At 41.8% G+C, this 136,804-nt stretch overlaps 2 protein-coding genes and 1 long non-coding RNA gene across 5 annotated transcripts; 2 read left to right on the forward strand and 1 right to left on the reverse strand.

Annotated features, from left to right (window-relative positions):
- Nucleotides 1–35,229: 35,229 nt before the first annotated feature.
- LOC105238040 lies at nucleotides 35,230–68,008 on the reverse strand. The gene is made up of 4 exons (XR_856730.3): nucleotides 67,886–68,008; nucleotides 56,124–56,187; nucleotides 44,151–44,324; nucleotides 35,230–35,463 (listed from the first exon to the last, which is right to left on the reverse strand). It is a non-coding gene; the product is annotated as an uncharacterized LOC105238040 (long non-coding RNA).
- An 871-nt stretch (nucleotides 68,009–68,879) lies between these two features.
- GRPR (gastrin releasing peptide receptor) lies at nucleotides 68,880–115,701 on the forward strand. Of its 3 annotated transcripts, none has more exons than XM_034649637.1 (4): nucleotides 68,880–70,460; nucleotides 99,030–99,381; nucleotides 100,937–101,316; nucleotides 115,558–115,701. In XM_034649637.1, exons 1-4 carry the CDS (start codon nucleotides 70,048–70,050, stop codon nucleotides 115,634–115,636), a joined length of 1,224 nt encoding a protein of 407 aa, XP_034505528.1. In that variant the 5' UTR covers nucleotides 68,880–70,047; the 3' UTR covers nucleotides 115,637–115,701. The 3 variants fall into 3 exon arrangements, with proteins under 3 accessions (XP_034505528.1, XP_019656174.1, XP_002920190.1); XM_019800615.2 differs by lacking the exon at nucleotides 115,558–115,701 and adding an exon at nucleotides 102,583–107,936 and having other exon boundaries at nucleotides 68,882–70,460; XM_002920144.3 differs by lacking the exon at nucleotides 115,558–115,701 and having other exon boundaries at nucleotides 68,882–70,460; nucleotides 100,937–107,936.
- Nucleotides 115,702–115,779: 78 nt separating this feature from the next.
- On the forward strand, nucleotides 115,780–116,766 carry MAGEB17 (MAGE family member B17). The gene is given in 2 exon segments (XM_019800609.2): nucleotides 115,780–116,295; nucleotides 116,297–116,766. Coding segments are annotated over 2 exon segments (789 nt in total). The 5' UTR covers nucleotides 115,780–115,827; the 3' UTR covers nucleotides 116,618–116,766.
- The last annotated feature ends 20,038 nt before the right edge of the window (nucleotides 116,767–136,804 follow it).

Below are 136,804 nucleotides of genomic sequence, written 5' to 3' on the forward strand. Positions count from 1 at the left end.
GGATAAGTGCTTCAAAGGCAAAGTTGTGAGAGCATGCCTGACGCTCATTTTTACTTTTTCTTTCTTTTTTTTTTTTTTAAAGATTTTATTTGTTTATTTGACAGAGATAGAGACAGCCAGCGAGAGAGGGAACACAAGCAGGGGGAGTGGGAGAGGAAGAAACAGGCTCATAGTGGAGGAGCCTGATGCGGGGCTCGATCCCATAACGCCGGGATTCACGCCCTGAGCCGAAGGCAGACGCTCAACCGCTCTGCCACCCAGGCGCCCCTCATTTTTACTTTTTCATTCTCGAATGACCTGTTGTATAGTGCTCTCTTATATCTCCTTAGAAGACCTATTTGGAAACTGTGGTTGTTGTCATGAGGGGCTCCTCTGGTTTCTCTCTCTCTACAAACCCCATCTTTTGCACCACATACAGGACTTGGTACCAGCTCACTTCACAGAAGCCCTGGGTTGCTCTTGGAAGTAAGATACAAAGGCCCTAGTGCATGGAATGGGACATTAAAAAAATAAATGTTGGTTTCATAGGAGGTCTCCAATGCCAGAGGATAGAGATCTGTCCCACTCATCTTTAGAAATAGCCAAACCACTTAGGTCAGACTACTGACAAAAGTAACTTTTTCATGAGTCTGAGTATACATTTATTAATCTCTAACTTGATGTTAATCTCATCAGTAGTTATATATATATATACATATATATATATATTTGGTATATATAGTATATATATAAATATTTATATGAATATATATATACACACTATCTCACTTAGCACTCTCAAAATTGTCAGCAAACTAAAAAGTCAACCAGAAAACATATTTTTTAAATACTAAAAAAACTAAGCAAATATAAAATCAACCGGTGAAAATATATCAGACATTACATTTAAGCAGCTCTCACACACAGTTTTGGATGGACAATTTTTATAAGACCATCTTCCTAATAGTCATATTTCATGAATCACTAAGAATTAGATCTTAAAATTGTATTAAATCCCAAACTGAAAGCCTGTTCTTTCTGATGTGAGAATTCATATTGCAGTTGCAATCAGGGTGCTAGTTCGGGCCACTGGACATGGCAGACTGCAACTTCACCTTCACATATTCCAGAAATCATCCCATACCATTGTAAGTAATTCCCAGCCATCCTTGGTTGTCAAAATTCTTATGCATTCCTAGAAAATATCCAGAATCTTTTCAAAGCAAGCAAAACTGGAAAATTACTGAGTTTTGGTTCACTAACATGCATACTCAATTCCATTTTCATCTAGGTACAAGGTGTGCAAATTATTTGCATGAAATAAACGTCCCATGTCAATGTCCTATGTTTTTGTCCCTAAGTGTCATTCATGTTGACTGACACTTTATTTCAAGGAGGAAGGAGATTTGTTTTCAATTCAAGAGATTAGAATCTCTTATCTTTTCCCCTAATGCTTCTATCCCCCTTTCCCTCCCCACACTCTCAGCTTATGACATCTCACGCTTAATTAAGAAAACTGAAGTCATTAGACAGAAAGCCATCTTTTCAATATTTGCCATTCTTCACCCTGCTATGATGGAAATTATATGCCTTCTTTTTTTTTTTTAACATTTTATTTATTTATTTGACAGAGAGAGACAGCCAGCGAAAGAGGGAACACAAGCAGGGGGAGTGGGAGAGGAAGAAGCAGGCTCATAGCAGAAGAGCCTGACGTGGGGCTCGATCCCATAATGCCGGGATCACGTCCTGAGCCGAAGGCAGACGCTTAACGACTGCGCCACCCAGGTGCCCCTATATGCCTTCTTCTATCACAGGTGCTCTGCCTCCATCCCCAAGGACTACTTCCTCCGTTAGCCTTTCTCTTTTGTACATCACTTTTTTCTTCTCCACTGGATTTCTACCATAAGTGTACAAACCCACCGTAGTATCCCCAACTTCCCCAAATTAAAATCTTCTCGACCCTGTATCTCCCATTACTCCTCCAACATTTTTGTTGCAAGAGCTGTCTCTGTGCTGTCTTCACTTTCTCACCTCCCATTCTCTTCCCAGCTTACTCCAAACTGGCTGCCAAACCCACCACCCCTCTGAAATTGCTATTGTCAATGTCACCGTTGGTCATAATTAATGAAATTCTGTAGTTATTGTTTGGTCTTCATTTGACTAGATCTCTCAGTAGCATTTTAAAGAGTTGAATACTGCTCTAGAAATACTTTGTCTTTTGGCTTCTGTGAATTCCAGCGAGTCTCAAATGTAGCCCCTGGACCAGCAGCAGTAGCATTATTTGAGAACTTGTTAGAAATGAAAATTCTTAAACCTTAACCCAGATCAGCTGAATCCGAAGCTCTGGGGTAGGGCTCAGCAATCTGTGTTTTAATCAGTCCTCCAGGTGATCCTGATCCAAGGTGGAGTTTGAGAATCACTGCTCTATTAATTTTCTACATACCTCAAGTATAGTCTTTTCTTGGTTCTTTTTATTTTTTTGGATTATATCAATTAACTTTTGTTGCATAACAGTAACACTCCAAAATTTAGTGGTTTAAAACCACCATGATTTATTTAGCTTATGAATAGATCTCCCAGTTGCTTTGTATATTTCCTTAGGTCATCCTCCCCAGAAGTAGGCTATGAGGTGAGGATTTGAGTACAAGTGGTTTATTTGGGAGAATACCAGGAAGTACTGGAAGGGGTTTAGGAAAGTAAGATAGGACAGGAAGGGAGCTAATATGACATGTATTAATGAGTAGGTTATTCCCATGGACAGCTGGGCTCTATCCCTCAGGGGGCCTTATGAGCCCTTCCAAGGGTAAAGAAGTTGGGATATTTATCCACAAGATCCCATTATTCACTGGTTGAGGGCTGCTTCTCACAGCTGTAACTCCCTTGTTCTCCCCATCTATCTGGTGTAAGGGACAAGCTTGCTCTTGTAGATTGAGAGGGCCCTGAAGCAGAAAGTCTAGGTACTTGCACAAAGAGACTGTCTGCATAGGATGACGACCAGTGGATGTGGATGGGGTACCATGATAACTGCTTCAGGAATCCCTCTTTGGAACTCAGCAGTCTCAAATTTTGGGAAGCTTCCCCTGACACAAAGGCAGAATTAGAATGTCTCTTCTCTGCCTCCCTGTCCTCTTAAGTGCATTCTACTAAGTTTCTGTTCCCTTGTCTGCCCCCTTGGACTTACCAGTTCCTTGAAAGTAGTGATTGGGATTCAGAAATCCTACCACAAAATATGGTGCCTTGGCACATTGAATATTTTAAATCGAAAAGGCAGCTGCAAGAAGGACTCTCTGACCTCCCCCTTCTACTCTTGAGGCAGATAATAAGACTCTCAAGTGAGAGGAAGCCTCCCAGTACCTGGAGGAAGGGAGCATCCTTTTCCGAAAGATGGAAGGACACAAGGAGGAATCTGAATGAAGAGGACTTGCTAAGTTTCCCCCAATTCACTACCCTTAGTTCATGCCCTTTTGTCCTATCACATTTTCCACAACTTTCCACTCTTCATCAAACCCAGTACAAAAACACTCAACTTTAACTGTTTCTTCCTGTCTTCATTTCCTTAAGAAGGTTCTCATGTCATATAAAACTTTTAATACATAAATCTGTGTGCTTTTCTTTTGTTAATCTGTCTTTTGTCAGTCCAGTTTATAGGGCCCCAGCCAGAGAACCTAGGAGGGTGGTAGTAAGAAGAATTTTTCCTTTTCTACAGTGGATTACACATACTCATTTTTTTCACCCTTTATTCCTATCTCGGTGCCTGGCACAGAGATAATATATGTTGATTGGATGCATGAGTGGGTGCCTTATCTTTTTATCCCTTAAAAGACCTCAAAGTTGGGGAGAGTCAAAAAATATGTATTGAATTGAATTAAAGAGGCCTTGTGATTGATGTGAGTATAAATTGGACTATTATTATCTTTAAACTAATTCTACTGTTATAAATAATGCCTGAAATATTAAAAATTCCCTTTTAAAAAAATAGCCTTATCTAAAAAATTACATTAAATGAAGAGACCTAAGGTGACTCTTACTCAAGTTTCCAGGAAAACAAATATTTTGCCTTCCATATTCCATTCTTTCTTGGCACTGAAGAGCAATATTTTATTAGACTCTCCTTTTCCAATGTGTAGACTTGGTTGTGTGATTTAAATTTGTTATGTATTTGCGTTATAAAAAATCATGAGAAAGTTTCAATATAAATAAAGCATTGTTTTTTGGAAATTTTATAATTCAAGCTTATTTAAAATCATGTAAACCTTCATATATTACACCCTCTTCCTTCAAAACATTTGTGTGTGTGTGTGGTCTTCTGACAGTAAGATTTTTTAGTTCGTTCTCTTATTTTTAATGAAGTACATTTTGATGATTGAAAGGAACTCCACTAGTGCACTTAACTTTGAAGGAATATGCAATCACTGTCATGTTGAAGGAGTATGTCGGGTAGAAAATAAAATTTTCCTTGAATAAGCAGACATTCTTCATGGAAAAAGGTAATATACCATATTCTTCCATTTTAAAAGTAGAAAAATCGGCCATTATTTGTATTTAAATACTGCTCTTTACAGTGGAAAGAATGCTGGGTTGGATGACAGATCTGTGTTCTGATCCTGGCCTTTTTCCTTGCCAGCCCTGGGAATTATCTGGACACAGAACTCCCCAGAGCCAAGCTTCCTATCCTGTAATATGAGGAATTGGAAGAGAGGTCTCAATTAGCTTTGAAACTTTGTGATTCTATATTCCGTTCCACCACTGTAGCTCTGATTACAACATGAAAATACTAAATTTTATTACACTTTTACTAATACCCTCAGCTTTCCTCTTTAAAAAAAGTATTCTTTTGGGTGTAATTGTAAATAAAGGACATCACTAGATAAATGGTTTCATACTATTGCTGTCAATGGTTGAATGTGGCTTGCCCTCAGGAGTAATCATCCTTTGGTAATACAGAGGATGGAAGGTGTATAAGGACTCAGGTAGCTGTTATTCTCATCTGCCCATGATCCTTCCATATTCCCCTTCTGGTTCAGCGTTCTCTTCCCTTTGGGGAATTTCTCCTCCTCACCCACCACCTCCCTGTTCCATGCATTCTCGTGGGATTTTCAGTTACAGTGCCTTGTTTTCTTTTGCCACAGGAATGGGCATTTGACACAGTGGCCACAGTGATTGGTCCAGAGGATAACCATGTGACCCAAGCTAGGCCAATTAGAGTTGTTGTTGTTGTTGTCATTTTAGAATTTTCTAGATTCAAAGTGTGTGTGCATGGGAGATGACTCCTTCTTTTGGATTTAGTGTTGGGATGTATGTCAGGTGTTGTTGAAAGGTGTTTAATTTACCATATATAGCTAGACTGTTTCTCTCATTCTCTATTAGAATGAGAACAATACACAAGTAAAAGCAGAGATCAGCAGAGATGAGGGATAGATGGAAAGTTAGAGGGCATTGAGTTCCTCATTCTAGCGCCTGATTCTGGACTTCTTCCAGACTCTTCTCATCTGCCTGCTGGATCATGTTCCCTTTCATTTCATCATCCCTGGTTCTTTGACTTTATAACTCTCAACCCTTGCTTTACATTCCCTGGCTCTGACAGCCTGCCTTGGGGTTGGCTTTTGTATCTCCTCATTCAGTTCTGTGAGCTATCTTCAGAACTTTCTTAGGTAGGTGAGCTAATAAATCCCTTTCTTTGTTTATGACAGTTTGATTTGGATTTTAGTTTTTTGCAATAAAGGGAGTTTTGACTAATAACCAATATGGATGCATAAATGGTCTTGAGACAACTGAAACTGAAGCAAACACATTTTTATGAGCTACTAATTAGGAGACTAGTTTGTTTAGCTGCCACTACATAACTACTCATGTATTCATGAAATTACCTCATCATCATGTTTAGGAAATAAAGAGGGGGAAGGGAACTTGTTCCTAGAATGATTCATGAATAAGGGTTGTTAAAAAAGAGATAACATGCCCAAAATGGAGCCAACTTGTGCTAAGCTCATGTCACCAAACCAAAACTTAATATCTAACCTAACTGCAGTTTCAACCTCTTTCAGGAATGTAATCTTAAACCAGTAAATCTGGAATTTCCTGATAGACCTGAATAAAGCCAATAAGATCTTTAAAGTTTACTCATTTGAACTTTGTTTTGTAGCAGTCTCTTGATGTTGATACCCTCAATTCCTAAGTTCCATGATCTTTTTAGGTCATCTTTTGAACCCAACTAGAATGAGCAATTATCCACATAGACTTTCAAAGTCCTGTTAGGTTTTCTATTTATCAATCAAATGGAGCTGTTCCACGCATTCAAACAGGAGGGCCCAACTATGGCGTTCTGTTCCTCTTTCTGGACTTCCAGGCTCTTCTCATTTGCCTGATGGGAGCTGTTCTTCATATTTTCATCATCCCTGATGAGGTTGTGGAATATAGGTGAGGTTCAGTGGGGTGGAGTCCGGAGCCGACAACCAAGAAAGAATTCTTGAGATGTCTTTGGTGCAAAATGGTGGTTTATTAAAGCATGGGGACAGGATCCGTGGGCAGAAAGAGCTGCTGCCCTGGGTTTTGAGGGGTGGCTGATTATATATTATGGGGTTGGGGGAGGTAAGGAAAAAGGGAGGTTTCAAGAGAGTACTTTCATATGTTAAAGAAGACTCACAGGATACCAGAGGCCTTGCTATTGTCAAGTTAAGGTTGTTTACCCCTCTAGTAAAGCATTAACATGAAGATAGTTGGGAAGTTCCTGGAGGCTGCAGATTATAAGGACATTTAATTGTATTTACATTCCCTTCTGGAAGCTAGGTTATTGATAGAAATGCCTTGTTCTTGTAGACTGCTAAGACATTTGTAAACTGAGGGAGACTCAAGTCTTGCAGGATTGTGGTCTCTATAGGTTAACTATTTCTTTGTCCTTTAGGGCAGCCAGGAGTGCCTGAGGAATGTCACATACATCCCATGGGGGAGGAGGGCATTGCGGGGTGTCAGTTTCTGCTTTGTCCTCAGCTTGCCTTCTGTTCCCTCATCAATCCCTGCTTCCTGCTTTCTTGTTTTGGGTACCCTGGCTTTGACAAACTATTCTGGACATGTTTCTCTAGACTGACACTGACCTTTACCTCACCTCCTGGCTTCATAGCAGATAAGAAACACCTCCCTTTCCATTAGCCATCACACTAAAGGAGGGTCATCTGACAGTAGAAGGGATGATACCTTATTGGGTTGGACTTCACTGGCCTAAATTAAAATTACTTATCAGACCCAGGAACTTTCTCTGGCCTTCCAAAAAATATTAAGTAATCCTTAAGATCACACCATGAGACCATTTATCTACTCTCTTCTGCTGTCTTTTTGCCCAGGAACTCAGTCTGGCTTCTGATTCCTTCAACGTCTTCTTCTTCTTCTTTTTTTTTTTAAAGGATTTTATTTATTCATTTGACAGAGATAGAGACAGCCAGCGAGAGAGAGAACACAAGCAGGGGGAGTGGGAGAGGAAGAAGCAGGCTTCCAGTGGAGGAGCCTGATGTGGGGCTCGATCTCAGAACGCCGGGATCACGCCCTGAGCTGAAGGCAGATGCTTAACCACTGAGCCACCCAGGCGCCCCCCTTCAACGTCGTCTACTTCTCTGTTCCCATGTTGGGGTGACCTTATTTCTGGTCCATAAATACCCTGACTCAGGGCCAGAGTAAAAATGAACAGTTAGGTGGGAAGATAAACAATGAGAGAAAAAGTAGAGAGAAAGTGAGCCTGTCTGTGAAATGTGTACATATAGACATGGCAGCTTTGGCTTGGGGATGGAGGGAAGGTTCTTGATTATGAGATTCTTAATTATGGAATTTTTTCCAATGTAGAAGCTTTTTAAAGAAAGTTCTAAAAACTGAATAAAAGATCTCAAACATAACACCTGATACTAATGTAACATTGTGTGTCAACTATACTTCAATTAAGAAAAAAAAAAAGCTCTCAAACACATTCAGCAGAGTTGAAAGATCCTAAATTGGTCTTTCAGTTTTCTTTGAGGTAAAAAGAAAACAAAACCAAAAAACCTTAGTTATAGAACGATGTGGAAGGGGGTGGTTTGCAAATGTCTCTTTCTTCTCCCAAATTAGTTCAGATGTTAATCCATTAATCCATTAGTTAAAAACAAAAGACAGAAGGTGTTAGTAATTAGAAATTGTCATATTAGTTCTTTTGCTCTTTCAAATCTCCCCAAGGGTCTCTCCTGATTCTTCCTAAATTAAGCAGAACAGTGCCAATCCGGTGGCTGTATTATGTTTTTGGAAACCGGCTAGGCCACCCACTTTGCTAAGCTTCTCAAGTTGAAGAATATTGCTTATTAGTGAAGGGGAGCAAAACATGTCCCTCCAAAATATGCCTTTTGGCAGAAGGATTATTTTAGGCTGATTATTTTTCAGAAACAGCTGACACAGGAGAAGCTCTGATTACTCTTTTGTAAAGGACACTGACATTTGTAAGGCAAATCCTCATTTGTGAGGGTGTCTCCCTCTCTGTACCATCAAGAGAAGAATGACTTGAAATCTCTTGAAACTCTTATCAATGGAGAAGGGAAGGAGTTCAATTTGCATAACAACCCTGCGCTTGTTTACTGTGCTTTGCCTGATAACCTCCCTTAAGTGGCTGCCTCACCCCCCAACGTCTTTGTCTTTAGCTAGAGATGATGTTTAAGGTGGCAGCTTGAGACATTTTGGGGAGACACTCAGTTTTCCTGGGTGTTTCCCATGTATACAGGGATTGTGTATGTTGTTAAACTTTTGTTTGTTTTTCTCCTGCTGATTTGTCTTTTTATTACAGGGGTGTCTCAGCCAAGAACCTAGAAAGGTGAAGGGAAAATGATTTTTCCTTCCCCACATTAGTCAAAAAAGGAAATGAAATTCTTAAATGTTGGCTAGATTCCCAGCAAGTGATATATAAGAGACACTCAGGAGAATCAGTAAAGCCAATTAAGAATATTTCAAAATGAAGCTTAAACAAAAATCTGTACTAGAAAATAACATTATTTGAGTATGGAGAATTCTCATATAAACCGTAGTAATTTAAGGAACTAACTTTATGGGTTTTCTGAAACATGCAGAACTTATCACTTGCAAAGTTGTCTTTTACACTCACAATTCCTCTGTATAATGTCTTGAGAAAGCAGTTATGAAATTTCCAACTGGGATCCCCATGGTTCCAGCAGGTGTTCCTGGGAACTTTTGATTTTCCATCCTAATGATGCTGATGGAAATGTTAAGGGGGAGGAATTTCCCCTGCCTTTCAAGATCTTTCTAGCAGGACTAAGAATCAAATTGATATGAAACACAGTAACAGGTGAGAATAAAATTTATTTCCATTAGTTGGGGGGAATCCACACAGAAATGAAATTCTAAAGAAACTGAGGCAACAAGAGGCTTCTGTGGGCTAAAGAGAGGGGTAAGAGTCTGGGAATTGTAAGAGGAGAAAGACTATTGGCAGGAAGGTGAAAACAGATGTTTGGAAAACAAAGGTTGCCATATTACGCAGATGAGTTCCCTAAGTGAAGAGGAATCTCTCTCTGTGGTTAGCTGTCTTCTTGTCCAAACAGGCAGTTGAGGGGGAGGTTAAGAGCTTTTCCTGAATCTGCTGGGTTTTGATCGCTTTTAACTCAAAATAATCTTCATGCCAAAATGGCCCATCTTGGGGTGGCCTGCCCTTGGCCCCAACAGTACAATGAGGGGAGAAAAACCTTTTCTTCTGCTTGCCACTTCAGAAAACATTTTTGCTCTCACAGCATATATATTTTCTTACATTTTATCTTTTTATTTTATAATTTATCTTTCAGAAAAGAAAAAGGCTTTGTTGAGCCTTTTTAAATGAAAAGATAATATAGTATTAAAAGGAATGTTATTGGAAAATTTTAAAACTCCTTATACTTCACCATAGAAACAAACAGTCTGGTTCTCCTTTGTGAATTTTGGTTTTGTCTTTGTTCTTATTTATACACACATATTTTACACAGTCCTTCAGAATGCACTTGGAAAAGAAAAGAAAAAAAAAGAAGAAAAAGGATTGCACTTGAAATTTGCATGCCTACTTAACCTTCTATTGTAAATTTTCCAAAATAATATATAGTTAACACACAGATCTGTAGTGAACATTTTTAAATTCCTATTGATGAGGTTGTGGAATATAGGTGAGATTCAGTGGGGTGGAGTCCGGAGCTGATGACCAAGAAAGAATTCTTGAGGCATCTTTGGTGCAAAATGGTGGTTTATTAAAATGGGGACAGGACCCATGGGCAGAAGGAGCTGCACCGGGGTCATGAGGAGTGACCTATTCTATACCCTCAAGTTGGGAGGGGATTAGGGGTAGCCTAAGTCTCTAAGGAATTTTGGAAGCAAGGTTTCCAGAACCTTGAGGGGGTGGCTATTTTTGGGAAAAGGTCATTTATTACCATCTAATAAAACCTTAGTCATGAGACCCTTCAGATGTATATTGGTAGGCTATATGCTTGGGGGATGATTGCCAACACGTATCTTGGGGTGAGGGTTTAGAGATAAAGGAAGTTTCCAAAGGAATTTTTATACGGTAAAGTAGACTTACAGGATCTTGGTGGAGGGGAGGGGGTCAGGCTAGGACTGCCTTTTGCCCTTAGCAAAGTATTAACATTGAGGCAGCTGAGTTCCTAGAGGAATGTCACTGTGCCTATTTCAAGGACTTGTCAATGGGTAGTAAGGAAATTTAATTGTGTCTACATACATTCCCTTCTGGAAACTAGGTTACTGATAGCTTCGTTCTTGTAAACTCCTAAGACATTTGTAAAACTGAGGGAGACTCAAGTCTTGCAAGATTGTGGTATCTATAGGTTAACTGTTTCTTTGTCCTTTAGGGCAGCCAGGAGTGCCTGACGAATGTCGCATACATCCCAGGGAGAGGGGGTTGCAGGGTGTCAGCTTCTGCTTTGTTCTCAGCTTGCCGTCCATTCCCTCATCACTATTAGACATTCTGGATGTTTGCAATTTTACTCTTTTAGATATGTTTAGTAGAAGCTCTTAACGATTTGGAGCCAGCCCAAATGGAGGGAGAACTAGGATCCTACATCCTTGATATTTCAGCTAAACTAACACTACTTCTCACCTGCGTCTTTGCTCTAAATATTTTAGACAATGTCTTTTTACCTATTTGTGATCATCCACAGTAATTTTGTACAGGCTGCTGCTACAGAGCACGGCCATGCTAACTGTAAATATTTACTGGATTGTAGTGGTTTTCAAACTGGGCTTGGAATCCCCAGCTCCAACCAGAGTAGTTCGGCTTTATTGGAGTCTACTATTAAAAAAAGTTTGAATACAACCAGACTGGATCAATGAGGGGCAGTGTGGTAACGAGTGCATACAAGTTGGCCTCACTGAAATGTTTGAAGATTCAAAGACCTTGGTGGTAAGTTAGGGGTGCATCACAAAGACAAACTGGGATGTCCGTGATGGGCATGGTCTTTCCTAAAGACCCAAAGCCCTGAGGAGAGTTTATGTCTCAGAGTCTTAGAGACATGGAGCATCTCCACATGCCCTGAGTTGGAGAGAGAGCATGCTCACCAGTCTCCCATATTTGCTTTCCTCCAGGCTGTTCTCCAAAGTGCAGGCAGACAGATCTTACTGAAGACAGGACACAGTAGCTATCTATAAGAGTCACAATACCCAGGGGCACCTCTGTGGCCCAGTCAGTTAAGTGTCTGCCTTTGGCTTGGGTCATGATCTCGGGGTCCTGGGATCGAGCCCCATGTCTGGATCCCCACTCAGCAGGGAGTCTACTTCTGTCTCTCCCCTCTCCCTACTCCTGTTCTCGCTCATTCTCTCCGTCTCTCTCAAATAAATAAATTAAATTAAAAAAAGAGTCACAATATCCAAAGAACTATTTCTAACCCCAAATTTTTCCTTGTAAATCTGAATTTTGGAAAAATCTCTTCTAGAAAGGAAAATGAGAGGCTCTTGCTGCCCTCACCTCACTGGACCTGAGCAGAGATTTGGGAAAAAAGTGCACAGTTTTATAAATTATCACAAAGTGAATACACTCATGTAACCACATCCAGGTCAAAAAATAGAACATTAAACAATATCATCAGGAAAGTGAAAAGACAACCCACAGAATGGTGAAATATATTTGCAAATCATTTATCTGATAAGGAACTTGCATGTAGAATATATAAAGAATATACATATATATACTTATATATAAGGAATATATAAAGAACACTACAACTAAGTAATAAAAAGACAGCACAATTAAAATATGGGCAAAGGATTTGTATAGACATTTCTCCGAAGAAGATATACAGATGTCCAGTAATCACATAAAAGATGCTTAGCAGCATTAGCCATTAGGTAAGTGCACATCAAATCACAGGGAGGTACTACTGCACTCGCACTAGGATGGCTATAATAATAATTATAAGGATGGACAATAACAAGTGTTGGTAAGGCTGTGGGGAAATTGGAGCTCCCATATGGGGCTGGTGGGAATGTAAAACAGTACAGCCACTTTGGAAAAAGAGTTTGAGTTTAAACTTTGGAAAAGTTTAAAGTAAGTTACCATGTGACTCAGCAATTCCACTCATAGGTTTTATGTCTATGAGAAATGAAAACGTATGTCCACATAAGGGACTTGTACATGAATGTTTATAGTAGCATCATTTCTAATAACTAAAAAGTGAAAACAACCCAAATGTCTTTTATCAGATGAATGGATAAATAAAATATGGTATATGCATAGAATAGAATATTATCCAGCAATAAAAAGAAATGAAGTGCTGATACGTGCTACAACATGGATGAACCTTGACAACAGTTGTTATTGTCAACATCATCACTGTCCACTTTTTTTTTTATTATTATTATAGCCATTATGCTATGTGGAAGAAGCCAGTCACAAAAGATGACATATTATAATGACACTTACATAAAATGTCCAGAATAGGCAAATCAGTAGAGATACAAAGTAGACCAGTGGTTGCTTAGGGCTGAGTGGGGAGGGGTGTTTGGGAACGAGGTGTGACAGCTAACCTGTACCAGGTTTCTTTTACGGGGGGAAGAAAATGTTTCAAAATGAAATGGAGATGATGGCTGTACAACCCTCTGAAAATGCTAAAAAATACTGAATTATACACTTGACATAGATGAATTGTATGGTATGTAAATTATATCTCATAAAGCTGTCAAATGAGAAAAGGAAATAGAACATTGCTGACATCCATGAAGCTCTTCTGTGTTAGATTAGGTTTCCTGGAAACAGAACCTGAGATGGTGATTCTTGGGCACGTAGCTTCCTGAGGGAGCTCTCTTAGGAGAAGATGAGTGGGGAAAAGCAGGAAAAAACGAAATGTGGTCTCAGCAGAAGACCAGCCTTTGTGTGATCCAACACGCACCTCTGGAACATGAGTAACACCGCCGTGTGGTCCCCTATACCCATATAGTAGCAAAGGACTTGCCTTTTTTTTTTTTTTTTAAAGATTTTATTTATTTATTTAACAGAGAGAGACAGCCAGAGAGAGGGAACACAGGCAGGGGGAGTGGGAGAGGAAGAAGCAGGCTCCCAGCGGAGGAGCCTGATGTGGGGCTTGATCCCAGGACTCTGGGATCACGCCCTGAGCCGAAGGCAGACCCTTAACAACTGAGTCACCCAGGCGCCCCAGGACTTGCCTTAAAAATAGATCCATGTTAGTGACAATCACTGGCTGTGGGCTGTCTCTCCTTCATGTGTGTGTATGCATGTGTATGTGTGTGTGTGTAAAATGTCCTGGGTAAGTCAGCTTCCTTTTGACCAAAACCAGTTCTAGAAGGGAGAGGCTGTGACCTATTAGCACCTGATAGTCCCACCTGCTGAAGGGCGGATGCCCCAGCCAGTCCCTCGGATCGGGGAGGGGCACTAACAGTGTCCTCTCCATCCCTTCAGGCCCCCTCCCCTTATTACAATCTTGATCCTCCAAAAGTTCTGCCTTTGGCTGGATTGTTACTTCAGCACATGATTTATGGGCAATCTGATTTATCTCATTGTTTTACTTCTCAGAAAACTCTGCGCTTCATGCTGGGGCTGTTGTGTGCCTGTTCTGTGTCAAACAATGTATCAGATAAACTCTAGTCTTCATTGGAAATGAATAACACTGGCCTATTTACTTAGCATCAACATAGGTGATTTCAGACATGATTTCCTTTAAAAAACCAAGAAAGCCATCAAAGCAGAGAGCATGAAGATATAACAAAGAAGAGAAGAACATTTTCATAGAAGAATGCTGAAATCTAGATACTGTCTCCCACTTCTATTATCAGCATTCCTTGGTGACAATTTCTCTGTGGCAGTAGGAATATTCATCAGGAAAGTGGGGATTATGAGAAGCCAGGAGGGTTTTTGATGCTGAACTGGTTAATGTTCCTGAGCTCATGAACAAGCCCCAAGAGAGAACTGGCTCCAGGAAGGTTGGAAAAACATTTTTACTTAAAGTTAAGGAGAAAACCAAGGTTAGAGTGTGTATTCACTTTCTATTGCTGTAACAAAATACCACAAACAGGGACTTAAAACAAGTCACATTTATTATCTCAGTTCCTGAGGGCCAGTAATCCAGGTCCTGCCTGTTTTCTCTACTCAGCGTCTCACCAGGCTGCAATCAAGGTGTCAGCTGGTGCAGAACTCCTTGGTAAGAAGAACACCTGGAGTTTGGGATCCTATTCCAAGCTCGTGTATTATTGGCAGAATTCAGCTCTTTGTGGTGGTAGGACTGAGACCCTCAGCTTCTTACTGATTATCAGCTGGAGACTGGCTTCAGTTCCCACAGGCCTCCCACAGTTCCCTGCCCCATGGCCCTCTCCACAGGCAGTTCACAAGGTGACTGCTTCCTCCAGGCCAGCAGGATAGTCTTTCTCGCCAGCCTGCTGAGATGGAAACTTATGTAACAAAAAGTAGTCATAAGAGTGACATCCCAGCACATTTGTCATATTCATTTTTTTTATTTTTATTTTTTTATTTTTTTTTATTATTATATTATGTTAGTCACCATACAGTACATCCCCGGATTCCGATGCAAAGTTCGATGCTTCATTAGTTGCGTATAACACCCAGTGCACCATGCAATACGTGCCCTCCTTACTACCCATCACCAGTCTATCCCATTCCCCCACCCACATTTGTCATATTCAGTTGATTAGAAGCAAGTGACAGCTCCCACTCATACTCAGTGGGGCGGTGGAGGGATTATACAATGGTGTGACTCATTGGGAGTCACCTTAGGATGTGTGCACACAGATGGAAAACAGTGAGTTTCTTCAGTTTGTTTAAAACTTTGACTAAACATTATCATCTTAAAAATAATTCAATCGGGGGGGGCGCGTGGGTGGCACAGCGGTTAAGCGTCTGCCTTTGGCTCAGGGCGTGATCCCAGCATTGTGGGATTGAGCCCCACATCAGGCTCCTCTGCTGTGAGCCTGCTTCTTCCTCTCCCACTCCCCCTGCTTGTGTTCCCTCTCTCACTGGCTGTCTTTATCTCTGTCAAATAAATAAATAAAAATCTTTAAAAAAAAAATAATTCAATCAGGGGCACCTGGGTGGCTCAGTGGTTAAATATCTGCCTTCGGCTCAGGTCATGATCACAGGGTTCCTGGGATCGAGCCACGTGTCAGGCCCCGTGTCAGGCTCTGGGTTCAGAGGGGAGTCTGCTTCTCCCTCTGCTTCTCCCCCTGGCTCATGCTTTCTCTCTCTCTGTCTGTCAAATAAATAAATAAAATCTTTAAAATAATTTAATCATTTTATGTTTTACCTTTAAAATAAAAAGCTTTTTTTTTTCTTTTTTTGGTAGAAAGTTAATTGGATATGGCCTTTTATCTCACTCTGAATACTCATGGACTAGAAGGAGGCCCTGCATGGTCTGGCTTCCTGGTACTTTCTGCCCCGTCTGCCTAAAAGGACTCTCACATCAGATACCAGCTTGTCATGATTCTGGTGCATAGTAGGTGCTCAGTAAAAACCATTTAACTAAATGAACAAATGCATGAAAAGGAATATTTTTCATGCATATAGTAGATACCTGGCCTTTATCTATCTATCTATCTATCTATCTATCTATCTATCTATCCATCCCAAAGATATCTTAAGTGTGTGGTCTCTGCCTACCTTCCCTGGTGATGGAGGATCCAGGAGGAAACCAACAGCCTCTTGAGTGTAAAAGTGGCAGTAGCATCAAGAATCATATTTGGGTTGTAGTTTGTGGTATGCACAGTGGGATTCAAGGTCAGCTACCTACTCTTCTAAAAAAAAATTAAGTAACATTGATTTACAAAAGCATAGGCAATATTAGTGCCCAGAGCATTACCTCTCTGAGTCACCACTTCTTGGATTAAGAGCTCTGTGTGGTGTATATCAGGTTGATTGCTGCTGGAATGTAATATGCACGTGCGAGTCCACTCCTACTGGGGCCAACAGAAAACACAGATGAACCTCTTAGGCCAGTGAGCACATTTCCAAGTTACTACTCAAGGCAAAATATGTTTGAATTCAATTAATTTTTAGCTCTTGCAGAAAGGATGGCCAATATGAGTGAAAGAAAAAAAAATTTATCATCAGACTCTTTCAGTGACCGTATCCAAGGGTTTTATTATTCATAGTATCTTGCTGTGAGTGAAACAAAGTAATGGGGCATTCAACTATCTATTCTGATGAGTTATTCCTTGGTAAGAAAAATTTGCATGTCCATAATTGTGATGGTTAATTATTTGTGTCAGTTTAGGCCATAGGGTGCCCAGATATTTGGGAATGTCTGTGAAGAGATTTCTAGATGAGATTAACATTTGAATTGACAGACTGACTGAAGCAGATTGTGCTTCATTTGTAACTGGGCCTCATCCAATCAGCAGAAGGTCTGAATAGAACAAAGAGGCTGACTGTCACACAAGTGAGAGGGGACTCAGACCTGAGTGTTTTGAGCTGGGAAGTTCCTTCTAGCCTTTAGACTTGAATTAAAACACCCAGTTTTTTGGGCTCTTGAGAATGCCAGCTTTCAGACTGGAATTTACACCATCTGGCTATACTAGTTCTCAGGCCTTCAAACTCAAACTGGAACTAGACGTTGGTCTCCAGTTTGCCCACTATAGATCTTGGGACTTGTCAACCTTCATAATCACATGAGCCAATTCCTTATAATAAATCTTTCTATACGTGCATATACCCTATTGAATCTGTTTTTCTGAAGATTCCCAACTAATACAATCATATAATGCTTGTGAGATTTATTACTGCTTAAAAGATGGTAACAAATGTGTCCGGTAATTATTTACTTTTCCTAGATTAACTCCTTGTAAAATCTTACCCTGCCTTATAAATTTCCTTCCAGTGGCTATTCCAAACTTTACAATTCCACTCATGCCCCCAAACTAATTCTGATCAATTTCAGACAACGAACCAGGGTCCAGTTTCAATGAATTCCATGTCTCAGCCCACTTGACATTCCTTGTCTCAAGGTCATAGCACCCATCAGATAGCCCTTTTCATACAGCTTGTGTTCATTCTCAATCTCTCTCTCCCCCACCTCCCCACCCCACTCCCAATGACTCCTCTTGTTATTTCAGGCCTGAGAGTGGGAAACTGGGCCCAGTTGTTGAGTTCTGGGTTGCTACAGGATCCCTTGTGTGATTTTCCTGCTCCTCACTTACATCCTCACATACGGTCTCTCTTTTTAACTCTTTATTTTGGAAAAATTATAGACTCACAAGAACTTGCAGAAACAATACAGACAGATTCTGTGTACCTTCCCCCAGCTTCCCCCAATGATAACATCTTACGAAGGAAAGAGTATCAAGGGGCACCTGCGTGGCTCAGTCACTCAAGCATCTGCCTTCAGCTCAGGTCAGGATCCTGGGGTCCTGGGATTGAGCCCCTGTGGCTTTGGGCTTCCTGCTCTGCAGGGAGCCTGCTTCTCCCTCTCCCTCTGCCTGCCGCTCCCCCTGCTTGTGCTCACGTGTGCTCTCTCTTTCTGTCAAATAAATAAAATAAACGTCTTTTTTAAAAAAGGGAAGAGTATCAAAATAAGGAAATTTATGTTGAAATCATACTATTGACTAGACTATAGACCTTACTGGGATTACATCCGTTTTTAAATTTACTGATTTTTAAAAACACAGTCGTATAAAATTCTATCACATGTGTAGATTCTCATGTAATCACCACCACAACCAAGATATGAATGGTTCCATCTGTATGCAAGCTCTTTATTAAACTTTTCTCAAATAACCCAATTTGAGCATGCCTTCTGTTTTCTGCCAGCATCCCTACTGAGGGACCCTTAAAAGATATTCAACATTCTGAGAATGGAAAGGATCTGTCCTTTTGTTTGTGGGTGAAGGCCAAGAAAGCAGCAAGCCTCTGAGAGAGGAGGGTAGCAGCTGCAAAATAAAAATGGCAGTTGGGCCCCACTTGGCAAAGAATATCAGAGATAGTTTCCAGAGTGGGGATAAGCTGAAGGTTTTATTTTGTGGCAATTCTCTCAAGTCTAACCATGTATCAGAATCACCCATAGAGCTTTAAAAAAAAAAAAATTAATCAACCAACCAAACAAAAAAAAACCCCAGAGATTTGGGCCCCATCCCCAGAGGTCCTGAATCATTTTGTTTGGGGTGGAGTTCAAAGATTGAAAGTTTTACAAGTTCCTCAGCTGACTCTAATGTGCTGCCAAGGTTGAGGGCCAGTTTTTTGACATCTGGGTTTTGCATCTTAATTATAAAATCCATTTCTACTCAAGATTATACTTTTTTAAAAAGACAACTTTGAGTTTTCCTGTATATTTGCTTTGATTTTTATTAAATTTAAATCTTTAATATATCTTGGATTTATTTTGTTGTAGGGAGTGAGAAATGAATTCATTTGATTTTTTCCCCAGACAGGTATTTTGTTGTTCCAGTATTTATTGACTAATCCATATCTCTCCACTGATATAAAATGTTACTTCTATGATTTAGTAAATCCCTGAATTATTTTACTCTATTTCCGTATTCTATTTTGTTACGTTGATCTTTCTTTTAAGTGCCAGAATCAAACTATTTTCATTGTAGTCATTTTATCATGCTTTAATTTCTGACAGAAGTAGTAGAGAATTGATATTTTTAAGATATCGACTCTTTCCATTGAAAAAACAGATATATTTTTAAGTTGATTCCAATTCTCTCTCCTTTTTTGTGTTCTGCAGTGGAGTTTTAAAGTTTTCTTCATATGGACTCTGTAGTATGTATAAATTAAAACTATATTTAAAGAAATGGATCAGGGTTCCTGGGTTGCTCAGTTAATCATCTGCCTTTGGCTCAGGTCATGATCTCATGGTCCTGGGATTGAGTCCAGCATCAGGCTCCCTGCTCCATGGGGAGTCTGCTTCTCCCTCTTCCTCTGCCTCTCTCCCCTGCTCGTGCTCTCTCTCTCTCTCTCTCAAATAAATAAATGAACTTTTTTAATAAAAAAATAAAGAAATGGATCAGCTCCCCATCCACTAAAATTAATTTGAGCCAGAGTCAAAAAAAATTTAGCCTTTATAACTTACCCTTGATCATAAATGATGGCAATGAGTGCTGTCTTATGTAATTTCTTATGGGAATAGAACACTCCTTTATTATCTGGCATGATTAGCAAATGTGTGCTACATTATCAAGAATTCTGGTATATCATACGTGGAATAGTAACTTTCAAAGCCTAAAATCCAATAAAATACTAAACACCTAACACAGTAAAATTAAAAAAAAATTTTTTTTGAAGACTAAGAAGATACATGTCCTTATAACGAGCACCATGCATGGTAGATGTTAATGGAAAGTTTAGATAAGAAAATGCCAGATAAAAATGACTTTTCAGAAAGCAGAGACTCCCTGCTCAGGTCAGGCACTCAGGATAAAAGCAATTCATTTTATCAGCTTCTTTCCTGAAAGATTAAAGTTCTATCACTAGGATGGCCAACCATGAGACACACGGAAATTTGGATTTCTAAAGTAAATGATGGGATGAATCCATCTCAAGGTCTAAATGCTCCAATATTTTCGAATTTTAAATATTCAAAATGGACTGGTTGAAATCTGTTTGCTGAGAGTCTTCCTCCATCCAAAGCTGTACTAAAGGATATTCTAGACTAATTACCTTTTGTCAGCTAAGGCTTTTAATTAGTTAAAAAAAAAGTTTCTTGAGTCTTCTGGGTGTTGATTGCCTTAAACTTAATATAACCCGCATGTCAAAATGGCATATTTTAGGGTTACATATGTTGGGAAGCAAGAATTCCTGTCTCCTCAAAGGTCCTTCTAGCTGGACTAAGAAACAAATTGATATGAGACAGATTAACAGGAGAAAAATCCAATTCAATACGTGTAGGTATGGGGAATCCACATAGACATGGAAATTCCAAAGACAGGCGAAATGAGGTCTGTATATCATTCTGAACTAAAGAGAGGGGGGTAGGGATCTGGGATTTCAGAGGAAAGGAATGCACTTCACAGTGTGATAAGAAGAGCAGATGTTGGTAATTAGATGTTTGCCTTACCTTACGCCTGGGTCACTCTGATAAAATTTATCTTTGTTAATGACCCTTATTGGGAAAGACCCACAATTTGCTTCTTCTGTGTGGTTAAGAGAGGGCAAAAGTTTCTCTTGGGCCTGCAGGGTCTCAAGTGCCTTCAGCTCAAAATAATCCACATGCCAAAGTGGCACATTCTGGGGGGGAGGATCTGTCCTGAACCCCTATGCATATTTTGCTGTCCCTCACATTCAAACCAGCCCCCTCTTGTTTTCTATGTGAATAGCAAAGTGAATTCTTAGGAAGAGTTTAATTTAGTACTTTAAAAGTATGGATTTGCATTTTGACCACAAAATAACTAAGTTATTTATAACTATACAAATAGTATATAATTATGACTTGATTTTAAATTCTCAATACTATCAGGGGCACCTGGGTGGCACAGCGGTTAGGCGTCTGCCTTTGGGTCAGGGCATGATCCCGGCATTGTGGGATCGAGCCCCACATCAGGCTCCTCCGCTATGAGCCTGCTTCTTCCTCTCCCACTCCCCCTGCTTGTGTTCCCTCTCTCACTGGCTGTCTCTATCTCTGTCAAATAAATAAATAAAATCTTAAAAAAATAAAAAAAATAAAAATAAATTCTCAATACTATCATAACAGGAAAAAATGTTTTTTTAAGATTACCTTTATGGATCAAGTATTTTTATATTTTCAGTAAGAGGACAAAAATAACCTTTAATATTTATAGCTAAGTATCTGTAATCTGTTATTTTATTTCTGCCAATTTGGGAGGTTCCATAAACTTAACATAATTTTAGGAGCTTTCCTTCTTTTCATTGAGGCAGACTAGACTCAAGAGATAAAAGAATACAGGAAACATTTCTGTAGAACTATACATAGGAATAGAGGTCATTTAAGTTTTCTTGTCATCAAACATTTTGTAGCTTGAAGGTGTTATAGATGTGGAATGGGAAGTTAGTTTTTCTTCCTGCTGTATAAGAGCAGGACTAGCTACATAATTTGTGAAAATGAAGGGCACCTTGATCAAAAATTAAGAATTTAAAGACAGAAACAATAGAACATGAAACCAGTGAGGGGTGCAGAATTTGCCACCTGCAAATATGCCTCTTTGGCATATGGGTTATCTTCAGCTGATTATTTTCAATAAACAAAAAATGCAGGAGAAGCTCTGAAACTGAGTAAAAGTTACCCTTTTGTAAGATACATTTACATTTATAAGGTAAATTTCCATTTGTAAGGGTGTCTCTCTGCCTGTACCAGAAAAAGGAAGGTGACCAAATCTCTAGAAACTCATATCAATGGAGAAGACAAGGACTTAGATCTGCATAAGGACCTTACCCTTGTTGACTGTCCTTTGCCTGGTCACCTCCTGAAACCAGCTTCCTCCTCCCTTTGTCTTTAGCTGGAGATGATGTTTAAAGTGGTGACTTCAGCCATTTTGGGGAGTTACTCAGTTTTGATGGGTCTCTCCCATATATACAGGAAGTATACATGGTATTAAATTTCTGTTTGTTTTTCTCTTGTTAATCTGTCTTTTATTACAGGGGGTCTCAGCAAAGAACCTGGAGGGTAGAGAGAAAATTATTTTTCCTCCCCCATACCAAACCTGGGGTCCTTCTACGCATAAGGATCTGTGTGACTGCATAGCTCTACAAATTATAAAAATGGAAATAATCCAGGAATGATCTGAAGAAGATAACTTTTTTTTTTTTTTGAGGATGACTTTTAAATAAGACTTTGATTAAACTCATGGCTGCAACACTGTGAACAAAGACCAGCATTGAGTAGAATGATTTGTGAATGTTTAACACGCTTCTCAGATAGATAAAAGCCTATCAAACACTTACCTTCAGAGGCAGGTCACAAGGCTGGAGTGAAGTGAATGTAATGATAGGAACACTTGGAAATGATAAAAGCAGGCTATATTTTTATATCATTTAGTGGCTAATTTGTAATCACATATGCTATTTTAATTGTCACAGTAATAAGATGAAATAGGATAGAAGAAATGTTACCCAAGACCAAGTAACTGATTGCAAAACCAGAACTTATAAAGAGCAAGGGGAGACAAATATAGCCTCCAAATATTCTCCTCCAAGAGCAAGGGGAGACAAATATAGCCATGGGCCAGATCCAGCTTGCTACCTGTTTTTATAAATAAAGCTTTGTTGGAAGTAAATGCCCAATTATTTATGTATTATTTGTGGCTGCTTTTGCACTACAATGGCAGAGTTGAGTACTTGTGATAGAGACCATATGCCTGCAAAGCCTAAAATATGTATTTTCCTTTATAGAAAAAGTTTGGTGACTGCTGCCATAGGGAATTATACTATAACTAAAATGGAATCTGGACTGGTCAAATTGCTTTTTTATCCCCTAAGTTGTGTTTTTGTATTCAAGCTGAATGTACTTGTTGTTTATGAGTACTTTAAAATTAACAGGTGCCCATTGATGGACATTTAAGGCTTTACCAATTTTTTTATTATAAATGATGCTATAGTGACTATTCTTTTTTTTTTTTAAGATTTTATTTTTGCATTTGACAGAGAGAGAAAGCACAAACAGGGGGAGCAGCAGGCAAAGGGAGAGGGAGAAGCAGGCTCCCCGCTGAGCAAGGAGTCCGAGGTGGGGCTCCATGCAGGGCTCGATCCCAAGACCCTGAGATCAAGGCCCGAGCCAAAGGCAGATGCTTAACCGACTGAGCCACCCAGGCGCCCCTATAGTGACTATTCTTAAATAGCAACTTTTAACACTGGTAAGGTTCTTACTTCCTCCGCAGAATTATTTGGGAAGAGTAATGTATGGGTCAAATAGTACACACTTGTAGCAGTCTGGTGTAGTTGAGTAGTCTTATACAAGTTGGTGAAGTACTTTTTGGCAGAATTCTGTGGGATGACCATAGAGAACAGGTTCACCAGGTCACTCCACCGGCGGTGCAGGCAGATCCCGTGTCTGTATCCTACTTTTCCGGGCATTATCCAGCTTCTTTATTGTTGCCGTGATTGTCAAGCCATAGAGCACTGTCCTATTGATTTGCATTTTTCTGGTTACTAATGGGTTTATACATCTCTTGATATTGTTTGTTGGCTTTTGGTTTCTATAAGTTGCTTCCTTTTTCTAGTTAATTTTTAGGAGTTTCTTGAAAATGTTGGATATTCCCTCCTTGTCAGTTTTCGACATTGCACATATCTTCCATTTTGTCATTTGTTCATTGATGTTGTTCATGCTGTTCTTCATTGAACAGATACCCTTAAATGAAGTTAGTCAACTTATTTTGTCTTATGGTTTATGCTTTTGAGGTTTTATTTAAGAAGCTCTCTACTCTTAATTCACAAAGATTTCCTCTTTTTCATCTATTAAGTTTATAGTTAAACATTTCATGTTTGTTTATCAATCTTTGTGTGTCTATTAGTACAGTTTTATTTTTCTTCATCAGGGAGCTATTTTTTCCCAGTGTCATCTATTAAACAGCTTTCCTTTCCCCATTTACTTGTGGTGCCATCTTTATTGTATGTTGTCTTTATATGTGCCTCTGTTGAATATTAAATTCCATCCTTAGCCCATTTTCCTTCTTATTCTGAAATTTCTACCTTGGGAATCTTAGCTCCTCCCACAGTTTTGACCCCCTTTGGTATCCTGATGCCTTACACATCTGTATCTCTAACTTGATCCTTCCTTCAGATTTCACACTTGTGTATTTATACCTGCCTGCTGGCTATTTCCCCTGCACGTACCACAGGTATCACAAACTCAAAGTGTTATAAAACAAACTCATCATCATCTGTACTACAAACCCGCTCCTGTATTCTCTGCTTCAATGGGTGACATCACCATCACTCATCACCCATTCTGGTCGATAGCCTTGATTCTTCCCTTACCCTAATCTCCAGTGTCCCATGAATTGCCACATCCTATTGCATTTATTTCTTGATTCCACACCCTCCTCTCTGAATCTATGATGGCTGCCCCAGGTCAAGCCCAGATCATCTCTTGCCTGGACCACATGCATCCTAATTAAGCTCTTTGCCTCCAATCTGCCCTTAATTCTGCCCGCCAGCGGAGTCGTTCTAAGGGGAAAATGTGGCCATTCCACTCCCCTGCTTAAACCCTGAAATGGCTCCACAAAACCAGCAAGAAAAGGCCCAACTCATTGAGATGGCTTTCATAGCTGTCCTTGATCTAGCCCCTGCCTACTGCTTTAGCCTCTGCCTTTGCTTCTCCTTGCCTTACATTTTATACTCCAACAACACCTCCTTGTTTATCGTTTTCTCCACGTGGCATTGCACTGACTTCCCCTTCTATGTCTTTATTCCAGCTGTTCTCTGGAGTGAAGCCTCCTCCTCCTCCTTTACTTGTCAACACTTGGTGATTCCTTAGAAACCTTCTCTAACCAACCCCCTCCTCCAGTCAACTCTAGGTTCCCTTTGGCCTCCTGCTGCTTCATGAACTTACCTCAATCATTAACTTACTGCCTGTATTAGCAACTATGGTGTATGCATCTGCATGTAAAACCCAACTGAATCCCCACAGGCAATACCTTAGTTCCGGCTTTCCTTATTTCTGAACTTTATTACTCACTGGTTTTCTAATTTTCCCTCCTATCTCCAGTTTCAGTTTTTACTTCCAATGTATACCCCTGTAATGGGTTGAAATGTGCCCCCCCAATTCATGTCCATCTGGAACCTCAGAATGTGACCTTATTTGAAAATAGGATTGAGGGTCTTGAGCTAACCTCATACTAGATTTGAAGTGGACCCTAAGTCTAATGACTGGTGTCCTTGTAAGAAGAGAAGAGAGCACAAAAACAGAGGGAAAGATGACAGAGACAGAGGCAGAGATTGGAGTGATGTGTCCACAAGCCAAGGAATACCTGGAGCCACTGGGAGCAGGAAGAGGCAAGGAAGGAGTCTTTCCTCAAGCCTTTGGAGTGAGTGTGGCCCTGCCGGGACCTTGGCTTTGGACTTGGGGCCTCAAGAACTGTAAGACAATAGATATGTGTTGTTTTAAGTTATGAAGTTTGTGCTAATTTTTTTATGGCAGTCCTAGGAGACTAATACAACCCCCAATACACACAGAATTGATCCACAGTGCAACAAGGGTATTTTCTTTCTTTTTTCTTATTTCCCTCCTTCCTTTTATATTTTTCTTTTCTGTATTTGTTTATTTTTATTTTTTATTATGGCAAGTTAAAAACATATACAAAAGAAGACAGCATGTCTGATGAACCCCATGTACCCATTGCCCCAGCGTCAACAGTGGTCAGACTCATTGCCAATCTCGTTTCATCTCTACTTCCGCCAATTTCCCCAATCTCTGGCCTTATTTTGAGGAAGATTACAGACGTTGTATCATTTCATCCATAAATATTTGAGAATCTCTCTCTAAAAGGCAAAGAGTCTTTTTTTGTTTTAAGTGAGCCGCAATAACGGGTGGTCTTCCCAAAAGAATTTCCTGTTATTATTCTTTTCCTTAAAATACTTAATGTCTCCTCCAGTGTAAAAAGCAATCTATAGCTTGACTTCAAGGAGCCTTGGCTTTTGTTTCTGTTTTTGAATCTGAAATGGCCCTGTTTATCTTTCCAACCTTATGGTCCACTATTCTCCCTGTTCACACTGTGGCCTAGGTAGACCAAACTAGTAGGTGAAACTGTAAGAAATGACCATATTTGTAGATCAAGACCAGCTGAACCTTGGCAACTTCCTCTCATTCAACCTAATTTAATGGACACTAGGCTTTCTTCTTTCAGCCTGCTTCACTGGGCCCACACTTTGGTTTTGGGATTTATAGCATGATAATGTAATTGTCTACCCGCCTGTCTCTTCACCTAGCAGGTAAACAAACTCCTTGATGGAGGCCGTGTGGGCTTTTTTGGTGTGTGTCTCCAGATTTCTAGCACAAGGTCAATACTCAATAAATATCGTTAAATCAATGGCTCTGTCTCCACCAAGCTTCTGCAGGTGTTTTTTTCCTTAGGCCATCTCTGAAGTTACATAGTTCCGACACTTCAACATGCCCTCTTCTTTTTGTCAACAAAACCTAATAAGGGCTCTTGGGGCTGCTGCTTTTCTTTCTGGTACTGCTAACAGCCAGCCCTGCAGCTGTGCTGTGATAATGTGTTCTCTGCTAGGGGCTAAAATCTAGTGTCTTCATTTACTAGATTAGAGGAGATAAGGAAAAGTGAAGTCAAATTTAGCTAAAAAGGCAATAATTCTCCTAATATTAATTTACTAGCCTACAGGGGAAAAATATTCAATTTGTACTTAATTTCCCCTCACTTTAAAAGTTAATTTAAAGCTGAGCTTTCAATAATGCAAAAGGAATAATCTCTTAGTTTATCCATTTGTTTTAGCAAACACTCTAAAACTTAGAGGTTTAAAACAACCATTTTATTTTGATGATGATTTTATGGGCCAGGAATTCAGAAAGGGCTTAGCAGGACAACTCCTTTGTGCTTGTTGTGTCCAGCCAAAGAGCCAGGAAGGAGTGGGGCTGGGAGAGAGGGTGGAGGGTAGAGACTCCACTCCCAAGAGAGCTTCTTCGTTCACATATCTGGTACGTTGGGGCTCACTGGGCCCCTTTTTTATATAGTATCTCATCCTTTGGGGTTTCTCCATGTGGCTGGGGAGTATCAGAGCATGCTGGGCTTAGGGTGGTTGTACTTCCTACATGGCAGCTAGCTTTTAAGAGAGATAGCCAAGCTGCCAAGTGTCTTAAAGGCTTAAGTCTGGAATGGGTACAGGATCATTTCTGCTATAGCCTGTTATTCTGTTGGTAAAGCAGTTCTAGCCCAATGCAGATCCTGGGGGTGGCAAAATAAACTCTGCTTATAGATGGTGGAAGGAACGCCTGTCCATTGTGAATCTGACGCATCATCTGTCAGTCAGTTATTGTTTGGACGTATGAGGCCTGAATCACATTTCGAGAGCCATTATGAGTCCCTGATGAAACCCTTCTGAGCTTATATTTGTTGGCTGTCTAATTATCTTATTTTGGCTTATGATCCTTGATGAGTTCACACAAATATTGAGCATTTTGAAAATAATAACTAATGAAAATTACATCACCTTTTATTTGATTGAAAATGCACATTTTTTAATTGTGCAAAAACCATTTTTCCTCTTAGTACACCAAAATATTCGCTGGAAGAAGGCTAGAAAATAACTATTTAGAAGTGTTGATTTGAGAATTAGTAGGATGAGATCTTACAAAAAGCAAAATTTAGGGGCGCCTGGGTGGCACAGCGGTTAAGCGTCTGCCTTCGACTCAGGGCGTGATCTCGGCGATCTGGGATCGAGCCCCACATCAGGCTCCTCTGCTATGAGCCTGCTTCTTCCTCTCCCACTCCCCCTGCTTGTGTTCCCTCTCTCGCTGGCTGTCTCTATCTCTGTCGAATAAATAAAATAAAAAATCTTTAAAAAAAAAAAAAAGCAAAATTTAGCAGAAACCAGGTTCTTCTTGGGAGATGTATATATGTCATATATATCATATATACATGTATATATTTTTTTCTTTTAACCCAGGGGTACCACGGGATGCTATGGTATGTCTGTTTCATCTGCGAGTTATTTTAATATATACCTTAAGTCTGTAGGTAAGCCTTAGGAGTATTTGATATCATATATGATCGAGATAAAAGTAACTATTTAATTTTGGCATTTTTACATCTCTGGGTAAAAGCAAAGATCGCTTGAAGCTAAGGCAAGTCCCCATTTGTATCAGAACCTGGGAGACCAAAGGAGACCTACCATGCCTGCCTATTGTTCTGATATTTAACGTCTGGAATATTATTTAATATTAAAAATTCTTTTCTTTCTTTTTTTTTTTTCTTAAAGATTTTCTTTATTTGGGATGCCTGGGTGGCTCAGTCGGTTGAGTGTCTGCCTTCAGCTCAGGTCATGATCCCAGGGTCCTGGGATTGAGCCCCGCGTGGGGCTCCCTACTCAGCGGGGAGTCTGCTTTTCCCTCGCCTCTGCCCTTCCCCCCCAACTCATGTTCTCTCTCGCACACTCTGCTCTCTCTCTCAAATAAATAAATTTCTAAAAATCTTTTTAAAAAGATTTTATTTGGGGCGCCTGGGTGGTGTAGTCATTAAGCGTCTGCCTTTGGCTCAGGGCGTGATCCCGGCGTTATGGGATCGAGCCCCACGTCAGGCTTCTCTGCTGGGAGCCTGCTTCTTCCTCTCCCACTCCCCCTGCCTGTATTCCCTCTCTCTCTGTCAAATAAATAAAATCTTTTTTAAAAAAGATTTTATTTATTTGAGAGAGAAAGAGAGAGCATGGGGGGGGTTGTGGGGGGCATGTGGATTGAGCGATTGGGGAGAGGGGCAGAGGGAGAAGCAGACTCCCCGCTAAGCAGGGAGCCTGACTCCAGCTGGATCCCAGGACCCTGGGTCCCAGGACCCCGGGATCATGACCTGAGCCGAAGGCAGACGCTCAGTCAACTGAGCCACCCAGGCGCCCCTAAAAACCTTTTTCTGTTCCTGATTATTTTTTGACAATTGCAGTCTCATCGTAGGCTCATTTCATCCAGTTAGTCAATGTGATTATAACAGCATGCCTCGTTTTAGAGATTATAGTCCACAGAGGGTAGAATAGTGTTAGAACTTTTAACACTCAATTACATGTATATCAAGTTTGTTTTTTGTTTTATTTTTAGTCTACAAGACCTTTAATAAATCAGTATCTATTTCTACTACAGAGGAAAGGTAGGATTTTTTTTCCCTATCTTTTCGTTTTCTACCATATTTTAATTTAATTTAATGGATGCACTACCTTCAAAATGAACACATCCAACCAAGTGTAGGTCGAACCAAAGTTAATTTAATTTGCTAATTTCTTAAAAGCTTTCATGACACCTTGAAGCAGTTGGTAAAAATTGGAAGATTCAAAAATCGAAGACTAAGAATCACTGAGTTAATTCTACTTATTAGGTAAGGCAAAGTTTCTATGTTAGAAAGCTTTATAGATCCCTTATCTTTTCTTGAAGACAGCAAATGGACACAGCCTGCTCCTCTGATGTCAGCCAGCTAACAGGCACATCTGTATATCTTTATCAGAAATGGGACCAAGCAATGGTTTGGCAGGACAATATATATGTATTTTTTTTTTAAGATTTTATTTATTTATTTGACAGAGATAGAGACAGCCAGTGAGAGAGGGAACACAAGCAGGGGGAGTGGGAGAGGAAGAAGCAGGCTCATAGCAGAGGAGCCTGATGTGGGGCTCGATCCCACAACGCCGGGATCACGCCCTGAGCCGAAGGCAGACGCTTAACCGTTGTGCCACCCAGGCGCCCCTGGACAATATATATGTATTATTTATATGTATCGATGGTGAATCAGCAGCATCATATTGAAAAACAAACAATTGCATCTTTCGTGGGGACTATAGTTAGCTGTCTTGGATATTTATTTCTTTTTTTTTTAAAGATTTTATTTATTTATTTTGTGGGGGGAGGAGCAGGGAGAGAGAGAGAGAGAGAGAGAGAAAATCTCAAGCGGACTCCCCACTGAGCAGGGAGCCCGACATGGGGCTCAATCTCATGACCTGAGCCAAAATTAAGAGTCAGATGCTTAACCAACTGAGCCACCCAGGCACACCTGTCTTGGATATTTCTGGCATAATACTGAGAGGGGACTTAGCAACCAAACAACCTCACATAGGGTAATTTTGGTAAAACAGAAGATACAAATAATCCCTTAACAAAAGACAAGCAACACCTTGGTGTTTATCAGTAGTAATGTGAAATTATACCTAATTTCCTATTGGAATTCTTTGCTTATAATCAAATTAAATGCTTTCTTTTTAGAATCTTTGTGTTTTATGTGTGTTGAGGAGAAGTGAGTGTCCTCAGCAAGAAGGAAATATCCCATCCATAAAGGGAAAGGGGAAAGAAATCTAGGGAAAAATCTAAAGAAATCTGAGGGAGAAGTGGATGCATTTCTAATAGGTAACCAGTCTGAAAAATGAATCTGCCTTAATTTGTCAATTGATACATTTTAAAACTAAAGCAACTGAAGAAGATTTTGGCTCTAAGATAGAAAAATGTCACATTGAAAGATGTAGAAAAAGAATTTGAACAGCAAAATTTGTGTTTTAGGAAAAAAAGAATAACTTGATAAATTACTGTTAATAGTTCTATAAACTTCAAATTTTGCTAGAGTATTTTGCTTGTTTAGCACAACAGTTAAATGTTAAATGGAATCTAGACAAACTTCATGGAACTGAAAATAATTCAGTTTCTCTCAACCTGCTTTCTCCAATATTCTACAACAGCTACACCTGTTAGAACCTATTTCATTGCATGGGTGGGGACACTGGCATTTAGCAATGATCTGAGAAGAAAGGAATTAATGAAGAAAAGCAGAGCAACCATTGAAAAGGAAATAAAAGATAAATAATGTTAGCAGAGCAACAGAGCAACTATGCAGGGTGTCTAAGGACACGTGCTTTTAGAATACAGAGTTAAGGGACTCACATGAGCACCCGGCTATGCAAGTCATTACGTGCCATTGTCTGTTCCTTGATAAAATGATGCTACAGTGAGGCTTATGGAGAAAGGATCCTAGAAGGGAAAAGGCACGATCTAGCTGGTCTAGAAGGCAGAAATCTTCAGGAGAAAAAAAAAAATAGAAGAATCTGGTTATGGTGGCAAGACTCAGCCTACCAATCCTGTCTCTCTCCAATTACTTACTGAGATATATACAAGCCAGCAATTTTGACTGCCGCTACATACTTTTGATGGGACATTATCCAAATAGGGATAAGTCCTATTCCTGGAGAATATTATCTTATGTGGCTGACTGGCCATTTTTAGCACAATGAATGGATCACCCACTAGGAAAGTTGAATTACTTTCAGAAGATACTCAGCACTCTTTATCGAACACTTGTACTCTGAAGCTTTTCTGTTATTGAGCTTAAAGACACACACTATGATACATGTCAATGAAGCTATGCTAGATAGAACCAAAGCAAGTTAATTATGCCTACTCCCAACACATGCCAATTGCTACCCTTGGTGTAGATTTGTAAACAAAGTTGACCAACTGCCTTTGAAACCCTGTGTGTTTGCCTGAAGAGGAGCTACTAATCTAGCCTCTGGTCTGTTTCTCTATTTTTAATCACATTTTTAAACATCTCAGTGTGGCTATAGCCATGAACAAGGACTATGACTGGCCCACCTGCAATTTCCCTCATTCAGTTCATTTATTATGTACTTAATATATGCCGGGCACTTTTCTGCATGCCTTACAAATATTTGCTCATTTAATCCTTAGAAGGACCTTCTGGTGGGGTGTCTCCTTATTTCCATTTTACGGACGGGGAAACTAAAGCACAGAGAGGTTGAGTAACTTGCTCTAAGTCACACCATTAGTAAGTCACGAAGGCAGGATTTGAACTCAGGACGTCTAGTCCTAGAATCTGAGCCTAAATACTGCGTCCATTCTCCTTTTCATGTCTCTTCATTCCTTTACTCACTTTCTCACTACCACACTTGACTGAGCCAGTCTGCCTTTTGTAACGCTGTCATTAGTTTAGTATTTTAGTTAGAGCAGTTTCATCCGCATGTTGGCTCTTGGCTTCTGACCTGACTGGGAGGGTAGAGGTCAAAAGAGACACACATTAAACATGAAGTCCTGGAAGAGCCACAGTCATGTGTTTGGCGCAGCAGGCTTTCCTTCCTAGATTTCTCTTCGATGTGGAGTCAGAAGCCTGGATCCACATCCTTATGCCACCACTTACCACCTCTGTGACCTTGTCTTTGTTGCTTATGTCTTCATTTCACAGACTCCTTTTCTACAAAATGGAAATAAATTGTAGGGCTTACCTCATAGGGTTGTCTTGGGGACTGAAGGGGACAATACACATAAACTGTATACAATATGCCTGGCACATAATAATTGCTCAGTGAACATTAGCTAAGAGTGTGAGTGTTACGGTGGCTGTATCAATTCGGGGCATGATCTGTCATGTAAGACCCAAGCATCAGAGAATAGGTGTGTTTAGTTTTCAGCTGATGCTACTCTCAGGCCAAATTTTCTGGAAAAATTTGGCATCTGATGGTGGCTTCTTGATAAGGAAAATGGAAGGCATATAATCTTAGGAGAAAGAATACTCTGCATCTATATTTTATTTTATTTCTTTATTTTTAAGATTTTATTTATGTATTTGAGAGAGAGGGAGAGTGAGAGAGAGCACAAGCGGGTTGAAGGGCGGAGGGAGAAGCAGACTCCCAGCTGAGCAAGTAGCCCAATGCAGGGCTCCATTCCAGGACTCTAGGATCATGACCTGAGCTGAAGGCAGATGCTTAACCAACTGAGCCACCCAGGCACCCTGCCTCTATATTTTAATTTTGAAAGGTCTCTCTCTAACATGTTGACTTGGGGAATAAGGAATAATATTTGAAATTGGCATTGCAAAATGAGTCTCAAAAGTGCCTGACACATAGTAGGTACTTGACAAATGTTACCTTCTACTTACGTCATATAACCCAAATCCCCTGCTTGTCACTCTTAATATACACATGCCCAAAACTTGGTTCCTGTCAAGCCACAGTAACTGCATTCTTGTTCTCACTCTATGCCTTTGCTCACCTTATTATTCCTGCATGGAATGCCCTCAACTCTTCTTTCCATGCTTCCAAGTCCTACACATACTCCAAGGGGCAGGTCAAGTGTGGCCTCCTCCATGAAATATTTCTGAGCCACACAAACCTGCGTAGGGGCTGAAGGTAAATTGAGAGAAGGCACTATGTGAGCAGAAGCTGCGTGAACAGCTTTCCACAGCCCCCAAGGTCAATTGTCCTTTCAGGAAGAACAGATGACAAGACAACAGTGAACGCAGAGGAACTTAACGGCAGGGTGGCTCTGAGGTGGGTGGTATCCTCCCTCTGAAGACGCTTGGCTGTAGTTTTTCACTGTGTCCTTCACTCTTTGGATTCAGTGGCAGGAAAAAGAAGGGAGGGAGCTTGGAATTAGACTGGGACTCAGGATCAAATTTGATGATGGAGTCATAGGATTGGAGTGAGTTTACCCGACACCGTCTAGCATAAGTTGATTGCCAGGAGTCGGGTTAGAAGTCCAGAGGCATAAATCAAAGTAGGTTCTCCCAAGAATAGTTTTGCTTATGAGAATTTTGAAGGCTGAAACTGAAATTCCATGCCTATTGCTAATGAAATACTTTGTAGATATAAAATTTGCTTGGAAAAATTATCTGAAACTTGGACATAAGGCAAAAGGATGACTGCATGTTCTTTAAGTGACATACGGGAGCTTTTCCTAACAGGTTCATCCCAGGATTATTTCATTCCAGAGTGAAGCATAAAGCATACCTTTATTTGATTTACTATTTGCTCTTGATTAGGGCCCCACCTCTGAGAGGTTATGTGATAATTTGGACCTTTTTTTTTTTTAAATCTGGTTGAGATGTAAATAATTTCTGTCCAGTAAAACACATAACCCCAAAGATTACATTTTTGTTGCTCTGTAGGACATTCCTTTTACATCTAATTTAGTAATCTCACTCCCTCATTCCTTCTTTCAGTGCCTGTACATACTCAGTCTCTCAAATTCTCCTTCGAACAAGCTTTACTACCTTGCTATTCTCTGATTTCATGAGATATTTAAGTCTGTGATTCGTGCTCACTTTATATTTGCAAGAGAGTCATGTATTCAACATTTAAAATATTATACTTTGATAAACCCTGATGTGAACGTCAGAATCTTTATGGAGAAATATTAAGGCCTTTGAGAAAGAATTTTAAAAATAAAACTCAGTGTGAATATCTTTCTGACTTCTTTTAGCAAATTTGGAAGAACCAGAGGTAAATAGCAGGAACACTTAGTTGCTAATGAGAGACAGTGAGTCCAGGCAGTGCTGCTCAGAATGATGCAAATGTGGTAATCAGAAACATGCACTAGGAATAAAATAATGCACAACAAAGATCTCAACTCAGTGATTCACCTGCCGGCTCTTTTTTCCTCCTTAGTTTGGGTTCATTTAACTTTAAAGTCTGTGTCAGTTTTGAATTTAAAATAAACTATTACTTGATAATTCTTCTAACTTAACAGAAACCCAGAAAAATGGATTAAAATGAAAATGGCATAGCTCTTTTGTTCTGTTTTCAGTAGAGCTTGTAATTTTTAACAATCCTCTTGATTCCTTTTAGTCTTTGCTGTCCTGCATAAAGGTCGAAATCTTCCTTGAGATACTACTTTCTTTTGCTCTGAGAGATTTGACAATTTGGGGCGATATTTTTCCCTGCAAACCTTTGGAAGAGACATCGGTGTGTTGGGGATGTGTTGGGGTTTGGGGTCTGGGGGGAGTATAATGTGGTGATGGAAAGTTCAGTATCGCTGGGTAAACTGTCCGGGTTCCAATCTCACCCCTACTATTGCCAATTCCAGTGATATAACCTCTCCAATCCACAGGCTCCTCACCTATAAAATGGGGATAATAATAGGACTTATCAGACAGTGTCCTGTGAGGCATTTGGCATAGCAACTGGCAAATAGTAAGCATTTGGCTGCTATTATTATTTTAGGGGTAGGGGGCATGCACGCATGCAAATCTTTCCCGTCTGTACATGGCTCACCTTTTGGGTATCTCTCTAACCACTTCCCTCTTTTCTCCTCCTTACCCAGTGGGGCCATAGTCTTAGAACTTAGAACTTAGGATTTTAATATTTATTTGTGTGTGTCCAATGAAGTTTTTGCCATCTTATTTGAAAACAAAACCAAAAAAAAAGGAAAATTCAAAAAGTGAAACATTTCATATTTCTGAAGATTGATTAAATCACATTATTTCCCAGGAGTGTATTTGTATTATTTTTTCCCTTTTTTTTTTCCTTGTGGACATCATTGCTCCCCCACCTCCCTTCATGGGATTGTTTAGCTTCTTCTGGACCTTCAAATCCAGGCACGAGGAGGTCACTGCTCTGTCTTCTTTCCTGTAGCAGCAGTCCAGGTACAACCCAGTGCTGTAATGCTGCAGGAGATGGGAAAGAAACATCCATGTCAGTCATGATTTGTGCTGTGTTCCCAACCCTGGTTTCAAGTATGACAGCCTGATTATAAGGCTTCCTACACAAGATATGTAGGCAACCAAGACCCTCTGCCTGCTCTCCTGTTCTTGTGCTGTAATGCAGTTCTTAGCTGGCGAAGTCACAGAATGTGTTTATATGAGACCAGTCTTTCAAGGGTCTTGGATAATTTCACCCCAAATTTCCTAAAATTGTCTAAGATAATCTACTTATAATGACAACTCTAGGGGCCATGGGTGGCAATATAGAGAAGGAATTCTAAAGACCATGGAGAAATGTTGTTGCTTACTGTAAATACTAATTATGCCAAGATGAGCAACTGGATGAGAGCATCCGGGGTTGACAAGAGTTCACGTGAGAAGTCCTAGCCAGTTGGGGCAAAAGGTTGTGTTAAATGACAAGCCCAACATGAGCCAACAGTGTGATTCAGCTGAGGATGCCAGAAAAGGAAAAGACTGGGCTATGGTTTTGTGTTTTCTCTAGTTGAAGTTTAGTGGTCATCTACTTGTGCTGTTGTATAGAATTTTCTGGCATCAAAATGGAGAAAGTTAAGGTGAAATGATCTTTAAAAGATCTCTTACAATTGTAAGTTTGAATGCTGCTATGTTTTCTTCTTTTTGTCAATATTCTTTTTTTTTTAAAGTATAATTTACCTCTAATGAAACGCACACATAGTAAGTGTAGTGTTTGATGAGTTTTGACAAAGATATACCCCCATTTACCTCCTTCCCCATTCAAGACATAGAACATTTCCATCACCCCATAAAGTTATTTGTAATCCTTTACAATCAAAGTCCCCTAAGCATAGGTAATCACTATTCTGATTTCTATGAACACAGATCCTACATCTTCATATAAATGGACCTCTGTAATATGTACTTATTTCTATCTGGTTTCTTTCACTTAATGTTTTTGAGATTCATCCATGTTGTTGTGTGTATCGGTGGTTCATCCTGTTTTGTTGCTGAGTTGCAATCCATTATACACATAGACCACAAACTGTTTATTCATTCTCTTGTTGGACGTTTGAGTTTTGGCTTGTACGAATAAAGCAGAATAAATATTCTTGTGCAAATTTTCAGTGGGCATATGGTTTTGTTCCTCTTGAGTAAATACCTAGGAGTGGAATTGCTTGATCATAGGCTAGGTGAATTTTAACTTTATAGGGAACTACCAAAAGTTTTCCAAAGTAACTGTACCATTTTACACTCCCACCAGCCATATATGAGAGTTCCATGTGCTCCACATCCTAGCCACTCTGTTTTTCTTCACATCATATGCATTCATTTCCCTGAGTGTGTTCCTAAGGAAACCAAAGAGATGATCACTGTTACTAGCAAAGGTTCACTTGAAAAGCTACCCTAAGTTAATAGGATTACCAAAAAACAGAACGCATTGATCACATTGGAGGTGACTTTTGATTAAGGATTAGCCATAGGGATGCCTGGGTAGCTCAGTCGGTTGGGCATCTGACTCTTGATTTCAGCTCATGTCTTAATCTTGGGGTTGTGGGCTTGGGCCCCTCGTTGGGCTCCACACTGGGTGTGGAGCCTACTTAAAGAAAAAAAAGGATTAGCCGTAAATCATTTTAAAGTAACTTAAAGCTACAGTGTGATTTACAAAGAACTATGTAGGGAAAAACACACAACATTAGCTTATCATTTCCTCATAGCTTCTTAAAATGGCCAGAAAGCTCTAATTTCTGGTGTTTTTACATTAAAAACATTGGCACTTTGTCCTGGCAATGGACAGACAGTGAGGAGGAAAGTGGTGATTTGGTCATCCATCAAATTTTGAAGTACTTTTGAAAAAAGAATCCTTGGCAAACTGGTAGTTTATGTTAGGGACTCTAGGAATAAAAAAGCAGGATTGGATGGACAAAATAAGTGAAGGGGATTGAGGTACAACCTTCCAGTTATAAAATAAATAAGACACAGGAATATAATGAATAGTATTGTAATAATTTTGTAAAGCAACAGATGATAACTAGACTTATTGTGGTGATTGTTTATTTCCTAATGTATGCAAATATCAATCACTATGTTGTACACTTAAAACTAATACAATATTGTATGTCAGTTATTCATCAATGAAAAAGAAGGGTTGGACAAAATATCATGGATCTAGTATGTAAGGAAAATGTTGCACAGGGTAGCTCTCTTACATGCTGAGTGAAGAGGTATTATGCATAGTAGATTAATAATTTGCCATCATTTATTAAATACTTACTAGACACCGGGCACTGAACTGAGTATTTTAAACTTATTATTTTTTTTTTAAGATTTTATGTATTTATTCGACAGAGACAGAGACAGCCAGTGAGAGAGGGAACACAAGCAGGGGGAGTGGGAGAGGAAGAAGCAGGCTCCCAGCAGAGGAGCCTGATGTGGGGCTCGATCCCATAACGCCGGGATCACGCCCTGAGCCAAAGGGCAGACGCTTAACCGCTGTGCCACCCAGGCGCCCCTGAACTGAGTATTTTAATATATTGATTCATTTAATCCTTGCAACAACCTTACATAAAATAGGCAACATTAATTTCCCAATATTACGGAAGAGAAAACTGAAGTTCATAGAGGTTAAATAAGTTACCTAAAGACACACAAGTATTACTCAATAGAGCTAAAATTTGAACCCAATGGTGCCGTGCCTCAGCTATACTTTGGTGAGAAAGTTGAACTGGATGGTCACGTGGAAAAAGTGTGTGTGTGTGTGTTATAGAATGACAGGGTCTTTTAAACATAAAAATAAACATCATTTGGATAAAATTATGTGGGAGAAGTGGAATGGAAATATGAGATTGAGGAAGAAAAGAAATATTAAAATTTCTATATTTAAAAAATGGATGATGATAGGTATCAAATGGTATTTAGATCCTGTTGGATACTTTTATTTATTTATTTATTTAAAGATTTTATTTTTTTAAGATTTTATGTATTTGAGAGAGAGAGAGAGAACATAAGCAGGGACGAGGGGCAGACGGAGAGGGAGAAGCAGGCTCCCCGCTGAGCAGGGAGCCTGACCTGAGCAGAAGGCAGACACTTAACTGACTGAGCCACCCAGGCGCCCCTTAAAGATTTTATTTTTAAGTAATCTCTACACCCAACGTGGGGCTTGAACTCGCAACCCTGAGATCAAGAGTTGCCCGCTCTTCTGGCTGAGCCAGCCAGGTCCCCTGTTGGCTACGTTTAAATGTTCATATTTATAATGCATTGGTAATTCTAACCTTTATCAATATTTAATTTATGATGAAAAATTTGAGATGTCAACTTAAAAATGGGTTGAGGAAGTTAGTTGGGTTTTTAAACTTCTTTGAAGTGACAGGGCAGTTAAATTTTGAATACTAGGACTTATGAAGGGTAGGGGTCCTGACTACTTTTAATCCTTGCACTCTCCACGGTGCCTAGAATACATGAAGTCGAAGTCCTCTTTCTGTGTTTGGGGAATGAAGAGGCAGTGCCTTGTGAGAGACTGCACAAAAGGCTCATCGGTGCCGTGCCCACAACTTTCCAACCTTCCGGCCTTCTCTCCTTTGCTCAGAAAATAGCATTCTGAAAGAGTTACTTGATGCTGACAAACTGAAATAATTTTAATGACAATAATTTTTGTGATCATGGTATTTTACAGCTGAGAAACCCCTCTATAGACATCAGCTCATTATAATCCCAGATGGGGAGTGTGGCATTTCCTTACTTTTCTTTTCTTTCAAAAATTGAGGTATAATTGGCATATAACATTATATTAGTTTCAGGTGTATAACATAATGATTCGATGTTTGTATATATTGTGAAATGATCCCCGTAAGTTTGGTTAATATCCATCACCACGCAGTTACAGTTTCTTTTTGTTGTGATGAGAATTTTTAAGATCTTTTCTTTTAGCAACTTTCAAATACACAATCCAGAATCATTAACTATAGTCAACCATGTTGTACATGACATCATAGACTTATTTATATTATAACTGCAAGTTTGTACCTTTTGACTCTCTTCACCCATTTTGCCCACCCGGTATCCCCTGACTTTGGCAATCACCAATCTGTTCTCTGTGTCTATGAGCTTGAGTTTTTTTTTATTCCGCATGTAAATGAGATCATATGGTATTTGTCTTTCTCTCTCCTGACTTATTTCACTTAACATAATGCCCTCTGGTCCATCCATGTTGTTGCAAATGGCAAGACTTCATTCTTTTTAATGGTTGGATAATACCCCACTGTGTGTGTGTGTGTGTGTGTCAGTCACATCTTTGTCCATTTACCCATCAGTGGACACTGTTGCAAAGAAAACCACAGGCTCCAGACGGCATCACTTAGGCTGAGTCTCCAAACTAGGGTTTAATATCTAATCTAACTGTGGTTTCAACCTCCCCCTAAAAATGTAGTCATAACTGGTCAGTTAGGAATTTTCTGATCAGTGCCAGTGAGTCGGCCACTTGGGCCTTCTCTTTGCCCCTAAGGAAGATGAAGTAATCTGCATGATAAGACCCCTTTCTCTTGCCCCTCAGGGAAAGCGACCTTGTCTAGAAAACAATCCTTTTCTTTTACTGATATCTTTCTTAGTAGTGTGCCCCACCCATATTTTAATAAAAAACCTTCCATTTTGAACAGCTCCTCGGAGCTTCCCTCTACTTTGCTAGATGGGACATGGTCCTATTTATGAATCATTTAATAAAGCCACTTAGATCTTCAAATTTACTCTATTGAATTTTTTAAAATTTTTTTATTATATTATGTTAGTCACCATACAGTACATCCCTGGTTTTTGATGTAAAGTTCGATGATTCATTAGTTGCGTATAACACCCAGTGTACCATGCAATACGTGCCCTCCCCACCACCCATCACCAGCCTATCCCATTCCCCCACCCCCCTCCCCTCTGAAGCCCTCAGTTTGCTTCTCATAGTCCATAGTCTCTCATGCTTCATTCCCCCTTCTGATTACCCCCCCTTTCTTTATCCTTTTCTTCTCCTACCTATCTTCCTAGTTCTTATGTTCCATAGATGAGAGAAATCATATGATAATTGTCTTTCTCTGCTTGACTTATTTCCCTTAGCATTATCTCCTCCAGTGCCGTCCATGTTGCAGCAAATGTTGAGAAATCGTTCTTTCTGATAGCTGAGTAATATTCCATTGTATATATGGACCACAACTTCTTAATCCAGTCATCCGTTGAAGGGCATCTCGGCTCCTTCCACGATTTAGCCATTGTGGACAATGCTGCTATGAACATTGGGGTGCATATGGCCCTTCTCTTCACTACGTCTGTATCTTTGGGGTAAATACCCAGTAGTGCAATGGCTGGGTCATAGGGTAGCTCAATTTTTAACTTTTTAAGGTACCTCCACACTGTTTTCCAGAGTGGCTATACCAGCTTGCATTCCCACCAACAATGTAGGAGGGATCCCCTTTCTCCACATCCTCTCCAACAATTGTTGTTTCTGAATTTTGTTTTTTAACAGCACTTAGGTTACATCCCCGTCTTAGCTACTGTAAATAATGCTGCAGTGAACTTGGAGGTGCAGACCTCTTCTCGAGTTCACATTTTTGTTTTCCTCAGATAAATACCCGCAAGTGGAATTGCTGGATCATGTGGTAGTTCTGTTTACATTTCCTTTCTTTGGGTTCCTATTGGCCATAGACGTTCATCAAGTTGAGATCTCAGTCTCCCACAAGCAGCATAGTGCTGGAATGCTACATTGTCTTGTGTAGAACTGACAGTCTGGTGAAGGAAGTAAGGACAGGGGAGGGAAGGAGAGAAAGAGACTTTCCAGCTCAAGTGTTCTTTAGTGCCAAGACTATTCCGGGGTACAGCATGGGGTCATCAATTTCTGTCCATACTGGGGAAAGGTGGAATTTCTCTGTGGTTCATCCATTCATCTGTTCATTCAATAAATATGTATTAATCGTCCACTTTGTGCAAGATCTTGGGATAGAGAGGTAAATAATACTCATACTCTGAAAGAGGATCAGGTCAAAAAATAAATGCATATAAGTGGGAGGAGCCCATTTTTGCCTTACAGTCTCTCAGCCCTAAGATAAATGCTCTGCCATTTTCATCAGGAGGGAGAATACTGGGTCAGAGCCTTCCCTTTCTTCACCTGCCCAAATGAAGGGCCCCAGCATTCTCTACAGGATGTGCTGTCTGATCATGTAAGCTAAGGAATGAGATAAAACTTGATTGGATTAATGTGAGCCAGACTACTGGACTTTTTTCATTTGCTTTAAAAGGTCAACTAGTCTAATGTGGAATACGTGTGGGGAAAGGTGAGCTTTAGGTTTTGCAAGGGTGAAGGGAAGATTCAGATAATATCCAAGGTGAATAAAACGAACCAGCTGTGTTTTATCTTCAAAGAGGCCATATAACTGGGGTCAGCAATCATAAGGGTTGGGCATAATATGTCTGCCAGCCACACACATCTGTTTAGCGAATGATTTGAATTCTAATGGCATTCAAACTGGATAGGGCAATTGTATTTCCCAGTTCATGCCGCTCATCCTGGTGTGGTTATTAATAGCATTCCGTTTTGCTTTCAAAAGTGTCCTAGGTTAGAAGATAAATTATATGGCCATGGTAGTAACTCGAGAAGAGAAAGTCAAGTCCCATCTGCATTCCCCATGGAAAAGTATGACCAAAATATGGTTGTTATTCAAATCTTTCATGTTAACATTTTGCTGGTGTGGGAAGTTGTAAATCTGCTGGAAAGAATATGGTTCAACAAACATTGTTTCTGCAAGGCTTGTGTTAAGAGAAAAGAGACAGAAAAATGAATAGGACAGAGGCCTCTTCTGGAAGAGTTTATGACCTGATAGAGGTGACACATAAAAAATAACGTATGTTTGAGACACTAAAGCCTTACATCCCTGAAACTTGGATGCCAGAGCACAAAGGGGCCTGGGGCTAATTTTATCACCTCGTTTTATGGAGGAGGAGGTTGTTTGCCCAGGTTCACATAACCCGTGGGTGCTGAGACTAGGGGCTTTGCCAGGGACTATCCCTGTTTATGTGTCTTGTCCTGGCCTAACTACTAGTAGCATACCCTCTTGATCTCAAGTTCCTGCACTATAGGGAGCTGGGCCTCCCAACTCAGACCAACAGTTCTCCATTGTGGCTCTTCTGACATCTGGTGCTGCTAACTCTTCATTGTGGGGGGCGGGGAGCTGAGTCCTACGCATCGAAGGATGAGCAGCACCCCACTAGAGGCAAGTAGCGGCCCCACTCCCGACATTGCCAGATGCCCCTCGGGAAGCATAATCACCCTGGTTGAGAACCTCTGCACTAGACAATGACCTTGACAATGGTTGGCCAGACTTTACCAGGCTGCCACGTAACTCCAAAATAGAACCAACGAAGAATACTTTCATTCGCTTCCCCCTTTTTTTGAACTCTTAATATGATAATCTCAAGAACACTATTTAAGGCAAAGACTTCAATGGGAAAATATTTATTTCAAAAAGCTGTTGGGCAGAATTATTGTTTTCCACGTAAATTAATATTTTCTGTGAACAGAATACCCCTACAGAAAGGGCATTAAATCTGAAATGTTAGTCCACAGCTTCATGACAGGTTACAAATTGTATGGATTGCTATTTTAACCTGTCGCCCAAGTGGAAAACGAAAAGGAGAAGAGGATATTAAAATTATTTCTGTTGGAACCTACTTTTATTATTTTTTTTAAGTTTTTATTTAAATTCCAGCTAGTTGAGGGGGGAGGGGAGGGAAAAATTATGCAGTTAGTTAACATATAGTGTAATATTAGTTTTGGGCGTACAATATAGTGATTTAACACTTCCATACGTCAGCCTGTGCTCATCACAACAAGTGCGCTCCTTCATCCCCATCACGTCCTTCACCTGTCCCCCATCCACCTCCCCTCTGGTAACCATTGGAACCTACTTTTAAAGTGATATTTCTGAGTGTGCTTTGTTGTTTTTTTGTTTTTGTTTTTGTTTTTTAAACAGGAAGAGACGATGCTGGCCCAAACTGTGAAACTGATATTCTTCTCACACACCCCACTTTCAACACTTCCTTCTTTATTCTTTCCAACTTGGCATTACTATATTAAATTGCGCTGTCATGAAAAAGACTTACCTATTCCCAAATAAGAATAATTTATCGATTCAAGCAATATATACTAAGTGGCTCCATGCCAGCCTGCTCCAGTGCTGGAGATGCTTTGGTGATCCCTGGCTTGGCCCTTGAGGTGCCCATGGTCTAATGGGAACTCATTCGCACCCAGGTGGACATCACTGATAACACTTAGTGCACAAGTGGTTCTCAAACTTGAGTGTAGAGCAGCATCATCTACTGGGGTTGTTTCTGATTCAGTAGGTCTGGGGTAGGGCCCAGACAAGTTCTTCAGTGATGCTGACAGCACTGGTCTGGAAATGACACTTGAGAGCCACTGGTTTCATCTTGGGGATATTTATGCATTCAGGCGGAGTGGTAACATGGCTTCTTTGACTTCATTTCCCTGCAGTTGCCCCTGTCTGTGCCCCTTTCCTTCTTCTTCTCATTCCCCGTTTCACTTCATGTACCCAACACCCTCATGCTTCCTTGACCCTCCTCTAGCAGACATTGCTCTTAAGGAAGAATTTTATATCAAACACTAGCATGGCAATAAGGTGATGTCTTACCTCTTCCGGTGTAATTGGTATTTGGACGTATCCCTGTTTGTGGAATGGGACATAACGCCTATGTCAACTTTTTAGAATTGGTTTAGGCAAATCTCCTCTATATAGGCATTCTTACTGCACCAGACCCATCGGTGGAGGTGTTGCCCACATCCCGTCTCTGCCATAGGGTGTAACCTGTACACAAACATCAAACAAACCATCTGTATGAAGGTATAATTGTTAAGGCAGTTTGAAGCCCTGATCGTTTATGGTGATTTAAGCAAATCCAGGCTCTAGGTGAACCTTACTGAAGTGTCAGAATTGTCCTTTCTTTTGTTGAGGGGCTAATGTCACTGAGAAGATACCACCACCACCACTTTCTTCTCAGTTGGCCAAAGAACAAAACAGGTATCCACACTCCTATTTACCCGGGTTATGAAAACTAATCTAACCATGGAAGTATCTGCAGAATGAAAAATTTTAAATGATACCTTTAACTTGAGAGCTGTTATTAAAGTTAAACCCTCTCACATTCAATGTAATCACTAGGTATTAAACAATAGGAATACTTCCTTTTAACAATTTGGATGGCTGCCTTCTCTTCACCCACACATTACTGGGCTTAATCTTTTATGAATAAAGGGAGAGAACCTATGATTACTTCTGGTGTGTGAAGTTGAGGGAAAGTCAACGTGAACACTCAACCTACCAATGAATTTGTAACAGGTCATGTATCTATTCATCCGGGTTAATGTCATGTGCAATTAATGACTGAACAGTCTAATTGATAATTGATCTAGTTAACTTTTTAGCTGAGTGGTTGGACCTGAATCCCAATTAGGGCAGTGAATGGAAAATAACATATGTGTAAGTGTTACAACCAGTGAATCTGAGGAATAAGAAGGTGGTGCAGGCAGAAACTGTCTTGCTCTTTCCCAATGCCCTACCTCCATCCTAAGGAGGAGTGGAGATGAGCCTTAGTGATGAGGGGACAGGAAGGGAAGGAGAAAAACAATTTCTATGTAGCCAGGTTATAGCTCAGGCAAGGTATTTTTATATTACTCTGCATTTTCCCTTCATATTTTAAAGAGTCCCACCCACTCATCCTCTTACCATTAGACCATTTTAGAAGCCTGGCACATAATGATGGGGCAGATTTAGCAGCCTGATGAAAGCAATACTGGGTACAGGTTCCAGACACATTATTTATCAGTAGCCCTTTCATGCTTTGAAACTGCAAAGTTACCGAATATTTAAATGAGGATGAACTGTCCAATCAGAATGAGTTGAAGTATCCTAGAGCAAATAATGGTAATTGTATCAGCTGCTAATTATAAGACTTCGCAGTGTATTCCGTGTTTAACAAGTACAATTTACCCCTTTGGTTTGTCAGAGTATTACGTCAAAACACCGGGTGCCTGGGTGGCTCAGTTGATTAAACGTCTGTCTTCAGCTTGGGTCATGATCCCGGGGTCCTGGGAGTGAGCCCCGCATCGTGCTCCCTGCTCAGCCTGAAGTCTGCTTCTCCCTCTCCCTCTGCCTCTCCCCACTGCTCATGCTCTCTCTCACACTCGCTTGCTCTCTCAAATAAATAAAATCTTAAAAAAAAATTAAACAAAAAAACACTGTGATAGGGGTGCCCTGGTGGCGCAGTCTGCAAAGTGTCTGCCTCTGGCTCAGATCATGATCTCAGGGTCCTGGGATCAAGCCCCACGTTGGGCTCCCTGCTCAGTGGGGAGTCTGCTTCTCCCTCTCCCTCTTCCTCCTCCCCCCTGCTCATGCTCTCTCTTTCCCTCTCTCTCAAATAAATAAATAAAATCTTAAAAAAACAACAACAACAAACCAGCACTGTGATAGATGGTGATGCTGAAAGCATAGTGAGTATACCAATTAAGAATGTGTTTGGCTTTAAGTAATAAAATTCAACTTCTACATGCCATGCAAAGTGTGAAGTTCTTTTCTTTTCTTTTTTTAAAGATTTAATTTATCTGAGAAAGAGAGAGCCAGAGAGAGAGAGTACAAGTGGAATGGAGGGGCAGAGGGAGAAGCAGGCTCCCCACTGAGCATTGAGCCCAACGTGGGGCTTGATCACAGGACCCTGGGATCATGACCTGAGCTGAAGGCAGACACGTAACCAACTGAGCCACCCAGGCACCCCTTTTTTCAGATGTAATTTATTATCTTTACAGCAACCCTGCAAGATAGTTATTAAAGAAAAAAAAAATTCGCCCAGAGTAGTTAAGTAACTTGCTTAAGGACACAATCTTAAAATAATAGCTTTTCCTAGAATTTTTCAAATCAGTAAAAGATATAACATTGCTTGAGAATATCAGAACTTCTATATCAATCCAGAAAACTCAGGATCAATTTCTGTGTGGCCTGATGAAAAGCTCAGATGGGCAAGTTCCTAAGTGGAACAGAGGCCCCAGGGCAAGGTTACTGTTTAATCAGGGGGTACCCATTGGATGTATATTTTGTACTTGTTACAAGTGGATACATGAAGGTAAGGATTGCTTAGAGTAAGTGGGGTGGTTGGGTATGGGGGTCCTGTGTGTCCTCTTGTGGTAGATACTGTAGATTGCCTCAACACCCCTTTCCAATGGCTTGAAACCTTATTTTTGAATGAGATATAAGTGGGTGTCTACTGAGGGTGGTTCTGGGAAAGTTTTGCTCTCTGAATGCAAGGGGAGACTGTCAGCAACCACAGGCCTCTGTCCTTTCTCTCTGCTTAGAATGTAAACTTGACATGTAGAGTTGTACCAGACATCTTAGCACCATGATGGGAAAAGCCAATGTAACTTATTTCATCCATGGAGCAGAAAGAACTTGGTGTCTGATGATATCATTCACCCAAGATTATCTGCTTTTAAACAGCTTGTCACAAGAAAATAAACTCCTATTTGCTTCGGCAACTATAAGTTGAATTTCAGTTATTTACTGTTGAATGCATTCCCAAGTGACACCCCCTCCTTGGTATAAGCCTCACCACCCCCCGTAATGTTTTAATATGATAGCCTGATAGACCAAAGGGGAAAATATTGTACCTGTCAGCAAAGTGATAGAAAGTGAAGCCTCGTAATACATGTAATCAACTTCGTAAATTGTGAAACATAAGTCATGCTTGCAAACTGTGAAACATAAGTTTGTATTTGTCTACAGTGGTATAAGAAGGATAAATGTATACAGACAAGAAGAAAACAAAACAAAACAAAAAATAAAAAACCTGTAGATTAGACTGTTGTTCAGCCTATATTCATTCCTTTTACCCCATTTCGTCAAAACTTCATGAGGGGAGTATATTTCCCTTCCCTACTAATGTTGGGCTTGGCCATGAGACTCACTTTGGCCAATGGGATGTGGACATAAGTGACAGCCATAGTCTAGGACTTAAGAGATATCATGTGTTTCCTTCTGCTTGCACTCTTGCACTTCTGCCATAGCCCTAAGAAAAGCATGCCTCAGGTAGGCTGCTGGTCTAAGGAAGGTGAGAGACGTGCGAAGCAGAGATGAACTGAACCCACAGCCTGGAGCCACGCCCAGCCAAGATCAGCCAAACTCTAGTGGGGATGAAGTCATCCGATGGCTTGACAGGGGCTGGAGGATCCATTTCCAAGGTGGCTTTCTCATGAGCCTCTTGACATGTAGACCACTGCATAAGGCTGCCGAGTGTCCTCATGGCATGGCGGCTAGGTTCCCTAGAGCAAGTAATCTAAGAGAACAGTGTTTCTTATGACCTAGCTTAAAAGATCACACTCTGTCAGTTTCACAATATCCAATTAGTCAGTTTTATTCCCTGGAAGCCATCTTGGAGGCTGGCTATCACACTTTCTAATGTTTGTTTTCAACACAATCTCTCTGCTCTAGGCATCTTCTCAAAATGGATTTATAATTTAAACTGGTTGTTCTTGACCCCCAGTCCCTGGGAACATTTGACAATGTCTAGAGACATTTTTGGTTGTCCCAAATGGGAGAGGGGAGCACTATTGGCATCTAGTGAATTGAAGCCAGGGGTGCTGCTACACATTCTATGACGCACAGGACATTCTCCCCACAACAAAGAATTATTCAGCCCCAAATGTCAACAGTGATAAGGCAAAGAAACTCTGCATTTAAACTATTATAGTCCACTAAAATTTTAAAGTTTCATCTTACAGATCCTTCAATGTATCATATAAACTCTGCTTTTCATTTTCAGTCAGGTATAGTCAGATTAAGCAAAATTGAGTTATTATACTGCACGATCAGATTACAGGTGCACAACCAAAAGGGAGTGAGCAGTAGAAATGAATTTGGCTAAGAAAACAGGCACATGCCTCCCCAGAAGATCTGTGTGTGTGTGGTGTGGGGGGGTGCCCTTTTGTGTGATATACTTGCTGACTTTGCAAAAGCAGCACCAAATAATTGCTATTTCATTGAGAACTCCCTGCCTACAACTAGAAACAGCCCTAGCTGGGTGACACTGTGTGTTGTGAAAAAAATCAATTGGGGATTTTAAAGACAAGCAGAAGAAGTATGAGAAAGTGAATTCAGTAGAGTTTTATTGACAACTTAGAGCTTATAGAGCTTTCTCTATAACCCCTGACAAGTCTTCTTTGCATCCAAGGTTTATTTGAGTGCTTAAAGGGGGCTAAGATAATAAATCCATAACACAGTAGCTGGTTCTGTTAGAGACTTATCTCCTCCTTTCTCAGAAGTGCTTAGAAGCCAAGGAGGAGCGATTATCAAATAGACTGCTAGATTTGGGGACAGCCGCAGGACTCTCTGTGCCTTCTAACAATTAGGGAGATGAAGAAGATCAGCCTGAACTCTAATCTTCCTTGCACAAACCAGGAAGAACTGAATTGGCTTCTGGGCAGTGTTCAGAGCCACTGGGACAATGAGAAAAGTCAGATTACACTGGATTTCCCGTGTCTCTAGGGTAGGACATGGGTGATGGTTCTCCAAAAGAGGAAAAGTATCAATGTATCTTTGCATTGAAAGTTCCACTTGTTGATGAATATATATGCCTATATTCTTAAACCTGTTTTAGGAAATATGACTTAATAAATAACTATAATATATACATTATGTATAGACTATATGTATTATTCTCTGTATAATATATATTATATAAGTATATAAAATTATTTTTTTTTCTTTCACATGGGAAGCCATGGGAGGAATAAAACCATTCTTAGAGAATGGGGAGGCTACAAGGAAGAGAAGCCATTCTCTCATTCCCCAATTTAGCATCTGTTTGGGCAATAGGAGGTTGGTGTGGGAAGAGGGGTGTAGAGAGAGATGTTACTTTATATGGAAGCAGGATCTTTGCAGATATGATTGACCTAAGGATCTTGACAGTGTCACTGGGCTGAAATCAAGGTGTCTAGCAGGGCTAGACTCCCTCAAGAGGCTCTAGGGATGGTCCATTCCTTGCCTCTCCCAGCTTCTGGTGGCTGCTGGCTTCCATAGTTTGTGGCTCTATCACTGCAGTTCTGCCTCTGTGGCTGCATTGCCTTCTCTTCTTTTGTTTGTCAAGTTCCCCTCTACCTCCCTCTTATAAAGATACATATGATTGCATTTAGTGCCCACCCTGATAATCCTGGATAATCTCTCCATCTCAGGATTCTTAACCACATCTGCAAAGATTTTATTCCTGTATAAGGTAACATTTCTAGGTTCCAGAGATTAGAACCTGATATATTTTGGGGGGACATTTTCAGCCTACCATATCCACTATCTTGTTCCACCCCTAGTTCATCCAGGGTTCAGCTCAGCCCTACACCCTATTTACCTATTTATCGCACATATACCCCCCCTTCACCCCCCCCCACACACACACCTCTCTCTCTTTTTTTTCTTAATAAAGTTTGGTAAACTGAATCTTTGGCAACTTAAAACTTATTAGCCTGGAGGGCTCTATGTTTGCATTCTACCTGTAGTAGCAGTGTTGGTGGTGAAGTAGGCTTTTTTAGATACTTTTAATGCAGCAAAGAAAAGGAGGAAAAACAAAGGGGAAAGTTGACTTTCTATATAGAAAGAGGTTGAATACTGTTATTTTGCCCTGTCAATAATTCGTTATAAAAAATGAGTACAGAAATATCTTCCCAGAGAGGAGGCTAATGTTTGCTGGTCTGCAAAGGTAAACCTTGACTGAAACTTTTGGTTGGAATTCTGTAAGCCAAAAATGTGAATGCTTCCAAGGAGTCTGGGAGACACTGAGTCTTCTTCCCCTCACGCCTGTCTGTCCAGGAGACATACTTCTTTTCAGTCAATAAAGAAATAAGGGGCTCTTTCTGAAACTTTTACTTTGAAGGTCAGAAATTAAATGTATACTGTGCATCTGAGGCTCAATCTCTGCTTGAAAGACTTTCTATTGCCCAGTGAGTTTCATTAATATGGAACTGACATATCCAGCCACAGGAGCAGCACTCCCTGAAATCAATGCACTTTAGAAGTACAAGAAAAGATAAAGAAAAACATTCAGCTATATAGAAACGAAGAGGAGTTTATTTTAGAAAAAAGTTCTGAGGCTATATAGTTCACAGATGAGGAAACTGAAGCTCATAAAGATCACAAGATGTATCAGTCAACTACGGCTGCATAACAAACAGCTACAGGATCTTAGCAGCTTACAATGAGCATGTATTTAGCTAATGCATCCCTGGGCATTTGCTGAGTCAGGGTTTGGCTGATGTAGGGTTTTTGTGGCCAGAGCAGTTCTGTTTTCACATTTTAGGTCGTTGGGTTTACCCCAAATGACTCTCACCTTCCTTGAACCAGTGGCCAACTGGAGGAGGTTTTCCTTTGGTAATGGTAGAGGCACAAGAGAGCAAGTAGATGCACAGGAGGTCTTTTAAGGCCTAGACTTGGAACAGAAAGACTGTTATTTCCACACACATGTTATTGGCCAATGTAAGTCACATGGCCAAGCCCAAAGTCAAGGGGCAGGGAAATATTCTCTGCCCACGATGAGGCCCTGCCAGGGGTATGAATTGAGGAATGGATGAACAATTAGGGCCAACCATTTAATCATCCATGCAAAATTTGCCCGTGGTCAAAGAGCTACATAATGGCTCATTTAGGACACTAGAATTCAGGTCCCTGACGCACCCCCCACCCATCCAGGGCCTTTCCCAGTAACCAGGCAGGCACTCAGTGGAGCATACAATAGATACATTTAAAATCTCTCTCTGGAAATGTAAATTATCAAGATGATACAACACTGCACAACTGGTTACATATATTTTATATAAATTCTTTCTATTTTCTGTTCACATAATTAAAAGCCTTTCATGGGGCGCCTGGGTGGCTCAGTCGTTAAGACTCTGCCTTCGGCTCAGGGCGTGATCCCAGCGTTCTGGGATCGAGCCCCGCATCGGACTCCTCCGCTGGGAGCCTGCTTCTTCCTCTCCCACTCCCCCTGCTTGTGTTCCCTCTCTCGCTGGCTGTCTCTCTGTCTGTCAAATAAATAAATAAAATCTTTAAAAAAATAAAAAATAAAATAAAAGCCTTTCATACATTCCCATAATTACTGTCTGCAAAGGCATATGACCTTGATTCATGTTCAACATGGTACTGTTTTCATTCATTGTCAACCCAAGTTTCTCCAGCCTGTGGGTACTAAAGTGGTCATGTTAGAAAGAAAAGTTCAGATTTCACTGGTTTTGCAAAATCCTTTCTGGTGGCTCAGGAGAAGCCTTCTCATCTTCCCCTTGATTCCTCAAGAACATCTGCTACTTGGTACTGTTCATCATTATAGCCAGCCTCTCTGGGACGCCCAGGTGCCCCAGAGCTGTGAACCCTTGAGTTGCCAAAGTGACACTGTGTTCCCTGCAGCCTTCTTCCACATCCTCAGGAGAGCTATAGTACAATGCATCCTGGACCTGCATATTCAGAATTTCTTATGAAAATGGGTTCCTAAGTTTTTCCTGTCATCCTGTTTCTCCAGAAAGTTCAGACATGAGTATACAGAGCCAGGCCTATATTCAAAAGACCATTTCTGACTCTTCCCTAAGTTGATAGAGCAACTTCCTCTTCATTCAGCCAAGGGCATTTATGCAAATCAGTTTATAGATATAAATTCATCAGACATATCTGAATCACAGTTAGGGCCTAAACTAAGATTGTTTTCATGTATTTTGTTTGAAGAATGAGCCTGCAGATTAGCATAAAAAAATTGTTGCCCAAAATGGAATTCAGCAAAGGTGTGAGTCAGTCATTTCCATTAAGAAACGGAAATTAATGATAAATAGCTGATTTTAGTGACTTTGTAGTTCTCTTATTTTTTCCCCCTTAGAGATTATTACCTGACATTTTTAAATGGTTTCTAAAATGCAATTTATAGAAAACTTCTCAGTTTCATGGCACATTGCTAAGTTGAATTGGAACATGGCAAACCCATTTAATTTTGCTGAGAATGCATTTAGAAACTGAGTCTTCCTGCTAAATGCTTGTGCATATTCCCAAAGGTCATTTTTTTCTCTGTTGAGATAAACTCTCAACATGGCCCTAAAGATGTAGATGAAATGGGGATTTAAATCTCAGCTTTCTGTTTCAGTTGAGAGATCTGTGCCTTCTTTCCCTTTGGCTAGAAGAACAAAATGGAAAGCCCACATTAGCAAATGCTCTCCTCTTAGGTACCACTATGCCAGGAGGGATCTGGCTTAGCCCTTCTCAAACATTTTAAACAAAAGACACTTCTGAGACTCATCTGTCTCAATGCTGTACTTTTACGCTGAATTCTCTTGAAAATTACTATCTTCTCTATATATTCACCAACCAAAGAGATAAAAGCAAAACAATATTTTTTATTTTCTAAATATAAAATCATCTTCTATTAAGTATGGTTTTACAAACTGTACATGCCTTCCAGGTAGTCTGATTCGCCCATATGGAAAAGCACTGCCCGCCCCCCTCAGTCATTTTTTAAGTCCTGTCCCAGACTGCCGATGAAGCAGTTACTGTCTCTGCCTCACCCATATCTAGTTGGGTCTTACCATTTTAGTGGACAGATCTGACTTCTAGCTGACAAAATCTCATCTCTTTTCCTGAGAATTCTCTCTGGCTAGTGAAGCCCTTTCTGACAATTCACATGGCAGGCCAAGAAATTGATACCCCTCCAACTCCCCTAGCAGTTTTAAAGCAATGTCATGTGGAAATTGGTGTGTAAATACCCCAGCTTCCTTGTCCCTCCAGTAGGATAATTCTGAGCTACGTGTTCTACACTGGGTCCCAGACTTCCGAGTGTGATTGAGCTCCATCACCCACTGTGAAACGTTGCTAGTCAAGTGCACCCTTTATTCATTCCTTCCCTTTCCTGACGCACTTCCTCACTCACCTGCCAGAACTTCCTTAATTATCTCACAAATAAATTATTTGCACTAAAATTCATGTCTCCGGGCCTGCTTCTGGGGAAATTAAACCAATCGGGTAAGATCAAGAAACACACTACATCCTGATAACAGCATCAGGTAGAATACTCTGGACACTGGGAATAGGAAGATATGTAGGATATGGTCCCTACGCTTAGGTCCTTTAGAGTCAGTTTGGGGAAAGATGGGCTGAAGCAGGTAAGCACAGTGTCCTTTGATATGTATCAGTAGAGGTGCTACGTGGGGTTTATGGGCAATTTCATCACTTTTCAGCTCTGTGACCTCAGTTTCACCATCTGAAAAATGGGGCATTGTGAGGATTAAATGAAACAGTATGTATAGAATGCCTAGGGCAGTACCTGGCAATTAAATATTGAATTCCCAAGTCAAGCACTGAGAGTACTAAGGTACTCTGGAGCACTGTGGGAAATTCACAATGAGGACAGCAGGATATTCTATTTATGTGTTTGTCTATTGGTTTCCAAGTTTATTGAGGATTAATTGCCAAATGTAACTGTATATATTTAAAATGTACAGTGTGATGATTTGATCTACATATACATTGTAGCATGATAATGGAGATCAAGAGAATGAACACATTCATCACCTCACATAGTTAACTCTTCGGTGTATGTTTGTGTGTGAGTGGTGAGAATGCCTAATATCTATTCTCCACAACTTTCAAGTCTACGGTACCATTTATTAACGAGAGTCATCATGCTGTATATTAGATCTTCCAAACTTAATAATCTTATAACTGGAAGTTTGTACCCTTTGACCAACACCTCTCCATTTCCCCCACCCCATGACCCTTGGCAACTACCATTCTATTCTCTGTTTCTATGAAATTAGCCTTTTTTTTTTTCTGGTTATACATTTAAGTGATACCATATAGTATTTGTCTTTCACTGTCTGGCTTATTTCACTTAGCATAATACCTCTGAGTTTCATCCATTTTGTCACAACTAGCAGGCCTTCCTTCTGTTTTATGGCTGAATCATATTTTGTTATGTGTATGTGCATTTGTGTGCATATGTAGTGTGTATATACATTATATATAATCACATTTTCTTTATCCATTCTTCTGTGGAAGGACTTTTAGATTGCTTTCATAGCTTCATTCCTGTGAATAATGCTGTAATGAACATGGGAGTGCAGATATCTCTTTGAGATACTGATTTCCTTTCCTTTGGATATATACCCAAGAGTGAGATTAGCAGGATATTTTAAATTTTTGAGGGAAACTCAGGGCTATGCAACATCTTTTGGACACTATGCAAACTACTAACTTGAGGTAGTTCATAGTTTCAACATTATATCTGGTGACATTACTTTTGATAACGTGATGTCTTTGAAAATCTGGTGTTCAAAAACCAAATACCAAGTGAAAATCAATGCAGAACAGGAAATGGGGTGGTGGTGCCAATCTGATTCCAAGGTTTGAGAAATTGTGCAGTGCCCAGCAGGTGCACACATCCCTTTAGGAAGTAACTGTGGTTATTGAAGTCTGAAATTTGAAAGATTTTTTTATTTATATGCATTATTTTTTCCAAATGGCTGCTAATTGTTAGGATATAAATATTTAATAAGTTGTTCAAACTTAATTACTTAACAAATGGAATTGTTAGGTGATTCTTTTGGCCTAGAAGTCCCACAAAAAAACTACAGAGACACAGATTACTGTGAGCAGAGAAAGTTTTGGAACCTCCAGTTTATTATATTTTAGCTATTTAAATAGCTACTTGAAGGTTGAAATTAATTAAAAATATTTGGCACATGCAACTTTGACTGTATCAGTCTACTACTTAAAAATGTCATTGTCTTTGCATGCTTACCAAGAAAACACCAAATTTCTAAGACCATTATTGTAGACCTTCCATGTTCCGCACCCCCACCCANGCACCCACCCACCCACCCAAACGTAAACCTTTTAGGTTTGATCTTCTATCACTATCATCTGGCTAAAGCAAAATATTCACCATTCCTGGAGTTATAACTTGCCTCTCTACCACCTTCTTGGCCCCAAATGCACTCTCTTTTCTGTTTATGGTATCCTACTAATTCTTCAAGAATCTTCAAAACCCAAAATAAATTGTCTCTTCCATTGAAGAAATTTGTCTTTCTCTTCTGTCAGATGTCATTTCTTCTGCTTGGGACATCTGTAGGCTTATTATACAACTCTTGGGAACATTTATCTCATATTTCCCCTTCTTTTCTTTTCTCCCTATTAAATGGAAAGTTCCCATATGGTAAGGATCATTTCTTACGTGGGTTTCTGTGCACTGCAATGTTACTACCTTGAATGGATCATTGGAATGGATTGGTGAATGGAAAGATGGATGCATGTGTAGATCAATGGCCGGATAATAAACTGATGGATGGGTAAAAATATCAATGCATGGATGGAAGACAGGCGACTAATGGTTGGGTAGATGAAGAGGTACATGGATGAGTTAGTGGATGTGTGAATAAATGTTACAGCAGTTTGAAAACCCATTTTTCCTAATATTTTAGACCCTCATAGTCATAAATTATTGAGGGGTTACATCCAATTAACAATCCTTCTACCATTCCATGCCTTATTAGAACTCTAACATCCCTTTTCATCTTATCATGAATTAGAACAAAATCTCCTACTCACCAATAAGATTTGCTTCTCCCAATCAGTTTTACACATCAGCTTCCTTATCAAATCTTTGATTTGTCTGTCCAAAAAAATAAGTATATTGATTATGACATCTAATTTTTATTACATATAATGTACTTTATATTCTGTAGTCACATAAAGGCAGCATGCTTATAGCGAAAAATCAGGTCTCCCCATAAAATGTGGGAATTAGCTAATTTTATACAAATATGGTTCAAGAGACTATAATGGAGTGCACTATGAAGATCAAACAAAATTTGACCGTGATCTTGAGAAAGGGAACTATTGTTTATTGAGCATCGGTATGTGTCATTTAATTTTCACAACTACCTTGTGAATTAGAGATTATTATTCCTATTGTCTAAATGGTAAAACAGAAATATATAGAAGTTGTGAATCTAGCCCAAGATTGCGCATTTCATATATGGGGGAAACAGTATTGAGAGCTGCACCGTTGTTGCCAATTTAACGTGGCTCATACCCATGCTTTTGGCTCCTCAGCACATTGAGGTGCACACGTGGACACCCAGCAGTGAGAACTAGGAAGGAAGCTTTCAACAGAGAAAAATTGTCCTCAGTTTGTCCTCCACTCCCCAATCTGTAGACCCTAATAACACCAACAGCTTGAACCCAGGAGTCATAACAATTACAGTTGGCCACTTCGCATTTCAGAAAATCAAGGAGTAAAAAGGAGAGGAAACTCAGGAGAGGAAGATAAAGGGAATGGAAGAAAAGAGGCCCCTGGGAAATCTGCAGAATTAACTTCATCCATGGCAGAAGCAAAGAATCTTCCCCTGTCTCTGTTTCCCCCACCAGGCCTGTTGAGTATATTGGTCAGACTTCATTCCATGGCCCCAGCTCAAAAGTTAAAGTGGGGGGCGCCTGGGTAGCGCAGTGGTTAAGCATCTGCCTTCAGCTCAGGGTGTGATCCTGGCGTTCTGGGTTTGAGCCCCACATCAGGCTCCTCCACTGGGAGCCTGCTTCTTCCTCTCCCACTCCCCCTGCTTGTATTCCCTCTCTCGCTGGCTGTCTCTCTCTCTGTTGAATAAATAAATAAAATCTTTAAAAAAAAAAATTAAAGTGGATCTTGAAGGCACTTAACAGCTGGAGGTTCTCAGCTAACCATACTCCGTGTGGCTGAACAACACATTTTGTCTGGAAGGAAGATCTGAGAAGTGCTTCTCCATGGATACCATGGTTCTTTCGATGAAATGTCTCCTGGGAGGACACCATGGGTGGGAGATGGAAGAAGAGAAATAGGTAAGCTCACAGGAGACCTGATTTCTGACTGACCCCTACTCAACTTTAGTTTACTGTGACCATCTCTTAACCTCTCTGGGTCTCAGTTTCCTCAGCTAAGAAAGGGAGGGGGGTTTCTTTTTGAAATCTAAGAACTATTTGATTCCAGATAGCATGAATTCTTTTCTAGAAATCCCATGGAACTAACATGGTATTAAGAGCATGGACTCTGGGGCAGATTGCCTGAATTTGAAATCTGGCTTTAGCACTAATCTTGGGTAAATTATAAAAGTCTCTCTGGACTTTGGTTTCCTCCTCTTTAAGATGGGATTAGTAATAGTACATACTTATCTAACAGGGGTGACAATCAAAAGAGAAGGAAGCATTTAGAATAGCGCCTGGCACATAGCGAATAGTCAACAAATGCTGATTATAACTCCTGTCCCCTCACTGCACATGTTCCCACATACAAATACTCTTGAAAGGACCTCAAGCTCAGAGTGAGAATTTAAGGGGCAAATGGTTCAGGTTAGGCTGGGCAGCAGCTGCATCGAAGGAAGAACGTTAGCCCTGCTTTTTGAATATCCTTGTTTCTGAGAAAGGGTAGAAAGCATTTTTCTTCCCAGAGTACAGTGTGTGTTGCTTCTGGATTGCCTATCCTCATTTGTTCTCTGATCTGATTGTTTGCACCTCAATGATTTTTTAATTGAAGGTTTTTAAAAATTGTTAATTAAGTTCTGCTCCTCTGACCGTTTGAAGTCACTCGGTCTCAAACAAAATGCTTCAGAAGCCCATAAACATCATCGTCTGCCATAACCTGCTCAGAGCTATTGACTTTCTATTCTTTTATTTTTTGGATGCTTGACAAACAGGCTTCCTTTGCTAGCGCCATATTGAGGCACCCCCCCCCCAAGTCAACCTCACAGCCTGGGGCAGGGGGTTGGGGGTTCTGGCCAACCACTTATCAAAGGCAAGGTTCCCATATTTTCAGGCCTATGATTAAGGAAAGAGAATGTGCTTCAGAAATTGATTCCAATGATGATACAGACCCCAAAGAACAAGACTTCTGTCAATCATAATCGTCAAACGTGGAGTTTACAAGTGAATGAAGAGGAGTGCATGTTTGGATGATTGGAGTGAGGTCTTTCTAATCACAGTAGAACAGCTGAGCTGTGCCTTTTGAAAGGCGGCATCTTCACTGTTGGCGAAGGGATGCAGAAGTGGAATTAGGACAGGGCGGAGGGTGTGTGAGGGAGAAATAAAAAACAGCGCATCAAGTCATGCTCTGATCCTACAAGTAGCCTCTTCGCCATGGGATCAGAAATGGGGAATGTTCATTGTTGTTAAGAGTCAACCAGGCGGTGCCTGGCCGGCTCAGTCGGTGGAGCATGTGACTCTTGATCTCAGGGTTGTGAGTCTGAGCCACATATTGAGTGTAGAGATTACTTTAAAAAAAAAAAATCCTAAAATAAAAAAAAAGAGTCACCCAGATGCACAGCAGTGCCTTCAGAAGAATGGTGCATAATTTGCTTTATGTTTCCATAAAGATGTTTCATCTTGTTTATTGAAAGAGGGAGCATAGTTGAGGTCCTGTCAGCCCTGGGAACCAGTGAGCTTCTTCTCCCTACTCTACATCTTAAATTACTTTGATATTAAAGAAATGTGACTGTAGACATGAGACAGGAACTGAGCGTCCTGTTTATTTCCCTAGAGGCAAAAAAACAAAACAAAACAAAAAAGAAAAACGGAAAAACAAAAAATACAGGACACCATTGCTGAGGAAGAAATAGAAACCACAGCTGCTGGATTCTATGTTTTTTCCCATTTGTTTTTCAGCTCCCTAATAATTTATCCCTAGTTTCTACTTGTGTTTCAGCACACTTTTTTTCTCCTTCCTATCTGTCCATTTCACCTCCCAGGAGAACCCCGAGGTCTCCTCAGTTCTACCCTTTGTCCCCTGAGAGGCATGCAATGTGGTGCTTAAGTACCCAGTTATCAGAGCACACTTCCTAGCCCATGTGAGTTCAGGCAGATTGCTTCCCCGCCTCATACCTTGTGTCCTCATCTGTAAAAAGCATGTAAAGGGTCCCATATCATAGCGCGGTTGTAAGGACTCCATGGGGGCACGCATACAAAGCATCTAAGTCACTGTTAGCTCTTCCTATTATATATCCTCCGTCCTCACTTCTTCCCATAAATCCGGTATCACCCATTAACTAGCAATTTAGAGGAAAAGGAAGGAAAAACTGGCTAAAAGAAACAGAATGGTGAATGCTGGTATAGAAGCTTTCGAGTGGGGGGTGGGGTGGGAATTGGAATGTTAGTTGTCATTGAAGTATGAGAAGGCACTCTCTAGAATTTTTGCATAAGGGTCTAGAAAAATCATTTATACCCATGAAAGTCATATAGGAAAATAGGGATATTGGAAAAGCCATATCTAGTTTCTCTGACCCTGTGATAGCCCCATTTAGCACACCTACATAGAAAAGAACTTGGACTAAAAACTGATCTCACTCTTTAACTTCTGTAGGACACAAGCAGAATTTAAAATACATTGATACAGCTGTGGGGAGGAATGGGAAAGAATGAGAGAGAGAGAGGGTAGTAAAAAAAGCAAATCAGTCCCTTTCCCCACTGCATCGAAGAGGCACTTTCCTAAGCTGACCGTCCGCTGGCCAGTCTGAAGTCAATTCCATCCCAAATCATGTGCACTCCACGGCATTTCAATCTCAGGCCTTCAGATTGATGTAGACCAGAAGAAGGGCATACCAGAGTGGCCAGGATGCTGCCAGCCTTCTGGGAAGCTCCAATGTATGCCCCAAGCCAAGGCCTCAAAGACATGTGCAGAGTTACTTGGTTGGCATTATTAATCCTATTAATACTAGATTCTATTTTAGACATTGTACAAGCTTTTAACAGTGGAAGATTTAAAACCCATACAAAATAGACACGTGGATAACATGAGCTGTCCCATACCCTTCATCTGTCGTTATCATCTCGGGACCAGTCCTGTTTCATTTTTACCCTGACCCACTTCTCCACTTCCTGTATGATTTTTGAAGCAAATCCTGGCTATCCTATCATTTCACCCCTAAGTATTTGAGTAAGTTTCTTTGAAACAGAGGTTGGCAAACTCTGGCCCATGGGTCAACCTCCTGTTTTATCAATAAGGTTTATTGGAATGCAGCCCATTCATTTACCTCGTGTCCATTGCCTGCCTTCCCAGAGACCCTGTGGGCCCTAAAGCCTAAAATATTTACTATTTGGCCCTTTAAGAAAAAGTTTGATAACACCCCCCCCCGCTGTAAATGATAAGGACTTTAAAAAACATAACTAGAATACTACTATCACACCTCAAAAATTACCAATAATTTACTACACAGTAACTTGAAATTGTTTAGGACCTTATACCTTATTACGTGCCTTTGTATTTGTTACTTTATTTGAATCTGCAACAACTCTCTGAGATAAAGCTGAAAAACCTTAATGTCATTTAAATCCCTTTTATATATGAAGAAACATGGAAGCACAGAGAATGTAAAAGTGATTTCATCAAAGCCAGGCAGGTGATAAGCAATTTGAATGAGACTCTGCCTCTGATATATTGTGGTAGGTCAAGGGGAAGTTTGAATTCTGCAGTATGTGAATGATAAACTCCTGTGTACTTGTCAGTTCTATTTCATGAGTACGTGACTTGAAGAACCTGGGGTGGAATATGTATTTCAGACATGACTTGGAGTTAATTTAAGGTGAACTTCCTTCAAGCAGTAAAAATAACCAAGTTTTTATACCGAGTGTGAGTTCCCATGGAACCACTCTGAGTTTGAAGAGCTACAGTGGCGTCTGGAGAAAAATCTCTGGGTAACCTGTTTCCCAGCATCTTCCTTAGAGAACATGGTATATTATTTTACAGGCCAAAGAAAAAGGGTGACATGTGAGGGATGGAAATTCACTTTAGTTACACGAGCACCCAGAGTCCGAGGGTGCATCCCAACCTTTTCTGTCCCATAAAGCTGGCTGGAAACATAATAAAAACCAGACTTTCTCATGAGAAACCTGGTGGCATTTTTATTGGTTTGCCTGTGAGATAATACTCCACCTTTGGGAAGAAAATCCAAGAGAGCTTGTAATAGTGGGAAATAGTCACAGAAAGTCCAATTGTACTTCAGAAACCATAAGAAAATTAGTTTCCATTTTCACATGACCTGAAACTCTCTATATAATCAAAGGTCATCACCCAAGCAGTGTCTGGATTATTTAAAAAGAAAGCTAGTTTGTATGGAACATGTTGTCCTAATAAGGCAAATGGCTCCCTGAGAGTAGGGACCATTGCAGGGCCCAGAACTGGGTCTGGCGGGGTGTGGCACTTTGTATTCGTGGTGTTGAATGGCCACACAGTGTCAACATCATTACTTTAGGTCTGAGCACGATCATACTTCTGGTCATTAAAAGGAACCTATCCCCCCAAATAATGACTCTGCAGTGGAGAATCCTGATAGATATCACCTTAACCAAGTGATCAAGGTTAACATCACTACTGATAAATCATGTGGATATCACATAGCCTGTGGTAGGCCAAATAAAGGCCCCTGTTGATATCCAGGTTCTGATCCCTGGGTACTGCAACTATGTTATATGGCAAATGTTATGTGACAAAAGGGACTTTGCAATAGCAATTGAGATGGGGAATTACCCTGGATTATCTGGGTAGGCCCAATGTAATCTTAAGAGTCCTTATAGGGGCGCCTGGGGGGCTCAGTTGGTTAAGTGTCTGCCTTCAGCTCAGGTCATGATCCCGGGGTCCTGGGATGGAGCCCTGCATCGGGCTCCCTGCTCAGGGGGAGTCTGCTTCTCCCTCTGCCTCTGCTCCCCCTGCTTGTGCTCACTCTCTCTCTCTCTGTGTCAAATAAATAAATAAAATCTTAAAAAAAAAAAAAAGTCCTTATAAGAGGGAGGTAGAGAGAGACCGGACTATGGAAGAAGAGAATGTGATGACAGAAGCAGATGCTGGAGTGCTGTACCACCTGCCAAGGAATGCTGGGAGCCTCCAGAGGCCGGAAGAAGCAAGGAGCAGTTCTCCCTGGAGCCTGCTGAAAAAAGCAGGTCTGCCAGTGTTGATTTTAGCCCCATAAGACTCATTTCAGACTTCTGGCCTTCAGAATTATAAGAGAATAAATTTCTGTCATTTTCATCCACTAAATTCATGGTAATTTATTACAACAGCAACTAAGACATACTCTCAGATATAATGTGAGGAGAAGAGCACCTCGCCTGAGTGGTTTCTCTCCCCTGTCTTATAATGAAAAGACATCAGACAAACCCAAATGGAGGGATGCTCTACACAATACCTGACTAGTGCTCTTCAGAAGTGTCAAGGTCATCACAAACAGGAAAGTCAGAGACAGTGTCACAGAAAAGAGGAAACTAGGAATCGTAAGGACTGAATGGAGTGTGGTTTCTTGGACTGGATCCTGGAACAGAGAATGACAGTAATAGAAAGACTGGTGCCATCTGAAGAAAGTCTGAAGTTCAGATAGTCGTATTGTACCCATGCTAATTTCTTCGTTTTGTAGACGTCCTAGACGTCGACAATAGAGGAAACTGGGGGAAGGGTATATGGGAACTCTTTGTGCTATTGTTGCAAATTTCTGTCAACCTAAAGTTATTTCAAAATAAAGTGTTTAAAAAGGAATCCCTCCTAGTAACATTTATCTCGTCAGATCTGTTATTGGAGGTAGAAATAACACAGGGATGTGTTTTAGGGATTCTGGGGCTGTACTGATTGGATTCGTCCGGAAGAAAGGAAGAAATAGCTGGAAAGAGAGATGAGTGAGGGTAGAGGGAAGCTGCCATTCTCCATCGCATTAGGTGCCACTGGGTGGTACTAATACCTCGGGTTGTCCTGGAGCCATAGGCATGGGGAAAATGCCCCTGTAGTTTATGGAGGGAGATTTAATGGCACAGAACAGTTCAGTGGCAAATAATGTTCATTGAATTAATTTCATTTGCCCAAGCTCACTGAGTAAAGAGGGGAATGAATATAAGTTGTCTAATTTCCAGGTTTATGGTGGCTAGATAAGAAAGTTCAGCTCATTTACAAATATTTTTAAAATATATATATTTCATCTATAAAAGAAGCTTTGGTATTACCGAGTAACAAATGGATTTTAGTCTCCATAACTTTTTAGGTTTGACCATACTTTTTCCCCCCCTCATACCTTGCCTGACCACTCAAGGTTCAATTCAGGTTTCTAGCACTTGCCTTTTCGGGTATTTCTTTTCGGTTTTTGTTGTTGTTGTTGTTGTTGTTGTTTGGGTTTTGTTTTGTTTTTGTCTTTTTGGTGGTTTTCTTTTGTCACCTTCTCCATCTGTTCTACTTACCAGGTGTTACCTGTTGCTACATAACAAATAATTATAACACAGTGGATTAAAATGAAAAACATTTACTAACTCCCAGTCTCCATGGGTCAGGAATTCAGGTGTAGCTTGACTGGGTGGTTCTGGCTCTAAGTATCTCTTGAGGGTGCAGTCAAGATGGAGGCTGGGACTGCAGTCATCCGAAGGCTGGGGCTGGCGGATCTAATTCCAAGACTCACATAGCCGCAGACAGGAGGCCTCCATTCCTCACCAGATGCACCTATCCATAGGGCCACTTGACTGTCCTCATGACATGGTGGCTGACTTTCTTCAGAGCAAGTGATTCAGAGAGATTGCACAGAGGGAGCTGCAACATCGTTTGTCATCTAATTTTGGAAGTTACACACTATCAGTGCTGCCTTGTTCTGTTTGTTAGAGGCCAGTCACGTGCAGCTCACACGCAGGGGGAGGGAAATTAATCTTCACCTCTTGAGGGAAAAACTACCAAGAACTGGTGGGTATATTTTCAAACCACCATACCAGGTGTTCTCTTAGCCTTGGCTGTGACTGAGAGTTTGATCTTCTATGCTAGGCTTTCTCTGGGCAACCACATTTCCTTCCACGGTCTCGTGTGGCTCAAAGTGAAACTTGGCTTTCTTTCGGAAGACTCCCCCCATCTCTCTTCTAGGCTTCCAAGCCCCATGAAAAGTCACAGAATGTTAAGAAAAGAGAAGGGAACTTGAAATGATGCCAACCTTTCAGGATCTGGATATAGTCATCTGTCTCGTTTGTTCTTGCTGCCGCACTAAAATGTGACATCTCTGATTCTTCTCAAGCAAGGGTTGCTGCAACCTTCAGCAGCTTCTCTATGGTGCTGCCACCGTATGACACTGAAGTTGTGTTCAGTACCCACTGACTTTCACCACGTGACCTTGTCCTTGAAGCCTGACTTTACTTGATTCTTGGCAAGTCCTCTTCTATACATTTGTACTATTTGACATTCAGTATGCTAGTTCTCAAGCAGTCCTCTTAATTATTTACCTCTTTGACTTCAGACTTCAGCTTTCATTTCTGTGGGCTTCCTGACTTGCCCTTGTTCAAATAGTGAACTCAGTATACCTAAAACCAGATTCACCATTTTTCTCCATAGCGGCTTCTTCCTTGCCCTTGCTCATTATTCTCTGAGTCATGAGCCTAGCAAGAAAAATTCACTATCTTCCCTTCTTTGTTGCCTATGTTCCCTATATTTGTAATGAGATTCTTGCCCCTGTATTGTGTCAAAAAGAGCTCATCTGCCACTCAGGCTGGGACGGTTCCCAGCCATCATCAGGGATAGCAAAAAGGCTCCATTCAGTGGTTCTTCATTCAGCTTCAGATTGGTCCAATTGCTCCTTCCCTTCTGAACTTGAGATTCCAGTTTCCTATCTGTTCCCACTTTCTGCTCTGGTTTCTTAACCCTTTCTGCCATATCTCCCTAACACCTAGATCATTGCCTCTCAGACTATTACAATGTGCATACGAATCCCTGAGGATCTTGGTAAAATGCAGATTATGATCCAGGAGGTCTGGGGTGGTGCCTGCGATTCTGTATTTCTAATGGGCTCTTGGGTGACACCCATGCTGCTGGCTCAAGGGCCAGTAGCAAGGGCTCAGAGCAACAGTCTCCTACATGTGCTTCCTCACTCACCTTCTTCCTCCACCAAGGGGAAGACACTCGTGCTGTCACATTGCCAGGCTTTCTGGATCTCACACCACCAGCATCATCGGTCCCCAGCACAGGAGAGTGCTCAGATCCCCTGGAGATGTCATGAAAAACACCGATTCTTGGTTTTCACCCCTGGAGATTCTGACTCAATAGGTCTGGGGTAGGGCCTCAGAATTTGTATTTTTAAGAAGCACCCCCAGGCAGTCATAATGATTTTTTTAAGAACCAGTGTCTTACAGGCTAAAGACCAAACTGAAGCCTTAAATATAATCTTCCCCAGCAGATCCAATCTCCTTGATTTCTCATTTCTTATTCCCCTCCAAACCTTTGTTCCAGGCAGGCTGTCTCTTAAAAAGACCCAAAGCATTCCCTACTCTTTACTCTGGCTCCACCCACAAATTCTACTCACGCTATAACTTACTTTTTCTTATCTGTGTATGCTCATTGTCACTCCACCAAGAATACCAGCTACTGGAAGACAAAGTGCCATGTACCCAGCTGGTAGGAAGAGACTTTGTCTCCACTCTCTTTAGCCCTGTCAAGTCCAACCATCCTCCCAAATTCTACCAAGTCCTTGCCTGCACCCCAATATTCAAGTCCCATGGGAAACCCACTTTTCTGGAAGAATGGAAAATGTGACCCTCTTGACTAAAATAGAAGTGACACCCTGCTCGGACACATAAAAAAGGATGCTGAGTCACACTCCGGTCCTATCTGGAAACAAGTCCCTGTCTTATATTTGTGCTATGTCATTTTCCTAAGTCAAAAGCACCTCATGTTCACCATTAAATGAAATGCTAAGCAAGCGTCTGAGTATGTTTGGTGATCTGCCAGAAGGTGACACATAATGGTAGGGATGGAAAGAGTCATTATAGCTAATTAGTTGAAATGACATCAAAATTTTCTAATTAGCTTTTGTAAACATCCTTGTGCCAAGAAAATACTAGGTGTTGAACCTCAATATATCTTTACTCCTAAAATATGATTAGAACAGCCTACAGTGCCGTGGAACACATAAGGCTAACACCAGCTGCGAGAAATCAGTATCTATCAGCATCAGCTTAACTTACTTGAGAAGAAACACTTATGGCTCAGTTGGAATTAAGAAGTGAGGCCAACTCAGCACCCAGGGGTGTCTAAAGAAAGAAAAGGAAACAACATCCGGAAGTCCTCTTTTTTTTTTTTTTAAGATTTTATTTATTTATTTATTTATTTACTTGACACAGAGAGAGAAAGAAAGTGAGCACAAGCAGGGGGAGGGGGCAAGCAGAGGGAGAGACAGAAGCAGGCTCCCTGCTGGAGCCCGATGCGGGGCTCGACCCCAGGACTCTGGGATCATGACCTGAGCCAAAGGCAGATGCTAAACCAACTGAGCCACTCAGGGGTCCCTCCAGGAGTCCTCGTTGTGAACCAAAAATATGCTGTCTGGACCAAACCTAACAAGAATACACGATCCATCACGATGTCACCCAAACCTGCCTCTCTAGCTCATTCCCCAACTCCTCTCTTCTGATCCAGGTGACCTTCCTGGACCTAAAGCTGTATGGTGCCCACTGCCATGCTCTTTCTCTTATGCCTCTCTTCTAGGCACATACTATTTTCTTTGTTCAAGAGGTCCTGCCACACACTCACTCAACCTTTAAGATCAAATGTCACCTCTGGAGAAAAGGTAGTTGCTTCATTCTAGGGAGGGAATGGGGTCTAAACTCCTGCCACTTTTTTTTTTTTTAAATAAGAAGCCAGAGTTTATTTCTATTTAAACAATACTCAAGGAATTTTCAGAAGGTCAAAAGGCCCAAAGATATCTGGGTTTAATGTAATATTATAGCCCGGTGCCAACTGCTGCTGCCTGCTTAGAAATCTTTAGGACAACCCTGGGTTGTTTGACGTCTCACTAATTCTCTCGGTCCACAAGTGGTGAATTCCTCTGAGTTTTGGCATGATTCACATGAGGCTATCTCTCCAGTAATGATGACCAAAAACAATTCTAGAAGCAATCATCGTCATTGAGAGGAAGAAAGGTAAATGATCAGAGAAGAAAACCACCATAGCAATTTCAAGAAGCAAAATTATTAATTCAGTATAAAACAAACAGAAGTGTTTGCAGAATCTATATGAAAACCCTTCTTGCCTTATTCTTTGAAACCAGGTCCTGTGACTCTGAGCTAGAGTAGCTGGGATCATGACAGATCTTGTAATAACATGTATCTACATGTTATTTTTCTCAGGCTCTTGCACAGTGCCTGGAAACTGGCAGATGTGTGATCAATGTCTTTCAAGTAAATGGAGGAGTTGCTGATTCACCTGTATGAGTAGGACATTTCGCCCTTTAATCCGAGGTCAATCCCTCTTCTGACTTTTTTGGGCTTTTCCAGAGTAAAACCACAACGCTAATCTCTCTCAATCACAACAATAACAAGTTACATAGTAAGAGCAGCTAATATTGAGTACTTACTATGTGCCAAATGGTGCGAAGTCTTAACGTGGATAATTTCAGTTGACTTCACGAGTCATCCCCACTTTCCAGATTAGGAGCTTGAAGTTTAGACACCAAGTAATTTGCCCACGTCACTGGCCAAGGCAGTGCGCGAAGGAGCCAAGATCGAAGCACAGAAGCCATAGAGTGCATTGCTGCGGTATGTGCTAGCAATCCATCACCAGCACCAGGCTCGTGGCTATTGACTCCTCCCCGGTGTTGCCAATCTCCACTGAGCAGCTCTTCCCACCGCAGGCACGCGGCCTCAGACTCTCTACGGCTGGCCGAGGGGAGCACAAGCCCTTTGGATTTGTGGGAGAGCGTGGCGGCCATCTCGGTGTTGTCACCAGCCACTGGAAATGACCATGACGACGCGCTTGGAGCCTTTTTTGGTGGCTCTGGCCTGGTGGTTAAGTGCAAGCTTCTTTACTCCTTATGGATCCCGCAGAGCCAAACCTTCCGTGGCGGGACCGGTTAGTACCTGGCTTCCTGTGATGTACCGGAAAGAGCAAGCCTCACCTAAGTCTCGAAGATAAAGCCCTGTAGTGTATGTGTAAGTTGTTGGCTAAAGGTCCCAAACTCAAAACTCGCAGTACCTCCTCAGTAAAGGCTTTCTGGCACCCAGTCAAGTCTTGTAAGTTATTTCTTTCCACTCCTCAATTCCTTGGTATTCTATCTGGACGTCCTTTTCCGTTCATTTCCCACTCGGGGCTCAAGAGGAAAGCTGCTGTAAAACATGGCAGGCAGTCAATAAAAAATTGTAAATAACTGCATCAAAATTCCAGTTCACGGGGCGCCTGGGTGGCACGGCGGTTAAGCGTCGGCCTTCCGCTCAGGGCGTGATCCCGGCCTTCTGGGATCGAGCCCCACGTCAGGCTCCTCCACTATGAGCCTGCTTCTTCCTCTCCCACTCCCCCTGCTTGTGTTCCCTCTCTGGCTGGCTGTCTCTATCTCTGTCAAATAAATAAATAAAAATCTTAAAAAAAAAAAATTCCAGTTCACGTAATGTTTAGGTCCAATGAGAAACATCCCATTTCTCTGGAAAAGACTACTGATCTTTGAGATTTGAGAATACAGCGGGCTCCCGATTTTATTTCTCCCTGGTAAAGGGGAACAGTAATGGCCTGGCAAATCTATGGGGAAGAGCGTGTGTGTTCTGCTTTGACTTTTCCCAGAGGTCAGTTACTGAAGGTTTAAGGCACAAATCCCATACCTATTTTTCCTTGGTAGCCATCCGTGTTCAAAGAGCCATGGGGAAGGCTGGTGGGACAGCTCCCACATGGACATCCTGTGTGCATCCGTGTGCGTTTAATTCAGATACAGACCCCATTTTATAGCAACTTGAACATGTCATTCTAACATACTGGAAAAGATGAGCAGTGGGGCTGTGAGTTTTATCTGGATTCCTGGGCGCAGTACCAGCGAGACTCGCGGTGCCTTTGCAGAGGGCTAGCAATGCCTGCTGATACCTGCCACGGGTGCCACCTCCGAAATGAGAGGCCCAGGGCGTCGGTTGGCTGGAGTCCGCCGGTGGATTCTCAGCTGGGGAGCGCAGGCTCCTGGGCAGTGATGGAAGTGTCCAGTAGGGGGCTGGCATTCTCTGTTTATAAGTAGCCCCAGTTCCTCTGCAGAGCCTCAGCTCCGCAGAGCTGCTGTTTGCTGGGGAAGTCAGTGACGTGCACAGCATCCTGCCTATAGGATTTGAGGCTTTCTCAGTGCGGTTTTTTTCCTACCCACTTTAAACCTTCAGGTTCTAAATATCAGGAAAGATAGGAAATGCTGTATGAAAATAGCTGGCCAAAAGTTCTTAGTAAACTGCAGCCAGGGAGGCTCAGACTAGAATGGAGGTAGAAAGAGTTGATACAGACTGGGTTTAATTCAGGCTGACTTTTTGTTGTCGTTTTGTTGTTAACTTATTGAATTTAGACATGCATTACTTTGGTCATATGAGGACCAGAGCAGCACAAGCATCAAAATAGTGCCAGGCCGTTCTGAATGCCACAGTGTATAGGTACTCAGAATTTTTGTCAAAGAAGATAAAAAGCCCAGCATAGATTTTATCCTCATCTTCACCCAACTACAAAATCAAAGTTAAGCAACAGCACCTAAGAGCACTTTTTGGGTGGGAAAGAACCTAGAGGATGGCTCTGAATGGTTGTTTGCTTTTGAACTTGGAAGTGGACCACTTCTTGCACTGCAACATCTCCAATCACAGTGCAACTCTCCCCACGAACGACGACTGGTTCCACCCAGGGATCTTCTATATCATCCCTGCCATCTATGGGGTCATCATTCTGATAGGCCTCGTCGGCAACATCACCCTGATCAAGATCTTCTGTACAGTGAAGGCCATGCGCAACGTGCCCAACCTGTTCATCTCCAGTCTGGCCTTGGGAGATCTGCTCCTCCTGGTAACGTGTGCTCCCGTGGATGCCAGCAGGTACCTGGCCGACAGATGGCTGTTTGGCAGGATTGGCTGCAAACTGATCCCCTTTATACAGCTCACCTCGGTGGGGGTGTCTGTCTTCACACTCACGGCTCTCTCGGCGGACAGGTGAGTTCTGGAGGCAAAGTCACCTTCTCTCTGAGGGTGGCAGGTGCCCTGGGAAATGGGCCACCAGCTTGCGGCAGGCATAGCTGTTTGCACAAAGGGAACTTTTACTCAAACTCGGATTTCCTTCCAGGCACGGTTTTCTTCTGGGGATTACTTCTGGAATTTGACATATCGGTTTAAGAAAGAAAAGTGAGTGGGTTGTGGAACAAAAGGGGACGAATGAGAAAAAAAATTCTCTGAACATAAAATTGATATGTATTTTCTGGAGACAAATCGGTTTAGCATTGCTTTTTCCTAACTTCTCCGTCCCTGCAAAATTAATTAACTGGTGAGGAAAAAAAAAAAAAACACACCTAATAGAGTTTACACCCCAGGCAAATGTTTCTTAGAAGCAATTCCAAGTCTTCAGAGAACAGAAAAGTCCCACTGAATTTCTTCCTCAAAATATTCTTTCAGAAATAAACAAGACGAGAAAATAAGCAGCATTTCTTTGAAATTTATTTTCCTCAGAACATTTAACTTTTCTCACAGCTGATTTTGCATTTGGCTCTCTGTAATCAGAGAGTTGGTTTTTCTAAGTGTCCCTTCAGTGAAATCAAGCATTATTTGAATTTTTTTTTCCCTTGAGAAAGTTCCATTGAAGTTTGATTTTGAATTTTAATATCTCTATTGATGTACTTCCACATACAGTGCCTTTGGTGGAGGTTGGTGGGGGAGGGAGTCCAACGTTTCATTCTGGGCAATACTTATATTTGTGAACTGCATTTTTTGTGTGAACATGTTGCTTACAAATTCACATTTATTCATTCTGAAAGATTCATATTCATTCCTTGAACATTTACCAAGCATCTGTTATGTAAAAAAAACACTTACTTGAATGAACCAGTGGGGAGATATCTGCAGGTTGTTGAACACATTGCTGCCTAGATCTAATATGCTTCTGAGCTCTAGAAACTGGACACAGTAGTGAATAGACTCCAAAAACATCACGGAACATATGGTCAAATTAAGAAAAACTGGAACAATGAACCAGAGACTCTTAAGTTTTTATTTTAAAATCCACTGTATGTTATGCTGTTAAAGACACATGAGGATCTGAGCGTGTACGAGGAAAGGCATAGAAGCAGCTCTTGAAAGTTTATACTCTGAAGAAAATGTCCCACATTTTAATACATATGGTAGTGGATTTTCATTTTATAGAGGAACAAACAGTCCCCAGGTGAGCTGGCTTTGTCAGGTAATGGACAAATAAAGATAGTGTTATCAGTATTTGTAGACATGTGTTTATACTTAGCTGCCTGAAGTACACTGTTCATTTTCAAAGATGGAAAAATAATAGCCCAGAGGCAAGGTTTGCACATCGTACCGGCTGGAGGGGGTTTCTCCATTTCTCCATTCTCGCCGCTCACCCCACCCCCACCCCCGCTTGCTGTCACCTGAACATTGGCCCACCAGGTTCGAGTGGCCACAGGCGGTCTTACGTGTTGACCCAGGACAGGCGAACTCTGGAGTTGGCAGAAGGTCTGTGGCTCATTACTAAGGGCCAAGGGCATCTCAGGACTGGGGGGGGAATTTTCCTGATGGGAAGATAAGGTTTTGGACTCCGGGCTGGTGGCCCGCAGTAGTGTAGAGGGTGTTTCCCGTCTTCTGGGGGCGGGGTTGGGGGGGCAGAGAGGAAAGGAAGGTGTGGAATGTGAAGACGCAGCCGCAGGGGACGCTTCCCAGAGTTTCAGAGCAGCCCGAATTCCCCGCGGGCGGAAAGGCTCTTTCCGAAGCCGGGCTGCAGCCTTGGTCAGCTCCCGTGTGTTCTCAGCGAGGTTACAGTTACTGCGCGTCCTGCCCCTACTCCAGGCTTCCCTGTAACGAACTTTCCGTGCCTTTGCCGAGGCTTCAAAAAGCTGATGGATCACCTGAATCACAGGTAGTGAGTGCATCTAACCGATTTCAACAAGAATCAGTATTGAGCTAGTGAAATAATATAAAACCATACTTATCTCATACTTTATTTCATTTTTAAAAGCTGCGGGGTCTCACAATAACCTCAGAGGACGGCAGGGCAAATGCACGCGCACACACTCCTGTTTTGTCTCCACAAGGTACGATCTGCATGCAGTAAAGCGAACAAGTGTAGAGCTCAATAGATTTTTTTTTTAAAGATTTATTTATTTATTTGACAGAGACAGCCAGCGGGAGAGGGAACACAAGCAGGGGGAGTGGGAGAGGAAGAAGCAGGCATAACGGAGGAGCCTGATGCGGGGCTCGATCCCATAACGCCGGGATCACGCCCTGAGCTGAAGGCAGACGCAGACGCTTAACGACTGTGCCACCCAGGCGCCCCAGAGCTCAATAGATTTTTACTCGTGTCTTCCTAACAACAGAACCAGCACCCAGATGNTGAAGGCAGACGCAGACGCTTAACGACTGCGCCACCCAGGCGCCCCAGAGCTCAATAGATTTTTACTCGTGTCTTCCTAACAACAGAACCAGCACCCAGATGGAGACACAGAATAGTTCCGGCACCCCAGGAGTTTCTTTTATGCCTCACTGAGGTTAATACCCACCCTCAGAGAGGAGCAATCACTCTTCTGAGTTAAGTTAACATAGATTATTTTTGCCAGTTCTTTTGTCTCATATAAAGTGACGCCTGTCGTGTGTGTGAGAGCCCTTTCTGTTGGTGCACATGGCAGTGCTTTATTCTTTTTAGTTCTTCGGTAGTAGTCCACGTATGCATACGCCTCCGTTTATGTATCTGTTCTTTTTTTTTTTTTAAGATGTTATTTATTTATTTGACAGAAACAGCCAGCGAGAGAGGGAACACAGGCAGGGGGAGTGGGAGAGGAAGAAGCAGGCTCCAAGCAGAGGAGCCTGATGTGNAGCAGGCTCCCAGCAGAGGAGCCTGATGTGGGGCTCGATCCCAGAACGCTGGTATCTCGCCCTGAGCCCAAGGCAGACGCTTAACGACTGCGCCACCCAGGCACCCCTATATATCTGTTCTAATACTAATGGACATCGGGTTGTTTCCAGTTTGGGGTTCATAATAACCTACTCTGGATAATCTTATTCATGCCTTTTGGGGAACATATGAGTTTATTGCTCTTCGGTTTAAGCCTGGGAATGGAATCGCCGGATCACAGGGGGCACATAGTTAGTAAATACCATCAAAGAGTTTTCTAAAGTGCTAGTTTGTATTTGACAGGGTGGTAAAAGGATGAACCAGGAGACCCTCCAGACTGGATGATCGTCACAAATCAATGGGGAGCTCAAAGCCCACACACCCATACACCTTCTCCCAACCCTACTCTAAATCTCCTGCCTCAGGGTTCCTGGGAACTGCCTGGTGATCACCATCCGTCGCCGCCCCTGTAAGTTCACCAGCAGTGCGGGTACTCCTCCCTAGCTCCCTAATGCACTCCTCCCTTCCCCCAGGGGAACTTGAGTGTCTGTTAATATGAAGGGAATAACAGTTTTCCGAAAAAATTTACACTGCTGCCACTGTGTCAGAGGGAGACTTCAAGGCAGTCCGAGAAACCAGAATTCCGGGTTTCACACAGCTGGCCAGTTGCAGGTTTGCATTCAAGCCCCTTCACTTTGGGTCCCTGCCCTCCCCCTCCTTCCGTGCCTTCTTCCCCTTACGCACGCACCGCTGTCCTCATACCTGGTGGTTACACAGACAAGTTCCTGGCTCTGCTTCCTTGCTTATGCTGTGTCCTGCCCACTCTCCAGAACGCTTTCTCCTTTCCTGCATAGAAGACGCTACTCCACATGTGATGTACGGGCTTGGAATGGGCATCAACTGTCCTGCATTTTAGGCTTTTTGCTGCCATTACTGCCCATTTAAAGGAGTCAGACCAAGTCCCTTAACTCTCTGACCTTAGTTGAATCATCTGTAAATTAAGAGAGTTGAGCTAGATTATTTCTAAGGTCCCTCCAAATTTTTTTCTTATCTCTCATCTTGCCTATTATTCAGAATATGGTTCAAGTTTCCTCCTTAAAACCCTAAGCTGGACCATTCTGGCCCCAAGTTCCTAACCGTCCCCTAAACATAAAGCTTATTACTTGAGACATGAATTATCTTGTTACTGTATTCATCTTGCTCTTTTGAAGTATTTCACTCATCTGTCTTTTTTCAGCCTCTCATATATTCATTGCATTAACTTTTCAAGTAGATTATTAAGAATTCTGAGGGCAGGGGCACCTGGGTGGCTCAGTTAAGCGTCTGCCTTCGGCTCAGGTTATGATCCCAGGACGCTGGGATCAAGCCCCACTTACAGGATCCTGGTGGAGGGGAGGGGGTCAGGCTAGGACTGCCCTTTGCCCTTAGCAAAGTATTAACATACAGGAGAGGAATTCCTAGAGGAATGTCACCATGCCTGTTTCAAGGATTTGTCAATGGGCTGTAGGTAGTAAGTACTGTTTCTTTGTCCTTTAGGGCAGCCAGGAGTGCTGGAGGAATGTTGCATACATCCAGGGGTGAGGGTGGGGGTGGGGGGGTTACAGGGTGTCAGCTTCTGCTTTGTCCTCAGTTTGCCTTCCGTTCCCTCATCACAGTCACCCGCTTCTTATCTTTTCCTCTCTATTAAGCTCTCACTGTTTGAGTAAACGTGAGAAAAACCTTTCTTTCTGAGTCTATGAACAGATTTGGGGGATGATGATGGGTGCATGAATGGACAGATGAAAAGACACGTGGATGGATGAGTGGATGGGCAGATGGATGGACAATGGTTGGATGGATGGATATACCTTTTACACACTGGTTCTTCCTACTAGATGCCCATTTCTGTAATAGGTGCCTCAGCATGTTGTAAATGGAGTTTAAGACAAAAATTGGGCTCTCAACAGGAGAAGGGTAAGGAGAGTTGGTGTTTTCTTTTCCAGTAAATGTCAGGTTTAAATAGATGTAATGTTGGCAGCATATAATGCCCAAGTTATATTGTGCCTGCTTCAGTATTATTATTCAGTGCTGTTTCTGCTACAAGGGAGCTGGCAGAACGAATCCTAAAGGTAGATGTATACAGGAGTTCCACTGTAATTGTGATCCTTCTTTGATTCCATGGAAAAGACTGGTCATACGTTTTCTCCTCCCTTGTGATTTGGAATGTGTAAAGAAACTGCATTTACGCAAACTGCTTGAAGTTCAGATTCTTTGAATTCATTGTGAGGAATTTATGAGACAATGTAGTTTCAGCCTTTCCTGCCATCTCAAGCTGCACGGTCCAGCATCTTAGCCACTAACCAAGTTAAACTGAAAATTCGGCTCCCCAGTCCCACCAGCCACATGTCAAAGGCTCAGAAGCACATGTGACTCTACTGGACAGTGCAGATACAGAACATTTCCATCATTGTAGAGACGTCTGTTGGACAGAAAAGAGCTTGCTCTGTGTCTTGGGGCCCAAATCTCTTTTCCAAGATCCATGCTAGTTGGTCTGTCTCATCGAGGGCATCAGGAATTCCTCACATAGGCAGATATCAAATGCCTCCTAGCTGCACAGGCTATTCCCATCTGTCAAATACCTTCTATTAGAAGATACCAAAAATGAAGAGGGAAGAAACCAGGCAGCCCAATACAATCACCAGTCACAGGCTTGGGGAATTTGGGCTTATTGATGAGGTTTTGAGACCTTCTGAAAAATACATGTGTGGTTCACTTTCCAGGTCTGCATTACGAACTTCTTTCTGATCCTTCCATTCTCTTTTGCTGGGCCCTCTTCCGTCTGCCAGCCTGTCTTTCTATCTTCCTATCCCAAAGCTTGCCAGAACAAACACTGTTGTAGCTAAACTCTTTTTTTTTCTTTTTAGAGAGAGAGCGAGAGCACAAGCATGCAATTGGAGTGGGAGGGCGGGGAGGGGCAGAGGAAGAGGGAGAAAGAATCTTGAGCAGGCTCCACACCCAGCATGGAGCCTGACAACACGGAGCTCGATCCCACGACCCTGAGATCATGACCTGAGCAGAAATCAAGAGTCGGACACTTAACCGACTGAACCACCCAGGTACCCCTCTAGCTAAACTCTTCTCATTGCTTCCACATGTGCCTTCTGACTTCTCCCCTCTCTGACTTCATTTCCCTCTCCTTAATAGCTGGGTTCTATTCCCTCCATCTATCCAAATCCTATGACTCCTTCAAGGCACAGTTCAGGTCCCTTCTCTATGAAGCATTCCCTGATCTTTTGCTTTCACTGATTTTTCCCCTTCTCAAGATGTTTTNCAATGGGCTGTAGGTAGTAAGTACTGTTTCTTTGTCCTTTAGGGCAGCCAGGAGTGCTGGAGGAATGTTGCATACATCCAGGGGTGAGGGTGGGGGTGGGGGGGTTACAGGGTGTCAGCTTCTGCTTTGTCCTCAGTTTGCCTTCCGTTCCCTCATCACAGTCACCCGCTTCTTATCTTTTCCTCTCTATTAAGCTCTCACTGTTTGAGTAAACGTGAGAAAAACCTTTCTTTCTGAGTCTATGAACAGATTTGGGGGATGATGATGGGTGCATGAATGGACAGATGAAAAGACACGTGGATGGATGAGTGGATGGGCAGATGGATGGACAATGGTTGGATGGATGGATATACCTTTTACACACTGGTTCTTCCTACTAGATGCCCATTTCTGTAATAGGTGCCTCAGCATGTTGTAAATGGAGTTTAAGACAAAAATTGGGCTCTCAACAGGAGAAGGGTAAGGAGAGTTGGTGTTTTCTTTTCCAGTAAATGTCAGGTTTAAATAGATGTAATGTTGGCAGCATATAATGCCCAAGTTATATTGTGCCTGCTTCAGTATTGTTATTCAGTGCTGTTTCTGCTACAAGGGAGCTGGCAGAACGAATCCTAAAGGCAGATGTATACAGGAGTTCCACTGTAATTGTGATCCTTCTTTGATTCCATGGAAAAGACTGGTCATACGTTTTCTCCTCCCTTGTGATTTGGAATGTGTAAAGAAACTGCATTTACGCAAACTGCTTGAAGTTCAGATTCTTTGAATTCATTGTGAGGAATTTATGAGACAATGTAGTTTCAGCCTTTCCTGCCATCTCAAGCTGCACGGTCCAGCATCTTAGCCACTAACCAAGTTAAACTGAAAATTCGGCTCCCCAGTCCCACCAGCCACATGTCAAAGGCTCAGAAGCACATGTGACTCTACTGGACAGTGCAGATACAGAACATTTCCATCATTGTAGAGACGTCTGTTGGACAGAAAAGAGCTTGCTCTGTGTCTTGGGGCCCAAATCTCTTTTCCAAGATCCATGCTAGTTGGTCTGTCTCATCGAGGGCATCAGGAATTCCTCACATAGGCAGATATCAAATGCCTCCTAGCTGCACAGGCTATTCCCATCTGTCAAATACCTTCTATTAGAAGATACCAAAAATGAAGAGGGAAGAAACCAGGCAGCCCAATACAATCACCAGTCACAGGCTTGGGGAATTTGGGCTTATTGATGAGGTTTTGAGACCTTCTGAAAAATACATGTGTGGTTCACTTTCCAGGTCTGCATTACGAACTTCTTTCTGATCCTTCCATTCTCTTTTGCTGGGCCCTCTTCCGTCTGCCAGCCTGTCTTTCTATCTTCCTATCCCAAAGCTTGCCAGAACAAACACTGTTGTAGCTAAACTCTTTTTTTTTCTTTTTAGAGAGAGAGCGAGAGCACAAGCATGCAATTGGAGTGGGAGGGCGGGGAGGGGCAGAGGAAGAGGGAGAAAGAATCTTGAGCAGGCTCCACACCCAGCATGGAGCCTGACAACACCGAGCTCGATCCCACGACCCTGAGATCATGACCTGAGCAGAAATCAAGAGTCGGACACTTAACCGACTGAACCACCCAGGTGCCCCTCTAGCTAAACTCTTCTCATTGCTTCCACATGTGCCTTTTGACTTCTCCCCTCTCTGACTTCATTTCCCTCTCCTTAATAGCTGGGTTCTATTCCCTCCATCTATCCAAATCCTATGACTCCTTCAAGGCACAGTTCAGGTCCCTTCTCTATGAAGCATTCCCTGATCTTTTGCTTTCACTGATTTTTCCCCTTCTCAAGATGTTTTGCCTGTATTGTCTATGAAATACCAAATCTGTCTTGCATTGTATTACTGGGTCCTTTGCATAGATGAGTTTTCTACATCCTTAATCATGTGGGAAGCTCCTTGGGGTCTGTGCCTTCCATGACACCCGGGCCCACCGTACAGCTAGTAAGAGGACAATAACCACAGCTTGGTTGATGTTTGAGCAGTGACAAGTAGAAGTCATCTGAAAGTTCAAACCCTTGTTTGACAGAGACCAAAAGATGGAATTTGGTCTTGTCACAACAGATTCAGAGTACAGACTATAATCCTGCTCTCCTCATTTTAAGTCCTAGTTCCTTTGGGGGAGCTGGAAACTTTTCTTCAGACACCATCAAAACACAGAGTCTGAGTCCATTTCCCTCCCCTGGACAATGCGAGCTGCTGATCCCAAACCTTACTATTCTGAGGGAGGATAACCTGAGTAACTAAGTGGTGTCCCTCTAAGGGGATCGCCCCAGTGATGCCAAAGGCTCCTCTAATGTTCTAGAGGCCCAGCTTCACTGATTTCTAGGAGACTGGCCCTTTCACACAAGAGAAGACTATTTAATTTCTTGTAAAGCATCTCTTCCAGAAAGTCCCTCTGTTGGAGGGGTTTACATGACTCACCGGTTCATTACTTCTCTATAGTATGATTTTTCTGAAGCATACTGCCTCTCTGGAAGGAAACTCAACTCGTGTTTCCCCGGGGTGATGGATCTGCCACAGCTGCTGGCAGACTCTGGAGTGCCCAGCAAGGCTCTTTCAACCAGACTGCTGTGGCGAGAAGGGCAGAAAAGGATTTTGACCTTGTCTCTCACATATTATCTTTGAAAGTGTTAGACTTTTGTGTGATTAATTAAGTATCATTTCTGGCAACTTAGTATGCATGGAGGCAAAAAGAAGAAAAGCACAGACTTGATCATGAAACACACTGCATAGCCTGAAAGGGCTTCCTGGTGAGGTTTTTTGAACTGTGCTTGTCAATAACATCCTTTGAAAAATAGACTAAATTAGCATTTTTGCACTTGTAAATCCTCCTGGTGTGTAGGGTTTGCATAAATTCTCTCTTAATTAAAACACATGTTTTGCAGAATAAAAGAAAAAAATTCCCCATTCCTCTCTTTCTACCTCCCAGTAATGGAACAAGGGATTTTGTTTCTTACAGTCATCTTTGAAATTCTGCTGATTAGTATCTGATATTTGCTGCTACTTGAAATGATGTGATTTGCCTAGGAACCTCTAAGACGCTGCTGGTTCATTTTACACATTAAATATCGCTTTCTATAGGGGTGCCTGAGCGGCTCAGTTGGTTAAGCGTCCGACTCTTGATTTCGACTCAAGTCATGATCTCAGGGTCCTGAGACTGAGCCCTGGTTGGGCTCTGTGCTGGGCGTGGAGCCTGCTTAAGATTCCCTCTCTCCCTCTCCCCCTGCCCCTCTGCCCCCTCTAAAAAATTAAGTAAATATCACTTTCTATAGGAGGTCTTTGTTGGCCACTCAGTCTGAAGGAGTGACCAACACTATTCCATCATCCAGTTTCTTTTTTCAGGTTGATTGAGGTGTGACTTACATATAGTAAACTCTTAGGTGTACATTTTTCTGAGTTTTGACAAACTTATGTAGTATGTAACCACCACCACTACAGTCTCGGTGCAGAGCATCCATCACCCCAGACACTGCCATGTCCTTGTGTAGTCCATCCCCTTCCTCCACCCTCAGCTCCTGAAAACCACTGATCTTTTCCAAAATTTCATATGAATGACATTATAAAGTGCATAGTTGGTTAAGTCTGGCTTCTTTCGACTCATGTTGTTGTATGTATCAGGAGCCCATTCCTTTTTATTGCTGAGCAGTGTTCCACTGCCTGGCTATACCAGTTTGTTGATCCCTTCTTCAGTCAGTGGGCATTAGGGTTGTTTTTGAGTTTGGGTGATTATGAATAAAGTTGTCATCAACATTCACATAGGGTTTTGTATGGATGAATGTCTTCATTTTTCTTAGGTAAATATCATCCAGTATTATTTTCTTGAGAACTATTTTGTTCATTTATTTGCTTACTTGTTTATCGTCTGTCTTCTACCACTAGAAATATAACCCCCTCAAAATCGGAGGCTATCTCATTCATTAGCATATTCTCTAATACTAAAACCATCCCTAACCTGTAGTAGAGGCTTGGTAAGTGTTTGTTGAATACATGAGTGCATGGAAGCATGAAGGAAGGAGTACAAAAATGACTGAATTCTGGTAGGTCCTACTGAGAGAACCTGAATCATGTTCATCTCCTTTGACGGTTAATAGAATGGCTGCAGTAGAATAGTCATCCCAGCTCTAGATGACAAGACCTTATTCAGGTTTTATGGGAATTACTTGGAGGACGCTTTTTAAGAAAAAACAAGTAAAATTATGAATGCAAAGTTAGGTACAATGTGCCTGTTTTAAAAGATTTAGAAAGATATGAGATTTAGAAATCACAATGGCATAAATTTAAATAAGTTGATAAATTCTACAAACATCACAAAATCCAGAAAAATAACATAATATCTATTAATTAATTGCCTGACACACGTCCATCACACTTGTTTTCTTAAGCATTTTGGCTTCATCCTCACTTGTCTCCTCTTAAAATGACAATGGTTTGGTGATATCCTTTCCTATAGAGAAATAGAAAGACAAGTGAGACTTGTAGCATGGTTGATTAAAATGGGCTTATTATTAAGGAGAGGTTAGAAAAGTTTATTTCAGCTCCATAAGTCATTGCTGGTTATGTCATATATGTTTAGGATTATTGCATAATGTTTAAGATTATCTGAGAAAGCCACTCTCAAATTTCTTTCCTATATGGGCTGTACAATTTCACAGTATTTAAAGTCTTATGCCTTGAGTAATCTTAAATAATCGTTTAATTGATGTCCATTAACCTGTTTGCCATGGATGTCTTCGCTTTGAGTTTTAAGTTTTCCTCATTGATGTTGCTATTTTGTGGGCAAAGTAACATGAGTCACTTTACACAGATGTCTTTGCTCTTTGTAATTTTGGCTACAGGTTTCTGTTCCATAAACCCAGACACTCTGAAAAATTTGACTTTGCTGATATATTTGGATTTAAATCTACCACGTTATTGGATTTTTATTGGTCTCACCTGTCTCATTATCCTTTCTCCCTTTCTTCTTGCCTTCTTTTAAATTAGTGAAATATTTTAATTATTCTACCCCTCCCCATGAGTTTAAGTATATAAGCTCTTCTTAGTATTCTTTCAGGGGCTACCCTAGAGTTTGCAACATGTATCCTTGACGTACTAGAATTTGCTATAAATTAGTACTTTCCCACTTCCAGGACAATTCAAGGATTGCAAAGCAAGGGCACTTTAACTTTATTTTATTTCCCTCCTGCCTTTTGTGGGTGGGGGGAGCTATTGTTATTTTATATTTTAATTCTCTTTGTATTTTAAAACCCACAACTCACTATGTTTACTGTTTTTACATACTTTACCTTTACTCATATATTTACCTTTAGATTTAAATTTATTCCTATATTTCCCTTTTCTGTTGTTCTCTGTTTCTTCCTGCTACTCTGACTTCACCTGAGATCATTTTACTTCTGCCCAAAGCATGCCCTTCAGTACCTCATTGAGTGTAAATCTAATGGGGATACATTTTCTGGTTTTGTGTGTATGAAAATGCCTTTATTTGATGTCATTTGGGTAGGATATTTTCACCGGGCATAGAATCTTAGGCCAGCACTTCTGATCTTTCACACTTTGACGTTGCCGTTTCTCATACTCTGACTTCCGCTATGACAGATGTCAGTTTTGTTGGTGCTTCTTTAAAATTATTGATTTGTCGCTCTGAATGATTTTAAGATTTGTTTCTTTATCTTCGGTTTTCAGCAGCATTACTATGATGCACTTATAGCTGTGGTTTTCTTTGTCTTTTTCCTGCTTGAGAGTCATAGCTTTTCTTAAATCTGTGGTTTGAAGATTTTAACCAGTTTTGTCAAGTTCTCAACCATTACAACTTCAGATATTGCATCTGTCCCATTTTCTTTTTCCTCTCCTTTTTTATGCTGTCTACATATCACAGAATACTACAGGTTAACTTTAAGCTTTTCAAGTTTTCTTCCTCCTTTGCTTGTTTTTGCTTTTACTGAGGCAGAAAATTTCATCCTAGGGTCAGGCCTCTGTGACTAGGAACTGTTTTAAACACAATCTCATTTCACCATGTCTCATAAATTTCCTACTGCTTTTGCTGTTTTTCATCCTTTTTCCTCACTGTACTCCACTCTAGCCATTTTCAGCTCATGAATCCTCTCTTTAGCTGTGTCTAGTCTTTCCATTTGGTTCCCTCTTGTCATCTAATTTCTTGAATTATTCCCAGTATATTTTAAAATCCCTCTCTGGTAACGCTAACATGCGGAACCTCTGTAAGTCGGTGTCTATTGTAGATTTTCTTCTTTTGTTTTGCCTCCTGGTATATGAGGCAATTTTGTTTGACTACCTGATTTTGTATATGAAGAACTGTAAATAATTCGAGGTTCTGGATGTTATTCTCTTCCAGCAAAGATTAGCTTTTGCTTCTTGCAGATAATCAGGAGGTGGCAGTATATTTGACCCAATCAGGGACTGAGCAGATTGGAGGCTGGGCTTTGGTCTTTGCAAGAATTAATTCACCCCTCCTGCTAGGGTGTCCCCCTTCGGGAATCCGAACTGAAAGCCTGAAGTGTTTACCCGGCCTCCTCTCCTTTGTGGGCCTTGAACTCCATATATTGTCCTCCTTCCTCCTAAAACTGCTAGAAGCTCTGCTCAGCTTTATTTCTGTGCTGCTGTTTGAAACTTGGTAAATGCCTTAAGGGGGAAATGGTACTGAATAATAGCTTCATCTCTTTACACTTCCCTTCTCTCCAGGATTTTGGCCCCTCAAATCCTCACTGCCTTGGTATTTCTCTGATGTTTTCAAAGAGATTTTCCAACTTTTCATTTTAGGGGAGTTACTCATCAACAAGCTGGTTTGCCATTATCAGAAGTGGAAAACCCCATCCCACCTCTCTTAAAGACCTGGTCTCCTGCCCTCGAAGCTGTTCATATCCCAGTTCCTCTAAAGAAGAGTACAGAACTCCCTAGTCGGACCTGTGGGATCAGCATTCACAGCCTCACATTATCTCAGCAGTTTAGATTCAGAGAAGTGAGCTCTGGCTAACTTCAAAGTGAGTAAGTCAGGAGTCTCAGCTGAGGCCTGCAGCACTGGACACTGCCAAGGATTGTAGGTACATCAAAGCCTCTGGGATCTTTCAACTAAGCCAGGACTCTTAGCCCCAATAAGCAAGAGCTGGAGCCAACATTTAGTTATGCAGTGATTGATAACAGCTAAAATTTCGTGGGAAGGAAAGAGCCAAAATGTTCCTGAGCTACGTTTCTTTAAACTTCACTTCTTTATTACTTTTTCTTTCTTTGTATTGTACTCAGACCAATTGGCCAGTGGGAATAGCTAAAGGTACATAGGAAAGAAGCAGGAAGAAAATGCGAAGTGCAGCACATAAAGAAATTTATTTCCAGTGTGAGAAGAACTTATTGTAACAATAATAATATGTCCATGTGACTCACTTATTTCTTTATGCTGTCTACATATAAACAGAATGACTACAGGTCAACTTCAAGCTTTTCAAGGTTTCTTTTTTCCCTTTGGTGGTGGTTTTGTTTTGTTCTGTTCTGTTTTGTTTTGTTTTATTACCAGGCAGTGTCATACCAGGTTTGGGCCTCTGTTATGAGAGATATGTTAAACATAATTAAAAATACAAAATTATATAAAAACAAAATTACAGTAGTTTCTCCATAAGAGCATTTGGGAAATGCTTATTTCTTTTTAAATAAATGGGAATCAAAACAGATTTTTAAGAATTTCATTATTATCTATTCTTTTTCCCTTCCACTTTATTTTTTTTTAAAGATTTATTTATTTATGGGGCGCCTGGGTGGCTCAGTCGTTAAGCATCTGCCTTCGGCTCAGGGCATGATCCCAGAGTCCTGGGATCAAGCCCCATATCAGGCTCCTCCGCTGGGAGCCTGCTTCTTCCTCTCCCACGCCCCCTACCTGTGTTCCCTCTCTCGCTGGCTGTCTCTCTCTCTGTTAAATAAATAAATAAAATCTTTTAAAAAAAAGATTTATTTATTTATTGGAGAGAGAGCGTGCATGCATGTGCACATGTGCACGAGTGGGGAGGGGGTAGTGGGAGAGGGTTGTCTTGGTTCTCAGCTAACCAAGTGTGGGGCCTCTGTGGGCACTAGTTTCCTCTTCTGTAATGTGAAGGGAATGGGACTCGATGACTCCTAAGTTTTATATTCCATAATTATATAGAAAACAGGTTTGTCACTAAACATGTACTCATATACCTGCACCATATAAAAAAAAGCACTTCATAGACTGACCCAGCATTGTCTGTTCTAAGAGCGCCTCACAAAGGGGAATGTAATATGTTAAGTATCATTCTGCTGTTCTTTCAGGGCTTTGCCTGGGCCTAGCTTGCTTCCCCAACTAGATTTTAAGTCCTTCGTGGTCAGGGACTTTTATATCCATAGTGCCAAGCAGAGCCTGAGATATTAAATTACTACTTACCTGTGCCAATAAATTGACTAAGCATCCTGAACAATGAGTGTTTAGCCCTGGAAGACCAACGGCAAAGGTCAGTGGCCTATTGTCTTCATTATCACAAATTAATACGCCTAACAGGCAGAGCGCTGTGTAAAATGGAAGACAGACTCTCTCCTCCATTAAAGAAGGAACCAGCAATTTTGGTATGAACAGGCAGAGAACAACAGAAATGCTACCCACGTTCACACATTCAGTGCACATAGGCCAGGGGCCAGTAAACATTTTTTGTCAAGGGGCCATATAATAAATATTTTCAGCTCTGTGGACCATAAGGTCTCTTGTTGCAGCCACTCAACGCTGCCATTATAGCATGAAAGCAGCCATAGATACTATGTAAGAAAATGGGCGTAACTGTGTTGCAGTAAAACCTTATTTACTGACCGTGAAATCTGAATTCCATGTACTTTTCACACGTCACAAAATGTGATTCTTCTTTTGATTGTTTCCCAACCATTTAAAATGTAAGAATTATTCTTAGCTCGTGGGCCATATGAAAACAGGCAGAGGGACAGATTTGGCCAGTAGATCCTTAGTTTGCTGTCCCTGATGTCGAAGTGTGTGCACGCTTGCTGAGCGCAGTCATTTAGCAGTGAGTGTTGACTGTAACCTTTCTGAGTAGAGTTGACACACAATGTTACATTAGTTTCAGGTGTACAGCTTAGCGATTTGACACGTTTCTACATTATGCCTGTTCGTCACGAGTGCAGCTACCATCCGTCCCATGACATCACTATTATATCAGAGTAGAACCTAGGGGAATCCACGACCCCTGTGCAGTGAGTCAGGACGGACTTCCTAGGGGATATGAGAAAAACAATACAACATGAATCAGACAGCTGGGTGCTGCTTTAAAGTATGAGGCACTGTCAGGTCATGCGCATTTGCTTTCCAATAAAAAACTTGAGAGTCAAACCCCAACGTCTTTAAGATATGTGTCTTTTCCAGCTTGCCCTGGATCCACTGTGATACTAACAGTTGTTTAAATGAAAAAAAGGAGAGAGTTTTAACTCGAGGCTTACCTGGATTCCAGCTGGCATGGGTGGTGGGCATGGGGGCAGAGACTTCCCGTTGCTCATGGGGGGAGTGAAGATGTGACCAGGCGCTGCGCTTCTGACAACCATCACGCACAGTGCAGCGTCTAAGTTCTTCTCATGTAAGCAAGACCCTTTTAAATTGTGGAAAAGGGGAATTGTGCTCAGGGAGAATCATTTCCTCAGGACCTCCAGGGATTCGTCTGGGCTTGAAATGGTTAGAGAAATAGGAAGTGTTTGGGCTATGGGAGATGTCTTGCGAAAAGGCTGTTAGCACTTTTATACTAAAACTTTTAACTGAAAAAAGTCATTCAAATGCACTGTCCAGACCATCTTCCTTGATGATAGCTTTGCTGACTCAAAGCAGACTTTTTCAGTTGGTTCTTAATTAAGATGCCCCTGAAGTTGCCTGGTGACAAACTTCTAAACTTTTCTTCCCTCCCTCCTTCCCTCCCCTCCTCCCTTCCTTCCTTCCTAAGTATATTGTGGTGAAATATAAATAACATAAAATTGACTATTTTGATCATTTTGAAGTGCTCAGTTCTATGGCATTCTATGGTACATTCACATTGTTGTACAACCATCACCACCATCCATCCCAGAATTTTTTTCGTCTTCCCAATCTGAAACTCCCTACCTATTAAACTGTAACTGCCCTTTCTTTCTTTCATTGTATTGTTTTCTCTTTGTTCTTTCTTTTATTGTTAATTTTTGGAGGTCACATTTACTGGAGCACTATTCATAGTGAGGACAAATTCAAAAGCACTGAATTTGAAACGATGTCTGAGTTTGAGCCCTGGTTCTTCTCATTGTCAGTTGTGTAACTTTAGGCAAATAACTCTACAGGTCTCAGTTTTCTGATCTATAAAATGGAGATAAGGGTATTTACTTTTAACATATCATAGGACTATTGTAATTTTTGTAATGATGAAATGAGATAACATATTGACTTCTTTATGAAATGTTAGAATTCCTAGTCAAAACAGTGAGTGTACCATTAGCGTGATTGTTATTTATGTTCATAAGGGAGCTGAGAGGATGCTGAAATCTCAACCAGGTGTTGTTCAGTGGACAATCATTTCTTTTCATGGAATTCGATAGCCTTTTATTTCAGTTGTGCTGCCTCATTTTCAAAGTGCTTTTGAAACATCTCATTTAGCTCCTTCTTCTAGCAAGTAAGGTTGATATCATTAGTTTCATTTCACAGATGAAGAAAATGGCAATCTGAAAGTCTCATGGTTTGAGATCTGGACCCAGGACCTCTGTTCAAACCCGAGCTCTGCCACTTGCTGGCTGTGTGAGCTCGGGTGACCTGTTTCACCTCCTTGTGCCTCAGATTCTTCATCTGCGAGGAGAGGATGACCACAGTAGTACCTACTTCCTTGCATTGTTATAAAGGGATTCAAGAAGTTAATTCTTGAAAAGTGTTAAGAGCTGTACCAGGCACACAATCCTATGTAAGTTTTTGTTAAATGAGTAGTATACGATAAAATAAAAGGACCTGAGACAGCATGCTTATGCAAAAATAGCGAATTATGGAAGTGGGTGTAGAATGCAGGGCTCCCGGTCTCCCTCCAGGCCCTGCCTCTCACTGTCTTGGGCTCCTTCACCACGCGGTGATACCTCAGTAACACTGCCAGGATCAACCTTCTGGGCCAGGGCACCCAATAAGCTACAAAGTTGGGTCGACATTTCACCCGGTATAAAGCCTCTCATAAAAGGTCATTTAAATATAGTGCTGTTAAATTTTTATAATTAGATACAATGACTCATATGCCATGATAGTATTTTTGAGCCTTAATAACTGCTATTTTGAAAAAAAAAGAAAATGCGTTTTATTGAGATAATTTAGAAATTCTATCTTTATCCCCAATAATTTGAAATATATTCAAAAACTAACATTGTGTCTGATATTTCATTTTCTGTATATGCATTTGATAAACTGATGGGACCGGGAGAAGAATTTACATAGTGGTTGCTATTGTTGGCCCACCCCTATCCCTCGCACTCCCTGGAGGTCCCTTACAGACTTGGGCTTGCTTTTTCTCTGACTGAGAGGGATACCTGGCCATGGGAAGGTTTGAGGCAGGTGGGAGTGCTCCAGAATTAACAGTAGAGGACCACTGTCAACCAAAGAGGGATGGGAGTCCATGGGAAACACCTCAGCCTCCTCACGCCTTGGTGGCACAGTTCTGGAATGTGCTCACCAGTCTCTCAGGAGGTCCCCAGCAGGCCTGTGCTCCAGTTGCCCAGAATGGCACACTTCATTGGCTTCCATTCCCTCCCTGTCCCACCTCCCCACTCCCTCCCTCCCTGTGCTTCCTGGGATCCCTTCTCGAACAAACTACTTGCACCTAAATCCTTGTCTCAGGGTCTGTTTGGCAGTGAATGACAATTTATGAAGACAATTTATTACGCCGAGTCTATTTTACCTTCCACCCTAGAGCACGGGTGATTTTTCTCTGTCTTTGTGATTTTTCCCTGTTCTCTATCTTCTATGTTACTCGGTAGAGCAAATGCAGGCCATGTCTAACTACGACTCGCAAGTGGGATTTATAAACGTTCTTCAAACTTTGGGGTTCATAAATTGCTGAAAAAGTCTAACAAGTTATAAATATATGTTCTTCCCTCCATAACATTTTTTGAGAAATGGCTTATGAACAACTTGTGCCAGGATGTGTGCACAGCGACTGGAATTGAACTGGGTGACTGCTCTCCTTTGTCATTTGAAACACACCCACTGGCAACTGTAATATATCATCCCGCTTATACCCCTTCTGACAAATTCCCTTACAGGATTAGCACTGAGCTTTGGAATTAGGTCATCCTGCTGAAACCCACTGGGGCCCAAGCATCAATATTTGCCCAGCTCCTTCTGCCAGGGCACCATGAGATGTCCAACAGTTGTTTGCAGCACTCTTTCCCTTTTATACCTCAGCCTCTGCATCCCTTGCAGCCCAGAAACAGTACCTGCACTTCTGAGCCTTCTCCGTGTCAGCAGCCCTTTCTCCAGCCCCGTGCCAGCCTCTGGATTTTAGAGCTTCCCTGACGCCACTTTCATCTTGGCTCCGATGTCTCATTCGGAGGGCCTCTTCAGACCCTGCGGCCTCTGACTTTACGAAAGCTCAGACCTCACTCTAGGCCTAGGCCACAGGGAACTTCAGGGTGTGTATATGGCTGCGAAAGAGGCAGGAGATTCAGTCTAACAGACTCGAGGAAGAAAGGAATTTTGTCTCTGCCTAGAAACACTGTGTTTTCACCAGGTGGGGAACAGACATTCTAATAAATTTTTTGCTCTTCTCCCTTAATTTCAATACCAGCAAAAGGGGGCAGAATTTGCCACCCCAAAATGTGCCTCTTTGGCATGAGGATTATTTTAGGTTAATTATTCTTTAAGAAACAGCAGACATAGGACAGGCTCTGAAAATCCTAATCGGAGTTACCCTTTTGTAAGAGACATTGACATTTGTAAGGGAAATCTGCATCTGAGAGGACTGCAAAGTGGGGTTCCCGTCCTCCAGGAGAGGTGCAACCTGATCTAACAGGTAAGGGAGGAAAATATCAAAACTTGTATTTATATTGATTTCTATTTAAAAATAAAGATGAATTAAACATTAGTAATATACAGTGTTGAAATTGAGGCTCACTCTCTCCCTGAGTCCACATCAGAGGATCCCTTCTTATGTGTGGCTCAGGCAGCAGGAGTACAAGGCCCAGCATATAGAAGGCTCAGCCATGGCACCTGTTTCTTCCCTGCACTTTCAGGCTTTGGAGAGGCTTCACAGATTGCTGGGTTTGGGTATGATCTCGTTTTAATAAAATTAACGTCCCCAAATGGATGAGTAGCTTTAAAATATTCCTGCAAAACAAAACCCCACAGATTGTCAATGATACTAAAATTGCAAGCCCAAGAGAACAATATGAACATAACAAAGAAGACAGTTCCCTCATTCCTGGTATAGGCATATGACACATTCAATCACATTAGAATTATAGTAAAGTTTTTCTGATGACAAACGGGTTGACAGTTAATAAAATAGAATAAATTATGTAACACATTATTATTATTTTTTTTTATAATTAGGCTCCATGCCCAGCATGGAGCTCAGCACAGGACTTGAACTCACAACCCTGAGATCAAGACCTAAGCTGAGCCACTCAGGTGCCCCTAACACAGTATCTTGAATTTGTTATTTTACTGTTAGTTTATATCTTTTTTAGTTTATCTTTTTAAAACTCTATATTTTAGCATGTTTTCTCCCTTGCTTATGAACTTCTGTATAATACCCACCCACATTCAACAATTAACATTTCCTCGACTTTGTTCTTGCTCTCCAGTGTGTGTATGTGTGTGTGTGTACACATATTTGTTTGTTTTGTTTTGTTTTTTAAAGATTTTGTTTATTTATTCGACAGAGATAGAGACAGCCAGCGAGAGAGGGAACACAAGCAGGGGAAGTGGGAGAGGAAGAAGCAGGCTCATAGCAGAGGAGCCTGATGTGGGGCTCAATCCCATAACGCCGGGATCATGCCCTGAGCCGAAGGCAGACGCTTAACCGCTGTGCCACCCAGGCACCCCCTTGTTTGTTTTGTTTTGTTTTGTTGAACTCTGGAAAGTAAGGTGCAAATATCCTGAGTATTCAGTGTGTATTCCCTAATAACATGGACATTCTTCTGCAGAACTCCAATACTATTATCACACCTAATGAAATTTCTTTTTTTAAAGATTTTATTTATTTATTTGACACAGAGAGTGAGAGAGCACAAGCAGGGGGAGCAATAGAGGGAGAGGGAGAAGCAGACTCCCTGCAGAGCAGAAAGCCTGATGCAGGGCTCAATCCCAGGACCCTGGGATCATGACCCGAGCCGAAGGCAGATGCTTAACCGACTGAGCCACCCAGGCGTCCCTTTTTTCCCCACACCTAATGAAATTAACAATGATTCCTTAATACCATCTGATATGTAATCACATTTCCCCCATTTGGGGGGATCAAATTAAGGCATATGCATTGCATTTGGTTGTTATATTTCTTTTTTCCAGTCCTCTTGAGATACAAACGACACATAACATTGTATAAGTTTAAGATGCATAACAAAGTGATTTGCTGTACGTACATATTGTGAAAAGGATTACTTGTTATATCCCTTTTATCTCCTTTAAGGTGTAACAGTACCTCCCCTATATTCTTCTTAAAAAATGATGTTGAGGGGCGCCTGGGTGGCACAGCGGTTAAGCGTCTGCCTTCGGCTCAGGGCGTGATCCCGGTGTTATGGGATCGAGCCCCACATCAGGCTCCTCTGCTATGAGCCTGCTTCTTCCTCTCCCACTCCCCCTGCTTGTGTTCCCTCTCTCGCTGGCTGTCTCTATCTCTGTCAAATAAATAAATAAAATCTTTAAAAAAAAATGATGTTGAGTGTTTTGATGAATCTAAGCAAGTTATCTTGTAGAATGTGCCAGAATTGGATTTGTCTGATTGTTTCCTCATATATAGATTCAGGTTAAAAATTTTGGGCAAGGGACTGCATAGGCAATGTTGTGTTCTTCCCCTTGCATTTTATCAGGAGGCACATGACTTCAGATGGTCCCATTATTGGTGATGCTAAATTCAGTCGGGGCCAAATTATGAATTTCCTGGGCCCTTGGCACATTTACCTTCATGGGACCCTTTCTCCGTAAAAAAAAACCATATTAAGAATTGTATTTTATAATTATATCAGCATAAAATATAACCCAAGATGGATTATACTCATTTTTTCTTCTCATTTTAAAAGAAATTGAAATACTTTCCTATACCCCTAAAAGTATCATAGGCCACAGACCTAGTGCCTATTCTAACTAGCAAAGAATTTCACCCTGTATTTGACCACCTGGTTAAAGGGGTGACTTCTGGATCTCCCCCAACATAAAGGTACATTTTCCTCTTTGCAATTAGACAGTAGTCTATGGGGAGACTCTCTGAGACTATATGAATATCCTGTTCCCCTAAAACCTCTCCCTCAATGGTTTTATCATTTTTGCCAGAATTAGTTATTACATTGAAGATTGCAGTTATTATCTTCTGTGGAGGGATGAGAATACTAAAGTGCAGAGTCCATGATTTGTCCAAGACCATAAATCTACTTGGTAGAATCACCATTAGGAACCAGATCTCTGCTCCCAAGTCCACAGTAGAGCCCGGAGAAAACTGGAGTATGTCAAGAAGGAGTGAAAAAGAGAATTGGAGTTATTTGGCTTGGAGAGAACAGAAAAGGATAACTGTAATCTGTTACACACTTAAAGATAATGATTGGATGCACACCAAGGACCAGCAAGTTCTCCACTGGCAGAGTAATACCTCAAAGGGAGATAAGATTCCATTGCTCTGGATTATAGTCATTTTACAAGTCAGCTAATAATTGCCTCACATTTCTTCAGAAAAGTTCCTGGCATTATTCTCAGAAGAAAATAAAGCCGATGTTTAATAGCCTCGTCAAATCTGATTAGGTGTTAGGATTCTAATTTAAGCCCTGACAATGTGCCAATTACCTAGAGATCATTTAATTCCTTTAGTTTTCTCTTCACCTCAGTCCACTCCAGGTACTGTGCATCAGGAGATTTTAAAATATTGTTGTTCAACAATTCCTACAGACTGCAGTAGGTAATTATGGACAAATGAGGGCTGAAATGCTGCATTCTTAAAAATAAATACACTGCCCATATTTGAATAAAAGACATAATCTTGTGTGGGTAAAGGTTTCCAACCCTGGGTATGGGAGTCAGCTACTGCTACTTGCCAAAAATCTCTTTGAGACATTAATCTTATTACACAGAACATTTCTGACCTTTCCAATGTTTGCGTAAAGAAAAATGAAACACAGAAGTTTTTAGGAGTGGGAAGCAATTGTCTTGAGCCCCACAGTATCAGAGGAGTGAATTTGTCAGTCTATGGAAGATTCTTACTAAATATGTAAAAGTGAATCTACTCTCATTTTTGAGAAGTTGGGAATAAGAGACACACCTGCAAGTCACATATTATTAATTAATTAGCAAGTATGCACTGAGCCTCTACTTTGAAGTAAGTGGTATGCAGAACAAGGGACCTGGAGCATTTTTAGTGATACAGAAAGAAGAGAAGAGGAACAGCTGTAAGCTTCTCAGCTCAGGACATTTATTAGAAAGTCAGGTAGAAAAGATATACCCATGTAGGGGTGCCTGGGTGGCTCAGTCATTAAGCATCTGCCTTCAGCTCAGGGCGTGATCCCGGCATTCTGGGATCGAGCCCCACATCAGGCTCCTCCGATGGAAGCCTGCTTCTTCCTCTTCCACTCCCCCTACTTGTGTTCCCTCCTTGCTGCCTGTCTCTGTCTATGTCAAATAAATAAATAAAATCTTAAAAAAAAAAAAAGAAAAAGAAAAGAAAAGATATACCCATGTAAAGCTAGCAGATAATTCAAATTCAAAGTGGTGCACAGTAAACATAAAATGAAAAAACATCAATAATCCTGTCATAAAATTAGACAGGTTAGGAGAAAGAATAGAAATTATGGAGGGCTAGATTGGGCAGCAAAAGCTTCATCAAGATGATACTTATCAACTGGAATTTGGAAGGATAGATGAATGGAGACTCTGGGACTGGGCAGAAAGAAAGGAGGAAGGCAGGAAAGTAATGGAGAATTTAGGAACAGACCATAAACTAGTCTGTTTCTTGGGTACAATTAAAGTTGATAGTTCATTCTTTCAGAGGGCAGCAACTAGGGGATGATGTATGCAAAATGATGCTGGAAATAAATCTAATAACTTTATTTTTTTATTTTTTTTAAAGATGTTATTTATTTGAGAGAGAGAGATAGAGATAGTGAGAAGAGAGCATGAGCGGGGAGGAGAGGGAGAAGCAGATTCCCCGGCTGAGCAGGGAGCCCAACACAGGGCTGGGATCGTGATCTGAGCTGAAGGCAGATGCTTAACTGACAGAGCCACCCAGGGGCCCCTGATGATAACTTGAAATGTCCATCATGTCTAACCGTTCTAGAAAAGAACTGTTCTTTTGTTGACAAAGAAGAGAAGCCACTCAAACTAACTCAACTGAAAAGGAAATGGGAGAATTGTTTGACTGTAACAGGAGACCTCTTGTACATTCAAAAGCAGTTCATGAGCCAGGAACCAAGGACCCTCCATTTGACTTAGGGCCACATCATCTCAGCTCCTTCTTCTTCTTCTTCTTTTTTTTGCTTTTCCTTTTTTTTTTAGAGGTGGGGGAGGGGAAGAGTGAGAGGGAGAGAGAGAGTCTCAAGCAGACTCCACACTGAGCACAGAGCCCAACACAGGACTCAGTTTCACAACCCTGAGATCACAACCTGAGCCAAAATCAAGAGTCAGACACTCAACTGACTGTGCCACCCAGGCTCCCCTTGGGAGAGAAAGAATCTTAAGCAGACTCCACACTCAGCAAGGAGCCTGACTCAGGGCTTAATCTCACAACCTGAGATCATGACCTGAGCTGAAATCAAGAGTTGGATGCTTGGGGCGCCTGGGTGGCACAGCGGTTAAGCGTCTGCCTTCGGCTCGGTGTGATCCCGGCGTTATGGGATCGAGCCCCACATCAGGCTCTTCTGCTATGAGCCTGCTTCTTCCTCTCCCACTCCCCTGCTTGTGTTCCCTCTCTCGCTGGCTGTCTCTATCTCTGTCAAATAAATAAATAAAATCTTTAAAAAAAAAAAAAAGAGTTGGACGCTTAACAGACTGAGCCACCCAGGCGCGCCATCAGCTTCTTTTATGTCTGCCTCATTCTTCCTCTTTCTCTCAATCTACCTACTCTGCTTATTCATCTTGCACATGGTTAAAATATGCCCAATCCCCTTCTTGACATCAGAATCTTTTATTTCTAGCATCTGTTATTGACTAACTACATCCTCTCATTTTTTTCAGTTTAAATGCTTAAGAGAAAGAGAGGCTCTTCAGTAGCTGGTCAAGCATTTCTCTGGATGGTTTAGATTAAGTATCCACCCCAGTCCAACTAGCCATCATGCCTAAACAAAAACTACCCCCCCCCGCCACCACCAGTGGTGTCTCCCTGCATTGGGAGCCCTGGGGAGAGCTATCTATACCAGAAGAAGAAATAGACTGACATGTTGCATGCTCTATAGAACCATTAGACTTCCAGGGAAGTCTAATTTGGTATGTTCTATACACATTTGGGAAATTTCTGGTCTGTTTCTCTGCTTCTAAGAAGGATTTACCCAGAACTTTATTCTGAAAGAGCTATGATATCCTGAAAAGAGCTGACTCCACCACTTCTGAAAGTGAGCTTCAAATTTGTCACCTGTAGAATGAGGATAATAGCACCTATCTGTTGTCTGGAACATAAATGAGATAATGCTATTCTCTGTTTGGCACAAAGCAAGAGCTTAGTAAATGGGATTTCTTTAATTACTTTTGATATTTTATGAATATTCTATAACATAAAATTGTTTACAGTGAATTTTACTTATTTTTTAATTGCACAAGTGATATATGAATGTATCTGAATATAAAAGCAATTCCTAGACATTATATTATTTCACTGTAAATACATTCACAGTAAATATTTTAGGGTGTGTTTTTAATAAAGTCTTTTTAAAAACACAGAACCACAATACCATTATCACACCCAGTATATTAAAAATAATTCCTTAATATCACCAGTACTAAATCTACATTTGATTTTCCTCAATAGTCTCAAAAATATCTTTTTTTTTTTTAAAGATTTTATTTATTTATTCGACAGAGATAGAGACAGCCAGCGAGAGAGGGAACACAAGCAGGGGGAGTGGGAGAGGAAGAAGCAGGCTCACAGCGGAGGAGCCTGATGTGGGGCTCGATCCCATAACGCCGGGATCACGCCCTGAGCCAAAGGCAGACGCTTAACCACTGTGCCACCCAGGCGCCCCTCAAAAATATCTTTTTATCGTTGTTTAGTTTGAATCAAAATCCAAAAGGAGTCTACACATTGCATTTAATATGTATTACACATCCTAGTAGGTCTATAACCATTCTCCTTCCTTTTTAAAAAATTTTCTTCTCCTTTTTTATACCATATATTTGTTGGGGAAAAAATGGAGTCATTCCTGTAGTATTTTCCAATTAGGGATTTGACTGTATCTTCATCATTTAGCAGATTCTTTTATCCCCACATTTCCTGAAAACTGGTACATAGATATAAAGGCTTATTTAGACTCAAATTATTTTTCTGGCAAAACTAGAAAAGTAATGTTTTTATACTATCTTTTATGTTTTAAAAGTTGTGAATTTGAAATAGCAGCTCAACAGTCCCATGGCATTTTGCACGTAGGAGTACAAGATTCCCAAGAGAAAAGGAGGTAAGCCATTCACTCTGATTTCTGCCTCGTGCAGAAGTGAGTCACTCATGCAGGAGTGAATCACCTTCACCTGGAGAGTCAATGGCACTTATGACTGCTTTCTGCCAGAAAATGCAGATAGAAGTCATAATTACTACTTTATCTGTAATTGGTGTCTCAGAGATAGCTTTAGTCATATACATCTTTGGCTGAAGATGTTCACGTACCTCTAATCAAAGATATAAATGCCTACATTCTGAACAGGAACAAATATGTTTGAGATAACTAGTGAGTAGAGAAAGTGTCAGAAGAAAATAAAACTTCTTTTGAAATTTTTGCTTTTCTGTAATTGTTTAAAATGAACTAATATAATCTATGGATGGAAAAAGCAAACTGAGGTACATGGAAGCAGGACCACAGAATTGTTCTGGAATGCTGAGGATGTCCATTAAATAAGAGCCCTCTCTTCTCTACCTGAGCTGGGAACAGAGAGCTAGATAAAGAAATCTAGAACAATAAAAATAATTGCTTCTATGCCTGATAAAGCTATTTGGAGAATGTGACTTAGGTCCAAAGCAGTAATGAACTTGCAAATACCTGATCTCCTATATTACATGTGCCATTGCCCTAGTCAGGGTCAGTTAGGCAGCCACAGGCTTCTCTGAGCCCAGTGTACATGCCAACGTCTTTTTCTCAAACTCATCTCTTAATAACTCACTCCCCTTTACCTGGAGGGAGGCAGAAAGTGAGTGAGGAATCAGGGTGCAGCAAAGAGTGGTAACTCAATGGAAATTTAATCAACGTGGAAGCAAGTGGAAACAAGTGTTCCCCCATCACTGAAGTCCATCATATAAAAGAGTATCAGTGGTAGGACCAGTTTTAACATAGCATTATCAGCAATGAACACCCTCACATTTTGTTGGTCCCAACTCACATCAACTTCCCCACTATCACAGCTCATGTTCGCCAGAACAAATATTTGTGGAGTGTGTGCAGATCACAGTGCTGGCAAATGCCAAGATGGAAGACACTCTTTGCCCACGAGAGGCTCATCCTCTAGTGGCTTCTCAGACTAGTGCTCACAAAACAGGTGTGCACCCCATTGTGCTAGGTATTGTACGGGGAGTTGTGGCAGACATGGAGCTGCTCTACTCGCACCTCCCTCGAAGAAAAGATTCACTATCCAGCTGCAGGGATGGTGGTGAGCTGAAAGCCTCCAGCTGTCGGTTCCTTCAGAGTCCACTTCCACTTTCAAACTATGGTCATGCTCTTCTTGGACAGTTCCTGCCCAGTGACTAAACCAGATAGTAACTAAGGTCACACTCTTTTTGGATGGCCCCAGCCCATGGCTAAGCAAAGTGGTGATATAAGGCCTGGCCATTTCCACCCGAGACAGGACTCCTCTGCTGGGCAATCTCTGTTACTGAGCTCCCCATTAGGCTGGTAGAGGGTGACCAGCTGTCCTGGTTTGCTGGGACTGAGAGATTTCCCAGGATGTAGGACTTTTGGTGGTAAAATTGGGAAATTTCCAGGCAAATTAGGGTGGTTGGTCACTTTCACTGGTGTAGACCTTGTCAGGTCTGCATCAGGGTCTGACACTCCCCTCCAACCAATCTTGCATCCTGCCCTTTGCCTTTCATAGGTATTACTCCCCAATAAACTTTTTGTCCTCCTGGTTTCATCTCAGCGTCTGCTTCCCAGAGCACTCAGTCCAAGACAGGGGCACATATAGCACAGAACCCAGGAGGGACCTAAATACTGCAAGAGATGAGACTGAAAGAGAGAAGGAGGGCAGGGGAAGATTAATTTGGCAATTAGAGGGATGCTCCTGGTATAACTTTTTCAGTGGGCTATTTGTTCTGCACCCTTTGAAAAAGCGAAGAGGCATATGTAAATACTCAATGACTTCAGGTTTCCTAAATGGCATTTGAATACTCAAAATGAAGGCTTTGCCAAAACAAACAAACAAACAAAAAAACCCAACCTTGTCCCTGTGTCCTTTATTTTTTTTTAAGATTTTTATTTATTTGTTTTAGAGAGAGAAAGAGTGGAAGTGGGAGCAGGGGCAGAGGGAGAGAAAATCCCAAGCAGACTCCATGCTGAGTGTGGAAACTGACTCAGGACTCCATCCCATGACCCTGAAATCATGGCTTGAGCCAAAACCAAGGGTCAGATGCTTAACCCACTGAACCACCCAGGTACCCCCCTGTGTCCTTCTTTAAACATGCCTGTTACTAATTTCTATGATTTAAGAAGAAAAATAAAAGGAGCTTCAGCTTTTCTGAGAAGTATTCTTAAACTCAGGAGGAACTGTGGGTGAAGAAACAGGAAGACATCCTTCAGAGCCAGAACTAGGATAAGGCGAGCAAGGTACTCAGGTATAACATTTAGGGAGGCACTCACTGTCATGGTTGTGTGAGGACAGAGTCAGCACTTGCCTGAACCTGAGAGTGAGCACCTCCTTGAATACTGCACCCAGCTGCCTGGCTCGCCTCACCCTAGTCCCAGCCCCGGCATCCGTAATAACACTCTGCAACTTACGCACAACATTGGCTCTTTCCTGCCCCAGGTACAAAGCCATTGTCCGACCAATGGATATCCAGGCCTCTCATGCCCTGATGAAGATCTGCCTCAAAGCCGCATTGATCTGGGTTATCTCCATGCTTCTGGCCATCCCGGAGGCTGTGTTTTCGGATCTGCATCCCTTCCACGAGGAAAGCACCAACCAGACCTTCATTAGCTGTGCCCCATACCCACACTCTAATGAGCTGCACCCCAGAATTCACTCCATGGCTTCCTTCCTGGTCTTCTATGTCATCCCGCTGTCAATTATCTCTGTCTACTACTACTTCATTGCTAGAAATCTGATCCAGAGCGCTTACAATCTGCCTGTGGAAGGGAATGTACATGTCAAGAAGCAGGTGGGTGCTTCGGATTGATTGATTTCCTCTTTAGGGCTTTGATCCCGTTTGCACTCCACTGACAAGTTCATCATTATAGGTGGTCACGTCACCCGATTCTGCAGTTAGAGGAGGTGGGTGATGGTAAATGGAAACTCCTAGCCACAGAAGCCCAGGAATTCAGGTGTTCTTTATAACCTTGTTCTCTTACTAAAGACCTCAGCTAGGGAGGTGTTGAGAATCTGGAAGATTTGAAGTATGGGTTTCCTTTTGAGAAATATCTGAAAAAGTATTGTTAACAAAATAAAATATTGAGACTCATAGGAATGTGACTTCTTTAAACTCCAGTCACATTGTTTGGATAGAAAGAGGGTTACCACCTGGGGACAAGGCAGAGGGAGCAAGAAAATGAGACTGATTGAAGAAACAGAAGTAGTTTGATTAAGATAGGCTCATGTTGATTTGGGTTCAAATCCAGACTTAGTGACTGACTCGCTTACTCTCTCTGAGCCTCAGTTCTCACCCATGACATGGGGTGATAACCCCTATATTGTAAGGATGTTGGAAGATTAAAAGGCAGAGCATATCTTTGACCTAGAGTGCCCAGAATGCAGAATGCCCTCCATATGTGTTAGACTCCCTTCCCCATCCCCCATAGCCCTGTGTAATTTCAAACTTGAGGTATGAGTAGCAGAAACCAGGGGCTCCAGCTTTCTCCTTTTTGTCAGTTCTCGCTTTCTAGTCCAAATGTAGATCATATGGTATTTATGATGGAAAAAGCAGAAAGACTCCCCATCTGTTTAAATGTACAGTTAACTCAGTTGGTGGCCTCACCCTTTAAAGTTCCATTATTATTATTATTATTATTATTATTATTATTATTTTGCCTCAATTATGAGGAGACAGTGGAGTTCTCAGTGAAACTGTCTCCATATTTGAAAGACCTCTCAATAGTGAACATCCACTGGACCTCAGATTCTTTAATGGGAAAGATGGTTCCCCTTGCCGTTGTAGCAGAGGGTGTTGGGAGCGAAAGGAGATGCTCAGCCCACTTGGTCTAAGAACCTTCCTGTATAGCATAGCCCAGAAATAACTTGAGATGAAAAATAGTAATAAGAGGAAGTTATTTTGGCTTGGCCAATGAGAAAGAACAAAGCTGGCTGCTTTGTCATATGGCTGATAAACTGCACCAGGGCTCTCCTGAGGAAAAAGAGGTCACTTACTAAGATTTCATTGTGCAATCCATTCAAGCATGTAATCAACTTTGTTTAGAGATCTGTTCTCAGTGGCACGTTCTAACTATATTCTACTTCATGGATTTCTGCTTCCTGACTTTTCCATTTCTGTGTTTCTGAATCCCCCCCTTTTCTCCATCTGTTTCTGTTGCTTTTCTCTCATTTTGTCGGATTTTCTCTTGTCTTCTTTCTCCCATTGAACTCTTTTTCTGTGGCTTTGTGAGTTCATCTATTCCCCCAATTCTTTTTCCCTGTTTTTCTGTCTGAATCTTTGTCTCTCTGCATTCATCCCACACTGTCCCTTGGTCCCTCTGTCTCCGTGTGCGTGACTCTCTCCTTAGATTGAATCCCGGAAGCGCCTTGCCAAGACAGTGCTGGTGTTCGTGTGCCTCTTTGCCTTCTGCTGGCTCCCCAACCACATCGTCTACCTGTACCGCTCCTACCACTACTCTGAGGTGGACACCTCCATGCTCCACTTCATCACCAGCATCTGTGCCCGCCTCCTGGCCTTCACCAACTCCTGTGTGAACCCTTTTGCCCTCTACCTGCTGAGCAAGAGTTTCAGGAAACAGTTCAACACCCAGCTCCTCTGTTGTCGGCCTGGCCTGATGACCCGCTCTCACAGCACTGGCAGAAGTACCACCTGCATGACCTCCTTCAAGAGTACCAACCCCTCTGTGGCCACCTTCAGCCTCATCAACGGAAACATCTGTCATGAAGGGTATGTCTAAGCTGATCCTTGACCCTGTCACCCCAGGGGTCCCCGGTTTTGCTTTATGGCTAGTAAAGAACCCTCACATCTGTTGTTGTCTCTATACCCTCCAAAGACCCTTGGGAAGGCTATGAGTTTGCAGGCAGGTTGCAGAGAAGCCCAAATGGATTGCTGTTATGTTTGAAAGGCCCATCAAGGCTTACGCTTTCCATTTCAACTTCTAAATATTCTTCTGATGTAGAGCCAATTCTCCTCTTTTTAGAAAAGGGAATAAGAAATTATTATTTTAAGCATCAAGCCCTGATATACAGGTATGGCCAATTAAGTCATAGAAATTATATGAACCACCAGATTTATATAGCAGAAAAATTACACATTAAATGTCCACTTTGTGAAAGACTTTACCTTGTCATTTCTTTAAGTAGAAGCTAGTGCTTTAAAAAGATGATTTGAGTAATTTTTCAGGAATATTTATAATCACAAACCAAGGAACTGTTTTTTACACTCCTAACATGAAAGCCAACCCTATGAAAAAGTACTATGTATGAGGGACCATTCCCAAATTGATAACACTGGAAGCCAGTTTAAAACAAATCCCTGAGTTAATTGTTTTTGAAAGATGTTACTGGGGACATAGGAGAAACACTCAACACATCATTTTAAGGCAAAAACACAACCGAACACATAGACACATATACAAAGATCCGTGCGAGGCTGTGGATCGATATCTTACACTCTGAATTCTAACTCAGCAGAGATCCTTTTTGCTGTTTCCCCATTTCAGTCATCTGTGGTATAGTTAGTTCTGCCATAGAATAGAAATCCTTTTGGGAAAAAATTGATCATGTTCTCAATTCATCATTTATAAGTACATAAAGTATAGTATTTATTTTTGGTATACAGGTTTTCAGCCAAATGTATTTACTTAGATTTGGCTGTCCTTGTCTGCTACATTGAAGGAGTAATTTCTTATGGAAAAAAAAAAAGAGATCACTTCTGAGTGGAAACAGAAACATGTTTACATTTAACATATGCTTACCTAAAGTCTGGGAGGAAACGAATAAAATTTCAGTAATACGTATTTCTGTTTGAATATGTAGAAGTAATTTGCAGGGGGCTTAGATTTAAGAATGGATTAAAAAAACAGCCAAGAGGAGTATTTATGAAACAGCCATGTGCAGAAAAATACTGGACTGAAATCTTTTTATTTTTCTGAGTAAAGAAATTTGACCATCTTACTTTAGAAACCCTGAACCAAGTTTTTCTTGACTCCAGGATACGCCAATTCTGACAGACTGCAAACACGTTAACCCACTTTCAGATAAAGCCGAATTCTGCAAATGTGCCCTAAGGTGTATCCTTCACATCCAAAGACGATGTTAGTTCCGGTTTTCTCTGTCCAAATGAGAAGGAACTGTCCGCGCCCTTTTCCATATGGCCTGTATGAAAACATTTTCATCTCTTGATACAAGGAAGTGCTGTCTGCAGAGCTTTAGAAGTTAGGACAAAGACAGTTGTAAAGATCTGTGTTTACAGTTGTATTAGCTGGAGTGAGACCTCTTCACTGCTGTCTGCTGTGTGCACTTCTATACTGTACCCACCTGCTTTCCTGGTAGTCCATAATGACATCGGACAGTTTGAAAAGCAAGACAGGCAGTGTAGCTGAAAGAAGCAAGGTTTTTAGCTGGACATCCCAACTCTGTCTCTAGCTATGAGTTTAGCTATCAATTTGTCTTCTCTTGACTCCTTTTTTCATCTCTAGAAAGAGAGGACAGTACCGAGGTCCTTCTATTGCTAAAATCCTTTGAGTCTTGTCATCATTTCTAGTTCTGTCTCTAAAGCATTTATACAGCCCGCCTGCTCACAGCTGCCCCACTTCTGCAACCTTTGCAACAACTCCTCTTGAGAAATCCTTCAACCAACATTCTGCAGTCATGTTCACATTAGTGGAATGGAAGGAGACGGACTATTCTATCACTTCCAGGAGCTCACTGGAATAATTTGTATGAATAATGTCCCATTAGCTTGTTATGTTTTGGAATTAAAGCTGAAAGACACATAAGAAAACGTATTGCTCGATCTCCTCACTAAACAGGGGTACTTTTCCCGCTCACCTCCAACCTCCATGCACCTGTCATCGTGAACTAGTGCTCCCCAATTTTACACCTGGATTTCTTCCAAACTCTTTGAGTATGAAGTGACTTCGTACCTAGTTCGGGGCTACAGTGTCTAGCATTCTGGGTACGTAGTGTGACTTGTTCAAGCATCTCTGATCTACCTGATTTCAAAGACATTTTGGGAGTAGGACTCATCTTAATGTCTCCTTCAGGTAACATCATGGCACAGATTGTGGCGGGCTCCTCCCTAGCTTCTGGACAGTGAGGAGATTGAAGTCTAGGTCTAGCTGTGTGTCCCGAGGCAAATCTTATCACGTTTTGGGGACTCCTTAATGAAGGGTTGGAGAAGGCCTCTGCCAGCCAGTGAGCCAGGACTGGCAAAACTGTTCTGTGAATCAACTGATGGATGGACCCAAACCTTCTTACTGGGATGGACTTAGCTGGGCCCTTCTCTAGGGAAGTCAACTTCAATCTCAAGAACCTGAAATTACGGTGAGAGACACCCCCGCCCCCATGTGATATCACCTCCCTGTTAGGGCAGAGTGTGGCAGGGGCTGGAGCTAAGACATTTCACGCCTGGCTTCCAAAGATAATCAGGTTTAGCGCTTATGTCTTTGGCAAGGAAAAAAAAATCAATTTTTGCTGTGGAAAACCATCTGTGTTTATTCAATTGACAGACACTACCTTTCAATCTATCTTAAATTGAGCCTCCCTGAGGCAGGCAGCTCAACAGTGATAGATGAAGCAATAAACAAGGCCGTCTTCCCACCAACGGCCCCGGCTGGCAGGGAGGGCGCAGCCGCTGTTAGGAGAGGTATTCCACAGCAAGGTGGTCCTCCCTGCTTGGCGCAGATGCGGCCCCTCCCTGTGGGTGAGTTGAGATTCCCCATAAACGCGCATGGCTCAACCCTGTTCTGGCTGCCCTCCCTCCCCCCACTGAACCTGGCCTTCTCCCTCATTAACGAGTCTGGGATTTCCCTCTTTGCCACACCAACAATTTGGTTTCATCTTGAAGGATGGAAAACCCTTAAGTAAAGAAACAGTTAAGTGGCTGCTTCAGATGAACCAAACTCAGCTTGTTATGAAAATGCACACTGAACAGAAATAAATGAACTTGTCCATAGGACACGGGCACACTGAACTTACAAAGTCTTTGTTTATGCCAAAAGTAGAGGCGGTTAGTGGTTTCAGAGTCTATTCATGTACCAAATGTCTTCTAGGAATAGAGAGTAGCTTTGTTTGGGGACTACAAGTTGAATGACATCCTCGAGCTTGGACTAAAAGGTGGCTAAGTCACTTTCCCAAAAGCCAGATAGAAATGATCGCCCTGGGGGCGCCTGGGTAGCGCAGTCGTTAAACGTCTGCCTTCGGCTCAGGGCGTGGTCCCGGCGTTCGGGGATCCAGTCCCACATCGGGCTCCCTGCTCCACTGGGAGCCTGCTTCTTCCTCTCCCACTCCCCCTGCTGTGTTCCCTCTCTCGCTGGCTGTCTCTCTGTCACATAAATAAATAAAATTAAAAAAAAAAAAAAAAAGAAAGGATCGCCCTGGGACCCTGACCATATGAGAGCTGAATGAATAGGACTCACTTCTGTGGTGGTGACGGGATGGGGGTGGGGGGCAAACTTTCTGACCATTTCTGCCCTTCACATCCAGGTCCCAAAGGAGCTGTTGTTAGAGGCTCCGAACTAACCCTGGCTTGCTGGGAGGAGTGGAGCACATTTTGCACATTCGTCTAATGTTCAGCTGAATTTTAATAAATGGATTAACAACTGAAAACAAAGAAATGATTCACTCTCCTGGGGCCAGGTTTTGTGTCAGCTATCCAAAGAAACCAAGCCCTAACAAGCTCTAGTTTATTCTGTATGTGACGGTCATTCCTCTCGGCCCCCACCTTGACAGTCCCCCCAGCCCCCCACCCCCAACACAAACACAATACCTTTAATATCAAGCCATCTCTTACCATAACTGTGTCTGTCAAAGACACCCTTCTTTTAGGTAGGGGCCAAGCGTGAACTCCAGCTGAATGTATCCAGCGCAATCAACAAATCGCACCCTGAGAAGACTTCTTTTGTGAAACAACATTAGAAATGCAATCAGTGGAATTTATCTAATTTTTTAAAAGTTTAAGAGCCCCTAGGTTAAAATATTACATGTCCACGAGTAATTCAAAAAATTATTTGCATTCACCTAGTGTTCATGGTCTATAAAGCACTTTTATACTCATTGCCTCATCTAATCCAAGCCTTCCCTGCCGGCCAAAGAGCTGCTTAACATCCTTTACTATGGAAATTTGTAAATGACATTTACTAGTGACCATCTACGATTAGATTAAAAGACCCACGGAACTCTGAGGCTGAAGCATGCAACTACAGATGTTGAACCGTGTTTGACCTACACAAGGGTGATTTCATCCGGTCTAGTGTAATCTGATTTCATTTATATTCATGGCCGTTCTGTGATACTGAAGAACAGCGCTGCTCATCACTTTCCCAGTTTACAGGACAGTCTGTGCCTGCAAAGTGGTCTGTTTAACATGGCCCAAGGCAGGGAACCAAGTCATTGTTGGTTTCCCCAGAAATGCAGATTAGCCGGAACAGTATTCCATGTCACACTGAAGTGGAAGGCTAAGAGAAGAAGGGCGGGATCCTTGGGAGCAAAAACACAAGCCACAGAACCGACTGTATCTGTGTGAAACTTCAGTGGAGTTCTGTGGTTCTAGAAGCCCTGGAAAGGAAGGGGCTCGACTGCACCAAGCACCAATGATGCCAAATGCGGTGCTGAGCGCACGATTACCTTGAAAAGTGTTCAGATGATGAACAGGGAGATCACTTCACCATCCCAAGGTCACATAGCACAGTTGAATGGCAGAGTATTAATGTGGACCTGGATCTCTCTTAAGACCCCGTCCATTCCACTGCTCAGCATTGCTTCCCAAATCCAGCCCATGTGAGAAATTAAGTTCACAGTAACTAATAGTCCCATTCCCTACTCTAGCCTTTGTCCAAAGGCATGAGCTACCAAGGCGGTTGAGGAACATACACAAAGGGCATGGCAGATGTTTCTAAGCACATAAGTTAAGGACTCGCTGCAGGCAGAGGCTGAAATGTAGCAAAGAGCAGGTGGGCAAGGAAGTCCCTTCGTTTACACAATTCAGTTGCAACTGGAAGCCCTGGGAAGAATTTCCCACCTGGTTCTGTGACTAACCAAGGAGAAAAAAAAACCTTGGCAAACAGCCATATACAGAGGACACAAGTGAGAAGAGTCAATCCAGGCATCTTTCTTTGAATTAGGATTCATTGGAGAACAGGTATCAGGAAGGGGTGAAACCCCTTCCCCATTCCCACCCTCACCCCCCCCCCAAAGAAAAAGTAAGATATGATAGCAGATGGTTTTCCAGAAGCCTACAGACCCAGGCTATGTGAGTAGCCTTTAACAGAAAAATCTCTCCTGGACTAAGATATGAGCTCAGATATGGACTTAGGCATCTGAGTGCCTAGCCCTAGGTGCCCTGTTTAAAACCCAGATACCATCGTCTCTCTGCCCATTCTGAGCTCACATTCTAGAAGATAAGCTTATTTCCCTTTTTTTCTCCAAATTTAAAATTCATTCTGAGAGCCATATAATGACTTGGAAGGACTCACATAATTTTATGGTCTTTTAAAAGGATCATTTTAATGGACAGTAAAACTTCACACATTCAACACCTCATTAATTCCCAGACGAGCTTGAAAATTTTGGTATACCTCGGGATTTCAGTGTTCAAGGTACATTATATAATTTAGGACTGTTGTGAATCCAAATTTTTTCATCACTTTGCTTCAGTTTTAGCCAGTGCTATTGATATATTATTATTGATAATGTATAACATTAAGAAAGTAAAACTGATTAAAGTTTTTTTCCCCTGTAATCTGGGGTTAACAGATTCAAATACAACCTTTCTTGCATCCAAGTCAGCATAATTTTGGGTAATAAAATTTGTTGAAAAGGTCTGAGTTGTAAAAATACGTGGCACAAACTTCTTTATGTCATTTTCTGTTTTGTTTTAAATATTAGACTCATATTTTGTAAATTATAATTGTACTTGTTACTATTAACTGTAAATATTTATTGCATCAAAAATGTGCTCTGTGTTAAATAAGTCAGAACAAGTTCCAGGTGTGGTACTTAGTATAAATAATGTCATGGCTTGGCTTTGCCTAGACTCCTTAGACTAATGAATTATTTATAAGAAATTCACAATATTAATATGAATGATTCAGGTCCTTTTAAATGTACAAACTTAACTGTGTGACCATGTGAAATTCTGTCTATGAAGTGTGCTCAGTGATTGTATTCTTGTTTTTCAAGACATGTTTCCAATACTTCTATCACATTGTACATGATCTGTGTGACATGAAGTCAAATCAGTGTAGCTGAATATTTAAGTCATAGAAGGTAGGAAATGTGTCTTATTTCTTAACACAATAAAGCATAATTTATTAAATGGACAGATGCATGTATTCAATGTTCAATAAAAATAAAGCTGTTGCATGGATGTAGTTGATGGCCATCTGGTCTGGGGCTCTTCGTCCGTTCCAGAACCATCTACATCAGAATCACCCAAGCTGCTTGTTGCAAAATGCAGATTCTCCAATTCCCCACCAATTGGGAACATCTGGGGGTTTGGCCTAAACGTCTGCATTTTAAAACAAGCTCCCCAGGTTATTCCTCAGAACACAAGGGTTTTGTTTCATTAAACTTTTAAAATATGTATTTAACTTTTGAATAAGTAAGCTTTTCTCACGATTCAAACTTGAAAGCATAAAACAGGTACTCAGTGAAACGTCATGAGGCTACCTCACAGTTTCCAGCAGCCATCTCCAGTCCCCGCCACGAGTGACCATTGTTGCTACCTTGTTACATGTGTGTGCTACTGGACACGTCTTATGCACTTGCCAGTAAATACAAAGGTGTGCTTTCCTGCAGCCCACCACCATTTTACAGAAATGGTAGCACATTATAAGCACTGTTTTGCCCCTTGCTTGCTTCACTACACACCATATCTTGGAGATCTTTCCATATCATTATACAAAATTCTTCCTCATTCTTTCTTATATCTGCATAGCTTCTTCTGCTTTATTTATTCAGTTCCCCTTTGATGAACATTTAGGTTGTTTCTGGTATTTTGCTATGATGAGCCGTGTTGCAATGAATAACACATATAATCTCATACATGAGCAAGTGTTGCTGTAGGAAAACATCTTAAATGTGGAATTGCAGAAATAAAGACCATATAGTATTATAATTTGACAGTTATTCCAAATTGCTCTCTTTAGAGCTTAAATACCAAGGTTTGAGAACCTCTGCTTTCTGGGATAATCCTAGCGATCAGAGAGCAGGAAAGCACGAAAGAAATAATACAATTGGTTGCAACTGGGGGCTGTCGACGCCCCCCGCACTCCAGGTGAGAAGAGCATGCCTCTCAGATACAATGAACAAATTCCTGAGGGGCACACTGACAGCCATGCCAAGTAGTCCCCAGAGTGCAGGGATGTATAACCACGACCATGGGGTCATCTCTGGATGTATCGCCGTCCATCAAACTGTAAATGCTGTCTGAGAGTGTCAATGTTTTAAATGGTTAAAAGTGGTGATTCATGATTGTGCCTAAAGTAGACCTTGCGTCTCTCGTTTTCCTGGATTAGGTGGGAAGATGAGCAGACTAAAATCTCTGAGACACCCAGGGTATAAAAATCCAATTGACATTTGAGGTTGGTCCATGGTAATTGCTGAGAGTTCTACCCAAAGCCCAGGTGAGTTTTCCTATCAGGAACTCTAAAACTCTTCGTAAGCACGCTGCCTACCGTGTCAGAAAAGCAGCTTCATTGATGCATGGATTGTAATATTGAGAATTTAATATTCTCCTTAGAGTCTTGGATTATTGAAGTTGGAAGGTACACCAGAGAATGCCTGGACACAACCCCACATCTCACAAATGAGGAAGCTAAAGAAAGTGTCATGATTTGGGTTTCCACATGGTCATCAGACTTTAGAAAAATGAAAACAACTGGCTTGGAAATGACATGGGGGAGGAGAGGTTCATCAGGCCCTTCTGCTACAGGGAAGGTAAATCTATGCATGGCTATCTGGTAACACATCAGGCAGAGAACCTTCCTGTTCACTGAGCTCAGTAATGATAAACTTTGGCTTATAATACAAGAGATTACAGATAACAGCTTATCAAGACAATGACACAAAAGCAGGCATCTTGTCCCTCGAATATGGACTGAACTGTGTTCAATATTATAAAAATGAGTTATTAAGAGCACACACACACACACACCCTGCTTTCCAGAACTGAGATCAGAGAAGTCAAGCATTTTGTTCCAGGTCACTTGTCAACTATGACATCTACCCAGTATGTTTCCCAGTGTCCCTTCCCACCTTCTCTGACAGCCCAGTGCTCCTCAGTGCCTCTCAGAGGGACTGGACTAGCTCTGACTCCCCAGTGTGCTGTTTGCTAGAACAGTCTATGTTTGTCGGGTCAACTCTTGGGGAGTTTTCCAGGATATTGCTACTTAAAGTATGGTCTGTGGACTGGTAGTGTTGTCATCATCTCGTTAAAAATGCAGGCTCTTGGGACACCTGGGTGGCTCAGTGGGTTAAGCATCGGACTCTTGATTTTGGCTCAGGTCATGATCTCAGACTTGTAAGATCGAGCTCTGCATCGGGCTCCATGCTCACCACAGAGTCTGCTTGAGATTCTCAGTCTCTCTCTCTCTCCATCTACCCCTCCCCCTGCAAGTCCTCATTTGCACACACACTCTCCCTCTCTCTTAAATAAATAAATAAATAAATAATAAAATCTTTTAAAGAATTGCAAGCTCTTGGGCCCTGCCTCATACCTTCTGCATTAGAATTTTAACAGATCTCCAAGTGAATCCTATGCATATTCAATTTGTGACCACTGACAGAGGACATCATTTACCATGAAGAAATCCATAGTGGGCTTGATACTTATGCTATGCCATCTGGCGGTGTCCACACATTTTCCTCAGCCTTCTGGCTTGAGAGTTTTGGAATCTCTCCTCATATGGCATGTTTACCACCTTAGTCATTTGGACCAAACTCTGTCCATACAGAGTGGCCAAATCCCCCAGTGTCACATCCCTGCTCTCCAGGGACTGGGAATATGTCTAGGCCTTACAGGCCTAGAGTCATCTTTGAACTCATCACACAATTGGTTATTTTTCCTTTCTTGTGGTCTGCTAATAAGGCCAACTAACAGCGGCAGCTGTCTGTTGTACTCAAATCATGCCTTGCCCAGAAAGACTAATTTTACCTGATAGCAGCTAATGGGACATATCATGCTTCCCAAATTCCCATGAGAAACTTCTGTCCAAAAAAAAAAAAAAAAAAGTAGTACTAGATGGTGGCTAACTGAATATAAAAAATAAAATAAAATATTGATAAAAAAATTGTATCTGCTTATTGCTTAGTGATTTTTTTTTCAAAGAACTAAAAACTATCACCCATTAACCCACCTCAAAGAAGGTACTGGGTTTCTGATTAGATGTTATTGTTCCAATTTTATGCAAGAAGAGGTTGCTAAAAGCTCCAGTGTAACTACCCTCTCAGAAGCAGAATTGAGATTGTAGGCAAAGCCTTGTTTGTTGTCCCTTTAAAGCAGGAGGCTGTGGTTCTGTTTGGACAAATGAAAAAAGAAAATATCTCACAAGCCAAGGGTGAAAACCAGTTAGGTCCTACATGAATGTTGTGAAGAGAGCAAAGGGGCCTTGACCCCCCTTACTGGTCTGTAGCTCCAAAAGGGTCTTAAAGTTTCTGCCTTGTTGCACATTTTAAGAGAACACAGAAAACAGGTCACTACAAATTGTGCAGGTGCCTAATAATAAAAAACAGTCCCACTTAGATGCTAACTGGTTATTTATATTCAAAACTAAAATCGCTCTCTCTCAATATCCTTCACCTCTTTTTGTGTCCCCTTTGCCTTTTAATGGCTGTCAAAATTCTCCCATTCATCTAAACTCAAAACCTGCTTAAGATTCTCTCTCTGTCTCCCTCTGCCCCTCCCCTCGCTCTCCTGCTCTCTCTAAAAAATAAAAAAATAAAAATAAAATCCTGATGCCCAGGTCCTGCCCAAACAACTGAGTCAGAATCTCTGGGAGGGGAGAACCAGGCATCCCTATTCAAAGTCAATGAGCAGATGTCCTCTTACATCTCAGCTGGCCTGAATCCAACCCATTCCTCAAAGCTCAGCTCCAGGGTTCTCTCTCTGTGAAGCCTTCCTGCTCTCCTGTGCTCAAACAGCACTTTCTGCATGGGTCCTAGCTTTTATCATAAACTGCCTTGAATTATATTTACGTGTGTGAATGCTGGTCTCTCCCACTAGATCAGGGATTGACAAACATTTTCTGTAATGGGCCAGGTAGTAAAATATTTTTAGGCATTGTGAGATCTATAGTCTCTGTCAAGACTACTCAACCCTCTTGTTGTAGCATAAAATCAGCCATAGATAACATGTAAATGAATGAACGTGGCTGTGTTTTAACAAATCTGTATTTGCAAAACCTGATGGTGGGCAAGATTTGGCTTGAGAGCTGCAGGTGCTGACCCCCCAGCATAAGACTAATACAGCGCTTTAGGGGCAAGAATCGTCTCCCTACTCTAAAATGTATCTCAGGCAGTAAGAAGAAAGGCTGTGTACAAACTGCTGGATCAGAACACACTACCAGAGCAGCAAGAATACTAAAATAAAGGAAGAGTATGAATAAAGAAAAAAGATAGTATTTGCGATCACATCATGTACATATGCAATGTCACATCACCTCTGAAGCGCAGGGGCTCAAAGATCCTGAGGCTCTGCCCCTTCCCTGTAGAAAGTTAATAGAGCCGAAGTTACATAAGAGACTAAATCTGGCTGGTGAGAGCACACCACCTCTCCTAGGTCTCTTGTCTTAAGCTATAGCTTCTTCAGGTCTCATAACTCTGGGGCAAAGAACTATTTTCTGCAAAATTTACAGCCGGGAAACTGCTCAAGAGTTTGAAGGGATGTGGCATTTCCCGGGAAGCCTTTAATCAAGGAGACAGGAGCTGAAATGAGTATCCCTATGTAGGAGGATGGGGGAGACCAACATTCCAGAATATAGACAACCCACAGAGACTGGCCTATGGCTGCTTGAAGACTTATAGGGTCCCAGGCAGGCCTGTGCGGCTAAGTATCCCAATCACCCTACAGGATTGTCAGGAACATGACACCCTTGGTCTAAGGAGGGCGACCTCAGGTCAGTAGAGGGAGGAATGTGAGCCTCTAATAGGCTTCAAGGGGAGGCTTCAAGGGACCCCAGCTAGAATATTGGGGTCTCATCGAGTCCTGCCCTGGCTGTCAGTCATGGCAAGTCTGGACCCAGCTAACCCTAACTTCTAATTCCGCAGTCTCAGGAGGTAAGGGTTTGATCTGAGGGGGACAGCCCCAGGCTTCCTGAGAGTGGAGTCCCAGCGTTAGCTAGGTGTCAAGGTGATGAAATTTAGGGAGGAATGAGGGAACTACCCACACTCTAACAGAGGAGACACCACAGAGCCTCCCCCGCCCCCCTTCCCCACAACCTGGGAGGCCCAGGTTGAGGCAGAGTTGTCAGGCTGAGGGGCCCCCCTCATTTCTGCCTGCAGTGCCTCAGAAAGAGGAAGACCTTAATCTAGTGGGACTGGGGCCCCCTCCTGCAGAGCGAGGAGACCCAAGAACTAACACGAGCCAAGGTCGAGGACCTAGTGATATAATTCCCCCCAACAAAGAGGGTCACATGTCCCCAGCGCCCTGTTCGTCGTACGAGGCCGACCGCTCAGCCCAGGATCTCCTCATTTCTGTCTGGGGCTCCCAGTCGGGGAGGCCCTGGTAGAAAGGAAGCAGTGCCAGTTATGCCATGGGAGGCGTTTTGGTCCTAACTGGAGTTCAGGTGAGGAGCCTGAATACTAAAGACAGGACGTCTCCCCAAAAGAGGAAGGTGCTCAGAGCCCCGCCCCTGCTGCCAAGCCTGGCAGTCCGTAGCAATGGTAATTAGATGTGGCATACTCCGACTTTTCCTACTAGGGACTCAGGGACAGCGTGAGATTTGTGAACTCAAGTGGGTAGAGGGAGGAGTCCCCGGCTTGGATCGATATCACTGGTTTGCCGTAGACCCGCCCCTGCTGACAGCCCTCAGACTCCTAGCGGCCTTGGCCAGATGTGGCTTACTCTGACTTCCGCCTCGAAACTTCTGGAAGGTGAGGAACTTAGCCTGACAGATGCAACCTTGGGTTAGTGGAGAGGGAAATTTCAGGACTGCTCAGGTAAGGGCATTGAACGTGGACTGAAGCAACCACGCTGCCCAGCACCAAGGAAGCCCCACGAAGTTCTGCCCTAGCCACAGCACTGGGAGCCCCAGCACAATTATGTGGCTTACCTGTGTGTGGAGCGCACCACAGAGGGGAGGGCCTAGGTATTGGTAGGGTGGCCACAGTTCTGCTACAGGAAGAATCATGGGCCATAACTGGAGTCCTGGTGGGAGCCTGAGTGCTAATGAGGGGACCTTTCCCTCAAAAGGGGGGAGGGGCCAACCGCAACTAGGATCAGCAGGCATGGGTAGATGTAGTGTGTCCGTGTTTCCTGTCTAGCGCCTGAGGAAGTTAGGACTCGAGTGTGCGGCTGATAGATCCAGATCAGAAGATGGAGGAGTCCCAGGCTTTGATGTATATCAGTGGGGTCCCAAACAGTCCTGCCCCTGCTGTCAGCCCTCGGAGGCCCCATATAGCCTCAGATATACCGAGGTTCACCCTGACTTCCACCTTGGGGAACTCGGAAGGGGAGGACCTTGGTCTGAAGGGCATGAACTCTAGTAAGTGGAGGGTGGAGTTCCAGGCCTGGCAAGGTATGAAGGTAGAGATCCTGAATATGGACTGACACAACCACCCAGTGCCCTTGCCCCCCAGCTCTGGGAGGTCCCAGCAGAGCCGTGGGGCTGACCTGCTTGAAATATCCCAGGGAGAGGAGGGCCTGGTCTAAGGAAGTGGCCCCAGTTCTGCAGCTGGAGGAGACCAACGCCCTAGTGAGATTCCGAATTGAGGACCCTGAGGGCTAATGAGCAGACCTCCCCCCAAAAGAGGGGGCAGACCAGAACACTACCCATGCTCTCAGCTCCAGGAGGCTTAAGGCAGGTGTTTCTAGATGTGGTGTGACCCAACTTCCCCTCCAGTGACTCAGGGAAGGGAAGACCTTGATCTGAGCCTGGTTGACTCAGTTTAGTAGAATGAGGAGTCAGAAGTATGACCCTGAGCCAAGGTCAGAATTCTGGGTGAGGACTGAGCTGATGACCCAGTGGAGAGCTGTGGGATCCCACGGAGTCAAACACCCACCCTGTTCTCAGCCTTTGCAGGCCACAAGCAGCCTTGGCAGGATGTGGTTCACCCTGAACTTCCAACTCTGAGGTCCCATTTAAGCAAAGACCTTGGTGTAAAAGGCATGAGCTCAGGTCCACTGAAGGGGGAGTCCCAGGACTGGTCAGGTGTCAAGGTGAGGCTACTGAGGGAGGAAATGGGGACCAGTTAACCCCCCAATGGAGAGGGTTGCACCAAGCCTTACCCATGGGAAGTCCAGGGCAGAGCTGACAGATTCAGATGCCCCCTGACTTTATTTCACAGGTCTCAGTAAGTGAGGGCCTTGGTTTAAGGACTGGTTGCTCCAGTTTAGCAGAGAGAGGAGTGCCAGGCCCTGTTGGGAGTGAAGGTAAAAATCCTGTGTGAGCAATGAGAGAAACACTCCAAACAGAGGAGGCTGCAGAAAGGCTTCCCTGTGGTGTCAGCCTGGAAAGCCATTGGCAAAGCTGTTAGGATGAGATGACTCATTTCTTAGGGGTCAGGGGAGCTGCGTCAGAGAGGAACAGAGAAGGAGGGTCTTGGTCCCAGCCAGGGCTGGCAGGCTACAGCCTAAGGCACGCTCTGACTTCCTCCACCAGGTCCTCAGGAGACAGACTGCTTGAGAGAACAGAAGCCCTACGGGGTCCTACAGCAGTGCCCTCAAGGACGCCTACAGTGGGGCATTTTTAAAGCCACAATGACATCTCCCTGCTGAAGGGACTCACACCTTTTTATCCTCCTCCTCCAGGTGCCTGCATCAGGTGCCTCCTGTCACACTCCTGCCTGCTGGTCCTAACCACGGTCATGCCTCAAGGTCAGAAGAGTAAGCGCTGTGCGCGTGAGAAACGCCGCCACGCCCGAGGTGAAAGCCAGGGTCCCGGGGGAGCTCAGGCCACCGCAGCAGAGAAAGAAGAGTCTTCCTCTTCTTCCTTGCCTGTTTGTGAGGGTGCGCCCCTCAGCTCCCCTGCAACAGGCCCTCTCCAAAAGTCTCAGAGGGCCCGAACCACCAGCAGTCCTGATGCAACCATTTCAAGCTCAAGTTCTGATGAAGGTGCCAAGAGCCAAAGGGGGGAAAGTCCAAGTTCCTCCCAGGCCCCACCTTCCCGAGAGCTCTCACAAAGATCCTCTGGCCAGGAAGGCAGGCACGTTGGTGCATTTTCTGCTGTACAAGTATAAAATGAAGGAGCCCATTACAGAGGCAGAAATGCTGAAGGTTATCAACAAAAAGTACACGGAGCAATTCCCCGAGATCCTCAAGAGAACCACTGAGCGCTTGGAGCTAGTCTTTGGCCTTGAGCTGAAGGAAGTTGACCCCAGCAGTCACTCTTACGAATTTGTTAGCAAAGTGGGCCTTCCCACCAAAGGGCGTCTGAGTGATGGCGTGGGTTTTCCCAAAAATGGGCTCCTGATGCCTCTCTTGGGTGTGATCTTCATGAATGACAACCGTGCCACTGAGGAGAAGATGTGGGAATTTCTGAATGTGTTGGGGGGTCTATGCTGGGAGGAGGCACCTCATCTTTGGGGAGCCCAGGAAGCTCATCACCCAAGATTTGGTGCAGGAGAAGTACCTGGAGTACCGCCAGGTGCCCGACAGTGATCCCCCTCGCTATGAGTTCCTGTGGGGTCCCAGAGCCCACGCTGAAACCAGCAAGATGAAAGTCCTGGAGTTCTTGGCTAAAGTCAGTGATACGGTCCCCACTGCCTTCCTGGGCCGGTATGAAGAGGCTTTGAGAGATGAGGAAGAGCGAGCCCAAGCCAGAGATGAAACCAAGGCTGCCCCTGGTGCCCCGGCCAGCGACTGCTCCTAGGCCACGTCCAGCAGCCCCCTCAGCCCTAGCAAAGTCGAAGACAGGGTCTTCACCTTGCAGGTGGAAAGGGCTATCAACCTCCTAACGTAGTGGGGAGTCAGGTGGAGCTGGAGAGAGCAGAATGTATCTCTTCTCTGTGTTCTTGTTATTCATAAATAATGTATGGATTTACCTCTTTTTTTCTTATCTTTCCAATGTGTTCTTTTTAAAAAAGTTTATTTAAATTCAGAATCTAAGTTTATGAATACCATGGCTCATATATTTATTGCTGGTTATCAAGTTTGAGAGTAATGGTTTTGTATTTTGTAAAACAAATTGAAAATCCTTGCATCTTTTATTGTGATCAGTACAAGAAAAACATTGCACCGGAATAGGGATTTTCATTAAAATGTAAGAGAACCCCACAGTGAAAATGTTGAGATAACAAGATAGTGAAAAAAAAGTAAAAAGTGGTTAATTCTTGGTTTTTCTTATTTCTTTTGCTCTTTCTTTTGGTAGAATTAAAAGATACATACCTGGATTTCCTTAGCTTTTCAAGAATGTGGGAGAAAATAAATTGTCACGAACTAGAATTCTTGTTCACTGTCTCTTTAGTTCGCCAAACACGAATGGAGCGAGCATCTGCTCTTTGGAAGGCTTCATGTTAATTCCCGGATGTAAACACAAAGAAAACCCAGCGCTGCCAACAACATTTTAGAGCCCAAGAGAAGCTCTCAGATAAGGAACACAGCGAGAGACGCTCCTCCTGACGGACAGAGAACAGAAGGCAGAAGACGGAGGAGACTCTACCCAGAAGCAGTCCCGGGTCAGACTCCTGAGACAAGGCGGGCTGGGAGCCCAGCAAGCTGCCAGTCCCTCTGTGGGAGGGACTTGTGAGTTCGGCTGCACCAAGGGTTGGCTGAAGCTGTTGAAAGGGTGAGCAGGGACCAGAGCCCCAGATGGTGGGTCCCACAGTGGAAAGACTATGCCTGCAATGGAAAACTGCTCTTAACAGCTCCTTAGGGATGTGGTAAACCAGAGAGAAGTCCCCAGACACCTGGGGCAGGGGTGGAGGGACTCCTGGGCTCTGTTTCCGGGCAGGTGAACACAGTGTACTCACTAGATGTTTTGTGCACTCAGCGTCCAGAGAGTTTCTGAGAATAGGGTGAGAGTCAGCAACCACTTTGCCCTGGCCTGGGGTGGGTCGGGGGATTGACCGCTCCATTAAAAAGAAACCTAAATTGGGCATTCTTCTGTGTAATATGGCAAACTCTAAATGATGTCTAGATTTTTGGTGGTGGTGAAATGAGTAAAAACCGAGACAGGTTACACGCAAGGGCAGCTGAGAGGGAGGCAATGCCTGTAGTAGTGCGTTACCTGTACTAGCTTCACGGAGTATCCGTCTGGGAAATCTCCCACACACCCACATCAAATGACTTCGCATCTTATGGGGAAATATTATTTAGTTTTAAGCAGCATTTTGGCTGATTTGGGTTTGTTTGGTTTTCTCCCTAAAACACTGCATATTCTCTGACCTCCTCCACGATTAAAATAAATAAATAAATCCCAGTGTGGTATATGGTATCGTCTGGGTCAAAATAATCATGGTAATAATTGCTATTCAAACATATGTCAATACTTGTCGGGCTCTGTGCTGGATTTGCAACATGTGCTCCACACACCCATTGGTCTTGGGAGACAGGGCTGATCAAACCTGCTCCACAGATGGAGAACCTGAGGCTCGGAGGGTTTGCTAATGTGAGTGAGCTCACACTGCTGGTAAGTTGCAGGGCCAGGGCTGGACCCATGGGCTGAATTTATCTAGAGCCCACACTACCCTGTGCCTCTCAGCCAGAGGCAGATTTTGTGCCATAGTTCACATTTCATTTCATGACCCCAAGATCTATGTCAGGTGATAAAAAGAGGGCTCTGTGCACAAACTACTGGTTTGGAACACATAGCTAGAGCAATAAAGACTCAAAATAACCACGTGGTGTGAATAAAGAAAAAGAAAATAGTTGGGGACCATATGATCATCTACATATGCAGGGTCAGATCACCTTGAAAGACAGGGGCTCCCCAAACCATGCAGCTCCACCCCTGCCTTAGAGAAAGTCAATGTATTAGAACCAAAGTTACAGAAGAGGCTAAGTCCAGTTGGTGAAGAGAAGGAATCAATCGGCTGGCTTTTTCTCTGACAGCCAACACCTGTCCTGGGCATGCTGCCTTGACCTACAGCTTCCCAGTCTCCCATCACTCCGGCCACACTGATTCTATCTGCAAGGTTTGCAGTAGGGAAGTTGCTCAAGTGTTTGCAGGCATGTAGCATTTCCTACGAAGCCTTCAATCTAGGAACAGGAGCCAAGATGTGGAACCCTATGTCAGAGGATGGGGAGCTCAACACCCCACAATATAGGTGGTCTCACAGAGACTAACCTGCACCTGCCCTCAGACCTTTAGTGCCCCAGGCGGGGCTGGCCATCCACTCATCCTTCAGGGTTGTCTGGAACATGAGAGCCTTGGTCTCAGGAGAGCAGCCTCAGCTCAGTAGAGGGAGAATTGCGAGCCACTGACAGACATCAAGGGGGGGACCTAGAATGAGGAATGAGGAAAGGACTCAAGCAGCACAGTGGGGTTCCATGGAGTCCTGCCCCGGCAGTCAGCTCTTGAGGGTCTGGAACAGTTGTGGCTGGATTCGGCTCACCCTGTCTTCTGACTCAGTAGTTCCACGAAGGTGAGAATCTTCGTCTGAGGGAAGCAGCCCCAGGTCAGCTGAAGGTGGCATCCCAAGAATGAGCCTGACACCACGATGCTTGGTGTCAAGGTGAGGACAGTGAAGGAGGGAGGGAAACACCCACCTGAAAACACAGGAGGCCCCACAAATCTCCCCTGCTCCTGCCCCAGCTGTTAACCCTGGGAAGTCTAGAGAAGAGCTGTTAGATCAGGAAGCCCCCTCATTTCTGCCTGTAGGGCAGCAGGAAGAGAAGGCCTGTGGTCTAGTGGGGGTGGCCCCAGTTCTGCGGACATGGAGACCCGACCCAGGAACTAACAGGAAACCAGGTTAGGACTCAGTGATATGAGGGGACTCCCACTAGCAGAGAGATTCCCACAGGGCCCTGCATGTTCTTATCCTTGGATTGCTGAGGGCAGAGCACTTAGCCCAGGAGCCCTTCAGTTTTGCATGGAGCCACAGGGATGGGAGGGCCTTGGTGTAATGGGTGGCCCTAGTGTCAAAGAGGGAGGAGTTTTTGCCCTAACTGGTGTCCAGGTGAGGACCCTGAGTACTAATGAGAGGAACTCTCCCCAAACCAGGGGACTTCTCAGGGCCCCACCCCTGTTCTTGGCCTTGGGAGGCCTGAGGCAGGGGTAAGCAGATGTGTTATACCCCATGTTCTAGGCATTCAGAGAGGTGAGGACTTGAGTGTGAGGCTAATAGACCCAGATCAGTAGACAGAGGAGTCCCAGGCTATGATGCATCTCAGTGGGGTCCCAAACAGTCCTGTGCCTGCTGTCAGCGCTCGGAGGTGCCATCCAGCCTTGGCTGGATGCAGCTCACCCTGACTTTCTCCTCGGGGAATCCAGAAAGTGAGGGCATTGGTCTGAGGGGTACAGACTCCAAAAAGAGGATGTGGTTCCAGGACTAGTCAAGTTTCCAGACTGGGGACCCTGAATGTGGACTAAAGAGCTCACTCTGCCCATAACCAAGGGAGCTGCCCAGTGCCCCCCGATGCCTACTCCTGGGTCCTAACTGGAATCCAAGTGAGGAACCCAAGTGCTAACCAGGGGACCTCTCTCTAAAAGGGGAGGCCATCCAGAGCCCCGCCCCTGTTGGCAGTACTGGGAGCCCCACGCAGGGGTAGGCACATGTGATATACCCCAAGCTCTCCCTCTAGGGAGGCAGGGAAATAAGGGTTTTGTTCAGAGGCTGGTGGACTCATATCAGTAGAGGGACTCCCAATGAGCCCAGGCCAGAGAAGGTCCTCACTGAGCTGTTAGCCTCAGGTGCCCCCTGGCAGGGATGGTGGGCTGAGGGGTCCCTTCTCCTCCTCTTAGGGATTCCAGGAAGGTGAGGGTTAAGTTTTAGGTGTCCACTTCAGTACAGCAGAAGGGAGGGGCCCAGGCCCTGCCAACAGTTGATATGATGGTGCTGACTGTAAACTGAGGGGCCTCCACCCCAGCAGGGTGGATCCCCACTACCAGCCCCTGCTGTCACTCCAGGCAGCCCCAGGCAAAGCTGGCAGGCTGCAGCCTAAGGCACATTCTAACTTCCTCAGGGGTCCTCAAGGGACAGGCTGACCAGGGGAACAGGAGCCCTGTGGATTCCAAGAGCAGTGCCCTGGCAACGGGGCTCACAGCCTCTCATCCTTCTCCTCTAGGAGCCACACCACGTGCCCTCTTGCCACAATTCCTTCTGCTGTCCTTAGCCACAGTCATCATGTCTCCAGCACAGAAGAATAAGCTCTATGCCTGTGAGAAAAGCTGCCAGGCCTGAGATGAGTCCTAGTCTTGGGGATGTACATGTCACTAGGGCAGTGGAAGAAGAGTCTCCGCCCGCCTTCTCTCCTGTTGGCCATATTCCCCAGAGCAAGGGTGATGGCAGGTCACACAGCGCTCTCCAGGAGCCTCGGAGAGCGCCAAACACCACCCCTGCTTTCTGTGGGTGTTTTATGCACAGAATCTTAAGAAGGTGCTAAGCGTATTGATGAGAAAAACACAAGTCCCTGCCAGGCTCATGTGAATAACTTTATATCATTGTTCACTAGAGTGGAGTCCCCTTAGGTCAGCTATATGGAGCCAAGGAAAGCAGACACACTATGAAATGGCTTTTCCTTTCCAAATTAACCCAATATGCACCCAAAAAAGTGGCAAAGCTAAGTGCGTTGGTCTACATACCCACAAATACTCAAGAATGGGCAAAATGAAAACTGAGAAACAAGCCTGGGAGGAGAACAGGAGAGGAAGAGTTCGCTTCAAACTAAGCTCTGAGAAGAACTCATAGAAGGGCAAAGCTATGCGCAAGCACTCTGAAGGATGGGCAGATGTGTGATGAGGTGGGGAGGAGTGAGAAGGACCTCTAGGGCAGAAGGGGGTCTCCCTCCACACTTTGCCATTGGACACTGTCATTCAATTCTCTGTGCATTTATTGGGGAGCCAGTGGGCTCCAAAAGGATGGCTCCCTGCACAGACAATAGATAGGTGAACAGGATAGTTCCCCTCTTTTGTGGGTCAACAGGCTAGGGATAAAAGATCTTAGTATTCTTTGACATTTAGATTTTCTAAGGAATTAGAACCCTCAGTCACAACACTAGCAGGGAAAAAAACAGAGCTTGACAAAATCAGGTGTCTTTCTTTTCTGGGTTAAAGTTAATTTTGTTTCTTTTACCATGAGTCAGAAATTTTAGGACATCAATGCATTGAGATTATCCAGAGGGACTTTGATACCCCTTTACTTTTTTTTTTTTTAACTCTGAAATCTATATTGCATTCAGAAAAGCCTATAAAATATGCATGTAGAGTCTAAAGAATAATTACATGAACACTGTGTGCCCCCATGTAGATTAAGACACAACATCGTCAATATATCAGTAACCCCCAGTGGTCCTTCCCTAGTGATATACCCCTTCCTACCTGCTGTGGACTGAATCACTGTGCCCCCTCCCCCAATATGTTGAAGCCCCAGTGGCATGGTATTTGGAAGTGGGGCCTTTGGAGAGGTAATTAGGTCATGAGGGTGGAACCCTCATGATGGGATTAGTGTCCTTATCAGGGGAGAGCTAGCCCTCCACCTACCCCTTGTGAGGACAAACAAGAAGACAGCCTTCAACAAGCCACAAGAGAGCCCTCACCAAGACCTGAATCTAATAGCACCTTGATCTTGGACCTCTCAGCCTTTTGAACTGTGAGAAATAAATGTTTGCTGTTAGAGTAACCCAGTCTATGGTAATTTGTTCTAGCAGCCTGAACTAAAACACTACCCCAGAGGTAACCACTATTCTGAATTTTGTGCTGTTTTCTTTTCTTTTTCCCCCACTTTGAATATACCTTTAAACAATCTAATCCTTTGTCCAGTTTTACCTGCTTTTGAACTTTATATAAATGGAACTGGGGCACCTGGGAGGCTCAGTTGTTTAATTGTCTGCCTTCAGCTCAGGTCATGATCTCAGGGTCCTGGGATCGAGCCTTGCGTCAGTGCTCTCTGCTCAGCGGGGAGTCTGCTTCTCCCTCTCCCTCTGTCTGCTGCCGGCCTACTTGTGCTCTCTCTCTGTCAAATTAGTAAGTAAATAAAATCTTGAAATAATAAATAAATAAATAAATAAATAAATAAATGGAACTACACTGTAGGTAATCATCTGTGACTTACTTTTTTTGTTTTCTATTATATTTGTGACATTCACCCATGTTGAAACATGTGGTTCTAGTTTGCACATTCTCATTGCTGTGCAACATTTGTGTTGTGCCAGTCTTAGCAATGCTATGGTTGGACCAGCCTTTGTGGTTCTTATTATGATTGTAAGGTGCTCTTCAGCAATAACCATCAGGGAATTTTGAAAAATGAAGGTTTATTGTTTACAGGACCTGGAAACTACACAGCACACCTGGGGCTACACGATGGGTTTGCAGCTAGAGAGAGAGAGAGCCAGCTAACTTGGGATTCTGCTTTTATTTGGGTCAAGGATGGGGGCCTAGGGTTTCTGCAAGTTCACTTTTTATTGGTAAATTTAAAACATAAGAGCAGGAATTCAAAGCATAGGGAGAGAAAGAAAAATAGTGGCCCACATGTTCAGTTATGGAAATCAACCAAGATCTCTAAAACAAAGAAGTCTGGGGGATAGGGAGTGGCATGGCTCTTTATCTAGTCTAGTGTGGCTGGCAATGTATTTATTTGAGATAGCCCTTTTTTTGATTTTTTTTTTTTTATTCAACAGAGATAGAGACAGCCAGCGAGAGAGGGAACACAAGCAGGGGGAGTGGGAGAGGAAGAAGCAGGCTCATAGCAGAGGAGCCTGATGTGGGGCTGGATCCCAGAGCGCCGGGATAACGCCCTGAGCTGAAGGCAGACGCTCAACCGCTGTGTCACCCAGGCGCCCCGAGATAGCCCTCTTTGAAGCAGATCCTCAGCAATCAAAACTTAAATCAGTCATTTGTATTTACAAAAAGAAAAGCCAACTGTCAGAGCTTACAATACACATTCCAATGTATAAATATGCCTCAATGTATTTATCCACTTTACTTTGGTTAATATTTGAGTTGTCTAATGCTACTATGAAAACTTTTGTAGTTATCTCCTGGTTCACTTATACAAAAGGCTTCCTAAGTTTCATATTACTGGGTCATAGGACGTGCACATGTTCAAGTTTACTAGGTAGGTGATGTCTAACTCTTTCCAAAGTGGTGATTCTAATTTTCACCACAATGGCAGAGAATATGTTGATCTATATCTTTCACCAACATTTGGTACTTTTTTACTTTTAAATTTTTGTCCATTTGATGTGCAGCGATGTCTTATTGGGGTTTTAGTTTGCATTTCCCTGTTTACTATTGAGGTTGATGGCCTCTCCATGTGTTTATTGCTCTTTGGATATCCTCTTCTGAGATGTCTATTTAAATTCTGTACTTATTTTTCTGTTAGATTGTTTCCTTATTGGTTTTTATATGAGTTCTTTATATAATCCTCGCGTAGTTAACGTGTTTTGTAAATATCTTACACTACCTGTTTTTTCATAATTTTTATGGTGAATTTTAAAGATGTCTTTAATTTCAAGGATTTCTTTCAAATTTATCAATGCCTCCCTTAAAATTTTGTAGTTTTTATTTCTTGTGTAAGAAATCCTGCCCTACTTTAAGATGATAAAATATTCGGGGCTCCTGGGTGGCTCAGTTGGTTAAGCATTCAACTCTTGATTTTGGTTCAGGTCATGATCTCAGGGTTGTGAGATGGAGCCCTGCATTGGGCTCCACACTGAGTGTGGAGCCTGCCTGAGGTTCTCACCCTTCCTCAAAAAAAAAAAAAAAAAAAAGATAAACTAGTCTCTTGTATTTTCTTCTAAAACTTCGTTATTTTGCTTTTCATATTATTTCTTTAACTCAACTGGCATGAATCTTTGGGTAAGTTGTGAGAAATGTATGACATTTCTTTTTTATCCATATTCAATGCCCATTACTGAAAAATGCATCCTCTCCCCAATGATATGCCGTGCTTCCAGTCTTGTACTAAAAGTCCACACATGGGCATATTTCAGGGTTCTGTGCTGTTCCATAGGTTTATCAGTCTATCCCTGAGATGACAGTACATTGTCTTAATTACTATAGCTTTAATAGTAAGCCTCCTATCTGGGAGGGTAAATCCCTCCATCTTGCTCTCCTTCATTGCATTTTTCTTCTTTGTCCTTTATACTCTTCCACATAAATTTTAGAATCAGCTTGTCAATTTCCATAATTATTGGAGTTTTGATTGCTATAAATTAAACTACAAATCAGTCTGAAAAGACTTTATACCTCAACAATACTGAGTCTTCCAATTCGTGAATGTGGATCTCTCTAATGACTTGTCTTTTTAATAATTTTCACTAAAGTTTTATAATTTACTCCACATTGTTAGATTTAATTTGAGGTGCATATATTTTTGATAATACTATACATGGAAATCCCATTCCCTTTCAAATTTTAATTGACAAAAAAATGTTATATATATAAGTACTGTAATAAATGTTATATATACATGATCAAGTAATCTTATTAAACTCTCTTATTGACTTTCATTTATATGTACATGGTTTAGGCTTTTCTATAAACATAATCACATTGCTGTGAATAATAATATTTTGTTTCTTCCTTTCCAATTCTTCCTCATGTTTCTTCTTCTTGCCCTACTTGAGTCCTTCATGCTGTATCTGACCTCAGACAGAAGGCACTCAGGATGTCCCCATTGACTATGATGTTTGCTCTAACTTTTGGTATTAGGTTGAAAGATATAAAGATTGATGACATTAGACCATTTTTGACTTACAAAAATAGCAATTTCATATGTTTTAACCTAATAGGTGCTCTTAGCAGGTTAAGGTAGTTTCCTCCTATTCTGATTTTTTTTTTGAAGGTTTGAGGTAATTTTTTATATGATGAATGATGCTGGGTTTTTTTTTTCAAATGCTTTTTATACATCTGCTGAGTTAGTATGATATTTTAATGTTTTCTTGTTAATGATAGATTTCTAAATACTAAATCTGTGTTTCTGGATGAAACAACATTTTTTAAAACTTTTTAGAGATTTTATTTATTTTTTTGAGAGACAGAGAGAGAGAGAGAGAGAGAGAGCACAAGCAGAGGGAGGGGCAGAGGGAGAGGGAGAAGCAGACACCCTGCTGAGCAAGACACTTGATATGGGGCTCCATCCCCAGGTCCTGAGATTATGACCCGAGCCAAGGCAGATGCTTAACCAACTGAGCCATCCAGGCGCCACTAAACTCAACATTTCTTATTTAATATTTGGTAGTTATGTTCTGGAATGAACATGTCCTGTGAACATGAATTATGAATTCATGTTGAATGAATTATAAATTATGTTCTGTGATTTTATTATACTGTGTGTACAAATATTACCTGTGCCCATTTGTTCTTTCTTTGGCATCTATAATTCTGATTAGATATATATTAGTCTTCTCATGCAATTCTTTCAACCTTTTACTTTTTCTTTCTGTTTGTCTTTCTTTGATGCATTCGGTTAATTTCTTCAGATAAATCTTTCAGTTTATTAGTTTTTTCTACAACTGGATCTAATTTCTGTTAAACTCCTCTTTTTGAGTTAGTTTTCTATTTTTAAGCTCTAAAAGTTTTATTTCAAATCTATGTGGCCATTTTTCACAATTTCTTGTCCTCTGCACGTATTTTTAAAATTATCCATTTTTTTCTTTAGGTATAGTAATCATTAGCTATTTTATATTCTGTGACTAATATGTGAAATCTTTGTAAGTCTGTTTCTCCTTGCTCTTATTTTTTCTGCTAACTCTCACTCTTGGTGCCACATTTTCTTCCATTTTTTAAATTTCTTTTGCTTCTTGCTTGTATTTTTTTATTTTTTATTTTTTTTTATTTTATTATATTATGTTAATCACCATACAGTACATCCCCAGATTCCGATGTAAAGTTTGATGCTTCATTAGTTGCGTATAACACCCAGTGCACCATGCAATACGTGCCCTCCTTACTACCCATCACCAGTCTATCCCATTCCCCCACCCCCTCCCCTCTGAAGTCTTCAGTTTGTTTCTCAGAGTCCATAGTCTCTCATGTTTCATTCCCCCTTCTGATTACCCCCCTTTTCTTTATCCCTTTCTTCCCCTACCGATCATCCTAGTTCTTATGTTCCATAGATGAAAGAAATCATATGATAATTGTCTTTCTCTGCTTGACTTATTTCACTTAGCATTATCTCCTCCAGTGCCGTCCATATTGCAGCAAATGTTCAGAATTCGTTGCTTGTATTTTTTTATTTTTTTTATTTATTTTTTATTTTTTATTTTTTTTAAAGATTTTATTTATTTATTTGACAGAGAGACAGCCAGCCAGATAGGGAATACAAGCAGGGTGAGTGGGAGAGGAAGAAACAGGCTTCCAGGGGAGGAGCCTGATGTGGGGCTCGATCCCAGAACGCCGGGATCACGCCCTGAGCCAAAGGCAGACGCTTAACGACTGCGCTACTCAGGCGCCCCTTGTATTTTTTTAATTAAAGATTTATTTATTATTTGAGAGAGAGAGAGAGAGTGTGCACATGAGCAGGAGGGATGGAGGGAGAGACAGTTTCAAGCAGACTCCCCACTGAGCACAGAGCCCCATGTGGGGCTTGATCCCGTGACCCTGAGATCACAACCTGAGCCTAAACAGAGTCAGATGCCTAACTGACTGTGCCACCCAGATGCCCCTCTTGCTTGTATTTCTCAAAAAAAATTTATTTGGTGGAATCATTGGAGATTTGAAATGAAGTTCCTAGTATAGAGAGAATTGGCTTTTGCTTTTGCCTGCCAGCTGTGGGCACTCAGCAAACCTGTCTAAAACCATTAGGTTATTGGTTTCAGGTTCTGTTGAACACTCAAGAAATATGAATTTGGGCTGCCTAGGCTCTAAAGAAGCAGTTTATGATTACATCTTCCTGAGGGCATCTCTTCTCTCACTTCTCAGTACAAAGGTTCAGAGAGAAATTTTCATTCCAGTCCCGACACTATAGCCCTTCAGGCTCCCAGTGTTTTCGCTGGGGCCATTTGTTAGACTCTGCCTCTTAGGCAGGCCCTTGATTTTTCTCCCTGAATCCATGCCACACACCAGTGTGACAGTGAAGTTCAAGTTTACATCAGTTTGGCCAGTACTTTCAGTATCAAAGATTGTTTCAGTATGCTATTTACCCCTCTTGGTTTCCATCTTTATACAATTTATTACCTATGTGTTCCTTTCTTCCTAACTATCAGCTCTTCTAATAACTTTTTAAATCTGGTATTTTAAATTGTTTTCAGCAAGAGGGTCAATCTGGAAACTCTGCCTATGCTATTACTGGAAACTGAAGTCCAAAGGCAATACATAATTACTTTGTAACTGGTTACTTTTCTATTGTAACACCTATCATGTAGTCAATGAATATAATTAGCAACCCTTAGGCTCAAACTTATTTATTTCCCTGGGCAAGCTGATGCAGAGAAAGAAAATCAGATGTATTCTAGTACTTAAGAAAAGATGGCATCCTGTTCCATCCTGGCTCATCTCACATAGCAGTAATGAAGATCACAGCATTGACTTGGCATATTCCTACTGCCTCTTTATTCTCCTCCCCAAACAATATGAAGCTGTATTCAGATTATGCCCACCATGACTTAAGTCCTCCATTTGTGAGATTTCTTCGCACTCCAACCCACAGTCTAACTGTGTCTGAATCAAAATGCTCAGTGGTTTTCAACTGGGGTGATTCTGTCTCCCAGGGCACACTTCGCAGCATCTGGAGATGGTTTTTGTTGTCACAACTCAGTGTGGGAGTGCCACTGGGATCTAGTGGGTAGAGGTCTAGGATGCCACTACACAGTCCCCCACAACAAAGAATTATCTGACCCCAAATGTGTATAGTGGTGTGGCTGAGATATGCTGGGAACTGATGAACCTAGAGGGTTTTGCCTATGAGAGATCAATTCCTCAAAAAGTGCCAATGGCAGAAAATATAAACTACATTATCAGCCAAATGCAATTCTACTGCCTCACAAAAAGAAGGTTTAATTGTTAGGTCCCTCTCTAATGTAAAAATTACATCATTGTAGCAAACTGGCACCATCTCTTCTGAGCTGAGTGAAAACTTTCACGGAAATATTTAAGCAGGGGGTGCCTGGGTGGCTCAGTTGGCTGAGCATCTGACTCTTGATTTCTGCTCAGGTCATGATCTCAGGGTTGTGAGATCAAGTCCCGTGTCAGGCTCTGTGTTGGGTGTGGAGCCTGCTTGAGATTCTCCCTCTCCCTCTCCCTCTGCCTCTTCACCAACTCCCTGCTCATGCTCTCTCTCTAAAGAAAAAAAAAAAGATAAAAAGGAATAAAAAGAAATATTTAAGCAGTCCATATTTCATTCATTGCAGTACATATAAACTGTCTTTGGGGACATGCACACAGTGTGACTTAGTTAAGTATAAGAGAAAAAAGTCCCAATTTCTAGTTTTATTTGTTTCCAACAAGAGTGGACTCAGTATGGCACCCGTGTGGCTCAGTTGGTTAAGCGTCTGCCTTCTGCTCAGGTCATGATACCAGCATCCTGGGATGGAGCCCCAGGTCAGGCTCCCTGCTCAGCGGGGAGTCTGTTTCTCCCTTTCCCTCTGCCCTTCCCCCTTTACCCCTTCTCGTGCTCTCTCTCTCTCAAATAAATAAATAAATAAAATCTTAGGAAAAAAAAGTGGACTCACTAACTGTATATTGAGTTTTAAGACAAATCAGGGCAATTCAGGACAATTTAAACTCCCACAAGAGGAAATCTGACCAATGGTCTCCCAGGACAGCCATGTAATAATTTAACAGAAATATGATTATTACAGTTGCAGAATCAACATACATTACCAACAACTTCAGTGGCTTCCATTCAGGAAACCACTTTCCCTCAGAAAACAATAATTTACTAGCACTTGAGAAACAAGGAAATTTTCCTCAAAATGATTGTTACATTTTAATATTGATGTTTAACTATGACACAAAATATATAAAATTACAATGATTCTGTATGAAATAACAATGTACCAGAAGACTTCCTAAAGTCACCAATGAGAAGGGGTGAAATAATTTCTAATTACTAGCTTCAGAGAAAATCTGAAACAATCAGGGTTCAACAGAGAAGTAGAAATGCAATGCGTGTAGAGTAAGGGATTTATTATAGGGTTTGCTGTAGGGATGGTAGAATAGTTTGTGTAAGACTGTTTTCTCTGCACCTAATGTTGAGCCAGAAATCACTATAGTTCATGCCAACCAGCAACTGGAGATGAGCAGTGCATAGATAAAAGCAAAGACAAACTGAAACCTGCATCTGTCTCTTACTACCTCGAGCCTCAATGCCAGGGGTAACCTTCAGGAGGAGCTGGCTTTGCCATAACATAGCACATGCACCTGTCCCAGAGAAGTCTAAAGAGGGAACCTATAAGAAGCTGGATGAGCTATGTGTCCAGGTACTGCCCCCTGCTGACAAGGTCAGCCAGCTGATCACTGAAAACTTGGCTGACACTCTAGCTGCTAAACATGGCTGCTTAACTTCCAAACTTTTTTTTAAAAGATTTTATTTATCTATTTGACAGAGAGAGACAGCCAGCGAGAGAGGGAACACAAGCAGGGGGAGTGGGAGAGGAAGAAGCAGGCTCCCAGTGGAGGAGCCTGATGTGGGGCTCGATCCCAGAACCCTGGGATCACATCCTGAGCTGAAGGCAGACACCCAACGACTGTGCCACCCAGGCACCCCAATTAACTTCCAAACTTCTAATCTCATGCAACTTTTCCTTCTGACCAACCCAATTGGAAGCACGGGAAACACAATTAAAAAGGCATCACAAATACCCTGCTTTCCAAAGGAAGAGCAAATACTCATGGACGGGCACTTCCCACCATGAAATTAGTGGATGATAATATGAGACACTGGCAGTAGCCTTGGTAATGTGGATGTCAGAGAACAGAATTCCAGAGGATGACAAATTAAAATGACACAGGGAGTCCTCCCAAGGAACCCTCTATCCAAGAGGATGTGAACTATGGAACAGACCATGGGCATCATGTTTGAGCTGACAGCTAAAACTATGATCAGAAGTGGACAACAGTGAGGACCAAAAGTTAATTCCTTAGAGATTATGATTCCACCTGATAAATGTGGGACTATGAAAACTTGTTTGGAAGACTAAATAAGCTGGAGATTGGAAGGTTAACAAATCAAAAGAAAAGGACTTATAATAATTTTCTATAGAATCAGAGAAAGCATTTGACACATTCAACATCTGTTCATGATTTTAAATCAACTATTAATAAAATAGAAATTGATTAATTTACTCCCTTATCATGATAGAACATAACCAAAGTCAGTATTATGATTTATGGGAAAATGCTAGAAGCATTTCCATTAAAGCAAGGACAAGACAAGGATAGTTTTTATTACCATTATTATTTAATTTTTTAAAAATTTAGCCAAAACAATTAGACTAGAGAAATAAAAGGCATAAAGATTGGAAAAGAGGAGAAAAAGTTATCATTATTCATGGATAAAATGATACTTTTGGAGAAAAACCAACAGAATGAACTGAAAAACTTATAAATGATACAGAATTTCACAATATTTCTGGTTATAAAATCAATAAACAGAAAATAATTGCTTTCATACAAATAAACAACAACCAATCACAATCCTACTTGAGCAGTTGTGACTCAAACCATATATGCTGCAGAGGTGAAAATATTTATTATCTGGCCTTTCATAGAAAAACTTTGTTGAATCCTATTCTAGATGATGGGGAAACATTAGAACACAACACTCAAAACAAAATAAAACAAAAAATCCTTGCCCTCACGGAACATACATACCAGTGGGTTCTAGACGGGAGCTACCTATTAGACAAATAAAAAAATAAATTAAAAACCTAAATACCTTTACAAAATCTATGAAACCTAAAGCAAAATTTAATAAAGGTATTCTAAGTTTTTAGTACTATACAGAGAAGGTATCTGATCAATTTTCGAATTCCTATCAGTCCTTAAGAAAATACCACCTCTTGGGGCACCTGGGTGGCTCAGTCAGTTAAATGTCTGCCTTCAGCTCCGGTCATGATCCTGGAGTCCTGGAAGCAAGTCCCGCATTGGGCTCCCTGCTCGGTGGGGAATCTGCTTCCCTCTCTGTCTCTCCTCCTGCTCATGTTCTCTCTCTCTCTCAAATAAATAAAATCTTAACAAAAAAGAAAGAAAAAAAGGAAATACCACCTCTTCATGATTAATCTCTGTGTGAAATAATTACTTCCTATCAAAGGCCTCTTTCCATTTATACTATTTATCTTATGCTGATCTCTTATGTTGAATTCAGTAATATATCCTGAATTTCAAGTTTGTCATCCATTAACTTTGAAAATGTACTTCTACCTTGTACTTGTGAGTTCCTTTCCTCAATGCAACAAAATTAAGACACTTATTAAATAAGGGGCGCCTGGGTGGCACAGCGGTTAAGTGTCTGCCTTCGGCTCAGGGCGTGATCCCGGTGTTGTGGGATCGAGCCCCACGTCAGGCTCCTCCACTATGAGCCTGCTTCTTCCTCTCCCACTCCCCCTGCTTGTGTTCCCTCTCCTCGCTGGCTGTCTCTGTCTCTGTCAAATAAATAAATAAAATCTTTAAAAAAAAAAAAAAGACACTTATTAAATAAGTCATGGGAATATAGTCAATAATAAAAAAAATCAGAGCACTTAAAATATGCATAATGTTTATAGTAATAAAACTTAAATATTTCCTCCTCTGATCTCAACAGATTAGATTTAATCTATGAACAAGGTTTTTCAATCTTGGCACTATTGACATTCTGGACCAGATGTTTTTCTTTGTTGTGGGGCCCGTCTTGTGCATTTTGGAATGCTTAGCAGCCTTCCTGGCCTCTACCAACTAGATACCTGTAATGCTCTCTAGTGAAGATAACCAAAAATGTCTCAAGATATTGTCAAATATCCTATAGATGGCAAAATCTCAATTAAATTTGCTCTCTTATGTCTTCCTATTACTTGTTTATCTACAAAGACTCAATCATAACCTTTAACATTAGATACTCCCAGGAAAATTATTTTACATCTTCAACTACTAAGTATAGTTTAAGAGCTTGCCCAAGAAAAGCTTTTGACTAGTATGTTAAAACCACACCATTCCACAGAAGCAACCAAAGACAAAGGTACAGCTTTACCAGGCACTGAAGTGACAAGTTAAGTTACTTTTTAATACTGATGTCATCAACCTAAAGAAAGCCCTTGTTCTTTGAAAGCATCATCCTAAAGCTATTTTCTATTTCCTGCTCAATTAACTGTAGTGGAAAATCACTTCCAGAATAGTAGCATAAGGACCTCTGAAAATTCACTCCTAAAAAGCATAAACAATGCTATAAACCAACTAGACCTAACATACATCCATAGAATATTCTACCCAACAAGAGCAGAATACATATTCGTGTAGAGTGCACATGGAACATTATCTAGGACAGACCATAGGCTGGGCCACAAAAACACATCTCAATAAATTTTTAAAAACTGAAGTTATACAAAGTATATTCTCCAATTACAATTAAAGGAAATTAGAAATCAAAAACAGAAGGAAATTGAGGAAATTCACAGACACGTGGAAATTAAAGAACACACTTCTAATTAGCCAATATATCAAAGAACAAATCATAATGGAAATCAGAAAATAAATGAAAATACAACAGACCAAAACGTGTGAGCTGTAGCTACAGCAGTACACAGAGGGTAGGAAAGAAGAAAGATCTCAAATTAATAATCTTCCACCTTCAGAAACTAGCAAAAGAAGAACAAACTAAACACAAAGCAAGCAGAAAAAAGGAAATAAGGAAGATCAGAGCAGGAAAAAATGAAACATGAATAGAGGGGCGCCTGGGTGGCACAGCAGTTGAGTGTCTGCCTTCGACTCAGGGAGTGATCCCGGCATTATGGGATCGAGCCCCACGTCGGGCTCCTCCGCTGAGAGCCTGCTTCTTCCTCTCCCACTCCCCTGCTTGTGTTCCCTCTCTCACTGGCTGTCTCTATCTCTGTCGAATAAATAAATAAAATCTTTAAAAAAAAAAACAAAAAAACATGGAATAGAAAAACAATAAAGAAAATTGATGAAACCAAATGTGGATTCTTTAAAATATCCACAAAATTGACAAACCTTTAGCTATACTGATGATAGGGGCCAAGGACAGGCTGCTCCAAAATGCTCCGCTTTGGTATATTGATTATTTTAAATGAAGTGACTTAAGAGAGAGCCTGTGCAAGAAAGACACTCATACCCTCTGTCCCTCTGAAAGCAGGAAATAAATCTCCCATGTGAAAGTTGCCCTCCCTGTACCAGAAGGGAAAGAGACATTCCTATCACCAGAGATAGGAAATTCAGGGCCAAAAAGGTTGTATAAACAACCCTTGCTACTTTTTACTAATTTACTCTGACAGACTAAATTCTGTTTAGAATTCGTTACTAATTCAGGCTCCCAAAGTTTTTTCTTTGTCCTGTCAATTCCTCACAGATTTATTGTCTCCTTGTCTAAAAAGTATAAAAACATCCAGCCTTTGTCATTTCGTTAGGTCTCAATGTCATTATTGGGCCTCCTTTTTTATTAATAAATAAATGAAAAAGATCATAAGGGAATTCTATAACAAGTATATGCCAACATTTTAGATAGCCTAGATAAAATATACAAATTCGAGAAAGACACAGACTACCAAAACTGATTTCAGAAGCAACAGAAAATCAAAGTAGCCTTCTAACAAGTAAAGAGATTGAAATCGTAATCATAAACTTCCTACAAAGAAAAGCTCAGGCTCAAATGTCCTCATTGGTGAATACTACCAAACATTTAAAGAATTAATGCCAATCCTTCACAAAATTTTCCAAAAAATAAAAGAGGGACTCCAACACTTTCATAATAAAAAGACTCAACAAACTAGGAACAGAAGAAAATTTCTTCATGCTTAATGAAGGGCATTTACAAAGAAATGAAAGTTAAATTGTATTTAATGGTAAAAGACTGAAGAGTTTCTCCTGGTACAATACAAGGATGTCTGCTCTTGCCACTTCTAGTCAACCTTGTACTAGAGGTCCTTGCCAAGGCAGTTAGGCAAGGAAAATAAATAAAAGGTACCAAAACTATGTCTATTAGCAAATGATATGACCTTGTATATAGAAAATCCTAAGAAATTCACATACCAAAAAAACCTATTAGAACTAATAAATGAATAAAACAAGGTAGCAGAATACATGATCAATATACAAAAATCAATTGTATTTCTATACACTAGTGATGAACAATCCAAAAATGAAATTAAGAGAAGAATTTTATTTTTATAGATCAAAAATAAAAAAAAATACTTAGGAATAAATTTAACAAAAGAAATACAAGACTTGCACACTGAAAACCATGTAACATCATTGAAGGAATTTAAAGGAGACCTAAATAAATGGAAAGACAGGCCTTGTTCATGAATTGGAAGACTTAATATAGTTAAGATGACAACACTCCCCAAATTGATCTAGGGATTCAAAACATTCCTTACCACAACCCAGCTGTTTCTTTTGAAGAAACTGACAAGGTGATTCTAAAACTCATATGGAAATACAAGGGATCCGGAATAGCCAGAAACAATCTTGAGATGGAGGAACAAAGTTGGAAGTGTAGGTGCCAAGGGCAGGCTGCCCCAAGATGGGCCACTTTGGCATGAATCTAATTTTGAGGTAAAAGTGAGCAAAACCCAGCAGATTCAGGAAAAGCTCTTTACCTTGCCTTCAACTGCCTGCTTGTACCAGAAAGAGAGCTATTAACAGAGATTCTTCTTTACTTAAGAGACTTATATGCATAATAGGGCAACCTTTGTTTTCCAAAATCTCCTTTCACCTTCTTGATAATGGTCTTCCTCCCCTTTGTATCCTCAGACCCCTCTCTTTGGCTCATAAAGCCTCATTGTCTTGAGAAGTTCATGTCTGTCGATTCCCGGTCCATTATTAAATTTGATTTTCTCCGTTCATCTGTCTCATGTCAATTTGATTCTTAGTCCAGCAAAAAGGACCTTGAAGGGCAGAATAATTCTTCCTCCCCAAGAGTCGCTATAGTCAGCAGAATACTTTACTCACCGGACACTGCTCACCCTGACAATGCTGCAGCTGAGAGATCTTTGGGAAATCTGACATATAGCAGGCAGAAGTTAATATTTCCTACCATGTCAGTCTCCTCGAATCAATATCTACAGAGTCTGATGGAGCAAGAATGATGAGATTCCTTTTTCTCTCTTTCCAAATTTAAATTAGCATAGAGGAGAACATAGGCAGCAACCTCTACGACATCGGCCAAAGCAACCTTTTTCATGACACATCTCCAAAGGCAAGAAACAAAAGATAAAATGAACTTGTGGGACTTCATCAAGATAAAAAGCTTCTGCACAGCCAAGGAAACAGTCAAAAAAACTAAGAGGCAGCCCACGGAATGGGAGAATATATTGGCAAATGATACTACAGATAAAAGACTAGTATCCAAGATCTACAAAGAACTCTCAAACTCAATACGCGAGAAACAAATAAACAAATCATAAAATGGGCAGAAGATATGAACAGACACTTTTCCAATGATGACATACAAATGGCTAACAGACACATGAAAAAATGTTCAAAATCATTAGCCATCAGGGAAATTCAAATCAAAACCACACTAAGATACCACCTTACGCCAGTTAGAATGGCAAAGATAGACAAGGCAAGAAACAACAATTGTTGGAGAGGATGTGGAGAAAGGGGATCCCTCCTACATTGTTGGTGGGAATGCAAGTTGGTACAGCCACTCTGGAAAACAGTGTGGAGGTCCCTTAAAAAGTTAAAAATTGAACTACCCTATGACCCAGCCATTGCACTACTGGGTGTTTACCCNAAACTCTGGAAAACAGTGTGGAGATCCCTTAAAAAGTTAAAAATTGAGCTACCCTATGATCCAGCCATTGCACT

This window comes from Ailuropoda melanoleuca, chromosome X (genome assembly GCF_002007445.2).
Source record: "Ailuropoda melanoleuca isolate Jingjing chromosome X, ASM200744v2, whole genome shotgun sequence".
NCBI lineage: Eukaryota > Metazoa > Chordata > Mammalia > Carnivora > Ursidae > Ailuropoda > Ailuropoda melanoleuca.

Coding starts and splice junctions, on each gene's coding strand:
- GRPR (XM_034649637.1), top strand. CDS start 70,048: ATGGCTCTGAATGGTTGTTTGCTTTTGAACTTGGAAGTGGACCACTTC. Junction 70,461..99,029: donor ACGGCTCTCTCGGCGGACAG/GTGAGTTCTGGA, acceptor TTCCTGCCCCAG/GTACAAAGCCATTGTCCGAC. Junction 99,382..100,936: donor ATGTACATGTCAAGAAGCAG/GTGGGTGCTTCG, acceptor CTCTCTCCTTAG/ATTGAATCCCGGAAGCGCCT.